Here is a 144179-nt window from a genome sequence, read left to right on the forward strand (position 1 = left end):
AAAGAAAGAAAAGTTTGTTAGGGTAATTAGTATTCTTGTTTGTGTGGGTGAGATGTATTTTCTTTATTTGCCTGTCTGGGTAGTGGGCTGAAGGCGGAGGGGAGTTCTGGGGGAGGTGTGGAGGGTAATCTGGGGTTCCATGAAGTTACCCACATCCCTATTGTGGGATGGTTATTTGTAACAGCTGTCGATTGTACTACATGCCTACATATCCTGCTATGACTGAAAACAAATAAAGAATGTCAGCCACATGGGCAAGAGGGATCACATATCCCCATCTAGTTAAGTTTTCTCATGCATTTCTCTGCTAAGCAGTATGTCTTGCTCTATTACCTTTTGGACTGGACACCAATAGCCTTGTAAATATGCTAGTGGTTTAACATGAGGCCTTCCGACACGGGAGAGTGACAGAAGCAGAGAAGGTAGAGACAAAGGACATGAAAAACGTTCAGGAGCACATGCCTGGGTTCTAACCAAGCGCCAGTGGAAAAACGACACATAAGCGGATTGCATTAGGGTTTCCCACAAATATATTTTATTGCAAAGAAAATAACAGATGTTTTTTCCAGATGTGTCACTGAAATCAAGACATTGTTTTTGTCCACCTTTCTCTCTCCCTTTCTTTTCTTCACTCTCTCTTTTCTTAACTCTCTCTTAATTTTCTCCCTCTCTGCAATCTTCTTTTTCTCTCTCTTCCTCCAACCCTCTCTCTCTCTCTTCCTCCAACCCTCTCTCTCTCTCTCTCTCTCTCTCTCTCTCTCTTCCTCCAACCCTCTCTCTCTCTCTCTCTCTCTCTCTCTCTCGCTTTCTCTCTTCCTCCAACCATCTCTCTCTCTCTTCCTCCAACCCTCTCTCTCTCTCTCTCTCTCTCTCTCTCTCTCTCTTTCTCTCTTCCTCCAACACTCTCTCTCTCTCTTCCTCCAACCCTCTCTCTCTCTCTCTTCCTCCAACCCTCTCTCTCTCTCTTCCTCCAAACCTCTCTCTCTCTCTTCCTCCAACCCCCTCTCTCTCTCTCTCTCTCTCTTCCTCAAACTGCTGCAGTGAGCAACACAACTAGATTACCACTAGAGGGAAGCACTGAGACAGTGTGTGTGTGTGTGTGTGTGTGTGTGTGTGTGTGTGTGTGTGTGTGTGTGTGTGTGTGTGTGTGTGTGTGTGTGTGTGTGTAGTCTCACCTCTTCGCAGTGGGAGCAGCTTATTTTCCAGAATTTCTCTGGCGTCAGTCCCCTCATCCATCAGATCCAGCTTGGTGATCACACCAATGGTTCGCTGACCTGGTCACACACACACACAGACACACACACACACAAAACATTAACAAAGTCCAGATCTGCGCTGTAGGTAGGTTCAATTGCATCCTTGTCTAACTGTTCTGTCACAACTTGATGTTGAATGATACTGAGAGCACAGATGAAAGCAGTAGGCCTACAGTTCCTGCCTTTAACCTCTTGTTAACCTCACCCACCCTGTGGGTCCACTTCTTTGGCAATCTTCAGGGCATCCGAGTTGGCCAGATCAGAGTTGGCCGGGGAAACAGCCAGCAGCAGACAGTTGTCCTTGGTCACAAACTGATATAACATGTCTCTGATCTGCTGCTCAATGTCCGCAGGCTGGTCCCCTACTGGGACCTTGGTCATCCCCGGCAAGTCCACCAGAGTCAGATTCAGGACTAGGGGAGAGAGGGGAGAGAGAAGGGGAGAGAGGGGAGGACAGAGAGGAGAGAGATGTGAAAGGCCGAGGGGATAGAAGGGGAGGGTAGAGGGGAAAGGGGAAGATAGTGTGGAGAGGGGAGAGGGGGGAGAGAGGAGAGGGTAGAGAGAGATTTGTAAATATGATATCAGATCTGATGAATGATACTAACCTTGAAAATAAAATACTATATAATATAATTAATAGTACCTGATTGAGACTCACTATACAACAACCAACTTTGGGCCCGGTTATACAATCAAACTGGTTGCCAGTTTTGACCAATAGGAAATAGGGAAACTTGATTCACCAAATTCTGTGTATAGAATTAAGATTTTTGTATTCCATTTTATAAAGTTAAACTACTCTTTCCTACAATCAAAGTATTATGAGTGTCGCCATGGTAGTTCTGCCAAGTTGCCCATGTGCCAAGTTGCCCATGTGCCAAGTTGCCCATGTGCCAAGATGCAGGATCTGTGTCCTCACCATGCGGGGAGTAGACCCTGAGATTTATTGGCACAGGTGAGATTCCCTTATTCTGCCCAGTGATGCGGTCCGTCTCCGCCTCGATCTCCCCACGAACCTCATCGAAGTCTGTGAACTTCTTCCCCTTACAGTGAAGGAACTCTGCATATTCTGCAGAAGGAGAGGGGGACAGAGAAGAGGAGAGGAAATGAAAGGAGGAGAGAGGATAACAAAATCATTCAAGAACCATGACAAAAACAGGACACCATTTTTGGCAGCTTGAATGGAAATGAGGACAATTGTTCTGTCATATCTTTGCTTTTCATCACTCACAGTTTGAAAGATTAATGTAGCAACACTAGATGGCACTATGAGACGGACACAGACCTTGTAATGAGCCTAAAAGAATTAGAAGCCCATTTTGTCCAATTGGTAATACAGGATATGAATAAGGCCTAAAATGTAAACACCGCTGCTAACAGGATCTCAGGTGACCCTGGTTGGTCTTGACAGAGATTGGTGTTTTGTTTATTTATTTTGCAAAGGGATTATTTAGAATCTACCTCTCCAATGACTTTGGGTAGGCTATACATTACTTGAGCATTAAGGACTGAACCAGGTTTTCCTCTAGGACAGTTTGGTCTTCATGAGCCTTAAAATATATATTGAAATGTTGCAATATACAGTAAATGCAACACATCTACAAACTGGGTTTCAAAAAACAAATAAAGCAACACCTCACAGCACAACGCCTCTCGCTCATGTGACCAAATGTTTGTGTGTTTGTACGGACATGTATGTGTAATTGATAGATGCGCGCGCATACACACACACACACACACACACACACACACACTACACATGTGTATGTACGGACATGTACAGTACATTCGGAAAGTATTCAGACCACTTGACTTTTTCCACATTTTGTTACGTTACAGCCTTATTCTAAAATGTATTAAATATTGTTATTTCCTCATCAATCTACACACAATACCCCATAATGACAAAGCGAAAACAGTTTTTTTGAAATGTTTGCAAATACTTATTATTGTACTTATACAGGTGCTTCTACACCTGCATTGCTTGCTGTTTGGGGTTTTAGGCTGGGTTTCTGTACAGCACTTTGTGACATCGGCTGGTGTAAGAAGGGCTTTATAAATACATTTGATTGAATTTGATTGACTTATATTTCCATTTTTTATTTTGACAAAATTTGCTAAGATTTTGATAAACCTGTTTTTGCTTTATTGTGTGTAGATTGATGAGAAAAAATGACAATTTAATCAATTTTAGAATAAGGCTGTAACGTAACAAAATGTGGAAAAAGTCAAGCTGTCTGAATACTTTCTGAATGCACTGTATGTATAATTCATAGATGCACACACTACACACACCCACACATCATTATTTATTTATTTATTTCGCTTTTTTTATTTTGTACATTTGTGTCTTCCATTTCATTTTTATGTTTTAGGCAGAGTTGCAAAGAAAAAGACATATCTCAGATTGGCCAACAAAAATAAAAGATTAATATGGGCAAAAGAACACAGACACTGGACAGAGGAACTCTGCCTAGAAGGCCAGCATCCCGGAGTCGCCTCTTCACTGTTGACGTTGAGACTGGTGTTTTGCGGTTACTATTTAACGAAGCTGCTAGTTTCTCAAACTAGACACTGTAATGTACTTGTCCTCTTGCTCAGTTGTGCACCGGGGCCTCCAACTCCTCTTTCTATTCTGGTTAGGGCCAGTTTGCATTGTTCTGTGAAGGGAGTAGTACACAGCGTAGTACGGGATCTTCAGTTTCTTGGCAATTTCTCACATGGAATAGCCATTATTTATCAGAACAAGAATAGACATGAGTTCCAGAAGAAAGTCTTTGTTTCTGGCCATTTTGAGCCTGTAATCGAACCCACAAATGCTGATGCTCCAGATCCTCAACTAGTCTAAAGAAGGCCAGTTTTATTGCTTCTTTAATCAGGACAAGATATTTCAGCTGTGCTAACATAATTGCAAAGGGATTTTCTAATGATCAATTAGCCTTTTAAAATGATAAACTTGGATTAGCTAACACAACGTGCCATTGGAACACAGGAGTGATGGTTGCTGATAATGGGCCTCCGTAAGCCTATGTAGATATTCCATTAAAAATCAGCCGTTTCCAGCTACAATAGTCATTTACAACATTAATGTCTACACTGTATTTCTGATCAATTTAATTTTATTTGAATTGCTTTTCTTTCAAAAACAAGGACATTTCTAAGTGACCCCAAACATTTGAACGGTAGTGTATATATATATATAATATGTTGCATTGTGATGAAGCCTGTTATTGAAAGCCGACTCTGCCTTATGAAGTTACCATAACAACACTACCAAGCCACTGTCATCAAATCAAATCAAAGTTTATTTGTTACGTGCCCCGAATACAACAGGTGTAGACCTTACATTGAAATGCTTACTTACAGGCTCTAACCAATAGTGCAAAAAAGGCATTTGGTAAACAATTGGTAAGTAAAGAAATAAAACAACAGTAAAAAGACAGGCTATATACAGTAGTGAGGCTATAAAAGTAGCGAGGCTACATACAGACACCGGTTAGTCAGGCTGATCTGAGGTAGTATGTACATGAATGTATAGTTAAAGTGACTATGCATATATGATAAACAGAAAGTAGCAGCAGCGTAAAAGATGGTGTGGGGGGGAGTTGGGGGGGGCACACAGTGCAAATAGCCATTTGATTACCTGTTCAGGAGTCTCATGGCTAACAGGACTATTTGCACACACACACACATACACACACATACACACATACACATACACACACCCTCTTTTACGCTTTTTGTGCTAGACTTGGCACTCTGGTACCGCTTGCCATGCGGTAGTAGAGAGGACAGTCTATGACTGGGGTGGCTGGGGTCTTTGACAATTTTTAGGGCCTTCCTCTGATACCGCCTGGTGTTGAGGTCCTGGATGGCAGGCAGCCTGGACCTCAGGAGCACTGGTGTGGTGCTGCCACAGCACTCCTTCACATTTTTTAATTTGAGAATAGACGGGGCTGGTAAAACTATTCCTTGAAAATTAATTTGGATAAATTCCAAATAAATGATTTTTAATTACCACAAATATTCCATGAAAAACAATAGAATGACAGACCGAGTAAATATGTATGGTGGCCTAGAGGTATACATACCCCTTAACTTATGTGTTACAGCCTGAATTCAAAATGAATTTTAATGTCACGTCCGCTGGAATAATTATCGGACCAAGCTGCAGCGTGATCTGGGTTCCACATCTTTTATTTGAAATAAGTGAACCACACAACAAAACAATGAAGACTAAACGAAACGTGACAACAGTGTAGTGCTAACATGCAACTACACATAAACAATCTCCCATAAAACACAGGTGGAAAAAGGCTACCTAAAGATGATCCCCAATTAGAGACAACGATTACCAGCTGCCTCTAATTGGGAATCACGCCCTGACCTACTCCACCATAGAAAATATAAACTAGACTAGCCCCCCAGTCACGCCCTGACCTACTCCACCATAGAAAATATAAACTAGACTAACCCCCCAGTCACGCCCTGACCTACTCTACCATAGAAAATATAAACTAGACTAACCCCCCAGTCACGCCCTGACCTACTCCACCATAGAAAATATCAACTAGACTAACCCCCCAGTCACGCCCTGACCTACTCCACCATAGAAAATATAAACTAGACTAACCCCCCAGTCACGCCCTGACCTACTCCACCATAGAAAATATAAACTAGACTAACCCCCCAGTCACGCCCTGACCTACTCCACCATAGAAAATATCAACTAGACTAACCCCCCAGTCACGCCCTGACCTACTCCACCATAGAAAATATCAACTAGACTAACCCCCCAGTCACGCCCTGACCTACTCCACCATAGAAAATATCAACTAGACTAACCCCCCAGTCACGCCCTGACCTACTCCACCATAGAAAATATCAACTAGACTAACCCCCCAGTCACGCCCTGACCTACTCCACCATAGAAAATATCAACTAGACTAACCCCCCAGTCACGCCCTGACCTACTCCACCATAGAAAATATAAACTAGACTAACCCCCCAGTCACGCCCTGACCTACTCCACCATAGAAAATATCAACTAGACTAACCCCCCAGTCACGCCCTAACCTACTCCACCATAGAAAATATAAACTAGACTAACCCCCCCCCCCAGTCACGCCCTGACCTACTCCACCATAGAAAATATCAACTAGACTAACCCCCCAGTCACGCCCTGACCTACTCCACCATAGAAAATATAAACTAGACTAACCCCCCAGTCACGCCCTGACCTACTCCACCATAGAAAATATCAACTAGACTAACCCCCCAGTCACGCCCTGACCTACTCCACCATAGAAAATATAAACTAGACTAACCCCCCAGTCACGCCCTGACCTACTCCACCATAGAAAATATCAACTAGACTAACCCCCCAGTCACGCCCTGACCATAGAAAATATCAACTAGACTAACCCCCCAGTCACGCCCTGACCTACTCCACCATAGAAAATATAAACTAGACTAACCCCCCAGTCACGCCCTGACCTACTCCACCATAGAAAATATAAACTAGACTAACCCCCCAGTCACGCCCTGACCTACTCCACCATAGAAAATATAAACTAGACTAACCCCCCAGTCATGCCCTGACCTACTCCACCATAGAAAATATAAACTAGACTAACCCCCCAGTCACGCCCTGACCTACTCCACCATAGAAAATATCAACTAGACTAACCCCCCAGTCACGCCCTGACCTACTCCACCATAGAAAATATCAACTAGACTAACCCCCCAGTCACGCCCTGACCTACTCCACCATAGAAAATATCAACTAGACTAACCCCCCAGTCACGCCCTGACCTACTCCACCATAGAAAATATCAACTAGACTAACCCCCCAGTCACGCCCTGACCTACTCCACCATAGAAAATATAAACTAGACTAACCCCCCAGTCACGCCCTGACCTACTCCACCATAGAAAATATAAACTAGACTAACCCCCCAGTCATGCCCTGACCTACTCCACCATAGAAAATATAAACTAGACTAACCCCCCAGTCACGCCCTGACCTACTCCACCATAGAAAATATAAACTAGACTAACCCCCCAGTCACGCCCTGACCTACTCCACCATAGAAAATATAAACTAGACTAACCCCCCAGTCACGCCCTGACCTACTCCACCATAGAAAATATCAACTAGACTAACCCCCCAGTCACGCCCTGACCTACTCCACCATAGAAAATATCAACTAGACTAACCCCCCAGTCACGCCCTGACCTACTCCACCATAGAAAATATCAACTAGACTAACCCCCCAGTCACGCCCTGACCTACTCCACCATAGAAAATATAAACTAGACTAACCCCCCAGTCACGCCCTGACCTACTCCACCATAGAAAATATCAACTAGACTAACCCCCCAGTCACGCCCTGACCTACTCCACCATAGAAAATATCAACTAGACTAACCCCCCAGTCACGCCCTGACCTACTCCACCATAGAAAATATCAACTAGACTAGCCCCCCAGTCACGCCCTGACCTACTCCACCATAGAAAATATCAACTAGACTAACCCCCCAGTCACGCCCTGACCTACTCCACCATAGAAAATATCAACTAGACTAACCCCCAACTCACGCCCTGACCTACTCCACCATAGAAAATATAAACTAGACTAACCCCCCAGTCACGCCCTGACCTACTCCACCATAGAAAATATCAACTAGACTAACCCCCCAGTCATGCCCTGACCTACTCCACCATAGAAAATATCAACTAGACTAACCCCCCAGTCACGCCCTGACCTACTCCACCATAGAAAATATAAACTAGACTAACCCCCCAGTCACGCCCTGACCTACTCCACCATAGAAAATATCAACTAGACTAACCCCCCAGTCATGCCCTGACCTACTCCACCATAGAAAATATCAACTAGACTAACCCCCCAGTCACGCCCTGACCTACTCCACCATAGAAAATATAAACTAGACTAACCCCCCAGTCACGCCCTGACCTACTCCACCATAGAAAATATCAACTAGACTAACCCCCCAGTCACGCCCTGACCTACTCCACCATAGAAAATAAAGACTCTCTATGGTCAGGACGTGACATTTCAAAAATTATAAAAAATAAGACATAATGACAAAGTGAAAATATGTTTTTTGAAATTTTTGCAGATTTATAGAAAATATCTTATTTACATAAGTATTCACACCCCTGAGTCAATACATGTTAGAATCACTTTTGATTATTTCTAGGTAAGTCTCTAAGAGCCTTGCACACTTAGATTGTACAATATTTGCACATGATTCTTTTAAAATTCTATAAGCTCTGTCAAGTTGGTTGTTAATCATTGCTAGACAGCCATCTTCGCGTCTTGCTATAGATTTTCAAGCTGATTGAAGTCAAAACTGTAACTAGGCCACTCAGGAACATTCAATGTCGTCTTAGTAAGCAACTCCATTGTATATTTGGCTTTTTAGGTTATTGTCCTGAAAGGTGAATTTGTCTCCCAGTGTTTGGAAAGCAGACCGAACCAGGTTTTCTGGGATTTTATCTGTGCTTAGCTCTATTCTGTTTCTTTTTATCCCAGAAAACTCCCCATTCCTTGTCAATGAAAAGCATACCCATAACATGATGCAGCCACCACCAAAATATAAAGAATGGTAATAAGTGATGTGTTTTGTTTTGTTGGATTTTCACCAAACATTACACTTTGTATTCACATCAAAAAGTTCATATCTTTGCTACATTTTTGTCAGTATTACTTTAGTGCCTTATTGCAAACAGGATGTGTTTAGGAATATTTGTATTCTGTACAGGCTTCCTTCTTTTCACTCTGTCATTTAGGTTAGTATTGTGGAGTAACTACAACTACAATCCATCCTCAGTTTTCTCCTATCACAGCCATTAAACTCTGTAACTGTTTTAAACTTACCATTGGCCTCATTGTGAAATCCCTGAGCGATTTCCTTCGCCTATGACAACTGATTTAGGAAGGACGCCTGTATCTTTGTAGTGACTGAGTGTATTGATACACCTTCCAAAGTGTAATTAATAACTTCACCGTGCTCAAAGGGATATTCAATCTCAGTTTTTTTTTATTTTGACCCATCTACCAACAGGTGCCCTTCTTTGGCATTGGAAAACCTCCCTGGTCGTTGCCGTTAAATCTGTGTTTGAAATTCAATGCTCGACTAAGGGACCATACAGATAATTGTATGTGTGGGGTACAGAGGTGAGGTAGTCATTCAAAAATCATGTTAAACACTATTATTGCAGACAGAGTGAGTCCATACAACTTATTATGGGACTTGTTATGCAAATGTTAACTCCTGAACTTATTTAGGCTTGCCATAACAAAGGGGTTGAATACTTATTGACTCATGACATTTTAGCTTCTAATTTTTTATACATTTGTAAACATTTCTAAAAACATTCTTCCACCTTGACATTATAGAGTATTGTGTGTAGACCAGATCTCACCACACCAAATCTCAATTTAATCCATTTTAAATTCAGGCTGTAGCACAACAACATTTTGAAAAATTGAAGGGGTGTGAATACTTTCACTGTAGGTAAATTGTGCTTTCTTCCCTGTCTTCTCTCTGGCAGTGGCAAGAATGATAAAGAACTATACAGGCTACGTGTGCACAGCGGAGGCCCGGCGGAGGCCTCACCACTTTGGCCAGTCAGAAAATTGAATTGTTTAACATCATTGCGCGATCCTGGTGCTGTCCTTCAGCACCACAAGTTGGTTCAACTTGTTTAACATCATTGCGTGATCCTGGCGCTGTCCTTTCAGCACCACGAAGGACGCTCTAATCACTTAAAATGGCATGTCATCAAGATCTGTTGCCAATGGCTAATAGTCAAACTCATCACATACTATTATTACTACTACAAATAGAAGATTATCACTTTTCACAATGGTGCTCATTTAGTAAAGTTAGATCCAAGCTGAATCAATGTCTTGCAAGATCACAATGATTCATTTGCATTTTCCATAACATAGTAGGCCTGCGACACTACTGTTACACCAACAACACCTTATTTGGAATGAGATTTTAGGATGGTTCGCTGAAGCTGAATAGTAAATTAAATGCGCCAAATACCAACAGAGCCACTATGCAGGATATACGCTTTGAATGAAACAAAACACAAGAAAGGCTAATAACGTTTTAACACCGTCTGCTCTAATTCACTCACAGAACAGCCATTCAGGAATATATAAATGCTTATTACCATGAAACTGATTGAGATCAATCAAATGATTTGCATGGAGATGCAGTATGGATGTTTCACTGGTAAAACGTGAATAATTATCATTCACAATTGAGAGTGATGATGGCAGATGATGCAATTGGAGGATACATTTTATGCATATTCAATATTGATAGGCTATTCATTTGGCTATATCTTACGGTACAAACTTTGACTGAGAAAATGATGACGTCCTATACAAAAACAATCGCTATCCCTCACCTAAAGAAATTGCACTACACCACTGCCCTGGTGAGGAGGCAGGTGGAAGGGAGAGATGGGGAAGAGTTTACCTGTGGGACAGTTGATCAGCTGGAGGACCAAGGGACGGCGGGTGACGATGCCAGAGCCACGGGGAAGGAAATCTCTGTAACACATGGGAGAGAGAAAATAACCATGGTTATGGAAACACCTGGGCCCATATTCATTAAGCATCTCAGAGTAGGAGTGCTTAATACATTTTTACCTCATAGAAAGTGGGACTGCGAGACATATTGAAGCTGAAAATGGACAGACTGTCACTGCAGTTTCTGTAAATGGCTGTTGCCTGAAAATCGGTGCTGTTTTTCAGGAAACACTTTCTATTTCCACCTGGCAGTCTTTGTCTGGGATGCGATACAATTAGCTCTTTCTGAGAGTAGCCCACTTAAGAGCGTGTGCGAGGTCTGAGCATGCAGGGACTGATAAGCCCTGGGACGAGAGAGAGAGAGAGAGAGAGAGAGAGAGCAAGAGAGAGAGAGAGAGAGAGAGAGAGAGAGAAAGAAAAAGAAGATTGCAGAGGGAGAAAATGATTGAGAGGGTGAGGAAGGGAGAGATTAGAGTACATAATAGAAAAAACAGTGAGAGAGAGAGGGTGCAGAGAGGATGAGAGAGAGCAAGAGAAAGGGAGAGAGAGAGAGAGAGAGAGAGAGGGTGCAGAGAGGATGAGAGAGAGAGAGAGAGAGAGAAAGGGAGAGAGAGAGAGAGAGAGAGAGAGAGAGAGAGGGTGCAGAGAGGATGAGAGAGAGCAAGAGAAAGGGAGAGAGAGAAAGAAGGCGCAGGGAGAGAGAGAGCTGTACTGTAGCTCTAGCACAGCTGAGGAGCACTCTCTTTCCTCAGCTCCATTGTCAGGTGGCAATGAATGGAATCAGTGCCTTGCCAGTCAGGCCTGGGTCTTTAATGGATAAATCACTAGATAATCAGCACCATAATTGCAGGCTTTGTTCAAACAATTGGCAGCTAAAGTTAGTATCCTGAGAGCCTACCCTTATCATGTGACAGTGGTGCTTCTGCAAGCTGAGAACAGGACTCTACATTCTGCGGGGTGTTTGCTGAAGAGCAACGCTAATCTCATAGACAAAATCTTATTGGGACAAATATCCCACATAAAACGATTAATTCTCCATTAATTCTCCATTAATTCTCCATTAATTCTCCATGGCATGGAGTGGGAAGAGAAATTAAACATTTCCTCTTTTTTTTTCTTCTGCAGTTTATTTCTGTGCTCCAGAACACACTCTTTAAAAAAAGACTGAAAGGCTCTCAGAAGACATTCTCCACACACTAGCATTGTAGACTCTATGGACTCCCTCTGAAGCTTTTATCAATGTTTTCAACTGTTCCGTTTTTCTTTTAATTTGCAGCTCTGGGTCAAAAAAAGAGAGAGAGAGAGGGAGAGCGAGAGAGAGCAAGAGAAAGATATGTGTCTCTTCAACTACCTCAGAAAAAGAGGGAGAGAGGGAGAGCGTGAGAGAGAAAGAGTGAGAGAGAGAGAGTGAGAGAGCAAGAGAGAGATATGAGTGTCTTCACCTGCCTCCAGCTATCTGTGAGACTGGTAACATGCAGATGGTATGGTACACAACATGGTCCTAAAGTGGCTGTGTGTGTGTGTGTGTGTGTGTGTGTGTGTGTGTGTGTGTGTGTGTGTGTGTGTGTGTGTGTGTGTGTGTGTGTGTGTGTGTGTGTGTTTTCTTCTGTAGTATTCTGCCGACACTGACGTAACGGCAGTAGCAGCCATGGTGATATTGTTTGTATACAGTGCCTTGCGAAAGTATTCGGCCCCCTTGAACTTTGCGACCTTTTGCCACATTTCAGGCTTCAAACATAAAGATATAAAACTGTATTTTTTTGTGAAGAATCAACAACAAGTGGGACACAATCATGAAGTGGAACGACATTTATTGGATATTTCAAACTTTTTTAACAAATCAAAAACTGAAAAATTGGGCGTGCAAAATTATTCAGCCCGGCTAGCCAGATAATGTGACTTCAATTGTGGATATTACTATAACCAGAGGCACAGTGCTACCAGTTAAAGAAGACCCATTTGACCGGGGAAGAAGAGATTTTTCTAATTGAACTGCAGTCTCGCAACAAATGATTCTATAAGTGTTTATGAACAAATATGTTCCATCCGTTCTCCAAGGCAAACACGCACAAACTTGTGCGCACACAGAAACACACACATGTACACACACACACACACACAAGCATACACACTTATAAACACACACGTGTACACATAAACACACACATGCCTAACACACACACATCTAACCTACGTCATTACATTAATTGAATGATATTATCCATTTCATATCACTACCTGAACATAGATAAACATAGAAAGCATTGGCAGCACTGTCTCGTCTACAACAGCTCCGTTTCCTACTGTGTCAAATCAATTTCCTGTCTACGGCCTCTCTCTGGTTGGGGTGTAAACCTGGCTCTCTCTGCACCTTCCTCTCCTCTAGTAGCATCTTGTAGGGGACAGATGGCCCAAACTGCAGATCTCCTCCTCTCCCCCTTCTCCACTCCACTGCAGGTCCCCTCCTTCCCCAAAAACACCAGCATATGGACTATCCAGATGGGTGGAGCCGGCACCCACCAACCAGACCCTGTCACACACACCACACCAATCCATCTCCATCCCAAACGCTGCTTTGGCTGGGGGGATGGCTCAAGGCAAGGCATGGTTCCTGGGGTATCCACCCCACACACGTGCACACGTGCACACATTCATACATATGCTACATACTTGCTGAATGGGCTCAGTCGCACAAATGAGCAAACACGGATGGACGCACACATGCACAAACCATCATGTAGCAATGCTGACAAGCATTCACCCCTCTCCCCCACCCCAGCCTGCACCTCTCCCCCACCCCAGCCTGCACCTCTCCCCCACCCCAGCCTGTACCTCTCCCCCACCACAGCCTGTACCTCTCCTCCACCCCAGCCTGTACCTCTCCTCCACCCCAGCCTGTACCTCTCCTCCTCTCCCCCACTCCAGCCTGCCCCTCTCCTCCAACCCCACCTTCTCGGTCACGTATGGGCAGCTGTGATTATGGACAGTCCACCCATCTACCACCCGTCTAATCCCACTGGGAGACTCAACCCCTCCCCCTGTCTGGTGATAGCATACAAACACACCAGCCTGCCCCTCTCCTCCACCTCTACTCAACCCCTCCCCCTGTCTGGTGATAGCATACAAACACCCCAGCCAGCGGCTATCCACTGTCAAAGCAAGGTCGACTATGAAGGCACTGAGCAGACAAACATATCCACCCATAAGGAAACTGTATAAACAAACAGATATTAAATATTATATTGTGTCTCTGCTGTGTATAAATACACACGTACACACACCTGTACACCTGTACACACACACACACAGACACACACGGTCAATAGACCTGTCCAGCACTGACAACCTGCCAGGCATCTGCAGCAGAGCACCATTGACTCACACACATTTACTGCACACACACACACACACTCCAAAGCATGCCTATATGCACGTGAATATCCTGTGCCTTGCTTAGTGGAGACCCTGAGAGGGAGTTGTCGTTGTCTGACATTCAGCTTCGTAGACTGGAGGCTTTGTGAGGAATAACAACAGAACCACGATGAGCTTTAGTCCAATAACAGTCAGATCATTTCCTCTCCATTGTTTTCTCCTACACAGCCACTCTGATTGATTCACAATAACATTACATACATTTATCTAAACAGACCTAGGCTCAACACATATTCAAAACACACGGTCCTGGTGGGACTTGAACCCACGACCTTAGTGTTGCTAACACCATGCTCCAACACACTTAGGCAGATGGGTGAAAATGATGATAGTGCCATACAGTGCTTTAAACTACAAGACCAGTGGATCTCCTGCCAGTAATGATAATGTATTTGGCCTGGTCTAATAAATAAAATAAAAAGGATTTTTGTTTGTCACATTCTTGGTAAACAACAGGTGTTGACTAACAGTGAAATGCTTACATACGGGCCCTTCCCTACAATGCATAATATCACTCTTCAGCTGTAAATCTACAGACTACAGGCTGTAATCTAATCATGATCAATGGGGTGCAGCAATTACAGTCACGCTATGAATACAAGAACCAGAAAAAGCTTTTTCACTATCCCCCAGGCCACAGCCTTAGTGGCTGAGATTGCTTGTTGTGTCGCCATGTACACCTCCAGATTACAGTCATTGTAGTGAAAGGGCCAATCAAACGGCTCGTTCTTGGCCGATGGCGTGCGCCCAGATTAAAGTAAGGGCGGGAGCCAATGAGAGTGCTGGTTGTTGGTGAGCTGTGTGTAGCCTCACAGATTAAATGTAATCCCTTCGAGCAGTGTAAAGGCAGCAAACCCAGCCCCTCCCACTCTCGCTCTCTCTCTCTTTCCTCTCACTCTTTCCCTAGTCTCTATCCCCTATCTTCCACTATCTTGCTTATTTTACCCTCTCTCGCCAGAATCATTTCACAAGCAACAAGCAATGACACAACTGCCTCTATCAGTTATCCTAAAAACAATAGCGTGTACAAAGTATAGACAACTGTAGGACTAGACCCACCATCCACCAATAAATACCCAAAGTAGACTACACTTCCCAGCAGTGCTAGCCAGTGAGTAGCCCATTATCTATTCGTGTCAGTCAGACAGTAAAGGGCTATCTATCTACAGTATATCTTCGTTCGCACAGACTAGAAATAGGATTAGAGAAAGAGAGTCGGGCCATACTCCAGCCCATACTGTCCTTCTTATGTTGGGGATACAGATCATCCCTTGCATTTTGCATTCTTCATATTGTGTAATATACTGTAATTCCGCCCTGCAATAATAATCTCTCCAATTGGACCAGTAGAGATGAATTTTTTTGACTTGTCAGCAAATGAGAGGAAGCCTACGCAGCAGAAGACACCATTTGACATATTCTAGTCTAAATGCTGCAAGCACCAGCACTCTAATAAAAGTGTGCTCTCAAATTGGGTTCTCCAGAAGAGAACAGGGCAATCCACTCTGCAGTAAGCACTTCTTTGACCTAGAACAACTGCATCCGTAGAAATTGGTGGCGATCTGAGAAATAGATATTCCTATCTTTCGATGAATAATTTATTTGGAAATCTGATGACGAGGCTCATATTTCTAGAGCAATACTTCACCTTAGAGGAAAGTACAGGCTCTGTACACCAAACAGCCAGCAACCAACCCGTGTTCATCTGATAAGGACATATAAAATAACAGGGACAAATTCAACTAATCATTGCAGTAGCAACTGTCGGAGGCATCGCACCATGATGTGTGTAACTGATGTCTGTTCCCACCTGTACCTTGGGTACATTAGGTCACCCTTAGCAGCGACCGTGACAGGATAACCGTGTGTGTGAGGTCTCCACTACGAGCTTTCTGGTGAATGATGATTCATTGGTTTGTTTGTCTGGTAGGCAGAACGCCGCCTGCCTCCTGCACTCTCAATAATGAAGTTCGGTGGATGCTGTTGTCGGTTCACTGCGTGGGACAATAACTGTTCTCCACCTTGCACCTCTAAATGATACTTTATTGATACTGCCCAAATGCATGTTTTTGCAGTTTGGTTCTGACAGCAGTTTCCTTCATATTAGAAATTAGTCAATTGATTTGAAACCTGCCTTGAGGCCCTTTTGCACCGTTTGATATTTTAAAGTCCTTTGGTTTCAATAGGATTCTTTATATAGGTAGACTATTACCACCAATGGATAGAATCATCCAGTAATAGTGGTGGTGGTACTCCCCTATACACTGGTTTGTGATCAGATTTCTCCACCTGTCCTGTTTCTAATTATTAAAGGCTAGAAAAGGAAACTTGGGCCTGGATCAGTGCCCTAATTGCGACTTCCACCTCCACCCTGTGTATGGGCCACATGTCCCCCAGCTAGCTGTCTCTGTGCCAGGGTCTGCGGGCTAGTGTAGGTCCCTGCCTTAGTCAAGGTCTAGTGTTGCTGTGCTAATTAAACATGGGAGGAGATGGAGAGCGAGTGAGAGAGGGGCTGGGGGGTAGAGAAGAAGAGGGGAGGAGGAAGGACAGAGAGATTTCCGACACCTCTCATCTTCTACCCTGAAATCAGCCAATGTCTGTAAACAACAAAGGTTCCGGCATGCCAATCAGAGCCCAACAGTACATGATTGACAGATATGGGGCCCGGTCGCTTCCAGGAAATACACTGGGAGGCCATTTTGTGTCTCACATCAAATGTATTGTATTATAGTGTATTACATTAAAAAATATATACACAGATATATATATATACCTTCTTCTGACACCGCCTGGTATAGAGGTTCTGGATGGCAGAGAGCTCAGCCCCAGTGATGTACTGGGCCATACGCAAAACCCTTTGTAGCGCCTTATGATCGGATGCCAAGCAGTTGCCATACCAAGCAGTGATGCAGCTAATCAAGACGCTCTCAATGGTGCAGCTATATAACTTTTTGAGGGTCTAAGGGCCCATGCTTTATTTTCCTGAGGGGGAAGAGGCATTGTCATGCCCTCTTGATGACTGTGTTGGTGTGTTTGGACCATGATAGGTCCTTAGTGATGTGGACACCGAGGAACGTGAAGACGTGGATGGGGACGTGCTTGGCCCTCCGTTTCCTGTAGTCCACTATCAGCTCTTCGTCTTGTTGACATTGAGGGAGAGGTTGTGGACCTCCTCCCTATAGGCTGTCTCATCGTCGTTGGTGATCAGGCCTACCACGTTGTGCCGTCAGCAAACTAAATGATGGTGTTGGAGTCGTGGGCAGCCACGCAGTTGTGGGTGAACAGGAAGTACATGAGGGGACTAAGCATGCACCCCTGAGGGGCCCCCATGTTGAGGGTCAGTGTGCCTGATGTGGTGATCAGTCACAAGGATCATTCTGGACTCCAGACGTTGTGGTGGTCGGATCCAGTACCTGGTGGTTTGGGAGGGGTATGGTCCAGAGGAGCAGTGTGGGTTCCGGTGGATGACATTCTAGATCCCAAAATCATCCGAGATTTCCACATTCATCGTCCGGACCGGCCCACTCCTTGCATAGCAGGTATTTATAGGGTAGTGTCATAATGTTACCTCATCAGCATAGCAGGTAGAGTATTGATATGGTAGTGTCATAATGTTACCTCATCCGCATAGCAGGTACAGTATTGATATGGTAGTGTCATAATGTTACCTCATCAGCATGGCAGGTACAGTATTGATATGGTAGTGTAATAATGTTACCTCATCAGCATAACAGGTACAGTATTGATAGGGTAGTGTCGTAATATTACCTCATCAGCATAGCAGGTACAGTATTGATAGGGTAGTGTCGTAATGTTACCTCATCAGCATAGCAGGTATTTATAGGGTAGTGTCATAATGTTACCTCATCAGCATAGCAGGTATTTATAGGATAGTGTCATAATGTTACCTCATCAGCATAGCAGGTATTTATAGGGTAGTGTCATAATGTTACCTCATCAGCATAGCAGGTACAGTATTGATATGGTAGTGTCATAATGTTACCTCATCAGCATAGCAGGTATTTATAGGGTAGTGTCATAATGTTACCTCATCAGCATAGCAGGTATTTATAGGGTAGTGTCATAAGGTTACCTCATCAGCATAGCAGGTACAGTATTGATATGGTAGTGTCATAATGTTACCTCATCAGCATAGCAGGTATTTATAGGGTAGTGTCATAATGTTACCTCATCAGCATAGCAGGTATTTATAGGGTAGTGTCATAAGGTTACCTCATCAGCATAGCAGGTACAGTATTGATAAGGTAGTGTCATAATGTTACCTCATCAGCATGGCAGGTACAGTATTGATATGGTAGTGTAATAATGTTACCTCATCAGCATAACAGGTACAGTATTGATAGGGTAGTGTCGTAATATTACCTCATCAGCATAGCAGGTACAGTATTGATAGGGTAGTGTCGTAATGTTACCTCATCAGCATAGCAGGTATTTATAGGGTAGTGTCATAATGTTACCTCATCAGCATAGCAGGTATTTATAGGATAGTGTCATAATGTTACCTTATCAGCATAGCAGGTATTTATAGGGTAGTGTCATAAGGTTACCTCATCAGCATAGCAGGTACAGTATTGATAGGGTAGTGTCATAATGTTACCTCATCAGCATAGCCTGTGAAAACTGAAACCATATCATGACCAATACTTGGCATCTATAAGGTCTTATTTATGCATACATGTAAGCAATGACATGAGAAATATATATATTAGATACACACACAAAACTAGTCAAAAGTTTGGATAGGGTAGTGTCATAATGTTACCTCATCCGCATAGCAGGTACAGTATTGATAGGGTAGTGTCATAATGTTACCTCATCCGCATAGCAGGTACAGTATTGATATGGTAGTGTCATAATGTTACCTCATCAGCATAGCAGGTATTTATAGGATAGTGTCATAATGTTACCTCATCAGCATAGCAGGTACAGTATTGATATGGTAGTGTCATAATGTTACCTCATCAGCATGGCAGGTACAGTATTGATATGGTAGTGTAATAATGTTACCTCATCAGCATAACAGGTACAGTATTGATAGGGTAGTGTCGTAATATTACCTCATCAGCATAGCAGGTACAGTATTGATAGGGTAGTGTCGTAATGTTACCTCATCAGCATAGCAGGTATTTATAGGGTAGTGTCATAATGTTACCTCATCAGCATAGCAGGTATTTATAGGATAGTGTCATAATGTTACCTTATCAGCATAGCAGGTATTTATAGGGTAGTGTCATAAGGTTACCTCATCAGCATAGCAGGTACAGTATTGATATGGTAGTGTCATAATGTTACCTCATCAGCATAGCAGGTATTTATAGGGTAGTGTCATAATTCATTGAAAATAAGAATTTGTTCTTAACTGACTTGCCTGGTTAAATAAAGGTAAAATAAATAAAAAAAATGTTACCTCATCAGCATAGCAGGTATTTATAGGGTAGTGTCATAAGATTACCTCATCAGCATAGCAGGTATTTATAGGGTAGTGTCATAATGTTACCTCATCAGCATAGCAGGTACAGTATTGATAGGGTAGTGTCGTAATGTTACCTCATCAGCATAGCAGGTATTTATAGGGTAGTGTCATAATGTTACCTCATCAGCATAGCAGGTACAGTATTGATAGGGTAGTGTCGTAATGTTACCTCATCAGCATAGCAGGTACAGTATTGATAGGGTAGTGTCGTAATGTTACCTCATCAGCATAGCAGGTATTTATAGGGTAGTGTCATAATGTTACCTCATCAGCATAGCAGGTATTTATAGGGTAGTGTCATAATGTTACCTCATCAGCATAGCAGGTATTTATAGGGTAGTGTCATAAGGTTACCTCATCAGCATAGCAGGTATTTATAGGGTAGTGTCATAATGTTACCTCATCAGCATAGCAGGTACAGTATTGATAGGGTAGTGTCGTAATGTTACCTCATCAGCATAGCAGGTACAGTATTGATAGGGTAGTGTCATAATGTTAGCATAGCAGGTATAATGTCAGCATAGCAGGTATTTATAGGGTAGTGTCATAATGTTACCTCATCAGCATAGCAGGTATTTATAGGGTAGTATCATAATGTTACCTCATCAGCATAGCAGGTACAGTATTGATATGGTAGTGTCATAATGTTACCTCATCAGCATAACAGGTACAGTATTGATATGGTAGTGTCATAATGTTACCTCATCAGCATAGCAGGTATTTATAGGGTAGTGTCATAATGTTACCTCATCCGCATAGCAGGTACAGTATTGATATGGTAGTGTCATAATGTTACCTCATCAGCATAGCAGGTATTTATAGGATAGTGTCATAATGTTACCGCATCAGCATAGCAGGTACAGTATTGATATGGTAGTGTCATAATGTTACCTCATCAGCATGGCAGGTACAGTATTGATATGGTAGTGTCGTAATGTTACCTCATCAGCATAGCAGGTATTTATAGGGTAGTGTCATAATGTTACCTCATCAGCATAGCAGGTACAGTATGGATATGGTAGTGTCATAATGTTACCTCATCAGCATAGCAGGTATTTATAGGGTAGTGTCATAAGGTTACCTCATCAGCATAGCAGGTATTTATAGGATAGTGTCATAATGTTACCTCATCAGCATAGCAGGTACAGTATTGATATGGTAGTGTCATAATGTTACCTCATCAGCATGGCAGGTACAGTATTGATATGGTAGTGTAATAATGTTACCTCATCAGCATAACAGGTACAGTATTGATAGGGTAGTGTCGTAATATTACCTCATCAGCATAGCAGGTACAGTATTGATAGGGTAGTGTCGTAATGTTACCTCATCAGCATAGCAGGTATTTATAGGGTAGTGTCATAATGTTACCTCATCAGCATAGCAGGTATTTATAGGATAGTGTCATAATGTTACCTTATCAGCATAGCAGGTATTTATAGGGTAGTGTCATAAGGTTACCTCATCAGCATAGCAGGTACAGTATTGATATGGTAGTGTCATAATGTTACCTCATCAGCATAGCAGGTATTTATAGGGTAGTGTCATAATGTTACCTTATCAGCATAGCAGGTATTTATAGGGTAGTGTCATAATGTTACCTCATCAGCATAGCAGGTATTTATAGGGTAGTGTCATAATGTTACCTTATCAGCATAGCAGGTATTTATAGGGTAGTGTCATAATGTTACCTCATCAGCATAGCAGGTACAGTATTGATAGGGTAGTGTCATAATGTTAGCATAGCAGGTATAATGTCAGCATAGCAGGTATTTATAGGATAGTGTCATAATGTTACCTCATCAGCATAGCAGGTATTTATAGGGTAGTGTCATAATGTTACCTCATCAGCATAGCAGGTACAGTATGGATATGGTAGTGTCATAATGTTACCTCATCAGCATAGCAGGTATTTATAGGCTACTCTCTGTGTATCATAAATGCATAGTCACTTTAACTATACATTCATGTACATACTACCTCAATTGGCCCAACCAACCAGTACTCCTGCACATTAGCTAACCGGGCTATCTGCATTGTGTCCCACCACCCAACACCCCCCAACCCCTCTTTTACGCTGCTGCTACTCTCTGTTTATCATATATGCATAGTCACTTTAACCATATCTACATGTACATACTGCCTCAATCAGCCTGACTAACCAGTGCCTGTATATAGCCTCGCTACTGTTATAGTCTCACTACTGTATATAGCCTCTCTACTGTTATAGTCTCACTACTGTATATAGCCTCGCTACTGTTATAGTCTCACTACTGTATATAGCCTCTCTACTGTTATGGTCTTACTACTGTATATAGCCTCGCTACTATTCTAGTCTTACTACTGTATATAGCCTCTCTATTGTTATAGTCTTACTACTGTATATAGCCTCTCTACTGTTATAGTCTCACTACTGTATATACCCTCTCTACTGTTATAGTCTCACTACTGTATATAGCCTCGCTACTATTCTAGTCTTACTACTGTATATAGCCTCTCTATTGTTATAGTCTCACTACTGTATATAGCCTCGCTACTGTATATAGTCTCACTACTGTATATAGCCTCTCTACTGTTATAGTCTTACTACTGTATATAGCCTCGCTACTGTTATAGTCTCACTACTGTATATAGCCTCTCTCTGTTATAGTCTCACTACTGTATATAGTCTTACTACTGTATATAGCCTCTCTACTGTTATAGTCTCACTACTGTATATAGCCACTCTCTGTTATAGTCTTACTACTGTATATAGCCTCTCTACTGTTATAGTCTTACTACTGTATATAGCCTCTCTACTGTTATAGTCTCACTACTGTATATAGCCTCTCTCTGTTATAGTCTCACTACTGTATATAGCCTCACTACTGTTATAGTCTCACTACTGTATATAGCCTCTCTACTGTTATAGTCTTACTACTGAATATAGCCTCTCTCTGTTATAGTCTTACTACTGTATATAGCCTGTCTACTGTTATAGTCTTACTACTGTATATAGGCTCGCTACTGGTTTTTTTCACTTTTTTACAGTTGTTTTCATTTATTTACTTATCTATTGTTCACCTAATACCTTTTTTTCATTGTTGGGTAGAGCTTGTAAGTAAGCATTTCACTGTAAGTCTACACCTGATGTATTCAGCGCACATGACAAATAAACTTTGATTTGATCTACTCAAAATCATTCGTAATGTCAAAGTGGAAGAGAAATTCAAACATTTGTCAAAAGAAAAGATGTGAAAAATAAAGCACTAATATACAGTATCTTGAGTATTCCACCCCCTGAGTCAATACATGTTAGAATCACCTTTGGCAGCGATTACAACTGTGAGTCTTTCTGGGTGAGTCTATAAGAGCTTTTTTACACCTGGATTGGGAAGAATTTGCCCATTCTTTTAAAAATGATTCTCTGTCAAATTGGTTGTTGATCATTAGTAGAAAACCATTTTCAGGTCTTGCCATAGATTTTCAAGCAGATTTAAGTCACAGACTTCTTGGTAAGTAACTCCCACGTAGATTTGGCCTTGTGTTTTTGTCACGCCCTGGTCTGATCCACATGTCCCTGTGATTGTCTCCACCCCCTCCAGGTGTCGCTTATTTTCCCCAATGTATTTATCCCTGTGTTTCCTGTCTCTCTGTGCCAGTTCGTCTTGTATGTTTCCAAGTCAACCAGCCGTTTTCCTGTTCTCCTGCTTTTTGCATTCTCCTTTTTCTAGTCCTCACAGTTTTGACCCTTGCCTGTTTCTGGACTTTGTACCCGCCTGCCTGACCATTCTGCCTGCCTTGACCACAAGCCTGTCTGCCACTCTGTACCTCCTGGACTCTGATCTGGTTTTGACCTTTTTGCCTGTCCACGACCATTCTCTTGCCTACTCTTTATGGATTAATAAATATTGTTAGACTCAAACCATCTGCCTCCTGTGACAGCATCTGGGTCTCGCCTTGTGTCATGATAGTTTTAGGTTATTGTCCCGCTGAAAGATGTATTAATCTCCCAGTGTCTGGTCGAAAGCAGACTGAACCAGGTTTTCCTCTAGGATTTTGCCTGTGCTTAGCTCAATTCCGTTTTTTTTTATCCTGAAACTCCCCGGTCCTTAATGATTACAAGCATACCCATAACATGATGCAGCCACCACTATCGTTGAAAATATGAGGAGTAGCACTCAGTAATGCGTTGTATTTGATTTGCCCCAAACATAAGGGAAACACTTTGTATTCAGGACATAACGGGAATTGTTTTGCCACAGGTGTTATAACAACTGTTTGATGAATCGTGTCATTTTACATCTGCCTGCAAGTCATCACATCGAGGAAATATTTTGAGGAATGACGAATTCTAAATAGGAAATGTGCCTCTACAGCATATCTCAATGCAATATGAAACTCAGAATTGGGATCAGCAAAATGTTAAGATTGTTGTCATGGCTGTGTAAAGTCAGTTACCAACTCTCATCACTGTTCACATCCTATATCATGTAATTATTGTTATTTTGTACCTCTTATGACAGTTGTTAAGTAAAGTGTTTACACACTTTCATAAGACTCTGTGGCCTGAGACTCTGCGTCTCCCTCTCACTCTCTCTCTCTCTTTCTCTCTCTATCCATCTCTCTGCATTTACACACTTTCATAATAACTACTTCGCTTCTTTGCTTTAATCTCTCAGTGTTTCTACAGTTTCCTGTAAAGCCAATGATGTCACCATGGGGTCAAGGGAGTGAATGGACTGACAAAACATGGTCAGGTGGTCTCCTAGTTCTTTAGGAAACGCCAGTGCCAACAGAATGGTCCCCTGTCCACACGTCCAGACAGGCGGTGTCTCTGTCTGCATCCACACTATGAGCCACCACCATTCTACACGCTGACAGATTCTATTCAAAGTCAAAAGGATAAACAGCAAGCAGCTTAATGAAGGCCAACAGATTAGAGTAGGGCCTCAGTAGAAAGAGAGAATTACATTATTGTGAGAGGGAGAGTAGGATTGACAGTGAGAGAGTGTGTAAACACATGTGCATTGTGTATGTATGTATGTATGTATGTATGTATGTATGTACACTACCATTCAAAAGTTTGCTGATAATGGGCCTCTGTACGCCTATGTAGATATTCCATTAAAAATCAGCCGTTTCCAGCTACAATAGTCATGTACAACATTAATGTCTACACTGTATTTCTGATCAATTTGATCTTATTTTAATGGACAAAAAATGTGCTCTTCTTTCAAAAACAAGGACATTTCTAAGTGACCCCAAATCTTTGAATGGTAGTGTGTGTACGTGTGAGCAAACACAACAAGTTTGGTGTGTATGTGTGTGCGTGTGCGTGTGCGTGTGCGTGTGTGTGTGTATAAAAGTGTTAGAAAACAGAAAACAGCAGGGAGGGGGTGCGGCAGTAGTGTGTGATTAGGAAGACCCAGGTGACGTCAGTGCATCTGGTCAGGGAGAGTAGACCGCATGATGGTACATTCTGCTAGTCAGCAGGCAATTCATTGCGTCGAGACTGCAGTATGCATCTTCATAGGCACTTACAGTATAAACTTGTCAGGATGACAATGCTGCTGAGAACACATATAATTCATATTGACCAGGGCATCCAACTGTTCCCATTGATATTACAAAGAAATGTGTAGGCTGTGTGATTTTTTTAAATAAAGCAAAGCATTGTATTGCGAAATTTGCAACAGCCAAGGGAGGCCTGACAATCAGTCAGTCACCTATCATATCGCCCGGTGCTGAGCGGGTGCACCAGCCTAGCTAAGCACTAACAGATGGATGGGGAGCCGACATCGAAGGGCTGAAAGCGACTCTCCCTTCCTTCTCCTCTCCATGTATTTTCACAAGGTCATACTGCAGCATAGCGGGGTTGTGTCCCCGGAGAACTGTGGTTTATCCATCATCATCACCGTGACAGTCGTGACAGGGACTATGACATAATTAATGTTATGTATTCATTCACATCTCACATTAGGTGTACCCTAATCCGTAAATGACTGAAGGTCAGATACACATAATATCTATCCTCTGTGGTCTGTGTTTAGTTTATGAACGACAAAATGGCAACCCTGTCTGAGAAACAACCACACATTAGGCTTTCTTGTTGGAATTGTGTGCTTACAAGGTGCCTACGAAATATTGGGCAGTGGCCTTCAATGCGCTATGCGACCTGAGCGTGGAAGAGCCCACGAGAGGATGGGGGGAAATGCATACCGTATTCAACCCAATTAAACCGGTACATTATGATGTCTTTAATCATAAGAACTGGAAACCTCCAATATGCAATTTGTAATATCAAAGGAAATACAACATGTTGGGGGATTATTTTATATCTACTGTAAAGTTGTACTATGACAAATATTAGAATAGCACCATAGAGAAATACATAATTGGCCAATAAGGATTACAATTATTATAGATTAAGCTTAAATACAATAGTTTTATCATAGGGAGCACAAACAACAAAATCCAACGTCCATTTTGGTTTGGTATTCTATTCTGCCAATGCATATAATGCAGCAATTAGCACATGAAAGGTTTTATGTAACCAAATAAGCTGTTTACGTTTATTATGCGTGAAGAGGAGAGACTGGTGATTCAAGGCAGCAATTTCAGCAACTCGTCTAAATTCGATATAATTGTGAGGTTATCCAATGGATCTCAATGGCTGTAAATCAAGGGATGGGGTGGGGGGGTGGGGGGGGGCTGGGTCTAGATAGGTGTGTAAGAACGAGTGCAGCCTAGGAGGCTTTGATCATGGAGGGATGCATTTGCGTACAGAAACACAAAACCACTTACTTCCCAACGAAGTTCTCCAACACCGAGCTTTTCCCTGCACTCTGCCCGCCGACCACAGCGATTTGAGGTAGATCCAACTGGGAATTTTGACCGATAGCCGAGAAGGCATCTTGCATTTTATTCACAAGAGGAATAAGGTCTTCCATCCCCCGGTTCCCCATGATTGCAAGGGATTCGGTCGCTCCTTCTTAGTAGAAACAAATGAGGGAAAGCGTTCTCCCTCGGAACCGAGCGCTTGTCCCCCCCTTTATCACCCTTCCGTTATGAGGGTGTTTCAACGTTTGGAATCCGCCTTCTATATAAATATTGCTTGCACCCTCATTGATTACGCTTTCCCGGTGTCCCCTCTACACAGAACGCTTCTCCTCTCCTCACTCTCCTCTACAGCTATACGCAACTCTCTACCACGCAGCACCGAGGGATGATCTCTTCTTAGAATACGCTAGGGGATCCTTGCACTGACGCGCATGCACCACTCAGCGGCGATCTACCTCAACAGAATTGCGCCCTAGGCTTTGTGTGCTCTCTCTTACCGCTATGCTGTAAGAAATAGAAAATACAAGCTATGTAAACATTGTATTTATAAATAGGCTATATTGATACATGTTGATACTTTGCTACATTATAGATGAATTATGCTATGCCCATGCTGATTGTGTTTGGTGGGTTTTGCGTGGATGGCAGTGTTGATCTGTCCATGGTGCTGAAATTGTTAAACAACGTCATCTGTTGCTCAGCCTCCTAGGGGAGAGAGGGCGACATACGCTACAGACAGTCACAGTGCGCACACCGAGGAATAATAAGAGGTGCGCATCCCTGTAAAATACCGGGAGCAGGTGCACAGTTTCACCTCCGTTTTACCAGCAAGAATAAGCAATACCTACCAGGAATAAGTGACCTCGGCGATATTCCTTCAAAATAAAAGTCCCACAATAAAGACAGGAAAACATTTTTTTTTTGTCAAAATTCGTTTAAAAAATGTTGGAAATATTAGCAGACTTTGAATTTTGGGAAAGGAAATAGTTAATAGCCGTAAAAGCACAAATAATATTATAGCACTGGCAATATTGTTAACAGCAATGAGAGTAATGATTAGGCCCTACTAGATAGTAATTATGGTAACAACAGTAGGCCTAATTTAAATCACAAAACATTATTTATAATGCTACTATTATGAATAATAATATCTTATAATAATCCACTTTAGAAAACACGTTTATATCCCATTGTTCTGTCATTCAGATGTATTCAATATTTGCATATTAAATAGATTCGTTTTATTTACAAAAATACATGTGCCACAATGGGTGCCACAAAGGAGCACTTTTGCAGGTTCCAATAAACCTGAATTGCAGTGCAGCTTACATAAGATATAATAAAATGAACATAATTAAATTCAATTGTCCATGAGCCAGACCCCCAGATTTAGGCTGTCAGGCTCAATGTCTCAAAGTGATTTTTTTTGAAGGTCTATGTCCCTAGAGTTGGAAAATGTGTGATAGCAGTGCATCAATAGTAGCTTTCTGTGTGTTATCACTCTTTCTTTCATCCCTCCATCCCATTCATTGACAAACAATGTCAGCATACAACAAGTTATTGCTCACTTTTACCCTTTAATCATATACCATTGGAAAGCTTAGAGTCACAGCAATCCATCAGACACATTTTCAGGAATGTTCAGGTCAACAGAACTTTAACCTTTGACCTCTGGGGTATGTGATGTACATATTAAGTTTGTGCTTTTCAAATAACCAATTTCTATGTTCTATGTGTGTGCTTTTCTAATCAAAAGCAAATCAAATCAAATGTCATTTCTCACATACACGTGTTTAGCAGATGTTATTGTGGTTGTAGCAAAATGCTTCTGTTTCTAGCTCTAAAAGTGTAGTCACATCTAAAAAATGTCACAACAAGCTACCATTGCTACACTGCTATCATACATTTTCCAACTCTAGGGACATAATACTTCAAAAAAATGGTCATGTGACATGGTTGGCCCAAGTGAGCCCGACCGACCCGTCTAGCTCATGGATTAAAAAGAGAAACACATTAACAAGAACATTTCACTTTGAACAACTACCCTATCTACTGTCTGTTATAAACCCTAACTAATGACTGAAGGCTTCAGTGTTAAATTGACCATACATATTGCACCGTACACAATTTTCTGTACTTTATGTTCCAGTAAACCGGGGGTCCATTCTACTCACTTCCACTTCTGTGGCCCTTTAAAGGCGTTTACAGGCGGTCCGCTGTGAGCGTCAAAGGTACCATTGACTTCAATGGGAGTAGGGTGGCAGATGGCAAAACGCAAGCAGTTTTGCAAGTGGCACGGTTCGTGGTGCTCGCTACCGTGATAGGCTTCAATGGGAGAAGGGCTGACCACAACCGGGATGGACGGTGCTATCCGGGTTCCTTAGGACGTCACTACAATAAACCCTAACCTTAACGCCTAGCCTTACCCTAACCTTAAACATTTTACATTTCAACTTCAATGGGGTATGGATGTCCCAAGGATCCCAGATAGTAGGAACCCAATCGGGAATGCTGGTCTCTACACAAGGTAGGCGGACTTTCTCACCTCGTCCATTTACCATGGCCAACCATTTACCATTGCTGTACGTCGTGTCACAGTTAAAGGGGGTTCGATACTACTTAGTAGCACTTCTACTTTCCAAATCCACAGATTTACACCCCAAGCAGTGTAGCGGCTCATTCTGCAGCCCTTGAAGATTGGCAAATCAGACTCCTTTCCTGCAGTCAAATTACCTAGTGGCCTCATCGGTGGAATGTTCTTAATAATTCATAAACATTATTTTTTTAAAACCTGCCAAAAATCTGGTGTTTCTGTCAAACATGATTTGTTGTATTTCAGTCTTCTGTGTTGTATATAAAGTGTAATATTGGGATGCAAACTCAAAATGGAATACCTTTCAACTCAAATCTGAAATAGCCCACGTTAACATATGTAGCTGAAGAAAAAAGGTTCATGAAATCAATCATTTGCCAGTAACAGATGACATTCATATTCTGACAATCTCTGAAACTCACTTAGATAATAGCTTTGATGATACAGTGGAAGCAATACATGGTAATAAAAGCTACAGAAATGCCAAAGGTGGAGGTGTGGCCGTTTACATTCAGAACCACATTCCTGTAAAGCTTAGAGAGGATCTCATGTGAAATACTATTGAAGTAATATGGCTACAGGTTCATCTGCCTCACCAAAAGCCCATTCAGGTTAGAAGCTGCTATATATGGCCAAGTGCTAACAGTCATTATCTGGATAACATGTGTGAAATGCTTGATAATGTATGTGATATAAACAGAGAGGTATATTTTCGGGGTGATTTAAATATTGACTGGGTTTCATCAAGCTGCCCACTCAAGAAAAAGCTCAACACTGCAACTAGTACCTGCAACCTGGTACAGGTTCATTTATCAGTCAACCTACCGGTGTAGTTACAAACAGTACAGGAATGAAATCATCAACATGTATTGATCACATCTTTACTAATTCTGCAGAAATGTGCTTTAAAGTGGTATCCAGATCCATCAGATGTAGCGATCACATTATAGTGGCCATATCTAGGAACACCAAAGCGCCAAAGGCTGGGCCTAATATAGTGTATGTTGTTGATGAAAATAATATTTGTTGGTCTGTGGTGTGTAATGAGGAGCAATCAGAAACTGCACTTGAAACATTTATGTTTTTGCATATTCCAGTTACAAATAAGCATGCACCCATTAACAAAATGACTGTAAAAACGGTTAAATCCCTGTGGAAAGATGAGGAATTGAAACATTTTATTGTTGAGAGGGATGAGACATAAGGAATGGCAAATAAGTCGAGTTGCACAACAGATTGGAAAACGTACTGCAAATGGAAAAATCATGTGACTAAACTGAATAAAAAAAAGAAGAAACTATACTATGAAACAAAGATAAATTACATAAATAATAATAGCAAAAAGCTTTGGAGCACCTTTAATGACATTTTGGGCAAAAATGCAAACTCAGCTCCATCATTCATTGAATCAGATGTCAATTCATCACAAAACCCACTGACATTGCCAGTTACTTTAATGATTAGCAAACTTAAGTATGACATGCCAGCAACAAATGCTGACACTACACACATCCAAGTATAACTGATGAAATGATGAAAGACATGCATTGTAATTTTGAATTCCCTAAAGTGAGTGTGGAAGAGGTGGGAAAAGTATTGTTGTCTATCAACGATGACAAGCCACTTGGTCTGACAACTTTACTGAGAAAATTACTGAGGATAATAGCGGATGATATTGCCACTCCTATTCAATCTAAGCCTACTAGAAAGTGTGTACCCTCAGGCCTGGAGGGAAGCTAAAGTAATTCCGCTACCCAAGAATAGTAAAGCTCCCTTTACTGGCTCAACTAGCGAACCAATCAGCCTGTTACCAACCCTTAGTAAACTTTTTTACTTTATTTTGTTTGTCCAGATACAATGCTATTTTACTGTAAACAAATTGACAACAGACTTTCAGCACACTTATAGGGAATAACATTCAACAACTACAGCACCTACAGTACACAAATGACTGATGATTGGCTGAGAGAAATTTATGATAAAAAGATTGTGGGAGCTGTTTAGTTAGACTTTAGTATTGCTTTTGACATTATTGATCATAGTCTGCTGATAGAGAAACGTATCTGTTATGGCTTTATACCCCCTGTTATTTTGTGGATAAAGATTTACCTGTCTAACAGAACACAGAGGTTTTTCTTTAATGGAAGCCTCTCTAACATAATACAGGTAGAATCAGGAATTCCCCAGGGCAGCTGTCTAGGCCCCTTACTTTTGTCAATCTTTACTAATGACATGCCACAGGCCTTGAGAAAAGCCAGTGTCTGTCTCTATGTATGTGGATGACAGCACTATACATGTCAGTTACTACAGCGAGTGAAATCACTGCAACACTTAACAAAGAGCTGTAGTTAGTTTCAGAATGGGTGGCAGAGAATAAGTTAGTCCTAAATATAAAATCATTCAATAAACCATAAACCTCAACTAAATATTGTAATACATAATATGAAAATGTAGTAAGTCGAGTTGAATAAACTTTTTGGAATCTTGGATTGTAAACTGCTTGGATTGTAAACTGTCATGATCAAAACACATTGATACAACAGTAGCTAAGATGGGGAGACATCTGTCCGTAATAAAGCGCTATTCTGCCTTCTTAACAACACTATCAAGAAGGCAGGTACTACAGGCTCTAGTTTTGTCACACCTGGACTACTCTTCAGTCATGTGGTTAGGTGCCACAAAATTACACTTGGCTCAGCACAGGGCAGCACGGCTGGCCCTTAAATGTACATGGAGAGCTAAAAGTAACAATATGCATGTACATCTCTCATGGCTCAAAGTAGAAGAGAGACTGACTTCATCACTACTTGTTTTCGTAAGAAGTGTTGACATGCTGAATGCACCGAGGTGTCTGTTTAAACTACTAGCACACAGATTGGACACCCATGCATACCCCACAAGACATGCCACCAAAGGTCTATTCACAATCCCCAAGTCAAGAACCGACTATGGGAGGTGCACAGTACTACATAGATCTGTGGCTACACACACGTACATATGGATGTTGTATTGTAAGTATACGATGGTGGAGCAGTGACCTGAGGGAACCCACTAAATGTATTGGGGAAAGTGTTTTGAAGTGTAATGTCATGTAATATTTTATATTGTATATAAATGCCTTAATGTTGCAGGACCCCAGGAAGAGTAGGTGCTGTCTTGGCAGGAACCAATGGGGATCCTTAATCAATACAAATAGTACAGGTGTCTTCTTTTTTAAAGCCCATGACCAGGTGTGTGAGGTGTATACTTTTGTTTCAAAGTAGATTTGTTTAAGACTACCAAGAAACACTGTCTGACCTTGACTTAGCCCACTGCAGTAAAATGTTACATGCAGTATGTTTTTCATATTGGACATACATACTGGACCGTACATAATTTCCTGTACTTTGTCGCAGTAAAAGGTGGTCCATTTTATTCAGGTGCACTTCTGCTTTCCAAATCCACAGACTTTACACCCCCAGCAGTGTGTAAACATACATGCTACAAATCCTACCCTGTTGGGCTAATTGCTGTTCAAGGTAACCTTTGACCATCTGAAATGTCTCTTATTTCAAGGTTGAGATCTTTCCTATTCTTGTCATAAACCACTGCCTTGTTATTACAAGTGAAAAAATCAAGTCTGTGAATATAATGTAGCTAATTTTCTAAGAAATTAACGAGAAGCAAAGTCCTCTAAATGAGCAGTAACATGCTGGGGATTTGGATTTTGGATTTGAAAAGCAGAATTGCTCCTGAGTAGAACGGATCCCCCTTTTACTGCGACACAATATACAGAAGATTGTGTACAGTTCAATAAATGATAGGATTACACACAACAATATGTTTTCATCACATAATATCTTATAGACATACTTTGAATAATTATTTGTAATATAACTAGTGTAAAATGTATTGTTAATTGTGTCAATGTTCCATCATTTTCACCCAACTGTTTTATTTACAAAGTACACGGGACGGGACTTTTATTCTGAAGGATTCCAAAATGACCCGGAAAAGCTTAGTTAGTCTTGCCTGCTTGACAGCGATTGCAGTCTCAACGGAACAATCGCTGATACATTTAAAAAGGCTGCAGCCCGATACAAACCTGCGCTTCTAAAATAATTAAAACTATTTTTTTTCCTGTTAAAACGTAGGTTATCGTTATATGGTAAAAAAAAAAACATTACATGTAAATACAATTTAGATAGCTACCATTGATTATTCCGATTACATAAAACAAAGGCATTAACTAAAGCTTGGAGCTAATGCAAGCCAAATAGCTAGCTATGTTGGTAATGCTAGGCTAAATTGCAAGCTAGCTAACGTTATATGGTAGATAGCTAGCTAGGTATGTTTGCCAGAGGTTGTAGACACGGACTGTAGCGTTGCTAATGCTGACTAGCTAGCTAGAAACTACGGGCAGGAACGTTAGAACATCCTCGCTAGAAAAGCACAAATAACTTCCACTTCAACGAGCTGTATTTATTATGTTCTATATAGCCAGGAGGCGTATTTAGCTAACTGTTATGTAGCCAACGTTATACTCCGCATGATAGGTAGCTGGATTCAAGGTTTATTGTGGATCAGATAATCAAAAGCTTTTTTTTTTCTCTTATCAAGATCCTGAGCCGAGGTATCGTCGATAGGCTTTTCTGCAAGCAACCACGGACAGTTAACGTTAGCTAACACGTTACTGAACACAACGCCGGCATGTTTAATCCACACCACCACCAACAGCACCAACAACAGCAACAGTTTCACCATCATCTGCGGCAGCTTCAGCAACTGTTCCAGCACCAGCCCCCTCCGCCGCCTCCTCCACCACAACCCCAACCCCCTCCATCGCACCATGTTCCACATCACCATCAAAGAGGACGGTAAGAAATGTGAACTCGAGGTCGTGGATATAAGGCCCTAAATCTGACTTGTTAGCAACAGCTTCTAAAATCAGACAAGCAGTATAATGTTTAGCTTGGATTACATTTGCCAGGGGTGCGTTCAGTCAAATATGATCTAGATATATCTTCCTCTGGTTCAGTTGTTTCAACGTTGCCTAACTGTTTTAGACAAGCTTTCCCAAACGCTGAAAGCCATTCTACAGGGGGCTGCATTCAGTACAAGAGAACGGTGTTTAATAATACGGAAAAGACACTACTGAACAACCTGTTCAAGAACGGTGTGATTATGGTGGCCCAGAGGGAGATGTGTTTGGTCTGTGCTGCATTTAGTTTTGCGATTTAAAATGGTCACACACATATTGATCAGGCCACACCCACCAAACGGGAGTAGAAGTACCTCAAAGGCTGGGTTGTAGTCATTAAACCAAAGCAAACAGTTGCAACATAAGCAAGTTGATATTGGACAAATTCAGATAGGCCCCTCATTTGATTCCTAGTGAATACACACCCCTGTTGAAGAACAGTGCACACCATTTTGGGGAAACTTGTTGTTCAGTACCAATGGATGCTGCTGTGGGGAGGAAGGCCTGCATTGCTTGCTGTTTGGGGTTTTAGGCTGGGTTTCTGTTTTGCACTTTGTGGCAACGGTTGATGTAAAAAGGGCTTTATAAATACATTTGATAATAATGGCTGGAACGGCGCCAATGGAATGGCAAACGCATGGAAACCATGAGTTTGATGTATTTGATACCATCCCACAGATTTCGCTCCAGCCATTACCACGAGCCCATCCTCCCCAATTAAGGTACCACCTGTGTAAAACAAAAAAAAAAAAAAGTTTAAGCAAACTGAACGCACCCCGGTATCAAAGACAATTTTTAAATAAAGAGGCCTAGAAACTCCTAATCCAATAGAAATCTCCGATCACGCTTGTAGACGATGTCATGGCGACGTAAGTCGGCTAAGCTCATGCGCAGAAACACGGTCATCTTGTGCTGAACTGCACATGTGCAGGCCGTTTAATCAAAGTCACTCAAACGTGTCAGTTTGTCACTTTCACAAGGTTGTAGTACACTTTCAGCTACTTAAGACATTGGCTCGAATCTAGGTTTTGCTAGTGCTGAGTAATTTTAGTGCTTTTTGAGGTAGTTTCGGTTCGATAATTAAAAAATTATCACGGTTTTCGATTTCAATACAAATGTTTTACTTTAAATGCACTAAGCATTTTGTGGGTTGAATGCTGAACAACACAAAATTAAACAATTCGTAATATGTCGCATGATGGTAGTGACTGCCTATTAGTGCTTATCAATTATTAACCATATTTTATTCACATTACAGTTGTGTATATCACTTTTGTTTTATTTGATGAGTTTATTTCATTCTAACTCATCTCATCTCAATAGAGCTGCTGTCTGACAAAATCGCTATTTTTAGTAGTTCATCAAAATAAATAAGGCATACTTTTATGACTGCTGAATGCCAACTATCAATCTCTTAATCATGTATTTTCAGGTAGAGATAGCTCGTGAAGCAACTGCTCTCTATCCCTCTCGGTCGTGCATTCTTCTCTCCATCTCTGTGTCTGCTCCACACAGTCTGGACCAGTAGACATGCAATGGATTATGGTCATTGTTAATTACCATGTTTTCTGCGCTAAACTAGGTCTAATATTGGCCTGTTGGAAACTACAACTTGCTATTACATCGCACAGTTCGGGCTTGCGCTGTTTGATCGCTATGGAAACTGCTTTGCGCTGACAGAAGGGGGGGAAAAATAGAACAAAATGCAAATCAAATAATTGACTGATGTCTATCAATTAGTTGTTTAACAAACAAAAAAATAACTAACATTTTGGTTAATCACTCATTACTAGGTTTTGCCATTTAGATGTTGAGAAAATGAACTTAAGGCCACATTTTTAATTTCACATTTCACATCCCCCCCCCCCCCCCCCCCAATTCTATTGAATTAAACGTTGCACACCTTTCTGTCCTGCTGAACGCACCTCACATTGTCTTTGTATGAATAGTATCTGTTATTGAAAATTACACTGGCCAACTGTTCCAAACTCTGTGGCTGTATTATGTTTAGATATAAATACTGCTTTGTAATTAATGCCCATTGGCTCTGTGGCTCTGTGATCACCAGGGCCATGGCTGGACCAGGCCCTGCTCCTCCACCTCCCCGTATGGTCAACCTGGCTGCCCAGGCCACCATCATTGCCCCCAACCCAATGTTACAAGGGGCTCTAATGATGCAGCAGATGCAAGGTGAGAGCATTTCAGAATGTCAGCAAATGTACAGACAAGTAGATTGACATATGTTTCCAATATGGTATCACATCTTTATATCTACGTCGCTGGTGTGTACGTGCAAAAGGGCTCCCGGGTGGCGCAGCGGTCTGAGGCACTGCATCTCAGTGTAAGAGGCGTCACTGCAGACACCCTGGTTTGATTCTTGGCTGTATCACAACCGGCCATGATTGGGAGTCCCATAGGGCAGCGCACAATTGGCCCAGCATCCTTTCGGGTTAGGACTTGGCCGGGGTAGGCCGTCATTGTAAATAAGAATTTGTTCTTAACTGAGTTGCCTAGTGAAATAAAGGTTAAATAAAATAAATAAATATTAAAAGCTGTATGGGTCTCTGCACTGTTAACATTGATTTGGTGTTCCTTATCGCTCCAAAGGCCACCTGATAGAAACTATGACCCCATTTAGATCTTTCTCCTCATACTCATCCCCCATCTCTGCCTCTCCCACCTCTCTCTCCTTCCCTCATACTCATCCCCCATCTCTGCCTCTCCCACCTCTCTCTCCTTCCCTCATACTCATCCCCCATCTCTGCCTCTCCCACCTCTCTCTCCTTATTTCTCTGGCTTTCCAGGTAGCATGCGTGGCTTTACAGCGAGCGGGCAGCAGTTCACCCAGTTCTTTGCTGCGGGGGCCCGGTCCTCTCTCCTGGGGCCTGTACCCATGGGCATGTCCATGAAGAATCCTCACATGGGCTTCCCTGCCCGACACTACCATCCCCACACCCGCTACTACAACAACAACAATGTAATTACAACCTCTATTTCATTATGGAGAACTACAAGGCACTGAGCACCCACTCTGAGCAGTTTTTGGTTGAGTTTTAGTCTGAGTTGTTAAGATTGCTTTGATTGTCTTGAAACTGTGGGACAATGTTATGAGGCTTAAAGGGGAAATCCACTCAAACTATCTTTCTGTATTGTTTTCATTAGTCCACTGTTTGATACATTGCCAAAATGTTTTGCGTGTCAGCAGTCAAGTTTTCAAGATATTGGACTTTCAAGAAGCAAAGTGTCACATCATGATTAGGCAAAATGCGTATTCAGTGTATTCGCAAAGTATTCAGACCGTTTCCACGTTTTCTTACGTCACAGCCTTATTCTAAAATCGATGAGGAAAAAAACTATTTCATCTAAACACAATACCACATAATGACAAAACAAAAACATTTCCGTAAGTATTCAGACCATTTACTCAGTACTTTTCTGCAGCATCTTTGGCAGTGATTACAGCCTCGAGTCTGCTTGGGTATGACGCTACAAGCTTGGCACACCTGTATTTGAAGAGTTTCTCCCATTCTTCTCTGCAGATCTTCTCAAGCTCTGTCAGGTTGGATAGGGAGTGTCGCTGCACATCTATGTTCAGGTCTCTCCGGAGATGTTGGAATGGGTTCTAGTCCTGGCTCTGGCTGTACATTCAAAGACTTGTCCTGAAGCCACTCCTACTTTGTCTTGGCTGTGTGCTTAGGGTCGTTGTCCAGTTGGAAGGAGAACCTTCGCCCCAGTCTGAGGTCCTGAGCTCTCTGGAGCAGGTTTTCATCCAGGATCTCTCTGTACTTTGCTCCGTTCATCTTTCACTTGATCTTGATTAGTCTCCCAGTCCCTGCCGCTGAAAAACATCCCCACAGCCTGATGCTGCCACCACCATGCTTCACCGGAGGGATGGTGCCAGGTTTCCTCCAGACGTGCCGCTTGGCATTCAGCCCAAAGAGTACAATCTTGGATCCATCAGACCAGAGAATCTTGTTTCTCATGGTCTGAGAGTCTTTAGGTGCCTTTTGGCAAACTCCAAGCAGGCTGTCATGTGCCTTTTACTGAGGAGTGGCTTCCTTCTGGCCACTCTACCATAAAGGCCTGAATGTATAGCAAAGGGTCTGAATACTTAAATATGGTATTTCTGTTTTTTATTTTTAATACATTTGCATTGTTTTTCGCTTTGTCATTATAGTGTGTGTTGATAAAGAAATGTTTTATTTCATCCGTTTTAGAATAAGGCTGTGAAGGGATCTGAATCATTTCCGAATGCACTGTTCTACTGAAATGCTCAAATAACACTTCTTAGTCCTCTATACCTGTTTCACACGTTAACTGTTGCTGATTGCTGAGGGAGCAGTTGATTGGTTGATCCAATGGCTCACCCTGTCCATGTAGGACTATGCTTCACGGTACCCGGATAGAAAGAGGGAGCAGAGAGCCGGGGGGAGCACAGATAACCAACCTGCAGCCAGCAGGACCCTGCCCAATGACAAGACTCTCAAAGGTAGGACCGTACCTGAGCACTCAACGCCTGCTAGCAACGCCTGCTAGCACTAGTGTTAATTTGGTGTCTTTCCTTTAGAGCTTGTGAAATCTCAGAAGCATGAAAAGGGTTTGTTTTTTTTGTTTTTTCCTATGTCTCCTTCTCTGTATGTTTTTTGAGTGGGTGTGAAACATTCAGTATGTGGTTGGAACAGTAGATAGCCTTGTGTCTCCCTCTCCCTGCAGATGGAGGAGTGGGAGGGCCAGGTGGACAGGCACGGCCCTCAGTGCAACCTGAGCCCAAGGAGCCAGCACTGAAGAAGCAGAGGACAGAGGGGTAAGTAACACTGTTTTGACTTTCGAGAATATCTCAAGGTCTAGAGCAGTTGGGCAGTTGTTTTGTTTATGTACCTATTCAGATTACACTTAACTGAGTATCCATGTGTTGAGATGAGTCCTTGGAGGGTAGCAGCTTGTAGTGACATGTATCCCCTCCCTGTTCCTTTCTGTCTCAGGTCAGAGGAGACTGTGGAGCAGCCTCCGGAGACAGATGGGGTCCTAGGTGCAGCAGTGCATCAAAGCCCACCAGATGACAGCCAGCTTGAAGGTGAGTGGTCTCGTATACCATCCTAGCCCTTCCATTCCAGCTGCACTTCCACGCCTCCTCCTCCCAGCCAGCTACAGCATTGGCCTTTCACATGTGGCCTGGTGGGACTAGTTCTTCCCTTATCTCACCTGGTTTCTCGCTTCAATGAACAGACTGTTTCATTCTGGAGGATGGGAGCACGGCTGGTCCAGAGGCACTTGAGGAAAGCAGAGCAGCCAAGGTGAGTTTTATAATCAGGCTTTACTGAAGACCAAACTGTCAGTGTGATGCTAGATCAGACAGATGGCACCTGATTTCTGCTTCCAAAGTGATTTCATGACCTGCTTTAACGGCCCTTCCCTGTGTATGAGCAGGTCCAGAGTGGAGTGTCGGCCATGCCAGCCTCTGAGCAGCTGAGTGGTGAGCGCCAGGCATTTACACCAGGCCTAAAGGACATGGCAGAGGGCAAGGCTGCCTCAGGGGTATTGGAAGGAGGGCAGGAAGAGGGCAAGGAGGGGGGTGATGCTGCAAACAAGTTCTATTGCTACATCTGCACTATCACCTGTCACAACCAGCAGGTAGCGCAAACACACACACACACACACACACCCTGGGGGGGTAGAGTGAAATGTGTTTGCTTTTGGATGGTCCCAAGGCAAGCACTCAGCTCAACGTATCCGACAGAGGAATCACTCTACCTCATCTCTCTGTATCGCTCTCTCTCCATCTCTCTCTGTATCGCTCTCTCTCCGTCTCTCTCTGTATCGCTCTCTCTCCGTCTCTCTCTGTATCGCTCTCTCTCCGTCTCTCTCTGTATCGCTCTCTCTCCGTCTCTCTCTGTATCGCTCTCTCTCCGTCTCTCTCTGTATCGCTCTCTCTCCGTCTCTCTCTGTATCGCTCTCTCTCTGTATCGCTCTCTCTCTGTATCGCTCTCTCTCTGTATCGCTCTCTCTCCGTCTCTCTCTGTATCGCTCTCTCCGTCTCTCTCTGTATCGCTCTCTCTCCGTCTCTCTCTGTATCGCTCTCTCTCCGTCTCTCTCTGTATCGCTCTCTCTCCGTCTTTCTCTGTATCGCTTGCGCTGTATCGCTCTCCATCTCTCTCTGTATCGCTCTCCACCTCTCGCTGTTTCGCTCTCTCTCCATCTCTCGCTGTATCGCTCTCTCTCCACCTCTCGCTGTTTCGCTCTCTCTCCATCTCTCGCTGTATCGCTCTCTCTCCACCTCTCGCTGTTTCGCTCTCGCTGTATCGCTCTCTTTCCCTCTCGCTGTATCGCTCTCTCGCTGTATCGCTCTCTCTCCCTCTCGCTGTTTCGCTCTCTCTCCCTCTCGCTGTTTCGCTCTCTCTCCCTCTCGCTGTTTCGCTCTCTCTCCCTCTCGCTGTTTCGCTCCCTCTCGCTGTATCGCTCTCTCTGTCTCTCTCTGTATCGCTCTCTCTCCGTCTCTCTCTGTATCGCTCTCTCTCCGTCTCTCTCTGTATCGCTCTCTCTCCGTCTCTCTCTGTATCGCTCTCTCTCCGTCTCTCTCTGTATCGCTCTCTCCGTCTCTCTCTGTATCGCTCTCTCTCCGTCTCTCTGTATCGCTCTCTCTCCGTCTCGCTGTATCGCTCTCTCTCCGTCTCTCTCTGTATCGCTCTCTCTGTCTTTCTCTGTATCGCTCGCGCTGTATCGTTCTCCATCTCTCTCTGTATCGCTCTCTCTCCACCTCTCGCTGTTTCGCTCTCTCTCCATCTCTCGCTGTATCGCTCTCTCTCCACCTCTCGCTGTTTCGCTCTCTCCATCTCTTGCTGAATCGCTCTCTCTCCACCTCTCGCTGTTTCGCTCTCGCTGTATCGCTCTCTCTCCCTCTCGCTGTATCGCTCTCTCTCCCTCTCGCTGTTTCGCTCTCTCTCCCTCTCGCTGTTTCGCTCCCTCTCGCTGTTTCGCTCTCTCTCCCTCTCGCTGTATCGCTCTCTCTCCCTCTCGCTCCATTTCTTTTTCGTCTTTAGGACTTCCAGAGTCACATGAACAGCCTGGTCCACCAGCAGAGGATGATGGAGATCCAACACATGTCCAGTGCCTGTCTGGTCACCTTGATGCCCCGCGTCCAGGAGTCACTGCAGGGAGGCCGCAGGGACAGCTCCTTCAGGGACGGGTCAGTACTAATGCACGTCATTAGGCACCTTACGGATGAAAACTGACCCAAATAGGAAGGGTCTGTCTAAACTTGTCCAATAAGAAACACTTGTTTTCCTTTTCCATTGCAAAATGTTTTGCTCCGGTCTATGAATACGACCCTGATGGTCCTCAGAGCTGTGTGTGTTTAACACAGAGAGAAGAGACCCGGCCTGCAGCGTTGGTGTGCCACCTGCCAATTCCACTACACCAGTACAGTCATGGACCACCGCAGGACCAGTGAGCACAAGCTGACTAGCCGCACCTCCAACCCCTCCTGTACCGTCTGCAAGAGGCACTTCAGGAGCCCACTCCTGTTCCTGGAGCACATGCAGTCCCAGGAGCACAAGCAGAGAGTCGGCGAGGTGTGTCCGCTGGTCTACTCATCTCTGCCTCGGCAGCGTGTAAATCCATTCAATTCATTACCTTTCTCGCGCCCCAGATGGCGCCCTATTCCTTATATAGTGCACTAACTAGGGAATAGGGTGCCATTTGGGATGCAACCTGTGTCAGCTATTTCCCTCCCCTTATTCACTGTTCTGTGCTCCTCCCACGACAGCTTCGGGAGGAGGGAGGGCCAGCGGCCTTAGCTGAACTGGTTGCCATGGACGAGCAGGGCTGTTTTGTAGATGACGGAGATGAGGAGGGGGAGGAAGAGGACGAGGATGATGGTGACCAAAGCAGCTCCCATGGAAAGGTTAGGCGTCTGCTCGTACATGCTTTGTCGTTCCTCTCTCTTTCTCCCACGTTCACTTTGTCACAGGATCCATACTAGAGACATTTTGAAGTGTTCTCCATGGAACTTCTGTGTGTGTTGGTTTCCATCTGTTTGGTCATGTGTGTGTTTGGTGTGGCAGGAGGGCTGGCCTACCCAGATGGAGGTGGCTTTACTGGAGGACATAGATGAAGATGAGGAATATGACCCTGACACGGTGTACGGTGAGTGACACACTCTACCAGGGGTCATTGTTTTTTTTATCTCACCTTTATTTAACCAGGTAGGCCAGTTGAGAGCAAGTTCTCATTTGCAACTGTGACCTGGCCAAGATAAAGCAAAGCAGTGCCACAAAAACAACAACACAGAGTTACACATAAACAAACATGCAGTCAATAACACAATAGAAAAATGAATGTACAGTGTGTGCAAATGTAGAAGAGTAGGGAGGTAAGGCAATAAATAGGCCATGGAGGTGAAATAATTACAATGTAGAATTAACAGTGGAGTGATAGATGTGCAAGTAGAGATACTGGGGTGCAAGAGGATAAGTAACAATATGGGGATGAGGTAGTTGGGTATGCTATTTACAAATTGGCTGTGAACAGGTACAGTGATCAGTAAGCTGCTCTGACAGCTGATGCTTAAAGTTAGAGAGGGAGATATAAGGCTTCAGTGATTTTTGCAATTCGTTCCAGTCATTGGCAGCAGAGAACTGGAAGGAAAGGCGGCCTAAGTAAGTGTTGGCTTTGGGGATTGTCTCACCACACACCAGTCACTGTCTTGAAAAGCCATTTCGAATCAATCATTTTTCTGTTCATGTTATTTGTATATCGCACATTATGATTTTGTCATGTGCCATTCCATTTTCATTGACTAACAGTACCTCTCTCTGCTCATCTCCCAGGTTCAAGCTTTGTGGTTCCCGTGGCTGGGTTCCTCTGTAGAATCTGCCAGCACTTCTACCATTTTGAGTCTTCAGCCCGCCACTCGCACTGCAAGTCACTCAAACACTTTGAGAACCTCAAGGTTGGTTGATTAATCGCACATACTGTGTATGAATTAAGACGCTACCCACACAACATTTACGGGTTTGCCTACGGTTGTCTGTCTATTGCAGTCATCGCCGTTAAATCCTATACTCTTGTGCCTTCTCTCCCTTACAGAAGTACAGGGCCTTGCGTAGCCAGAAGGATGGGACATTGGAACCTACTCCCGTGGACGGAGATGCAGAGTGTGACAGTAACCACAGCCTGCCTTCAGAGGTCCTCGGCAGCCCTGCCTTACTGCCGCCCACCACCGCGCTGAGGCCCTCTCAGCCCTGCCCTCAACCCCAGGACAACACTCCCTCAGCCTCATCTTTATCCCAGCAGCACCTCGCCACTACCAGCACCCCTACCACCACCAGCACGAAGGGGACCCTGGGCCAAGCCACCCCAGAGCAGCAGAGCCTAGCTGGGCCTGAGGACAAGGAGGAAGAGCCAACCCTAGACCTAGGACCAGTCACAGAAGACACAGAGGAGGAGCCAGTCACGGGAGAGACGGAAGAGGAGGCAGCTGCCCAAGAGGAGAAGCTGGGCGACGGGAACGCAAAGGTGGGATCCAAAAGAAGGTCTGGGAGGACAACACAGAGACGTTGAGAGAGTGGAAGAAAAAGATGATATCCAGTACAATTGCTACCCTAGGACAGGGTCGGTTAGTTTGGGACAGGATCCTCCACCTCCTTTTCTGTATAGCTCAATGGACCAAGAAAAGAACACCCTGGCAACTCAAAACCAGGGCTCCTCCTGGCATACCTAGGTGTTTCATTTTTTTTTTTTTTATAACACAACCACAACTAGATACAGATGTATTTCTAACAGGCGTTCAGTTAAACCTGACTGAAGAGGAGAACCGTCGGGGAAACAACGTGTGGACGTTTTGTGTTTCTATCATAAAGTGTTAAGTCAAGTGAAAACACAGGTCAAGCTTAGTTCAACAACACGTTGTGTTCAATCTAACTCCGTAACACATTGTAGCCAAGTTTAGGAAGGAAGTGGTGTTGTTTTAGTCCAGGCATTTCCCATAAAGCTAACAATGCTTTGTCAAGCTTTTAGTGAGACTTAGAATGTAGCATTTTAGCAGTTGACTTTTATCTGGATAACAAAAAAAATGTGAGGGGGGTGGGAACTAAACATTTAAAAAGTAAACTGTACTTTTGTTTGAATGTCGAGTAACGATGACCCTTGATTTGATCCTAGCTTTGTTGAAGTGTTACTGTCCTTGACATTTTTTTTTTTTACACAAACTGAACTGAACTGTAATGGAGATTTCTTGGGATGTGTTAGCAGGCGAAGGGATAGGTTAGAGGGGGGGTTCAAAGGGGATAAGTCCGAACTGCTTTGTCTATTTTGCTCAGATACACCGTGAGCTATTGTTTTCCCATCATCACTGTACTACTAAAGTCATTCTGACTTGTTTAGCTCTTTAACCCCGTGGTTGCTGAAACTCTGACTAAATCCCACTGGTGTTGCGCCTAAGTTGCACATGAACCTCCAAAAGGCTGAGCTATTAGCTCATATGGCTTTGTCAAGACTGGGAGAATTGTTTAGGTCAGTAGTGTTTCTGCAATGTTAGGAAGCAGTACATGCTTTTAGTGAGCCTTAGAATGTAGCTTCTCTTAATGAAAGTCTCATAATGTTGTGAAAGTGCTGGAGTAGACAAATCCTAAGACCATAAACAGTTCCTTTAGAGTTGGCTGAGAAAATATTATCTTTGCCATAGTTCGTTCTCCACTGAGAACCAGTTTTATGCAAAGGTAAGTGATCACTTATATTTTTCCTCAGTTGTGAGCATTAGGTCTGCCTATTGCCAGGTGATATGATGGGTGGATTTCCAAAGCCTGTCGCCCCATTAATATTTACAATTTCAAATGTCCTGCAATGTTTACACATCACAACACAAACATGACACTAAAAGAGTTGAGTAGTTTTGTGCTTGTTTTCCAACCTTTTAAATTGCGTCTTTACTTCGTTCTTTTTTTCCCACACACATCTTGTAAGCTCCAGCACACTTGACTAGTAGAGTTGTTTTCATTGGAGTAGAATTGTCCGTACAGGAATTGCATGGCAGTGTTGTCACCTTTCAACTGGGTAACCTAACATCAAGGTTATTATCAACACCAATGAAGTGGAATGATAGGACTTTTGAGTTTTTCCTAACCATGAGACATGCCTGGGTGAAACTCGGGGCCCTAACTGGTCAGGAAAAACTCTTGGCCCCTGGCATGGAGAATTAAGTGTCTTTTCCCCAGTGATAGTCAATTAGTGAAGCAGACTAGCAGTTAAAGAAACTGATAACCAGCAGCTCTGATTTTGAAGAGCACCAATAGAAGGAATGGAATGATTCACCCGCTTGTGATCTCAAATTAAATATGATTTGTCACATGCGCTGAATACCACGGGTGTCAACTTCACAGTGAAATGCTCATCAGCCCTTCCAAACAATGCAGTTAGAAATAGTCCACAAGAAGAATAAAATACACAAGGATAGAGATCTATTCGTGGTCCATCACAAGACATGGATAGGCATTTGTCACGGATCTACTGGTGAGGAGACTTCTCTACCTGAATATAGGATGTTTAAGTTGTAGACAGAAGTACACAAAACTAAAAAGTAATGTAGCACTCCACAGATAAGTCACCAATCACAGCAAGTGGAAATAGCCACTTTGATTCCTTGAAAGAAGAAAATAATCTTTCCCGTCCAGATTATACTTTAAGTGAATGGACAGTTGTTTTATTAGTTAACCTGCACAGAGGAAGAGCAGATACATATTGGTTTTGATGAAGGTAAGCGCAGTTGTCTGCAAGATTCTGGTTCCGGTCCCACTGAAATATTACAGGACCAGAGCGTGATGAAAATGGTCATGTAAGAGACATTTCAATCAAATCTGTATGTTTCTTAATGTATTTTTATTCAACAAATGACAAACTCAGATGAACAAAATAGTTGTTTTCTAGCAGCTAGAAGTTTCTTGTATTTTTTGGGGGATGTTTTCTGTATTGGGTTCCTTTTAATTTATAAATAAAATATGACTATTGCCTCACTTGAATATATCACACCTGTTCATTTTTTGAAATGTTTTAGAGAGCTAGTGCTATAAGTTAGCAATTCTCAAGATGTCACACTCAGTAACATTAAATATACTGTATTTATACCTGGCTAACAAAAACAGAATAGGAAAAAGTGGAACACAGCACAAAACATTAATCTCTTCTTGCACATCACTGAAAAACATTGACCAATGAAAGTCACAGAATTTGGAATATTGTATTATTGCTGTAAAGGTAGTTTCCCCACAAGGAGGTAAATATTGACTACAAACAACCAGTTATGTCAATCACTGAGCTCATTCCACATGCTTTCACCCCATACCAAGCACAAGAATAAATATGTACTATTGTATCAATTGAGGACTGTATACAGGTAGCTAAACATTAGTATACATCGTATGTGGTGGTGGATACGTGTTGGCATAAAGTAATCACTTCAACACACAGAATGAACTGTCAGCTTTTGGCTAATTTACCTTCCCCTGTGAGGAACCATTTTAAGATTTCAACAGCAGAGTGTGGATTCATAAGCACTACATGTAAGGGACAGAAAAGGACAAACCCTATTCACACTTATCTAAGTGTTGACACACCACACAGAAACACTTGAGGAAATATGCTCATATAGATGGAAGGAATGTTGTTGATTTGTATGAGAAGATCTCTAGTCAAGCTTTGTCCTCTCACTCTCCGCCCTTCTCCCCTTCAGTGGCTGGAGAATCCTGGTCTGGGAACAATTTCTCCTCTCCTGGGGGTGTAGCAGTGGTCAGCTGACCTCTGAACTCCTGCCTGGCCTGCCGGTTAGACTCCAACAGTTCATGTAGTTTGCCATTCAGGGAGTCGTTGCGTTCCTCCAGGTCATCCAGGCAGGAGTTGATCTGATCCAGCATAGTGTTGATGGCTGCATACTCTGCCAAACGAGAGTGATGTGAGAACAGAAACAATGCAAGTCATAAGACAAATACAGGCACTCTTTTGACTTACCTATGTAGACAGCGGAGAATGAGAATACACACACACAGTATAGTGTCCCTTAGTCACAGGTGAAGAGATGACATTGACATCTGAAACATACCAGTATTACCTTCTTCGTTGAATTCATCTTCATCCTCAATGATGCCATCGTCACTTGGGATGTTAGGATCTCCATTTGGTCCAGACATATTGTTGCTTACGTATAATTAACTACACTAAAATGAAATAGGGAAGGATGCGTTAGCTAGCTAGGCATAGCCCATAGCATTGATAGTAGCTAACTTAACAACAGATGCTAGTTGACTTATATTACTATGTTCATCACCAGTGTACTTGACATATAAGAGTGGGTTCTAACAGAAAATTCCGCTGAAAAAGTTAAAATGACAATCGTAATGCACAAAATGGATTTTGCTTAACTGCAACCGCAAGTGTCTTTGGTCTAACCTGTCACGCACTGTCAGCTGACTGATAACAATATTAGTCGTCGCTAGTTACCACAACCATAAAGTCCTAAACCTCGCCCAATTATATGTATATATTTTTTAAGGATTTTAAATCTAACCTTAACCACTCTGTTAACCTTATTCCTAACCTTAAATTAAGACCAAAAAGCACATTTATACTTTCATATATTTTTACGATATAGCCAATTTATCCTTTGTGGTTGTGGTAATTAGTGGAAACCGAAATAAGCTGCCGGAAATGATGCCTTGACGCAATGTCCAAACATTGCTTTACAAATACTTCAATAAATCTACATCTACAATATATCTGTCCTTGTAATGATGAGTATAAAAACATCTAATTTTGCATGTGTATCAGACTGGAACACAATATCAGGATCGATAGATTCACATCAGGCAGTTTTGTGGCCAGTTTCGTGATGTCTATCTTGTGATTTATATTAGTATATTATATTTGGCAAATGCCCTCTATCATTCATTCCAACGTTAATGTTCAACTTTTCAGTGTTTAATTTGATTAATTGTAACGTCCAATTTCTATTGATATTTATGCATTACAGACAGTTTTGTTTATTTTGTCTTGAGTACTAGACCCTATCTCAGACTGCTTCATACGGTAATGAACAATAGGTGGTGCCAAAATACTACGCATCTTGCGAGGAAGAAATACGCCGGCGTACACACGTGTCTCGGACCCTGCATACATGATAGACACAGTCAGCTAGTAGCTAGTGAGCTCAAATAAAATAACCTTATCGAGCTAGCCACTTGATTACTCGACCATGGAGGACCTACCTGCAGATATCAAAGCGTTCCTTCTGAACCACCCATTTCTTGAATTTACGGATGACGGTAAAAAGGTTAGCTAGAAGAATTTCCAAAAAACTTATTTTTACAAAATACTGTAAACTAGCCAGCTAACGTTAGTTAGCTCATAATGATAGCACAGATGTGACAATAGGCTGCGCAGCTAGTTTGTCAGCCACTAGATTCTGCTCTGTCAAATGGCTGTCTGTATCTGCGAATGATGTGAGGAACAAGACGTAAAAAATTACAGTTTTGTTTTACCCCCTTTTCAGATTAAATGCACACTCAATGGACATGATTGTCCTTGCAACCTCACAGAGCTCCAGAACTTCACGAAAGGGAAGAAATATCAGAAACTAAGTTCTACTGCAGAGTTCAACTATGGTCAATATGAACCTCATGTTGTGCCCAGCTCGAAGCAACCGTAAGTATTCCAAGAGTCATACTTTCAGTACTTGGTTACAGGACTTTCAGTACCTGATTACAGGACCTGTGTGATTATCAGCTGCCTGTCTGCCTCTCAACCAGTTATTTTAATTGTTACTGACAAATTCTGTATGTCTGACCTACAGCAATCATCTCTTCTGCAAGTTAACACTCAGACATATCAATTGCCTGCCACACCAGGTCTTACGGCACATCAATGGCAAGCGGTTCCAAAAAGCAAAGAAGAAATGTCAGTTTGTCGCCACCCAAAATGTCCTTCCTACACTCAAATGTTGATGCTTCCTTTCCACTCAAAGTTTTAGAGCGTTTTCCATTTTGAGTTTTGTTGGATAGGTAGAATAGAACTACCTGAAACACCACATAGGTTGTTTTCATTGTTGTCGGTACAGTTTATGAATGATCTAATCTCTCCCCTAGATGAAGCGTGTGTACAACAGGGGATGGAGTACATTCCAGCCAGCCTCCGACAGAAGAAGCCCAGAGATAGCGATGGGGAGAGGGGGCGCAACACCCAGCGGGGGAACACCCAGCGGGGGAATGGAGCGTGGGCTCCTGACTCCAGCAACGAGGGTGGCAGCGACTCCGAGGACAGCATGAGTGACCTGTACCCATGTTAGTACCTCAGTCATTTCATGTGTAAAACAGTCAATGAGGACAATGTCTGCTGTGGATGAGCAATAACCTGATATGTGGATTCAAGTACATTTAGATTTATTTGATCAATTTCCTTCCTTTCTGGAAGGTGAAAACTGATGTCTGGCTTTTTGTTTCCCTACAGCCTCTTTATTTTCTCTGCAAAAAGAGACTGAGGAGGGTATGGAGGCGGAAAAAGAAGATGACTTTAAAACAGATGACGATGAGGAGATGGAAGTTGATAAACAGGCGCCACAGAAACGCAAGAAGGTCAGACTGCTTAACTCTCTCAACACTGTCTTTACACCAATAGTGTTGCGTGGTCTTCCACACAAACAGGTCTGACTATGTGGTTTTTGAATTACTGAAATTAGTAACACAGCTCTCTTTGTATTCTCAACAGGTTCAGTCTGGTGGTTTCCAGAAGAAATTCAAGAATCATAACTTGAAAAGAAAAGGTTTAAAGACCAATGTGAAAGTAAAAAATGTAAAATAAAGGTGAATATAAAATGTTTCTCTAATCGTACTCTGAATTTGTCGAATCCTGTTGAGTGTTGATAAATCTACTTATCAACAAGACGCTACTTGTAACAGCTACTTAATGATTTGTAGGTCCTATTTCGAGCAAGAGTTGACAGATAAACACTACATCTGTAATGTTCCACACACACAAGTATTTTCCAGTCATAACATGGATTCTGCTAATGCCCAGAAGTAAATGTAGTCCTGTTTATAATTTCAACTACAGCATTTCATCTTCACCATATAGCTCCAATTATGAAAAGGTCCCAAACGTACTAGAGTATTCATTCAGTATCAATAGAAGAGATTATGGAAAAGTTTGATACAGTAACTGCCAGCTAAGGTATTTAAAGACTGGGTTGTAGTCATTCCACTGATTCTGTTGCAAAATCTAAGCAAACAACAAAACAGGGAAGGCATTACCTAAATTTGTCTAGTTGAAAGTACAAACAGTTGCAAATCTGTCTCTGGACAGATGCTGTGGTACACCCAAATACAAGGAGGCTGAACACACCTCTTAAGGCATGTCAAAGGCAAGCGGTTCCAAAAACTGAAGAAATGTCTACTTTAAGCCACCCAAAATGTCCTTCCTCCTACCTACTCAAATGTTGATTAGGCCTCTACTGCCATTCATTCCAATTACACTGGTTTGGATATCTCCTTGACCAATATGGCTGCTATTTTCAACCCATTCTGGAACTTTGAGGATTTATGACAGCCCCGTCTATGCCTTCTCCTCAATCAATTAGGGCTGTAATCATTCGTTGCAATTAGGGCTGTAATCAACAGTTGCAAAGCATTCGGTTGCGCAACAGAATCAACTGAATGAGTGCACCCTTGAATTTGTCGAAAATAAACTTTTTTAATCTGAAAATAGCTTATTTTGGACAAATTCAACGCTGTGGATTGACTGCATACTTTGAATAGAATATTGGCAGTTAATTTTAATGTATGGAATAATTCCTCTAAAACTGTCTGGCTAGCTAACAAACATACAGTGCAGATACATTCAAATGCATTATTTTACACTCTTATCACAGCACTGGCAGGTTGACCAACTCCCTGACCAAATGGCTGATCTTTATACCATCAGGTTCATGTGCATTCTAGTGTTTTCACAAATTCTACAGGAGACCGTGGGATCTGGTTGTTACTACAAGATCTTCGCTCTGTAGCTTCTGTCGCACAGAGTACGACGTAGGAGCAACTCTGCAGGACATATCTACACATTTCCTGTATCCTTGCAGATCATAATTTCGAATAAACAACAAAGCAAACCTTATCAGATTCGAATGGGGGTAGGAGTGCGTGCATTCTTCCGTATGGTCTCCAATATGCATAGCTACGTTTTCGATGCATGTTTGTTTACCTTCTAGGTAACTTGCCTGGTTGGTCTCCGCAACATCAACAAACATGGATGAAGGACAACACAAAGACAGTTTAATGCAAATTGAATTCGCATACTGCCTAGTCTACTTTTTAAATGATGTTTATGAGATATATATATATAACTTTTTTAAGTATTCTGCCATTTTCTAATAAAATCTTCATTATTTTGCTTTTCGGCAATGGACTAGCTCGTAGCCAGCAGTAGTTTATGATAGCTAGCTAGCTACTGACAAAGCTAGTCAGCTAAACATTAAAAAATATATGTACAATTATGATGAACGTTGATGACCTGTGTTGGGCTCATATGGCAATTTTATTGTTACAGGGGAGCCAACAATATCTCCTAAACTGAGAACATTGAACATAGCCATGATAACGTCATCCCCAAGGTTCACGTGGTGTGACTGTCGCAAACACAAGATTCCTATCAAAGACACCAATAAGCTGTGCCTGCACTGTCTGGGCATCCAACATGCCAAGGAGGCTGTGCTGGAGTATGGGAAATGCCCCCAGTGTGCCAAGATGGACTGGAGCACCTGCATCAACCGCCTCACCAAAGTTCAGGAGATAATGCACCATGAGAGGAGGCACGAGGCAGCACAGTCTGAAGTTAAGCTCAAGTCTGAGACCACCTCGGCTCCCATCAAGGAAACAAAACTGGGGGAAGACCCAGTCCCCATTCTACCCCCACCTCGGCTCTCTACTACCACACCTGTATATTCGTCCACCATGCCAGTGTTGTTCACCATCCTCTCCCTACAGACAGGGCCCAATTCCAGCATCCCAAAAGACACTTTCCTCTCACAACTTGCTATTCAGCAGTCAGCTGACTCCACCCCATCCATGCTGACTTCCAGGGTTCGGCAAACGACACCATTTCTCAAAATGCCGCTCGCGCTGCACCAATCACTCCAAACGGAGCCACGGTAGCCTCCAGAGGAGACGCTCTCCATCCTCCTCGTCTTCCTCCTCCTACTGACTTTTGCCCCTCTGGAAAGTGGAGGAGGTCTCAGAGAGAGTCGCGGCAGGCTGTCCGGTTAGAGAGGAGACACAGGGAGCTGGTGGAGATGGTTCAACAGAGACTAGAGGCCCAGCAACAGGCCACCCAGCTACAGTGTGCAATTCTGGAGAAGTGCATTGAGGCTCTGGAGAGGAAAGGTGCAGAAGCTGTTGTGTCATACCCACTTCAGCCCAAACTACACATCTTCATGCCTCCACCCCTTGTCTCAGGAAAGCGAGCAGAGAGACTTATCTCCCATACCATTGTGAAGCAAGAAGAGGAGCCCTCCATCTCATCTGCCTTGAGTCCTCTCAGTCCTCTCAGTGATGTGGAAGGGGAGGATGCCTCTCTGTCAACTGATGGTCCTATCTCCAAACAGGACTTACTGGCAGCTAAGGAGCTTCAGAGCCTCATAGCATGAGCCGCCAAGTACCTTGGCATAGACTTCACCAACCAGCTCCAGCCCACCAGACCCTACCATGATTCCAGAGTTTGAGGACCTGGTCCAGAGCTCTTGGCCAAACCCTGCCAGCTTGAAGCCGTACACGGAACTGTTCTCCAAGATGTACAGGCTTCACGACTGCCAGTCTCCAGCCTACAACCAGATACCTCAGGTCAACTGCATTATGTCGGCCATCTTCCAGGCAATAAAGCCAAAGGAGGACAAGGAGGCGCTGGTCCCGGCTGTGCGATTGCGTTTCACTGAGACTCTAGTTGAGAAGATGTACCAGACTGCTAGCATGCTTGCCAAGACGGCCAACTACCTGCGCTACCTATCCGACTACCAGAGGAGGCTGCTGCTGGAGAACACTGAGGATCGTTCAGCACAGAGTTTTGTGGCTATCCTCAGTGAGCTGAAGATCATTGGCCAGTTCACGCTTCAGCTGTCCTCCCACCTAGGCTGAACTGTCTGGAAGGGTCATGGCTTCTTCTGTAGCCATCCGAAGACAGGTCTGGATTGCCAAGACCAACTACACAGACTCTCTGAAAGACACCTTCCATTTGTGGTCAGTCACACCTATGGGGTCAGCTCAGCTTCAGGCCCTAGCTCGACTGGAATGGTGTGCAAACAGGAACCGTCGTAATGGCTACTTGTTGCAGGTGTAAAAAGTATTTACTTTTACTAAATTATTCACTTGTAGATATTCTCTATAGTCTTATTGGACTCCAGTTTTTTATATAACCAGGCAAATCAGTTAAGAACAAATACTTATTTACAATGACGGCCTACTCCAGATTACACTGGGACAATTCTGCGCCGCCCTATGGGACTCCCAATCTAAACCAGATGTGATGCAACCTGGAATCAAACCAGGGACTGCAGTGACGCCTCTTGCACTGAGATACAGTGGCTTAAACCGCTGTGCCACTCGGGAGTCATGAACAGTTCAATGAACTTTGATAGAGTGTTTACTTTATCAAGGAATTTTGCAACTGTTGAACAAAGGTAGTGTAGTGTCTGTCTCTACTGCATTGACTGCCTGTTTGGTACATTTAAAAAAAAAAAATTTCTGAGATTATGTTGAAAAGTATGTTCATTTTTCAATATGGGATTTAAGATATCATGCATTATTTTCTGTCCACTTACTACCTCACTCTTCTCCAGAAATTCTGTCATTAAACAGTATAATAAAAGTACCCCAGTATTCAAAATAGTCCATATTTAGTAGCTAATGATAGAATAGTAAAATGTGATCTTATCCTCATAGAGTATGAAAATAAAAATCAGTCCGTAACATGCCAGTATTGAGTCACATTGAAGATGCTGCATGATACACTACAGTAGGCCATCTTGTCTAGTTAGGAATGGTCTCAGCTAATTATGCCAACTTGTTTTTACATGACGCAAACATGGCATGACGACAAACCCCCTGGATCAGTGTACGTGGCACACAGCAGTCGGTAGAGCAGCTCCGGGGGCTATCGTAGCAACGTGAAGCATTGTGGGGCAGAGGCGGCCTTCTCTTCATTGAGACCGGCAAGACTTGCTGAAGTAAATATCGGAGGCAGAAGATTTCTGTATTAGCTAATTAATAGTTTATTGACTAAAAGCACTAAGCCTCAGTTTCTTTAGACATGGGGCAGGAGGAGCTTATGAGTCGAGCCGAAGATGTGGCGGACCAGGTAGCTAACTTCGTTATTTCACAGGCTAAAGTTAGTTGTCAGCTAGCTTGCTAACTTTTCAGACCGATTCAGAGGAACAACGGGTTCTAGCTAGGTAGCCACAGCTGCCCGAGTGGGTTATTCATTTATATCTTGCTAGCTAGCTAATATTACTTGCGCAATTAGCTAGCTACACGTATTATTTGCTAGATAACTTTAGGAAGACATAGCTTGCCAATTATCCTACGCGTTAGGTAGCATGATGTAGGTAGCTAATTACTGCAGCAGAATACAACTGCAAATATTATTACCGTGCTTTCCCTAGCTACTTGTATTTAGGTAGCTCACATGCAAGCTACCTAGCCAGTGAACTTGGAAGTAATGATTCATAATTCCCGGTTAACTAGTTAATGATGCAACTCTGGCCACACAGTCGCTTAGAATTCTCAACTCCACGATATGTAGCTAGCTAACGGTACCGTCTGCTACCGTACTATTTCACATCTCATTCTCAATGGACTTGTGGTGGAGTTAAGAACTCTCAGCTAGCCACACAGTAACACACTAAAGTTGACTGTCTATGCAAATTCACTCCCCACAGAGACACCACACTCAACTCTTATGAAGTGTGTGTAAGAACACAATAGAAGAGTGTTGTGTAATGTACAAGACAGAGGCAGAAAATGTTAAATTATTGTATGCCCCTTTGGTAAGTCTAGCTTTTTGCCCTGTGGATGAAATTGCAATCCCCTTGGAATTCGGATCTATAAGGGGACTGTGTCAAGAGCCATAGTTCAGGTTACAGAGCTGTTACCCAGGTTGAAGATTGGACTGGAAGTCCAATCGTGCCGTATTTCAGTCGATAGGAGAGACCTGGGCTATTTCCTCTCCTATAGCCTTCCACTATCCATGTGAACTTTTCTGTTTGCCCAGTTTACATACTCTCCGGACAGACATTAAGTAAAGGTGTAACATAGGCCTGCTACTTTATTGAACACTGTTTTCAATAATCCCCAGCTGATACCAAATATTTAGTTCACCCCGTTGACATTTTAGCATTGCTGTAAAATAGCATAGTTTGGAAATTTCACCTCTTAAATTGCTGTGCCATGAAACATGTCTTAAGACAGGCCTGTCCTACATTTTAAAGGCACATTTTAACAAGACAGTGCTGAAAATTCTTCACTAATAAGCTGTAAGCAAACCGTTCTGATCTAATGTAGGCTACTCGACTGAGGCTTTAGCAGCACCTTTTCGGTCCTCTCTGATTGGCTGCTAGGCCCTCCCATTCGTGTGCTCTATGAATGACATGTGGGAGTTGTTGAACTGTGATAGGCCACCTCAAAACAGGCTGTGCTGATGTGTACTGTATGGTGGGAGGTGTTGTGAGATGGTTACTGTTCTTCTGGTGTACTTTAGTAGGTAGACAATGATCAGTTCCAAAGTATTGGAGGGAAGCCAACATATGGAGGTTTATTGAATGTAGGGCAGTTGGTTTTTGTTCAAGTTTAACTAAGTGAGCAGGGATTGATTTCACACACACGGTATGAAATAAAATATGAGATGAGTAATGCAAGATATGTAAACATTATTAAAGTGGCTATTGAATCATTTATTAAAGTGGCCCATGATTTCAAGTCTATGTAGGCAGCTGCCTCTCTTTGCTTCTGATGTCTGATAGCCTTGAGATAGAAGCTGTTTTTCAGTCTCTCGGTCACAGCTTTGATGTACCTGTACTGACCTCGCCTTCTGGATTGTAGCGGGGTGAACAGGCAGTGGCTCGGGTGGTTGTCCTTGATCTTTTTGGCCTCGGGTGCTGTAGGTGTCCTGGAGGGCAGGTAGTTTGCCCCCGGTGATGCGTTGTGCAGACTGCACCACCCTCTGGAGAGCCTTGCGGTATTTGCAGATCTTTCTAACCTAGTATGTAGTACTTTGAGACTGACACAAAGCAGGGTGCTTTTCTGAATGCCTGTATTGGTCCAACTTGTCATTAAATATACCATCTTCTAGGGCCTCCCGAGTGGCGCAGCGGTCTAAGGCACTGCATCGCAGTACTAGAGGTGTCACTACAGACCCGGGTTCAATCCCGGGCTTTATCACAACCGGCTGTGATTGGGAGTCCCATAGGCCAGCGCACAATTGGCTCCGCGTTAGGGGAGGGTTTGGCCGGGGGGTCTTTACTTGGCTCATTGCGCTCTAGCGACTCCTTGTGGCGGGCCAGGCACCTGCAGGCTGACCTCGGTCGTCAGGTGAACAGTGTTTCCTCCGACACATTGTGCGTCTGGCTTCCGGGTTAAGCGGGCTGGTGTTAAGAAGCACGGTTTGACGGGTCATGTTTCATAGGACGCATGGCTCGACCTTCACCTCCTGAGTCCGTTGGGGAGTTGCAGCGATGAGACAAGATCGAAATTGGGGAGAAAAGTTAAAAAAGTTTTAAAAAAATATATTACCTTTTTTATTACCTTTTCCCTGCTGAAATGCTACCAGTTGGCCTACTCTGTGTCCCTTCTCCCAAATTTCTTCTGGAAGGACCTTTCATGTAATCTCCTGTAGATTTTCAGTAGATTTATTTAAAGGTCCTCATTCACTCTTTCACTGTCAATGCTAGTGTCTGCTGAAATGTCATTGTACTGTATGTCAGATGTTGGCCTAAATGTCCCTTTCCCCTCTCTCTCCCAGTTCTTGCGGATGACGAAGCAGTACCTGCCTCACCTGGCTCGGCTGTGTCTAATCAGCACCTTCCTGGAGGACGGCATCCGTATGTGGTTCCAGTGGAACGAGCAAAAGGACTACATCGAGGCGACGTGGGGCTGTGGCTACTTCCTGGCCACCTGCTTTGTGCTGCTCAACCTCACAGGACAGCTTGGTGAGCAAGGCTGGGATCATTAGCCTGTTAGTGTCATCAATGTAAACAAACAGCAATCTGCATGGGTCCAGATAGGGTCCAATGTATGGATTGAAAAAAACCTGTTCAGAAGAAAGTCAATCTAGGTTCGTTCCCAAGCCCCATGATGTGATCATTCATTAACTATCGACTCATTTGAGTGGTTAGTGTGGTGTGGGCCTAAGACTGTAGAATGATGACCCCATGCTGTCTTTGAAAGCTGGGGAAAGATACAGGAGTTGTATTAAGTGGGAATGACACCCTTTTTGGGGAAGATGGGGTACAGTTGTGTGGTTCAATTGAACGAGTTTCTACAATCCTAACCTTCTGTCTCTCTTTTTTTTCCCCCACTGCAACAGGTGGCTGTGTCCTTATCCTCAGTAGAAATTTTGTACAGTATGCCTGCTTTGGATTATTTGGAGTCATAGCTCTACAGGTGAGGAAATATCACATCTATTGGCATTGCATTTCATGCACCTTTCTGTGATTTTGGGCTGACATTTCAAATGGCTGACAACCCGGACACTGGCTATGTTCATGAATTTCGGGCTATGTAATATTTCATGATGAATTTCTTTTACTTGTTTTTTCCAGACGGTTGCATACAGTATTTTATGGGATATAAAATTTCTGATGAGGTAGGTCTCTTCCAATAAGTTGCTGAATAATATTTTTACATATTAAATTGAAAATATGCAATTGACTTTAGTCTCTTGTACATGACCAATTATATTAGTTGTTTAAGTGTCTTTAAACCACTGTCTGTCTGTCCCACTAATTTTATACCCCCCATACATTGAACCAGTGTTGTAGTTGAGTCACTAAACCTTGAGGTTGAGTCACAAGTCCCCTATGCACGAGTCAGTCGAGGACAGTGGAAGGGTATGACGAGGCAACACGTTCAAAGATGGGCTACTTTTCTATTATCAAGGCCAGAGAGAGAAAAAAAGTTTTACTATCAAGGCCAGAGAGAGACAAACAGTTTTACTATTCAACTCAATACTAGTGTTTTCAATTTTGTAAAGCAGTTTGTGTTTCTTAACCAGGCAAAGCTAAATAGTAGACTGGTGACTGGTGGTTACGGGGAAGCAAGAGAGTCACTTGCATGATGTGTAGCCAATGATCGGAGCGGAGTCTGCCTTCCCACAATCATCGCTTGCGCTCCCGCAGCTCACCAGCTGATGTAGGCTGCGTGTGCCGGTGTGGCGAGTCCTTCCCACTGCAAGAGAACAGAACCCTCGCTGCTGAGCACATCCAGTGCTGCTAATATTCTGCTTATCATAGTAGCCTATCCAGTCCAAGTGCAAATACAAGTCACAAGAAGGCGAGTCACAAGTCATGAAAATCTGGACTCGAGTCAGACTCGAGTACTGCAGCACTGCGTTGAACTAAGTATTGGTCTTATTTCCCCTCTCCTACACAATGTCTCCCTCCCCCCCATTCCTCTATCAGGAACCTTGCTCTTGGCGGTGGACTCCTGCTGTTACTAGCGGAGTCGCGTTCAGAAGGGAAGAGCATGTTCGCTGGCGTCCCCTCCATGGGGGAGAGCTCACCGAAGCAGTACATGCAGCTGGGAGGGAGAGTCCTGTTGGTGCTCATGTTCATGACCCTGCTGCACTTTGACCCCAGCTTCTTCTCGGTGAGTAGGCCACCACCCTGCCTCTATGGTACCACTCAGCAGGGACTAAAGCCGGAGGAGAATAAGCTGTGTAATGCATTTTCTCATGGACATATGTGGAGATCAAGCTGAGTTTGTGTCAAATCAAATTCTATTGGTCACATACACATATTTAGCAGATGTTATTGCCGGTGTAGCGAAATGCTTGGGTTCCTAGCTCCGACAGTGCAGTAGTATCTAACAGTTCACAACAATATACACATCTAAAGAAAAATAATGGAATTAAGAAATATATAAATTAAGAAATATATATTAGGACGAGCAATGTCGGAGTGGCATTGACTAAAACACAGTAGAATAGAATACAGTATATGAGATGAGTAAAGCCGTACAGTATGTAAATATTATTAAAGTTACCAGTGATTCCATGTCTATGTATATATGGCAGCAGCTTCAAAGGTGCAGGGTTGAGTAACCGGGTGGTAGCTGGCTAGTGATGGCTATTTAACAGTCTGAGAAGCTGTTTTTCAGTCTCTCGGTCCTGGCTTTGATGCATGTGGGGTGTTGATAGTTTTTGTTAAGATTATAAGCAATCATTTTTGTATTGTATGGTATTTAGAAATTTGATGGCCTAAGTGCTGCATTCCATTAGACAGGATCTGTTGCAATGGTTGTACTGTATTATTGGTGGTTCAGTCTGACTCCTGACCCATGTGTCCCTCTCCACTCCCCCAGATCCTCCAGAACATGGTGGGCACGGCTCTCATCATCCTGGTGGCCATTGGCTTCAAGACCAAGCTGGCCGCCCTGACCCTGGTAATATGGCTGCTGGCCATCAACGTCTACTTCAACGCCTTTTGGACGGTGCCCGCCTACAAGCCTATGCATGACTTCCTCAAGTACGATTTCTTCCAGACCACGTCCGTCATCGGAGGGCTGCTGTTGGTCGTAGCACTGGGGCCCGGCGGGGTGTCCATGGACGAGAAGAAGAAGGAGTGGTAGGGAGAGGGAGATGCACAAACACCACTGACCCCAGGACACACAAGGACCCCCAGGGTACTCGTCATTTTTCTGACCATCCACAGCAACCTCTCCCTCCACCGTTCTGTCTCCTCCTTTTTTTTTCACATTTTGTTTTCCAGCTGCTGTTTGTTTTTATGAGGTCAATATGGTCGGTACTGGATTATTTTATACACCTATTTATGTCCCCTTTATTTTGGTGGCAAGGAAAAAGTCAGATTTTGAATAAACTGTCAAGTGCAAAGTAACTAATTCATGAGTGATGGGTGGATGAAAAAAAAATATTGGTTCTGTGTTGGAGAGGTATGAATATCACAATGTATTTATGGATGTTATCATAACCTTTCAGAAAGAAACAGTTTTTTGTGAATAGCTGAAAAACAGTGGTGAGTACGTGTATCAGTTTGCTGGCCAAGGAAGGCGCCTGCTTGTTGGACCATCTGTGACTTGCTCATATCAATACTGAGACCTCTGGCACTGAATACAATACGATTCTCCCTCACTCTGTAGGTTGCCATCTTCCCTGCTTTTCAGAAGTCCCAGGTCTCATCGTTACACACATCCAGTCCCATGGCTGTGACTCATGGATTGCATATGGAGATGAGTTGTGGGGGATGTGTGCATTGTATACTACTATTCAAAATGATGGATTGAAGTTGTGCTTGATTGAATATTGAAACAATTGTTAGCACCAGAACTCTTTTTTGGGGCTCTTTGTTCTTTACATCTAGGGCAAATGCCTAACTAGTAACTGTATTTTAACAGGGCAGTAGTGGGAGTTTGACATTTGTGAAACGCCATATTCCTCAATCTAAAGAAGCAAGCAGAACTGAAGAGTCAACAATCACCCTGACTTTTTCCTTTGTTCAGTGTTTTTGCTTTATACTGTATAAGGAAATAAACATCTTGAGTTTATTGATTTTCAGAAGTTTATATAGTATTTTTAATTGTTTTTCTGAGTTCATGGAAAATTACAAAAAAGCATCTGCTTGATCTCAAAATGGGTATTTTTATATTGAGCTTTTTTTTAATCATTCTTGCTGTATTAAGCTTTGGCTAAACTCACAACCAGGGGCCGGTCTTCCCCTTCTGACTCTTATCTTTATTTAACCTTTATTTAACTAGGTAAGTCTGTAAAGAACAAATTCTTATTTACAGGGATGGCCTACCAAAAAGGCAAAGGCCTCCTGCGGGGGCTGGGATTAAAAATATATATAAATATAGGACAAAACACACATCACGACAAGAGAGACAACACTACATAAAGAGAGACCTAAGAAAATAACATAGCAAGGCAGCAACACATGACAACACTGCATGATAACAACATGGTAGCGACACAAAACATGGATCAAATCATTGGGCACAGACAACAGCACAAATGCTAGAAGGTAGAGACAACAAAGCAGCCACAGCTGTCAGTAAGAGTGTCAATGAATGAGTCTTTGAATGAAGAGATGTCCAGTTTGAGTGATTGTTGCAGCTTGTTCCAGTCGCTAGCTGCAGCGAACTGAAAAGACGAGCAACCCAGGGATGTGTGTGCTTTGGGGACCTTTAATATAATGTGACTGTCAGAGCGGTGTTGTATGTGGAGGATGAGGGCTGCAGTAGATATCTCAGATAGGGGGGAAGTGAGGCCTAAGAGGGTTTTATAAATAAGCATCAACCAGTGGGTCTTGCGACAGGTATACAAAGATGACCAGTTTACAGAGGAGTATAGAGGGCAGTGATGTGTCCTATAAGGAGCATTGGTGGCAAATCTGATGGCTCTAGAGCACCCTTACCCACCAATGTATAAATTACGTCTCCGTAATCTAGCATGCATAGTATGGTCATCTGAATCAGGGTTAGTTTGGCAGCTGGGGTGAAAGAGGAGCGATTACGATAGAGGAAACCAAGTCTAGATTTGACTTTAGCCTGCAGCTTTGATATGTGCTGAGAGAAAGACAGTGTACCGTCTAGCCATACTCCCAAGTACTTGTATGAGGTGACTACCTCAAGCTCTAAACCCTCAGAGGTAGTAATCACACCTGTGGGGAGAGGGGTGTTCTTCTTACCAAACCACAGACCTTTGTTTTGGAGTTGTTCAGAACAAGGTTAAGGGTAGAGAAAGCTTGTTGGACACAAAGAAAGCCTTGTTGTGAGCATTTAACACAAAATCTGGGGAGGGGCCAGCTGAGTATAAAACTGTATCACCTGCATATAAATGGATGAGAGCTTCCTACTGCCTGAGATATGTTGTTGATGTAAATTGAGAAGAGCGTGGGGCCTAGGTTTGAGCCTTGGGGTACTCCCTTTGTGACAGGCAGTGGCTGAGACAGCAGATTTTCTGACTCATCACACCCATTCCATACACCCCCTCCAAAGGTAGTCGAGTTTTGATTGGCTGTTGGTGTTCCCGAATTTTGCAATTACTGTGGCCCTGCTGCAGCCTGTGAGTAAAACTAACCTGTCACTAAAACCTAAAACCAATACTATTGCCATCATCTGGCTGTGGTTAATCCTTACCACATACATGTGAACTCCTACTTTCCTATATTCCTTTCATCCTTTCCTTGCTTCCTTTCCTCTTTTCCTAACTTCCTTTCCTCTACTGGCTGTGGTTAATCCCTACCACATACATGTGAACTTTTCCTTTCCTAGCTTCCTTTCCTTCCCTACCACCCTTTCCTCTCCTCCATCCCTATCTCACTTTCCTTATCTCCTTTCCTAGATCATTTCCACCTATCCTAGTTTCCTTTCCTTGCTTCCTTAATTTTTTTTTTTTTTTCCTCTAAAGAAATAAGCTAGGAAGGACATGAGGAAGGGAGGTAGGGAATGAAAGGAAATTATGAAATTAAGCTAGTAAAGGAGGATAAGAAAGGGAGCTTGGATATTAAATGAAAGGGAGTGAGGAAAGGAATCTAGGAAAGAAAAGGAGTTCACATGTATGTGGTAGGAATTAACCACAACCAGTAGACAGGAAAGGAAGAAAATAAAAGGAGCTAGGAAAGGGAGCAAAGAAATGCAGAAAGGAATCTAGGAAATAAAATGAGGTTGTTCACTTGTATGTGGTAGGGGTTAACAACCGCCAGTAGAGCGGAAAGAAGGAAAGGAAAGGGATTGAGGAAAGAAAGGAGTTCACATTAACAGTATGTGGTAGAGACAAACCACGGCCAGTAGATGGCGATACTATTAGTGAAAGGCTGCAGCTGTATACAAAACCTTGCCCACTGCCCAATACATTTGCACAAGCGTTCCGTTCATCGTGGTGACTGGACTGGAGAGAAGACTTCATTTCGCCCAGTCAAGCTTTTAGAACGGTAAATACATATATCATTGTAAAATGGCGTCACCTATATTTTAAATATTTAACTTTACACTTGGCTTGCTATCAAAACATCAAACGGGATAACGTCCACATCGTGCGTGATTGCTGCTGATTATTGAGTCCATGGTAGCTAACTAACTACTGATTCGAATGCAACAGTTGGTATTTCAGTGAAGCGTGTTAGCTAGCCAGCCAACTAGGTAGCTAATAGGCAAATGTTATTTGCCACATGCTTCTTAACAACAGGTGTTGAATAACAGTAGAATACTTAATAGTATAACATGCGTGCATTTATTGAGCGCAAACCTTTGGAACCTGCACTCCATTAAATGTTTATTGGTGTTTGTAACCATAGTCTTTGTAATGCGATTGGAGATTGCTACTAGTTTCTATAAAGATATTACTTCAGGAAAATGGATGGATGTCATCATCCATTTTCCACCCTGCATCCAGTCACAGCCTTATGAATACGCCAATGTGTTCAGGATAGAAGATGATTGGAGATTTCCGTAATTGTATTACTCTAATTAATTTTCTATATGGAAAAAGTCTGTATTTCCCTTGTATTTTTTGCCCCCAGACACAACAGCCCCCTTTGACCTGCATCATCATGTCGAAAGGCACAGTGGTTCTGGCCTACAGCGGAGGACTGGACACCTCCTGTATCTTGGTGTGGTTGAAGGAAGAAGGCTATGATGTCATCACATACTTGGTAAGGAACACACACAAGTAGCTGTATGTGGGGCCAATATAACTTGGGGTCGGACAGCACACAGCCATCCAGTTGGTGCTCTCCTTTATTGTAGGTCAACCTATTAGAGCCTAAATATTTCACTTGTGCAGCAGAAACGCCAGTGAACGTTCATTTCATGCCGTATTAGATATTTGTAAAGAAGGGATTCATTCACCATAGCAGTGAGTTAACCCCCCCACAAAAGTGCTATCTGGCTGCATAATGCTGGTGAATAGCAGTCTAGATTAACTTTTTGCCCATAGGCCAGTTCAGAATTGCACACAATGCAGATTTATTTATTGTGTAACTGTTTCTTCATTGTCTGGCTAGAGAAAAGGGTGGGTATGCTGAAGGGCTATGGCACCACCTGTTGGTTTTGGGTGGGCAGGAAGGCACTGTCCCAATCGGCAACCTGTTTTTCTTGTTGAAATCCCTGTCTGCTCATGTTAGGTTGTTATAGAAAAACCTCTGCCAAGCCACCATTCAGAATTCCACAGAGGCAGACAAAGACAGGCACAGCTACCTCAGTTATGTGGAACAATGGCTTGCCATTGAGATGTACTTTATTGTCCATGAACTTGCAAAGAACAGATGGCTTTATGCTCACAACCCGACACACACTAAGGGCCTGAAAGCTATGGGTCAGCTGCAGTGCAGCACCATTTGAGCAGTTGTAGGGGGTGAAGTGCCTTGCTCAGAGGCACAACGGCAGTCAGTGGTATCTACAGTGCATTCGGAAGGTATTCAGACCCCTTGACCATTTTACATGTTTTGTTTCAACCTTATTCTAACATGGATAAAAGTTATTTTTCACTCATCAATCTACACACATTACCCCATAATGACAAAGCAAAAACAGGTCTTTAGAAAATGTTGTACATTTATAATACCTTTATCACATTTACGTAAGTATTCAGACCCTTTACTCAGTACTTTGTTAAAGCAGCTTTGGCAGCGATTACAGCCTCGAGTCTTTTTGGGTATGACCCTACAAGATTGGAACACCTGTATTTGGGGAGTTTCTCCCATTCTTCTCAGCAGATCCTCTCAAGCTCTGTCAGGTTGGATGGGAAGCGTTGCTGCACAGCTATTTTCAGGTCTCTCCAGAGATGTTTATTTATTTTTATTAATTTTTTACCCCTTTTTTCTCCCCAATTTCGTGGTATCCAATTGTTGTAGTAGCTACTATCTTGTCTCATCGCTACAACTCCCGTACGGGCTCGGGAGAGACGAAGGTTGAAAGTCATGCGTCCTCCGATACACAACCCAACCAGACGCACTGCTTCTTAACACAGCGCGCATCCATGATTCCATCAATTGTAACCTTCTGCATCACTTTCAACGAGTTTCTTTTATTTTGAAAAGAAACCGCAAATTCCACCGTGCCTAATCCTTATTGTGGCTAGCTTCACAACATGTTCTGGTCGAGCCTCACTAGCCAGATGAAGCTAGCTGGCTGCTTATAATGTTAGCTTTGGGCAACAGGGTTAAGTAGCTGGCTAGCTATTTATTTTTCATGAACTGAAGTTCAATTCCAATAGGCGAACAACAAGTGGCTACCTAGCTAATACTTACAAGGATTCCTAAATCATTGCTAAGAATAATGAAAGTGAATGCACTACTGCACTACTGGTCATTGTGTTCAGGCTGGTTGTATTAGTGCTAGCTGGGTACTAAGCTAAAGCTAGCTACCCCAGAAGTTGCAGTCAAACAAATTATGCTTTATTACCAACGCGGTGTTATAAACACATCGTTCTTGGCCGGTGTTTACTTGTTTGCAGACATTATTTGTCTGCTTTGACAGTGCTACTGATAGTAGTGGTGGCGCTTGGCTTGCATGTGCAAATTCAGAACACACAACATTCTATAATAGAACTGTTTTATTTGACGTGTCAAATTTAAAAGCTTTTTTAACATGTCAAATAGTTTTATTTGACATGTATCTTTTTTGACACGCAAAGACCCAAACGGCGTTTGACGCTATTACTGTGTAACTCCGGTAGGGTAACGTGTACCGGTGCTCGACCAGTCGGTGAAAGCCAACATCGCCCACGACGGTGAATGGTTGATTGTCAAGGGCAATGAATTCCATTATCTTGGCGTTAATGGATTTCGCCTTTGAGTTGTCTCGCTGAAATGTTCTTACTCTTTCAAATGACTGCTCGATCCACACAGCAGACATTGTGGGCGAGGTTAGGAAGGCTGTGTTGCGTAACATTTTACGCGGCGTCATTACGTCATTTACCTACATTTTATATAGGTATACACGTCAGCTTTGACATCGGATTTGCACATCGACGTTAAACTAGACATCGGGCCGTTGTTGGCATTTTAGCTAATATGGTCCTATTCCGATATGGTCACCGATATACATCATGCATCCCTAGTAAAATAAGGTATTTCTGTTTTTGCTTTGTCATTATGGGGTGTTGTGTATAGATTGCAGAGGATTTAAAAAATATATATAATCCGTTTTAGATTAAGGCTGTTTGTTACGTAACAAAATGTGGAAAAAGTCAAGAGGTCTGAATACTTTCTGAAGGCACTGTAAGTTAATGCCAGAAATCCTGAGGTTGCCGGCTCTCTCCGCACCTGATTTTCCTGTCTGAGCTGGGTTTTGTTAAGTCTTAGTTTGAGTTACCGGTCAAAAGGAAAAAGACATTGTTGATTATCCATCTCAGCAGAATCCCTCCATGAGATTCATGGAGCAGCAGTGCACTGCTAGACTGTGTGGAAGTATGTCAGTGTTATCATGTCATAGATGTGACCTGAATGTTAAAATGGTGGGCGACGGGACTTCAGCAGCCAATCTGTGACAATCAATGGCTTTGGTCCCTGGCGAGAAGGACCTGGGATGAAGACACAGGCCTTTTTTCAATTCAATTTGCTCAACTCCTGAATCCTCTCTCCTCCGTGGCCTCCTTTTGAAAAAGGTCAAAGGTAATTGAGGAAAAGCAGCAAGAAGAGGGAAAGTGGAAAAAAGTATGCTTTTGTGAAATGGAACTACTTCTCCAATCGTGTCAACAGGCAAAGTACTTTTACAGGGTGGAATCCCAAAATGTCTAAAGTGATCAAAAACAAATTTTGCTAGTTGTGCAAGACATTTTATAAATAGAAGGATAAGTAGCATATTGTTTTTAAATGTTTGCATGCTCTTCTCCTTTGAGAAAATAGCTTATTCAAAGAGTGTATGGCAGAATTCAAAACTCAGATTTTCTGACTAAGTGCTCTCGTAAAAAACACGCTAATGAAGTTTGGAGAACATTAAACATTTTCACTGAAACACTCCTGTAGTATACTATTTTGGGCACCAGTTGATTAGATGTAACAAACTCTCTTCTTGCAGGCCAATATTGGACAAGTAGAGGACTTTGATGCTGCAAAGAAGAAAGCAGAGAGTCTTGGAGCAAAGAAGGTAAAAAGCTGAGTCAAAGCGTCATGACATTGGTAAGACAAGGTAGCATAGTGGTGTGGAGGACACGGTAGAGAAGGTTAAAGAGGAGTTCCAGGATCTGGTTGAAGTAACAGTGCAGTAGAATCTCTTGCGGATACAATACAAATACACAGAAATGATAAACAAGAAATGCATAGGCTAATAGTAACAGAGGCTACAAAGCCAAGGCCAAAAGCATGGTGGCAACAACAACAAAACATGGCTAAAAGGAGCAAATCCTTCTTCTGAGTCTCAAGATTAGTCATTCTGAATTACATACAGGGCCGTCAAAGCATTTGCCCTTTTCTGATTCTCTTTTTTTTTTGTGCATGTTTTTGATACTGAATGTTGTCAGATAAAAGGAACCTGAAATTACAAATAACAAATATATTATTTATTTCATTTAATAAAGTTATGCAATACTCAATTTCCCTGTGTGAAAAAGTAATTTCCCCCTTACACTCAAACTGTTTGTGCCACCTTTTAGCTGCAATGACTGCAACCAAATGCTTCCTGTAGTTGTTAATCAGTCTCTCACATCACTGTGGAGGAATTTTGGCCCACTCTTCCATGCAGAACTGCTTTAACTCAGCGACATTTGAGTTTTAAACCATGAACTGCTTTTTTCAAGTCCTGCCACATCTCATTTGGGATTAGGTCTGGACCGTTGGTACGAGGTTCGTACTGTGGAATGCAGTGTTTGGTTTTCGCCATGAATAATGGGAACCGTGTCGTCCAAAAAGTTGACTCAAGTTTGCCAAATAGCACCTGGAGGATCATCAAGACTCTGTTCTACGGACAGATGATTCAAAAGTATAACTTTTTTGACGACGGGTCCCATTATGTCTGGCTCTAACCAAACACTGCAGTCCATAGTAAGAACCTCATACCAACAGTCAATTATAATGATGGTAGTGTGATGGGGCTGCCTCAGGACCTGGACGACTTGCCTTAATAGAAGGAGCCATGAATTCTGCTCTGTATCAGAGAATTCTACAGGAGAATGTCAGGCCATCCATCTGTAAGATGAAGCTGAAGCGCAGCTGGGTCATGCTGCAAGACATTGATCCAAAACACTCAAGTCTAAATGAAAATGGCAAAAAAGCAACACATTTTAAGTTTTGGAATGGCCTAGTCAAAGGCAAGTCATAATCCCAATTGATGTGTTGTGGCAGGACTTGAAAAACCACAAATGTCGTTGAGTTACAACAGTTCTGCATGGAAGTGAGCCAAAATTCCTCCGCAGGGACGTGGAAGCGTTAGGTTGGGGCTAAAGGTGGCAGAACCAGTTATTGAGTGTTATGGTCAAAATTACTTTTTCACACAGGGACATTGGGTGTTGCCGAACTTTGTTTATGAAATAAGTGTGTCATTGTTGTGTTATTTGTTCACTCGTTGATCTAATATTAGGTGTTGGTTGAAGATCTGTTAACATTCAGTATAAAAAAATATGCGAAAGTATAGAAAATTAAAAAGGGGGCAAATAATGTCACGGTACTGTATGTATGCTAAATAAAAATACAATTAGACGTTGGTTGATATGAAACTGATACAACTTTTAATTGAACAATGAGAACAGTGATACATTTGCTACTTTGGGTACATGGTGATGAGCCAGTTCAAGGTTGGATTGTCAGTTCTTGACGTCTAGAATTATGTGTCCTGACATCTGGGTCACAGAGTAACGGGAAATTATTTAGCAGGCAAATCGTATTTTGATTGTTATCAAAGATATATGAGGTCTGGGTTGTCGTCTTCTTAGCAGCTAACACTGGCAGAGGTCTGCGCTCTTTCTGCCTTGCGAGTTAAGATTTGTAAGCAAAAGTTTGTCAACGCAAAGCCATTGCAGGTGAACTCAACTGACTGCGCTTGTGTATTAAGATTGTCAAAGGAGCATTTAGTGAAATATTGTTGACGTAAGCTTTACGCCGAATGGTTCAAGTGTAACCTCCCTCAATGTATAGGTGTTCATCGAGGACCTGAGGGCAGAGTTTGTGGAAGAGTTCATCTGGCCGTCGGTCCAGGCCAGCGCCATCTACGAGGACCGCTACCTGCTGGGCACTTCAGTGGCCCGGCCCTGCATTGCCCGCCGCCAGATCCAGATCGCACGCCAGGAGGGCGCCCAGTACGTCTCCCACGGTGCCACGGGAAAGGTGAGGGGTAAATCTGCAAGGGGAGAGCCGAGAAGAACCCGGAATGCTAGGTGGAGCCATTAGCAAATTGTTAACATCTGTCAAGGTTCATTTGAGATGTTTGTCTGTTTTGTTGAAATCTGAATGTTTTCCCAATTAGCTTTTGGAGTGAGTGGGATGGTCACATTCAAATAGCCCTCAGCTAGCACAATGGCATTCATTAGTCGGCCACAAGTGTAACGATACTGGGTGGAGATGTAGTGTCCCTGCTCCAACTGTAGATGGAGACAAATGCCACTGAATTGAGCCTTCAACCAACAGTAACTGCAAGAAGTCACTCACTGGAAGCTTGTCAGTTTACATGCTTTTTCAACTACCATTGGAAGTGATTTGAACCTTAACTTGTCTTAAATGAGTGAGAAATCACCTGCTTGATTATCTCTCTGTCTTTGCTAGTAGTTTTTAGATTTTTTTCTGGACATGTTACTAGTGTTTTGTGTCTGAATGGTTAACTGTGACTTTCAGGGCAACGATCAGATCCGATTCGAGCTCACCTGCTATGCCCTCTACCCGGAGGTTCAGGTGAGTTCGGTCTTCCCCAGCTCCTCTGCATGAACACCTGTAACTACACAACATGACTGTCCCATCATCCAACATTTACTTCAGATAATGCACCATACAAATGACATGCGTAACCCTCGCTCCTCTCTCTCCCGCTCAGATTATTGCTCCATGGAGGATCCCTGAGTTCTACAATCGCTTCGTTGGGAGGAAGGATCTGATGGAGTATGCCGAGGTAACACTTCCACATGATAGGATCACTTCATAACATGTTGCCTGACAGTGAGTGTGTGATAGGATCTCTTCATATACATTAGGGATGTGACATATGTAAACATTTGAAAGTTTAAACTGCCATTTTTAAATGGTTTAAATGTGACCCTCTCCTCCATGTTCTCAGTTGGCAGTACATGTCCCAGTTCTCATCAATGTGATGGCTCGCTGCAGTGATGCATGACAGCGTGTTCATAGACCGCTAACAATATGTTAACGCCACGTATGGTTTTTGAAAGCTCGCCCTTTGTACTTGCAGAGCAATCATTGTACAATATCTCCATCCGGGCCATCAAGTTTTTTTTGTCATCTTGTAGTCTGGTTCTAGATATGCCATCAGTGCATTGAAGCCTACGTCCTTTACCATTGACAGTGGCTGCATATCAACTGCAATCATTTCTGTCATCAGCGCTGTGATTTTCTCACTCCGTCCGTTATCGCACTGCAGCCAGCAACGGCTTGGGTCTTTCGATGTCTCCCTTTTCAGATGGTTAAGCGTTGCAACTATCCTGCCACTGTAGTTCAATTCCACCTCGCATTTATTTGACCACTTTCTCATTTAACTTCTCAAAGTATACAGGGCTTCGCTGCTGTCGCATCCTTGTCTGACTGCCACTTTCCCAACTGTAAACAACGATGAGGTGCTGAGCGCATTATATCTGTGGCAAATCATTGGAAAGATGCATATATCCTCTAACAAACGTTACAGCATCGTTGCGTAACATGCTGACCAGACCGCTCGCGCCTCCGCCATTGCGCTCATGTTGATTTTTTGTCCACCCACACCAGACGTAATCAGGATATGAAGGTTGAAATAACAAAACGAACTCTGAACCAACTATATTAATTTAGAGACAAGTCGAAAAGCGTTAAACATTTATGGCAATTTAGGTACCTAGCTTGCTGTTGCTAATTTGTCCTGGGATATAAACATTGGGTTGTTATTTTACCTGAAATGCACAAGGTCCTCTACTCTGACAGTTAATCCACAGATAAAAGGGTAAACCGAGTTTGTTTCTAGAAATGTATTCTTCTTTGGACTTTATATTGTGGTTGGCAACCAACTAAGGTGCATTACTACTACCAACTGGACTGGAGTGTGGACCTCAGTTAATTTTTCAATCACCCCTGTAGGTATATGCTCCTAAAAACCAATGAGGAGATGGGACGTGGGTATTAGAGGTTGACCGATTAATTAGGGCCGATTTCAAGTTTTCATAACAATCGGAAATCGGTATTTTTGGACAACGATTTGGCCGTTTAAAAAAAAAAAAAAAAAAAAATTTTATATACACCTTTTATTTAACTAGGCAAGTCAGTTAAGAACACATTCTTATTTTCAATGAAGGCCTAGTAACGGTGGATTAACTGCCTTGTTCAGGGGCAGAACGACAGATGTTTACCTTGTCAGCTTGGGGATTCGTTTTTGCAACCTTCCGGTTACTAGTTCAATGCTCTAACCACCTGCCTTATATTGCACTCCACGAGGAGCCTGCATGGCAGGCTGACTACCTGTTACGCGAGGGCAGCAAGATGCCAAGGTAAGTTGCTAGCGAGCTTTAAACTTATCTTATCAAAAACAATCAATCTTTACATAATCACTAGTTCCTGCGTTGCATATAATCGATGCGGTGCCTGTTAATTTCTCATCAAATCACAGCCTACTTCGCCAAACGGGTGATGATTTAACACTGTCGTTGCACCAAACCTAACCATCAATGCCTTTCTTTAAAATCAATACACAAGTATATATTTTTAAACCTGCATATTTAGTTAATATTGCCTGCTAACATGAATTTCTTATAATTAGGGAAATTGTGTCACTTCTCTTGCATTCAGTGCAAGCAGAGTCAGGGTATATGCAGCAGTTTGGGCCACCTGGCTCATTGCAAACTGTGAAGTCCATTTATTCCTAACAAAGACCGTAATTAATTTGCCAGAATTGTACATAATTAGGACATAACATTGAAGGTTGTGCAATGTAACAGGAATATTTAGACTGATGGATGCCACCCGTTAGATAAAATACTGAACGGTTCCATATTTCACTGAAAGAATAAACGTTTTGTTTTCTAAATGATAGTTTCTGGATTCAACCATATCAATGACCAAAGTGTGTTATTATGTCATAATTAAGTCTAGGATTTTATATTTCATAGAGCAGTCTGACTGAGCGATGGTAGGCAGGCTTGTAAGCATTCATTCAAACAGCACTTTCGTGCGTTTGCCAGCAGCTCTTCGCTGTGCTTCAAGCATTGAGCTGTTTATGACTTCAAGCCTATCAACTCCCGAGATTAGGCTGGTGTAACCGATGTGAAATAGCTAGCTAGTTAGAGGGGTGCGCGCTAATAGCGTTTCAATCGGTGACGTCACTCGCTCTGAGAGTTGGAGTAGTTGTTCCCCGCAGCTTTTGTGGAGTGATGGGTAACGATGCTTCGAGGGTGGCTGTTGTCGATGTGTTCATGGTTCGAGCCCAGGTAGGGGCGAGGAGAGGGACGGAAGTTATACTGTTACACTGGCAATACTAAAGTGCCTATAAGAACATCCAATAGTCAAAGGTATATGAAATACAAATGGTATAGAGAGAGAAACTCCTATAATAACTACAACCTAAAACTTCTTACCTGGGAATATTGAAGACTCATGTAAAAAGGAACCACCAGCTTTCATATGTTCTCATGTTCTGAGCAAGGAACTTAAACGTTAGCTTTTTTACATGGCACATATTGCACTTTTACGTTCTTCTCCAACACTTTGTTTTTGCATTATTTAAACCAAATTGAACATGTTTCATTATTTACTTGAGGCTAAATTGATTTTATTGATGTATTATATTAAGGTAAAAGAAAAGAAAATAAGGGCTCTCTATGGTCAGGACGTGACAGTCACCAAGTTCTATTTTAGCGACTGGCTATGCAGACGTGCGGGTGCAATGATTTGAATAACGTGTACGTGTACATTTATTTTACAAAGCACGAAACTCGAGCAGTGTGGTCAGCACGTTAGTCATTTTGTTAAATTGTTATTTTTCCTTCCATTATGATGACCGGAACCTGCACTCTGATTAGAATTTTGTTTGCTCTGCCATTTCCTGGTTGCTAAAATTCTAATAGTTTGCCTAATTTCAGTTTGTGACAACCGAAATATAGTGTAGAGAATCATTGTACCATCTAAACCGCTGTGAAATATTTTGTTGCATAACCCAAAATATTGTGTTTTCAGCAGTTTGAAGTTGGTGTACAAAACCGATAGTAAAAGATGCAAGAAAGAAACTTAAAAAACGGGAAGCATGGATATGATCTATGTGTGCTATATCTACTGCTTCTTAGAATTGTTTTCATTGAGAATGACAGATATATAACTCACATTTCTATGTGAATTTTGTTGGCTTGCCCAAAAAAGTTACATATTGCAGCTTAAAATAAATAAAACCGGTTAGGGATATTTTTTTTAATTGCAAGATCCCAATGTCATTTAAACATTCACACCCAATGTCATTCACACCCACACCCACACCCAATGTCATTCACACCCACACCCAATGGCATTCACACCCACACCCACAATCCACACCCAATGTCATTTAAACATAAACGTTGACTGACAGTGAGTCAATTATCGTTTTTTTTTTCATAACATGTTGCCTGGCAGTGTTTGTCTATGAGGTGGTGTTCTCCACTCTGCCCACTAGAGGGGGATCATGGCCTTTTAGTCCCATGTGTGCATCAGTCACCATTTTTTATCAAGCTTTTCTCCCTTCCCATGATTGTATTATACAACGTTGAACTCAAATAACGCAATGATCAGATTTGAAGTCAAATCAACAATTGCAGTTGTTAAAGAACAGCTGGAGGTGATATGATTGGTATAACTATTATAAAATGTATTGCTCAGAGCGGGTCTCAGTTGAAGTGTTAATATACTGTTATCATTGACTCTTCTCTGACCTTTCCACCCCCCCCAGAAAAATGGCATCCCTGTGCCCGTCACCCCTAAAGCACCCTGGAGCATGGATGCCAACCTCATGCACATCAGGTGAGAAGAACACCAATGATGCTCACAATACTTCATGGTTAAATATAAGGTTGAAGAAAATACTTATGTTTTATTTTCACAAGAATAGTTTGTAACTTTCAGGCGGTATTGGCCCTTTTTGGTCATTTGTCTCCCACATTAGCTATATCCTGTAGAGCAGTGCATCCCAACTCCGGTCCTTGAGTATCCCCAACGCCACACATTTTTGTTGTCTACCCGGACAATGACGCCTGATTCAACTTATCAAGGGCTTGATGATTAGTTGAAAAGTAGAATTAGGTTTGCTTAGTTGGGAAACACTGCTGTAGAATGACAAAGGGAATGAATGTGTTCACCAACATACCTTCTCGTTGTCTGTTTCAACAGCTATGAGTCTGGAATACTGGAAAATCCCAAGGTAAGATCTTCTGCATGCATGAGCAGGCTGAGGAATCAATCAGGACAATTATGGCCCCTAACATGTCACCATTCATCCCAGTGCCAGATTCAGCAGGTTGTTCATCTCACCTCCTGCTGTCTGAATCAAAACAGCAAACTTCTCAAGAGTATCAGGATGGATACACTGGACCTAGGTCCACATAGTGTCAGCTAATCCATGTCATTGACCATACAGTATATCATATCCTTTGTCCTCCTACTCATATTCAACATTTCTCTCCATAGTCAACCTGCCTGGTAGTTTATAGATATTTTTTACAGTATATATTATTGTGTTGTAATATGTACAAAGCAATAGCTGATAGGAGTAGAGTTGTGAAATAACTTAACCAAAAAGTTTTTCCTGAAATCCCGGTTAGGGGATTCACAGATTTCCTGCTTATTCCCTCCTAAATTCCATGAGTCCTCCAACCAGGATTTCTGGAAAACCAGGGGATTTGGGGAAAGTTACTGGAATTTTGCAACTCTAGATTAGAGAGACTATTGAGATAAAGTTAAGAAGAGCCCCCCCCCAATCTCTTATATTGGCACCAGCACAGATAAACCAAACCACAGTGAGACAGAGAGAGTTTGATCTCTTCAGGGGTCAGAGGTCAAGGCTGTACACAAAGGTCACCCTTGACGACTCAAACCTCATCCCTCCTTGTTGTCTCTTCTCACCCTAAACCTTGCCGAGCCTGGGAAGAGCCTGGGACACACAGACACTGACTTGTCATCAGAAACGGCTCGCATAATTCCCGATTTCATGGGAGCCGGGGGAAGGGTTAGGGCAGCGCGCCCAGCTGGGCCTCCTGGGTCCCCCCGGCTCTTGGGGGACCATTGTTTCTGGTTGCGCCGCCGCAGGCTGCAACGTGGGAGGGACCCATTTCACCGTGACACCAGAATGTCACCAGTAACAGTAAAGTACAAAGGCGGGCAGACAGATGAGCGTCCCAATGGACGGGGTGTCAGGGAGGCGGGGTGTCAGGGAGGCAGAACTGTAACGCAGGCTTTTCTCTCTCCGACGCTCGCCCTGTGGAGAAATTCATCCTGAAAAGAAACGACTCAATAGCATAGCGATGTGTAGTATGACAGTATTGTGTAATTGATTTAATTCATGGTTTTAGTCCCATTTACTTTCACAATGAATTTATCAATGGAATTAAATACGATGAAATATTTATGGTGGAGGAGATACAAGTGATAAAGGGATTTGAATACATTACTCGGGGCCTGTTATGATCCATTTCAGATTGAACAGACTGTAATAATTCACTCATTTGCTCAGTTTCTGCTCCCGTAGGAGATTATTTGAGATAATACACATTTTCCAAGTACTTTAAACATTTTACTTTTAATGTGTGTGTCAATTTAAAACCGTTTCAGGCTTCTAAGAAACCTTACTGTAAATTGAATGTACAACCTAGATGGTAATACTACATCAATGTACTTTGTAATTATTAACCTCTTATCAACATATGCACCCAAACATGACTGTCCGTGAGGAGATATTGAAAAGGTCATCTCAACCTTCTAGATCTCAACTGGGCATCTGCCTCCTAGGAGTCCAGTTACCCCCCCAAGGCCGGAGCAGACTCCCTCCATTCACAGTGCCTCTCCGCCCACCTGTAAACACAATGGCTCCACTCTCCCCACACACAGATTAGGAAATGTCCAAATGGTCGCTCATATGTTCCTTCTGAGATAAGGTAGCCAGGGTCAGGTTGCACTGTGGTTATTCCCACTAGCTGGATTCTCTCCCATTACACCAGAGGTTAGGCTTTAGCTACACCACTAGGCTACATTGTCTTTATCCTCTCACGTTTGACGTTGTTCTTCTAGACAGTTCTACTGGATTAGGAGCAACCGGTGGATTCAAGTTTCTATGAATGATGGAATTTTGATGATGCATTTTTCATTTTTGAACACATTGCAATTTAAGGACAAGCATTTCAACTCTGAAGTTTAAACCCTATGTAACAGATCTATCATTTGCCTTATCGATAACACGTTGTAGCTGCTTTCCTGATCTGATTGAACTTGTATAAATAACGTGAAGCTATTTAACTTGAAAAGGCAAGCTATTTGTCCTGAAACACAACCCAATATCCTCTGTGCTGTCAGTTTACCGGTCAGGGGCCGGGTCCCTGGGGCAGTGTGACACTCGTCAGCAGTCATTAAAACATCCCCTCTGTCTAAATGAATCCCTGGCTTTGGCTGGACTTCCCCTGGCCCAGTAGCAGCCCAGTAGGAGTGAAGGACAACGATGTTGTGTGGTAAACCCCGAGCCCCTTTGATGGTATTGACTAAAGAGGTGGTAGCGGAACAGACGGTGTTGCTACACAGAGGAAATGAAACTTGTTTTCTGTTAGTTTGGAAATGACCCGGCCCGTTACGCAGCTGCCTAGGGGGAAGGATGCGTTGGATGGTGTGTAGGTGTCTTTTCAAGCATGGAGGGTTAGATTTGTCATGCAACCTTCTCGCCCCTTGGTCAGATGGTTGGGTCTGACCTATTATAGAGCTCTCTGTCAATCTATTTGTCTCTGATGTTGTTGCTATCTTATAGTTTGTGCTTGTTACTAGTGTTGCCTTTTGGGCAAAGCTGTTGGTAGATACTGTAGACAAAGGTTAAGATTTTCTTTATTGGTCAATTGCACACAAGGTTCAACCAAAATGTTACTTCCGCTTCCAACCCCCCTGAAATACACACATACACAGGTTTTGGAGAGGTGCGGGTGCTACCACACTGGGTACCTGGGGAGCTGTTGTTGTGAGGGGTTAAGTGCCTTGCTCAATGTCATCTAGGATTTGATACAGCAACCCTCCAGTTGCCAGCTCACTTCCCGGCAGATTTTTCCCAACTGACCCGGGATTCGAACAGGCCAGCCTCCGGTTGCTGGCTCGCCTCTCTAACCGCTAGGCTACCTGCCACCCCATGATACGGCCAATGATAATGTTAACCAAATGTAGCGGGGTGTTAAACATAAAAAATAGTCCACACATCTCAGATTTAATACATTCTCAATGTGCCATGTTTGCAAATGGCATTTTAAAGACAAGGCCTGACTTTAGACGTGGTGATTTAAGTGTCAGTTCCAAACCAGTGGGCCAGATTTTCTTCCAGCCCAGCCCCCCCCCCCCCCCCAACTCTCTCCCCACCTCTGCCTTTTCTTTGGAGGCCACCGGACTCAATTGAAAGGCAATGAGGCAGCTAACGTGTGGAAAGATAGAAATTTACTCACTTTAAGTTCACGCTGCCACAGCCCTCTTTCTGGGGGCCGCATTGAGTGGGACCACAGCAGCACCACAATATGGCAGAACTGGAGAATGGCTGCAAAAGGGAGCTATGCACAGCGACATGATGGCTGAGCTTCACGCCCCATTTGACAGCATTGCTCTCCCTTTCTCTCACTCTCGCTCCATTTCTAAATGTTCCTGTGTTTCGGGGCCAGGGGCTTTGGGACCGGTCCACCTGCGGGGGGCTGGAATTGAAATGCATTGATCTTTAAGCACTGGAAACTATTCCCTCGCTCTTTCCATTTCTCTCTCTCTCCCACTTTGTCACTCGCGTCTCGTGAGCATACATGTTTGAATTGATATTCCATGTATTTCCTTGTGATAATGTGTCTGTGTAGAGAGGTAAGAAGGATAACGTCTTTATCATATAGTGAACTCTAGCTGGCAGAAACGATGCATCTTCATTGGTTAGGATTGCGTAGGCTTTAAACTACTACAGAGCAAGGCCTGCTCAGTCTGTTGTTCAAATAAAATCATGTCGTGTTCCTCGGTTCTGTCCCCTTCAATAGTATGCATCAAATGGGGTTTTCGGGGAGTCGTTTTGCCCCACTCCTCCCTCTCGTTTGTCGTCTTCTTGGGCGCTGAGGCAGAAAATAAAAAGGAGAGATGGGAGCCTTTTAAAGTCGACGTTGGTGTTTAGTTAAAAGGAAAGAAGCGATTGCACTCGTTCCCCGACGTGGGCAATCTCTCTGCGGCTGAGAGCGAGATTAGTTATCGTATGATTTTTTTTCGTCTGGTAAAGGTTTTCATTTAAATGCACCCAGTGGTTATTTTGCATAGTTCCCCTGCAATTTGCCTCAGCTCAGGGGACATTGGCCATCGTCTGGTTGTAATGTGAGGTAATTGGCAGGGGTGTCAGCCCGATTTTTATTTAAGTGCTCAACTACCAACTCCCCCCAACTGGAAAACAACAAACGTCTGTGTCGGCTCCCACAACTTCCTATGGCTCTCAGGGTAGGAGGGGTAGGTTGTTGTTGTGTGGTTCCCATAAAGATTCATTCTTCATCTGAAGAGAAATAAAGGAGAAAATGTCAGTCAGAAAGTCAATTCCAGAAGATGTGGAAAAGCTTATGGGGAGGGGGAGGCTGGATGGCAGATTTGGAAGATTTGCTTGCGCCTTTCCAAACAGCCGGTGAATATTGTGTGGCATTCGCTTGAGTACATCCTGTCATAGTATCAGATGTGCTTTGACTTATGAAGTGTCTTCTTTCAGTGGATTGGGGTCTGTCTTTCTCTTTTTTTTTCTTCAGCTGCATCTCTTTCTCTTCTCTCCACCTCCCTCTGCGGTGAAAGGCCAAGCAGGGAAAAATGAAACCAAATAGAGGAGAAAAATAGGATGTAGATTTTTGTCTTTTTCGCTCAGATCCTGACAGCGTTTGAAGGTTATTTTTTTTCACGCATCATCCCATCCCTCCACCCACAATAGACTGGCTATGTCTGCCATGTTCTCAACTGAATCTCCTAGTACCATACCAAGTGCTGAAATGTGAATGTCATTGTGTGTATATTACAGAGCCATGCTCCAGCTGGCCTGTACCTGATGACCAAGAGCCCAGAGGACGCCCCCAACAGCCCAGATGTGCTGGAGATCGAGTTCAAAAAAGGTGTGTGTCCGTCCATCTGTCTACATCTCCTCATCCCATGTAGTGGGACTTTTTAGTCCTCTAGTTCAGCCGGGGTTTATGATTCCAAGTCCAGTCCTGACCTGTGTTAGTTTGTTCGTCTTGTCCACCAATGGCTTGGCCATACCCACAGCCCCAGGGCTGCTGTAGACCCCGTGCTACCCTGCCTTTCCCTGGCTGTGTTTATCACTCTGACCACCCAGACCTAGGACAGCCCAGCCCCACAACCCGAAGCAGTCTAAACTAAAGCAGCCTGCCTGGGGGCATGGAGGGGCCGGAAGCGTTAAGCCAGCTAATACAATTGACTGAGGGAGGCCCAGGAAAGTGACACATTAGCACAGTTGCCGAAAAGAGACACGCATCCCAGCCTGGGGCCAGAAGCAGAAATCCCTCTAATCTAGATCCTGGTCACAAGTGTCCGTGTGTATAAATGTATAGATGGGGGGGCTACAGGCCACTGAGGCCTGCTGGGGCTTCAAAAGACATGGCAGGACATTAGCCTCTGATCATGGTGATGACCAGTGACAGTTTTATGACGACCAGTGACAGTTTTATGACATTGCTACTTCACTGAAGTAGAGAGGAATAGAGGAATAGAAGAGAAAGAAGGTTTCATCTGTGATTTACGTTGGTATCTGTCTGCTGATTTATGCAACTTTGAAGGTTTGTGGGGTTTATTTGAGATTTATATCTGAAGTAAGTGAAACTGGAGGGAGAGGAGCAATGATAAAGTTTATAGAGAACTGTTAAATCTTCATTTGAAGGAAGGTTTAAAAAATGTACAAAAAAGCAAAAAAAAACTGGTAATAGGAATCTGAAACTGTGACGTCATCATATAACCTGGTTTCACCTCGGCCCTTTGCTTATTTGCAATCAGTTTTCATAGTTTTTTTTTTCTCTCCCCTTATTGAGTGACGATGACAAAAGCTGTTTTAGTGGCTCACACAAAGGCTTCAGCTTACTCCTCCTCCTCAAGCACAAGATCAGCGCGAGAATGTTTCCATCTTTTCATCTCCCACCAGCCCCTTTTTCACCGGGCTTTCTCACTGATTAAAAAGATAAACTAAACTTTCTTTCATCAGCAGCAGTTTTCCCCTTCTTTCTGTCCTTTTTTTTATCCCTCTTCCTTTCATTGAAAGAGGGGGGAAAGGAAAAAGAGAGAGGAAAAATTTAAAGCAGTAATTTTTCCTACAACTGTGTCTGCTGTCCCATTGTTTGCACTGTTCACTTCAGCGCTGAAGAAAAGGGCAGGCAGGGAAAAGAAAGGCCCAGTGAATGATAGACCCGGCGAGATGGAGGAGAGGAGGACGAGAGGCCGGGCCCGGCTCCCGCATTCACACCCTCACTTAATTTATTTGAACTTTTAATCTAATTATTAACTATTTGGGGGATCAGGGGGCTTTGTCGGAGCGCTATCCGTGTGCCCTCTCCGGCTCTGGGAGTTTTCCTCAGGGGCCGAAGTGACAAAGCCCTTGTCTAAAAATATTTTGTCAAGTCCTTTACGTGTCATTCGAACAGGGCTTACATTTGGGCCCATTGAAATGCAACCAGGAGTGCTGCTTTTTTACCGGGACTTGATTGGCAACTGCAAGCATGCTAAATGCTAATGAGCTCTGGATGGATAGGGGAGTGACTATCTGCAGATGTATTTTCTTTCTTCTATCCTTCGTGTGTCTTCAAAAGCTCTTTTAGCCCCCCACCTCCCCCTCCCCCGCCCATGTCCCAGTCTATTGCACCTCCTCCACCTTTGACCTCTGCGTTGCTCATTTTAACCTATGAATACTATGAATAAGCAAGTAAATGAGTGGCCAAAATACATTGGCCAGTTTATTAGGTACACTCCCCCTTTCATGAAGATGGTTTGCTCCTACAGACAGTAAGTCACATGGCCATGGTTTGCTATATAAAGCAGGCAGACGGGCACCGAGGCATTCGGTTACTGTTCGATTTAAACGTTATTATGGGCAAAACAGGTGACCTAAGCGACTTTGAGGATGTCATGATCGTCGGTGCGGCGGTTCCAGTATCTCAGAAACCGTCGGCATCTTGGGCTTTTCACGCACGACAGTGTCTAGGGTTTACCGAGAATGGTGCGACAAACAAAAAACATTCAGTCAGCAGTCCTGTGGGCGAAAACAGCTCGTTGATGAGAGGATGAATGAGAAGGTCAAGAATCGTGCAAGCTAAGAGGCGAATAACGGCGCAGTACAACAGTGATGTGCATAACATCTCGGAACGCATCTCGTCGGTCCTTGTCACGGATGGATTATTACAGCAGACGACCACACCGGGTTCCACTCCTATCAGCTAAAAACAAGAGGAAGCGGCTCCAGTGGGCACCGGATCATCAACACTGGACAACTGAGGAGTGGAAAAACATTGCCTGTTCCGACAAATCCCGGTTCCTGTTGCGTCATGCTGATGGCAGTCAGGATTTGGCGTAAGCATTAAGAGTCCATGGCCCCATCCTGCCTGATGTCAACGGTACAGGCTGGTGGTGTAATGGTGAGAAGAATGTTTTCCTGGAACACGTTAGCTCCCTTGATACCAATTGAGCAACATTTCCACAGAGAATCCCAACGAATTCGGGCAGTTCTGGAGGCACCCAGTACTAGATGGGTGTACCTAATAAACTGAATTTAGTGTGTCTTTGTAGGGAAAGTTGGGGATGGAGATTGATTGGGGAGCACCTAGGCGTGTGTGTGCTTATTAGGAATGGTCAATGCATTCCAAATAATGCGCACACACACATTCACTCATACCGCAGTGCGAGGCTATTGGTAGAAAAGGTATGGGTGACTCAGCCCGGGTGTGTAATTAAATTAGGAAAGGCCTGTCTGGGATTTCACAGCCTTCAAATGAGAAGGGCTTTTGAATGTATTAGTACTTCTCGCCACATCCCATTGAAGTATTCTACCATTAACACCCGTTACCCTCCTCCACATTCCCCCACATCCAAATCTCCCTCTCCACTCCCTCACTCTTTTCATGTTCTCTCCCATCTCCCTTGTGAACTGTGTTTAGTGCCTGGGAATCAGTCTCTTCACTTTGTTTGTTTTTAGTGAGCATTAAACGAATAGGTGGAAATGTAGTAACAATTTTTGGCCATACGTATTGATTCTGTCAGATTCATAAATACAGCTTCTGCCCAAATCCAAAATTTGCTGAATGTGACGAGATCAGATTTGAAACTGTAAGAGAATAATATTGTTAACCTGAATGACCTACTGTAGCATAGTATTATGATGATGCAGTATCTCTCCAGGCTGTTGCGTAACTGACTGACTGATCCATTCCAATCCACACAGGTGTGCCCATCAAGGTGACCCACGTCAAGGAGGGGAAGTCGAAGGACACACCGCTGGACATCTTCTCTTACCTCAATGAGATGGGGTGAGTCGGACTTTCTCTTACCTCGATGAGACGGGGTGAGTCGGACTTTCTCTTACCTCGATGAGATGGGGTGAGTCGGACTTTCTCTTACCTCGATGAGATGGGCTGAGTCGGACTTTCTCTTACCTCGATGAGATGGGCTGAGTCGGACTTTCTCTTACCTCGATGAGATGGGCTGAGTCGGACTTTCTCTTACCTCGATGAGATGGGCTGAGTCGGACTTTCTCTTACCTCGATGAGATGGGCTGAGTCTGACTTTCTCTTACCTCGATGAGATGGGGTGAGTCGGACTTTCTCTTACCTCGATGAGATGGGGTGAGTCGGACTTTCTCTTACCTCGATGAGATGGGGTGAGTCGGACTTTCTCTTACCTCGATGAGATGGGGTGAGTCGGACTTTCTCTTACCTCGATGAGATGGGGTGAGTCGGACTTTCTCTTACCTCGATGAGATGGGGTGAGTCGGACTTTCTCTTACCTCGATGAGATGGGGTGAGTCGGACTTTCTCTTACCTCGATGAGATGGGGTGAGTCAGACAATCAGTAGGGAGAGCCAAACTGCAAATGAGAATCCTTTATTGACTACATGGAACCACCATTAGAGGGCAGTGTGTAAACTCTTACTGCAGTGTTTTCAGCAAATTGTGGGTGTTTGCAGGCGAGAATACAGAAATATTGACTACTGTTCTTGGTGAGTAAGAATTCTATTGTGGTTTCCATTGTGGTCTCAGAGGGAGGCATGGAGTTGGGAGGATCGACATCGTGGAGAATCGCTTCATCGGCATGAAGTCCAGAGGTAAGGCAGTGACGAAGTGTAATGAGAGAGCCTATATGTATAAAGAGAAGAGATCCTGAGAGAATACAGATGAATTGAATTGAGAGGAAAAACATGTATACTGGATCAATAGCTTTGGTTAAAATGCACTTCCCTTTTATAGAGATTTTAGATTTATAGATAAGCTAGCACAAAGACATACAGTACCTACTCCGCCGTAAGTGCCAACACTTCCATGTCCTATCCATTTGTAAAGCTTCCTGTCACATCTCTAGTGCTTTCAGGCAATTGCAGTCATTTTATGTCAGTGCTAAAAGGGAACACTTGCTATTCCACTTGCATAAAAGTGTTGTGGAGGAAAAGCAAGACCATGAACAAACACAGCATTATGTGCCTCTCTTTCCTTTCAGAGGAAATGTTTTTCTCTGGTTCACCTGTAAACTGAGGGTCTGATGTGACCCACATTCACTTTCACATGCAGAAAGCCTTCGCATTTCTCTTTTTGCAGCCTCCCACACACAGACACACGCTGTTGTTCACACACACACACTCCATCTCGGCAGTCGGCCACTCCTCCGAATGACTTCGAATTGCCCTCTCCGTCAACAGAGCTTCTCAGAAACCATGCTTAAGGGCCGTGAGGGGCCAAGATGTTTGTGGCACCGTGTCCCATGTCAGACAGCACGTCACTAACTCCCTCAGTGGCCCCTGCCTCCTGCCACACTGCATTTCTACTCCTCACAATAACCTGACCAGCAAATTGACTCGCCAACACACTCCGCCTCTGGCATAGTGGCAGGTAGAAATTGAAAAATGGGAAGCCCACTTTTCTCCCTCTTGGCTGCACAAAAGATCAAAGCTCATCTTTTCTACAGAAATTGGAAAGGAGGAGTGTGAGGTTTGACGGCAGTGAATAACTAGTAAAGATTGTGTGTTGACGGCAGGGGGAGAAGGGGGGTTTGCACAAAAGATGCCAAGGAGGATTGACTAGTTGACAGACAGACATTTATTTGTATGTCTTGAGGGGGGGGGGGGGGGGGTCAAGAAGGCGGGGCATGGAAATGGTTGTCAAGAATGTTGTCAGTTCTCGACAAAACATTCACTGGTGTATGTAAGTGGTGTACACCTGTCAACCCTTGTCTGAGCTCTGAACTCTCCACTGTGACGAACCATGTTGTGCTGAGGATCTGTAGAGAACGTTATGGTGATGATTAACTGGTTTGATTGATTTATTATTGAAAGAAATTTGATTTGTTTTTGCAGGCATTTATTTATTTTTTTCAGACATTTTAGAATATCAGACAAATTTGTACTTTTTTGTGTTTCAGGAATTGAAACAACTTCAGGAGTTGAATTCAAGAACTACAATTCTGAAGTGTGTGTGTGTTTTGATTCTTGATCAGAGGAACATCAGGAAGCAGGCTTAATGTGTGTATTTGTGCCTGCATTCGTGGGCTGTACGCCCAAAGGGGAGCACAGGCTCAGCCCAGGTGGGGTTAATGCTTAGTCTTAACCCCTCTACCCCCTCTAGCAGAATTGGCCTACATACAGAGAAACTGTTTAAAAGATTAATACCTGGAAATCACTGGTGTTTTTGTCCTCCTAAGCTTAACTAAGCCACAGTTGGTTTAGCTAAGGTAAGAGAGCCTTTTTATTGTTCATTTGTCTTTCTAATCTCTCTTTGGGGTGCTTAAGGTAAATTGGGTTAAAGGGCAGTTTGAACTGTTTTATCAGATAGTGACAGTTGAAATGCCCCTGTTTTGCCCTCTGTTGCCTTGTTTTAGTGGCTCAAATTGACACTTTTTGAGGTTTAGATAATTAGCAGTTTTGCTAAATCCTGTTTTGGGCAGCCAGTGCTTTGTAAGTGCTTCTCAATTTTCAGATGATGTTTTGGTCCCCCCCTCACCTTCAAGTAGGCTCCATCTAAGACAAGAATTGTATCGGTGCCCCTTCTAACAGTGAATTGAGGTCCCAACACAAGGCGCCCATCCGCAGAGTTTAATCCCAAAGACTGAATGGAAAGGATAGGAATATCCTGTTAATGCTGCCCACACGCAACCATAGTCAATTAAACAGAGATGTCCCAGTGGTTTAGCGTATTAGAATGGCATTATTTGAATAGAGAAACGCGATCTCTCCTCTGGTCTCTTTCGGCCTTTTCTTTTCGACCTCATAAGACAGACAGCTGAGTGACAGCTTCATTTCTCCTGTCATCCCCCCCTCTGTCTTCTCCCTCCGTTCCCCTCAACAGTGCAGTGGGGGTAAATTGCAGGGTCGGGAGAGCCTGGGGCCTAGCTCAGGGCTGGCGGGGGCCTCCTACCCTGTCATTTGCCCGCGACAGGCTCATTCTGACTGGGTTGATATACTGTGGTGCTGGCCTGTCCGTCAGCCAAGGTATTGGAGGAGGAGGAGGGTGAAGATGGCTGGTGCCTAATAGAGCTGTCTGAGTTGAGTTGGTCCTGGAAGGAAGTACAATGAGGTTGTCATGGACACAGGACCACCAGAGACCTTTTCTGATCAATTTAAATTATATTGGTCGCATACACATATTTACCAGATGTTATTGTGGCTGTAGCTAAATGCTTGTGTTCCTAGCTCCAACAGTGCAATAAAATCTAACAATTCACAACCATACACACATCTAAAAGTAAGAATGGAATATTTTGTTTGGGGGGGGGCAACTTCAGACTATTTTGAAATGCAATGCAACCTATGTGCTTAATTTGTCTCTCCACCTTTCGTTCCGCACCTAGTTGTGTGTTTCTGTGCTCCCCCAGGTATCTATGAGACCCCAGGAGGCACCATCCTGTACCACGCTCACCTGGACATAGAGACCTTCACCATGGACCGAGAGGTCAGGAGGATCAAACAGGGCCTGGGGGTCAAGTTCGCCGAGATGCTCTACAACGGTACGTTTGGTGTATTACGCAAAAAAAACACAAACATTTAAAACAATGCTCATACAGCATTCAGAAACGGTGCATTCATGGTTATGTTCTCTCCTAGAACACACACTAAATGGTTAGCCAAAAACTATTCAGCCTCCTGATAATATATTTGATTTATATCATGTTCACTTGCTTTCAAAGCACTTTACATTGATGATAGAATTATGCAAAATACTTCACTGACCTGGGTGATAAATTGTGCATGGCACACGGCAGCCATTTTGTGCCAGAACACCTCACACAGTGGCAATCACGGTGATTGACAGGTGAGGAGTGACTGTTACTTCTGCCTCTCATAGAGGTAATGTGTGACTGAATGACTGGGGCCTAGACCTCCTGTCCGCCTGGCTCAGGTGTCCTAATCCCCCCCGGCCGGCCTTCCTTCATCCCCTATAATAGGATCACAGCCGTTAGAGACTGATTACTGAGCCACTGCAATTTAAATCCTCATGAGAGGAGGGAGCTGGCCAGGCAGGCAGAGAGACCAGGGAGAGCGAGCGAGACACCAAGGTACAGGCGCTAGCTAGCTCCTTCTAGGAGGGGGACAGAGATTAAACTCATTATGGTCTTAAAGCGTGAAATACCACTGTCTCTGCCTGGCCCACTGCATGGGCTAAAGCCACAGGGGATTCCCTGAACAGAACACAGTATGGAGAGAGAGAGAGAGAGAGAGAAAGAGGACAGCTGTGGCTTGATCCATCCACTCAGCCCTGGCCTGACTGTGTGATACTCACACCAGTGCAGATTCTGTGGAAAGGGACTGGGTGAGAGGATTGTTCTTGGGATTGGGAGGTGGAAGGGCATGGAAGAGGGAGAGAGCCACCCCATGGAGATGGGCGTCATTTTTCTCTATTCCCCCCCCCAGTCCAGCTGTCCCTCAGACCGACAGAGCGGGTCACCTGGGTGACAGGAGGGGGGGGGGGGGGGGGGGTCTGAGCCTCACCTGGAGTGATGGGACGAGCGCTCGCATAAGGAGTGGGATGGGAGGAGAATGTGGTGGGGGGGGGGTCATATGTACACAATTGAACCACACTTCTAATGGAGGCTGAAGTATGATTTCCATTATAGTGGCATGTATACATCCAGTTCCTTGTCCCCAGGTTTCTGGTATAGTCCAGAGTGTGAGTTTGTGCGCCACTGCATAGACAAGTCCCAGGAGCGCGTGGAGGGCAAGGTGCAGCTGTCTGTCTTCAAAGGCCAGGTCTACATCCTGGGCCGCGAGTCGCCCAAATCCCTCTACAACGAGGACCTGGTCAGGTAAGGACCTCTAGCATTGTGTGCATGTGACTAATCTCTGGGTACAGTATAATCAGTTCACTGCATATATGCAGTATCCCCATTGTTTGCTCAGGTCACTTCATTCTCCACTGACCCCACACCAACAATAAATGGACACTGGCTCCAAAGACATCAGAGTGCGGAGCAGGGGTGTCAAGCTCAATTCCTGGAGGGCTTTCTCCCCATTGGTCTCTTCGCTGTGGAACAGTGAGTCCATTCAGACACCTAAGCCCCCAATGCCCCCTGGGTAGGCTCAGTGCTGACCAAAGCCTCCATATGCCCCCTTCCATCTACCCTCCACCGCTAATGGCATTTCCAGCCAAAAGAGAGGAGGGTGCTGCTTTTAGGGCCAAAGCACAGGTTTCATGCTAGTTAAGCAGGGGGAGCTGTGCAGCTGAGAGCTCAACCTCGCTCTCTTTCACACACACTCCTGTTGGTGACTGAGTGTTGGGTTGCACTGGAGGAGAAGATCTTAGGGGCACTATTCTGAGGTAACAGATGTGCTGAGTGTCCTGTGAAGGATCCCATTGTGGTGCGAAGTCCACTTATACCACCTGAAGTACAGCCCCACACACACACACACCATTTCACCATTTCACCCTCCAAACCCATGCTTAACTGTAAGACCCTGGTGGACAGCTAGCTGCGTCTCCTCAGTAAACAGTGTCATTAACACAGTGGTATAGCATCACACACACGCTGCATTGATCTGGGACAAATGTCAAAAGGTTTCCTGCTAGGTGTTTGGCAGTCAATTAGACCACATGGTTTTTCCTATGTATTCACCTTCTGGAAACCTGCTTCCACAGCCATTCAACACCTCATAGGCCGCACTCATAAGATGGTAGGTAGGGAGCCTTGTTTTGAGAGTTGATGGTGGTCTTGCCTTTCTTTCTCTCCACGGAGTCTTTTTTTTTTTTGACATTCTTTGATTTCCTCCAGCACGGTGTGTCTGAAGAATGAGTGCAGGTCTTAGATTAGCAGCTGGGGCTCCGTTGAGGAGGAGCTGAGGGTGTTAGCGCTGCAGGTAAAAACGACTGTAATTAGGCCCTATTCCCACTACGAGATATGAAGGTGAGTATGAGGGGATGGGGTGGCGAAAAGATAATTCTACTTTTCAATTCACATTACATCCTTGTCTAACCTTTTGTGGTGGCTGGCAATGCGACATTCTTGGTCCGCAGCTCAAATTGACCGTAAATATCACAGTAGCAAGTAAACACAAAATATTCAGCAATAACCAGGTTTCTATCCAGCCTTTTTATGCGAATAAAGTACATGTCAGATAAATCACAACAGGCCTGATGGAAACAGACAATCTGGCGGTAAACTTTCCTAATGTCGACAAAACAAAACACGCTTAGCAAGGTGGGCTATTTTTGTGGGTAAAGTTAATTGTGAGAAATGGAGGTGGAAACACTTTTCTTGGCAATTATTTATATTATAACCATCATATGGAAGTAAACTTGGAGTCATGCGATGACTCGTTGTGTCGTCCACGTATACAGTTTGAGGCTACAGATGAAATAAGTTATGATGAACTTCACAGGGTGGTGAAAGTTCACAGTGATGAGCTTGATGCAACTTTCCAATAAATATCGAGGGTCTTATTCTGGTGACATGATGATCGATGCTTGACCGCCATTTGACAAATAAACAATCTCGCTGTCCATAATATTCTCATCATGTAGGCTATACCCGCACGGTATCTGGAGCTGGTGGCTAGAGCGCAAGTGCCCATACCAGAATGGACATAGTCACTATAAAATGTACATTTTGTTTGTGACAAAACCGTCAGCAGAGTTGAAATTGCGATGGAAACCCATTTTAAGTTATTTTTATGTGCACTACGTCATCACGCACAGCCTTTTATCCACAACAAGTCCATTTGATGGAATCACGTTTCTGGTGGGGAAATGCGCATATTGTGTTTATGCCGGTTTTAGAATATTCTCATGGAAATCTGTTGCCAATTGGATGGAAACCTAGCTTTTATTGGGTAATACAACAAGCATATTACACTCCTGGGTAATACAACAAGCACATTACACTCCTGGGTAATACAACAAGCACATTACACTCCTGGGTAATACAACAAGCACATTACACTCCTGGGTAATACAACAAGCACATTACACTCCTGGGTAATACAATAAGCACATTACACTCCTGGGTAATACAACAAGCACATTACACTCCTGGGTAATACAACAAGCACATTACACTCCTGGGTAATACAACAAGCATATTACACTCCTGGGTAATACAACAAGCATATTACACTCCTGGGTAATACAACAAGCATATTACACTCCTGGGTAATACAACAAGCATATTACACTCCTGGGTAATACAACAAGCATATTACACTCCTGGGTAATACAACAAGCATATTACACTCCTGGGTAATACAATAATTCATTTATGTGCGTTGTGCAGACAATGAAAGGTTTATTTTCTTGTCTGTTTGCTGCACTCATTACATTTTGATTTATATCATGCCTTCATCAAGTAACGTTAGCCTATCAAAAAAGAACGATTTAACCTTCTCATGTGAATATAAAAGTACACTAGGCCACCAACAAAATGTCATGAAATAAAATGTCTGGATTGGTCAACGTGTGCAATTAGTCTGTGCTTCAGTCTGATCAACTGTGGGCTTCTGATGACAACCACAGCTGCAGGTAGCCTAGAGAATCGTATGCTCTCTGATCCCATGTGGGCAGAAATGTAACGGTGTGTTTTTATCGCCTAAAGTAGGCCCGTTTATTTGTGTTTGAGAAAATGTGATCAAGTTTGGTTTCTAGTCACACTTCGGGTGGCTGTGCTAACTAAGTATTTTTAGTGGAATGAATCAACACAATAGTGATGACATGCTGTTTGAGTGTCTTTTTAGGTCTACATGATGCAACCCTGCATTCAGCGAGCTCAGACTACTAGTATGTTTCTGTAAATGGTTTAATCCTCCCTAGGGCCAGGAGTCTTTCCAGGAGTTTTATTTTAAACCACATGACCGGATTAGAAAAACTATCTGGTCCCATCATAGCACATATAAAACGCAATATAACAAGTCTCAAATATAAGGACAATGTCTATACATTTCAGCTGTTTAAAAAACATTCCTCTGCTGTTACCTTTTATACTGTAGGAATGTTGGCTCAAGGAGATAATTGTTTCCACTGCCCTGCTTCAACTGTGTCGCGTACTACCTTCGGAGGGTAGCGAGCCTCTAACATAGAGGAACATACTCTCCCCCCTCTCTCTCCGACACACACACACCTTTACAAATACACACACCTTACAAAACCACACACCTTTACAAATACACACACCGAGGAGGAGAAGGGAACGAGCCACAAGAGGCCTATATAATACATGTTCACTAGCACAATTTTTACATCGCGGGCGTTGCTTACAAAAAGGATGTCCCAGACAAAAAAACATCATGCTTAGGAGTTTGTAGAAAACTGGATTGTCTACAAATGAGTTGGGTGTTTGTGCTTTTTCTCAACGTGTGGTTGTTTTTTTTCCCCTCTGAAATCACAAACATAAAGAGCAAATGCGTTCAGAGAGAAATCTATTGACATTTTGTTTGAATGATGCAATAATCCGTGGTTAATGTTATTCACTGTCCTACCTCTCCTGTGGGCTAGACGGGTGTTGGAATAACTGCAAAAGCCCTTCCCCAACCACATAGCCCTACACAATAACGTGACTTACACCCCTGTTTTTTTTTGTCCCAGTATGGATGTGCAGGGAGACTATGACCCATGTGATGCCTCTGGATTCATCAAGATCAACGCTGTCAGGTTTGTGTCCTTCATAAGCAAACTCAATTGTCCCAAAAAGTTATATTTTCATGAAGGCTTCTTGAGCGTCAACCATATTTATTTTTTACGTACACTTTTTTAAAATTTAGATAAATGCGCTACTAACTCTCTGTTCTCTCACTGCAGACTAAGGGAGCACCACCGTTTGCAGGGGGAACATCGCTCCAAGCACTAGACGGTCAGCCTTGGATCATCTTTCTCTCCCCTGTGTCTTAAGCAGCTTTACACTTCCTAATGTTTACTCTCACCCCTTCTGCCTTACCGTAGTAGTTTTCTAGTTGCATATTTCAAATGATGTGTTTGTTACCGTATGTTGTAATAAAAAGCATTTGAATCATTGAAGTGTATTGCTGTCACACTACATTTTGTGCTTAAGAGGGTAAATGAAAATTCTTACATTGATTTAGTATATCTGATAGGTGTCCTTTTGGTACAGAACAGTTGTATCTGGGCACTGTTCCGTCAAGAGGTTAAGGGTATCAGGGAAGCTGTATCATGTAAACAGTATATGTAGATCAGTAGATGACGCTGTTGCCTAGTGGGAGGTTGGTTGGTTGCACTGGTGTGCTTGGGCCTTGTTGCTAGGCTAGCTGTCATCTACTGTAGTGGAAGTGATGAGGCTATTTCTGGTATGTGACGGCGCGACTGGAGTGAAAGGACAGGCCAATTGGGGGTCGACGTATATCAGGCTCAGCATGTGTGCTCTGCTCTGTTCATTCCAACTGCATATGGACAGACAGCCAGCAAGAGATGAACTTATGACACGTATATGTATTGCAGTTAAATGATACCTTCTCTTTGAGTCCCCATTGACATGGATGTGTGTGTCTCAATGCAGAATCTATATATATTTTTTTTAAATGAATTTAAACTAACCGTTTTTAAAGTTAGTGCCCTATAGTCTTATTATTTTTCATTCTTCCTCTCACACTATATGATCCAAACCCTCTCCAGATCTTGGGGTGTCCCACACTGTTGAAGGGGCGATAGGCTGGATGAGGGGCCGCCCTGAGCCTGAGGTGGACCCAGGCAGGAGCCCTCCTGCTGGGCTTAATGGCCGGTGGGGGATCCCCAGGTCCTTTCAGTCCCACCAGAACCCCTCAACCCTGCTCAATTACACCGCAGGCGTCTCAGTCTGCCTGGTCAATTACCAGCTAGCCCTGGCATTTAGTAACGCGTGCATACATTCAGCAGGTCGCCTGTAATCACTGGCCTTTTGGGGGGGGGGGGGGAATTGCTTGTGCAGAAAATGAGGGATTCAGATTAGCCAGTGAAGCTGAAGGAGAAAGGAGGGTAGGGTAGTACGAATGTCACTCTCAATCTGTGGTCTGTGGTGGGAGCTCAGTATAGCTCTGTGTAGGGGGAAGATAGTTATGACCTTTCACCTTTGTGTCTTACCCCAGGTCATTAGCCATATAAATGAAGCAGACTGACATGTGAACACTGCTAGGTGTGTGAGAGAGAGTGATGGAGAGCTGTGGTCTGTGGCAGCAGTCAAGGTGCCGCAGTTCAGAGCATTAACCACTAGCCTGTCCAAGGATTGGATGACATCATGAGAACGGCCTGGGCAGTGTGTACCGTGTGTGTTGCCTATGTCTCGTGTTTCAGCGCCAGCCAGCCTCCTGCTCTGCCCGCCCGCCTGTGGCTTCACGGCAACCTGCGTCTCTGTCAGGTATGAAAGCGAGGACACCTGACCAAGGGAATTAATCATCCTTGACCCTGAGTCAATTACCCCTCATTACCCACTCTGTGTCAGCCTCTCCAAGGAGACGCGCCACAATGGGATGACATGAAAGTCAACGGCGTCCCTGAATGGAGCCCTAATGGATCCTCTTCTGTCTGTCTCCGTAGGAGCAGACCTTCACTCTCTGTCACTCTCTCACTGCACACAAAGGACACCATTGTTCCCAGGTTACTGTGGCCTCTTGAGACAGATCCTCTAGTATTTTGTGACAGAGAGGGTGCACGGGTGTGGGTGTTTTGTCTCTGCTGTAGTGAAAAATATGAACGACATGGACTGTAGTCCAATTTGTAACTGCGATATCTCAAATTGTGAATTCAGTTCAAATTATACATATTTTTTTCTTTCTCTCTGGAATTCATCTGTACCTGCTCTAAAGTGTATAACTGAACAAGAAACGATCTCTTCAATCAAGTCAACCTCAAAAGTTTTCTGTAAACTGAAGTTAATGGCAAACAATGTAACAGTAAAGAAGGGAGAGCTGGGGGTCTATTCAGCACAGAAGATGAGTCTATTCTCTAACAGAACGTCTTGGGTCATTTAATCCTAGCCTACCTGTCTGGAGGAGTCAGGGGTCCCAGGTTCACTGACCTCTGCTCTAAACGGCAGCCAGCACAAAAGAAGCTGGAACAATAACAGTCCACAGGAGGTCAATTACCTGCAATTAGAATGCAAGGCAGGTCCCATCATTATGGTGAACCTGTAACCTAAGACGACAGCCCCATAAGCTTTCTCTATTATGTCTGTAGTGCACTTCACCCTGGGACTGGGAGTGTAGACCCTGCGTCCACGGTTCCCAGCTAGACACCTGGAAGAGTGGCAGTAACGCATGAGCGCAGTCCTTCCCTGTGTTCACTCCGTCTGCACTGAGGTAGTCTCTCCTGACAGATGGAAACATTAAGAGGCCGGGTCTCACATGAGCTTTGGTTCTGGGGGCAGAGTAGATTGGCACTGAGGAAGGAACTGGATGGGTGAAATAAAGTTCACAGCATGTACCTTATTGCCTTCAACGCCCCTGGGTTTACAGATCAGTGCAAATGAAGATGTGTGGGGAGGCAGACACTTTTGACTGTCGAAATGCACCCAAATAATATGCATGTAATCCTCAATGTTATGAAACCAATGTGTGACATTATCTGCATAGCATGTAGAGCAAATTAGTCCATCAATATTTTATAATATGAAACCAATTCCACCTGGTTGGGATGGAGTGTAATGCTGTCCAGCACCAGAGGGTTAACAACGGTCCCCAGAGGTTTTCCCAGAAAGCTAATGGGCCAGGAAAAGACAATGAGGTCATCCTCTCACTGCAGAGTGAGTCGGTGAGATTTACGACAGGCCGAGACACACCACAGATTGGTTCTGACTTACTATATACTGTTCTACTGTGTTAAGTGGAACCGCTGGGATTAATGGATGTAGGCATTAGGTGACTTAATCCCACTGTGATGAGATGTGAGGATGGTATAAGGTGGTTTCACAGACGGTGACATGTGACACCGAAGATGCCTTGCCAAGTCCACCACCGTGTTCGACATATGAGTTGCAGTATGTTTAATGTGAAGCAAACCCAGGCTGTGAAAGTGTATCAGAGAAACATAACAGCCTCTCTTTTTGCAGTACTTGTTCTACAGTACTTGACTGTAGGACAACCTAGCTATCTAATACGCATGGATCCTGTGTTCACGGCAGTTGGGACAGACTTAGTTCTGGTGTCAAAGGACACTGGTATGTTACTTCCTCTCCCCAAAATCTATAAACGGATGGAGGACCATTATGGTCAAAGCCTCGTCTTTGTTTGGACACAGCCAGTGATGAAATATTGATGGAAAATTATAAATATTTTGCCTCCTGCTTAATGTTGCCCATCTGAGAGGGTTAATGAGTGTTTGGGATACCCTGTCTCCTGTTACAGCAACTAGACTTCTAGGGTCTGTCCCCCTGGGGCCAGGGCTAATCGATAGCCTTTTACAATGCCAGATTAACTTTTTGAATCTTGTTCACCAAAATACAAGATTTAAATATGTTGGAAGGTTTGGTCGATTTACAATGTGGTCACTGGACAGAAATTCTGTTGTATTTCATCATCTGCAAAATATTGTCCAACACACATTTTTCATATTCTCAATATTATTTTAACAGTTATGTTAGGGGCGGCAGGTAGCCTTGTGGTTAGAGCGTTGGGCCAGTAACTGAAAGGTTGCTAAATTGAATCCCTGAGCTGACAAGGTAAAAATCTGTCAATCTGCCCCTGAACAAGGCAGTTAACCCACTGTTCATAGGCCATCATGGTAAATAAGAATGTGTTCTTAACTGACTTGCCTAGTTAAATGAAGGTTAAATAAATTAATGTTACCTGCTGTCTACTCCACCCCATTCATACCTCTCTTCCTCTTTGTCACAAGAGTGTTCGTGTAGGGATAGATGTGAATGATGGTTTGCCCTGTGCCCCATTCAGACCAATACAAATCCATAGATGCCAAATCCATGGGGTTTAAAGCTTCTCTAAGAGGGGCTTTCCTCCCCCAGCCAGTTCCATAGAGGGAGTGGGCAACCAGGAAGTCTTCACAGATCTCACCAGGGAGAAGCAGCCAGGATCAGAGGGGTCTGGTCTCTATCCCATAACCAGCTGCCCTGTGGTCTCAGACCAGCTCCAAAACCCAACTCCCCAGGGCAGCAGTAATGTAGTATGTTTATCTCAAATCAATAGATTTATCTCCCTGGCAGTGACTACGCTCTCTGGCTCCCTCCCTGGAGTCTGCTGGTTTGTTAGCAGGCCCACTCATTATGTCCTTCGATTTGTTTCTGGGAGAGGTGGTGAATGGATGAGTGGCGTATCAGGTTCAAGGTGGTGATCCTGCTTGAGTGTATCCCTAGGAAGGTGATTTTAATGTTTAATGGCCCTGTTTACACTGAGTATACAAAACATTGCTCTTTCCATGAGACTGACCAGGGGAAAGCTAGGATCCCTTATTGATGTCACTTGTTAAATCCACTTCAATCAGCGTAGATGAAGTGGAGGAGGCAGGTTAAAGAAGGCTACTTAAGCCTTGAGACAAATGAGAAATGGATTGGGTATGTGTCCTTCAGAGGGTGAATGGGCAAGAGAAAATATAAGTGCCTTTGAACGGGGTAGTAGTGATGTCTGGTGAGGTAGTAGGTGCCAGACCCCCTGGTTTGTGTGAAGAAATGCTACGCTGCTGTGTTTTTCATGCTCAACAGTCATTCGCATGTATCAAGAATGGTCCATCACCCAACAGACATCCGGCCAACTTGACACAACTGTGGGAAGCATTGGAGTCAACATGGACCAGCATCCATTCAACACCTTGTAGAGTCCATCCCCCGACGACTTGAGGCTGTTCTGAGGGCAATAGGGGATGGAACTCAATATTTGGAAGATGTTCAGAAAGTTTGATCAGTGTGCTGAATATGTGCATGTGGTGTAATGACTGATGCTGATTGTCAGTGGTCGGTTGGAGTGTCTTGTTAGCATCTTAGCACATTCTGAAATCTTCATCAGAGTTACTTTTTTCTTAATGACCACTTTACACTACTGCTCTAATCAGGGAAATACACCGTGCAATAGTATATATATATATATATATATATATATATTTGGATCACTTTCACCACTAGAGGGCTAGATAAAGCACCTCATATTCTGATTGATACCATTTGCGCTTCAACAGAGATTGTAATGAGACAGAATTCAATTGTGGATCCATGTCTTTCTCACACAGAGAGAGAATAATCAACCGGTACAACTTGCATTTTATGAATACTTCCTTGACGTTATTTTCATTTTCGTTGTTGTGGAAACAGACATACATATTAACCAAGGTTGTGAACTGTGAGCCTGATTAACCAGGGTTGTAAACTGTGAGCCTGATTAACCAGGGTTGTAAACTGAGTCTGAAGGGAAACGTCTGTTTCTTTTAAAGAATAAAGACTATTCTGTTTACTATTCCTGCTGATGTGTGTGTTGATTTCTGTCTGGGTGGCTTTGAATGGCTGGAAGCACTGTGGGCTCCTGTCATTGAAAGGATACACTCTAGACTCTGACTTATGCAGTGATGACAGGCGAAGCTTTAGCTGCTGGAAAAACAGCAGCCAAACACTCTCTTTGTCAGTTCACGGCGAAAAGAGCTCACACACAAGCCCATTTAGCTATTATTTCCTCTCAGTCGCAGATAGACACACAATAAAGTGAACATTTTCAGAGGAAAGAGCTGGGGAAAGAAGAGGAGAGTAGGACAGGTGGGGCAGGAGGGCAGGAAGAATTGGTGGAGGGAAGAGGTGGGGTTGATTGGTGGCAGGGCAGGGTCATGCTGTCCCAGAGGAGAGAGAGAAATAGTGGAAAACATCCGTAATTTTCACCGCAGGATCCAATGTAATTGAGTCATTTCAAATACAGATACAGAGCTGAATCAAAGCAAAGTGGCTGGGGGTTGGGGGCTGAGGAAGCTGAAAAGACAAGGGGGGAAATAAGGAGGTAAACGTGTACATTTCCTGTCATTGGAGAAAGACAGTCTGTTTTCAAATGTTCGTCTGTCTAAATTTTGGGGGGGAATTGCAGGATTTGTCCTGTCAGGGATGTTTTTATTTTAAGGTACTCCTTCTCCAGCCGTCATACAGTTTCATTTCATTTCTGTTTTTTTTTTCTCACTTTTGCATCAGTGATACTTACTGATCAGATGCCTTTTTCTCCTGCCTGATCTCCTTTTTCATTTCCTATTGTCTGTAGTCTTCTTATAATTACACTACACTGGTAGTGAAAATGATCTTTCCCTTTACTGCCTTTTGAAGTTGCATTTTATGAAACTTTTTTTTTGGGGGGGGGGGGGTGTTTCCTCTCTCCATAGACAATGATTTGTATTTGAAGGAAAACTGAAAGCTGGACAGAGAGAGATACCTAAGAGGGTTCTCAATTAAACAATATCCCTGTATGTATCCTGCCTTCAGAATTCCACATATAATTGCAGTATCTCTCAGCATGTAAGGCAATTACAGTTTTATATGGCCCCTTCTTCTGTGGGAGAAGGGGAAATATTCAGCGGCAACTGGGATAGGTATGCGAGTGTTTGTGTTTAACCTTTCTATTTTCCAATAATCCCCAGAGGAGGTACTGTTTTCATAATTCTGCATTTTCTGAGATGTTTCAAAATGGTGTTAAATTAGCTTCTTATTTTTAGCTTCTATCCATGTTTCTTTTTCCAAAGTAATTACTGAACAAGCCCAACATCTGGATATTTCATGGTTCTGGGGTAGCTCAATTAAAGCATTTAAACTCTCTTTTTTCAGGACACTGTCTTTCAAAGATAATTCGTAAAAATCCAAATAACTTCACAGATCTTCATTGTAAAGGGTTTAAACACTGTTTCCCATGCTTGTTCTACTGACTCTGAAAAACAGCAAAAGAAAGATGCCCAGGGTCCCTGCTCATCTGCGTGAACGTGCCTTAGGCATGCTGCGAGGCATGAGGACTGCAGATGTGGTCAGGGCAATAAATGGCAATGTCCGTACAGTGAGACGCCAAAGACAGCGCTACAGGGAGACAGGGTGGAGAGCTGATCGTCCTCGCAGTGGCAGACCACATATAACAACACCTGCACAGGATCGGTACATCCGAACATCACACCAGCAGGACAGGTACAGGATGGCAACAACTGCCCGAGTTACACCGGGAACGCACAATCACTCCATCAGTGCTCAGATTCTCAGCCTATTGCGGACAGAGGCTGGACTGAGAGCTTGTAGGCCTGTGGTAAGGCAGGTCCTCACCAGACATCACCGGCAACAACGTCGCCTATGGGTACAAACCCACCATCGCTGGACCAGACAGGACTGGCAAAAAGTGCTCTTCACTGACGAGTCGAGGTTGTCTCACCAGGGGTGATGGTCAGATTCGTGTTTATCATTGAAGGAATGAGCGTTACACCAAGGCCTGTACTCAGGAGCGGGATCAATTTTGAGGTGGAGGGTCCGTCATGGTCTGTCACAGCATCATCAGACTGAGCTTGTGGTCATTGCAGGCAATCTCAACGCTTTGCATTACAGGGAAGACGTCCTCCTCCCTCATGTGGTACCCTTTCTGCAGGCTCATCTTGACATGACCCTCCAGCATGACTATGCCACCAGCCATACTGCTCGTTCTGTGCATGATTTCCTGCAAGACAGGAATGTCAGTGTTCTGCCATGGCCAGCGAAGAACCCGTATCTTAATCCCATTGAGCACGTCTGGGACCTGTTGGATCGGAGGGTAAGGGCTAGGGCCATTCCCCCCAGAAATGTCCGGGAACTTGCAGGTGCCTTGGTGGAAGAGTGGGGTAACATCTCACAGCAAGAACTGGCAAATCTGGTGCAGTCCATGAGGAGGAGATGCACTGCAGTACTTAAATGCAGCTGGTGGCCACACCAGATACTGACTGTTACTTTTGATTTTGAAAATTAGCAGTCATATGTATGCTTGTATGCTTTTTTCACAACTGCATGAATGCGTAAGCTTAGCACTACTGTACTTCACTCAAAACCAGTTCAAACACCTGGCTTGCATTTAGACAGGCAGCCCAATTCTGATATTTTTCCACTCTATTTTTCCACTCTATTGACCAATCACATCAGATATTTTTCAGAGCTCATCTGATTGGTTAAAAGATCAATGAATGAAAAAAAATATCAGAATTGGGCTGCCTGTCTAAATGCAATCAATCATGGAGTCTGATAATTGCATGTGTGCATTTATTCCCCCTAACCCATTTATACTGTGATAGATCTACGTCACAAGCCTGAAGCAAGTGGAACATTCAGAGGAAAGTCATGTTTTTGTCATTTGGAAGGAATCCCACAGGTTGGTTATTCTTCAGCATGTTGTTGTAAAGCTTAGCTCTTACCACAGACACACACACACACACAGTGAGAAAGTCTGTACATTTCACCACAGACGACCCAGGAGACAAGAGACCCTTCTCAACAATAATGGAGAGGAGAGGGAGCAACATGACACTTGATCAGCCTTGTATGGTAACCACACTCTGCACACCCCACCATCCCCTCCATTCTCATGAAAGTTCCCACTGTTGACTGGCAGGACTCCGGAGGCCCACCACACCTGCTTTGGCTATCCCTGTTCTCCTGTACCGCTGGGAGAGAGAGAGACTGGAGGCTGCAGGCGGCCGAATCTCTAATGGTTCTGTGTGAATTTGACTTCCCTTCCTACCCATCCCTGAGTTTGAATACATTGCTGAGCACATGGTAGCAATATCGGCGCAAGATCATACTTCACAAAAATGTGATATCTTAATTTAGTGGTGTCAGTCTGTTTATGGTAATGGGAACCCCTACTTCTCAGCCACTTAATTTCTTCTCTTCTTTTTTGGAAGTGATAAAATGCATGAGGCTGAGTAGGCAGGAAAATTGATATCTCTGTGTCCATAAGAGGCAGCAGACCAAGGGAACGTCAATCTCCTTGTCTCACAGGCCACCCAAATCTGTCATGTCCAAGCACCCCACAGCATTGACACATGTCTATATCCCACACATGCTGTACACAGAGTATATAAAACATTAAGAACACCTGCTCTTCCCATGACATAGCCTGACCATCTGAATCCAGGTGAAAGCTATGATCCCTTATTGATGTCAATTGTTAAATCCACGTCAATCAGTGTAGATGACGGGGAGGAGACAGGTTAAAGGAGGATTTTTAAATATTGAGACATGGATTGTGTGTGTGCAATTTAGAATGTGAATGGACAAGACCAAAGATTCAAGTGCCTTTGAACAGGGTATGGTAGTAGGTGCCAGGCTCGCCAGCTTGTGTCAAGAACTGCAACACTGAAGGGTTTTTCATGCGCAACAGTTTCCTGTGTGTATCAAGAATGGTCCACCACCCAAAGGACATCCAGCCAACTTGACACAACTGTTAGGAAGCACTGGCGTCAACATAGGCCAACATCCCTGAGGAACACGTTCAACACCTTGTTGAGTCCATACCCTGATGAATTGAGGCTGTTCTGTGGGCAGAAGGGGGTGCAACTCAATATGAGGAAGGTGTTCCCAATGTTTGGTGTACATACAGAGAACACATTGTTTGCATTGTTAGGGGAAAATGTAAAGCACTGCATTTCATGGACAATAAAAAATATACATAAAAATAGGCTACTCAAACAAATGTGCTTTCATTATACATCGTCTCCAAATGAATTTGAGTGAGGCCTACTTGCATCTTGTTCTTGTAGCATTGGGATTGGGTGGAATTTAAGGAACATGAACTGTTTTGCATAAACGTCTATAAATTTGAGGCAATTTTACTTGCCTCTCTCCAAAGTGCCGGAATCTGCCAGATGTGTAACGATAGATGTTTCCACATGTGCAAGGAGAAAATGAGAAGGAAAATCAATATTCCTCCATTTTCATCTCTCTGTAGGCTTACATGTCAACTGTTTTGGGTCCAACCAGATTGGTTACACGATGCTCCCCATATTACACAATAAAACACGTCTTTACTCATAAGGAATAGGCCTGCATGCAAAAACAGACACATTTAGCCAACTGTGGAGGCAATTGTAACACACAATAACAAAAAAACATTTTAAAACCAATTGCCTTGTAGCCCATTATCTGAGTAGGCTACATTCAGTGTTAAACAAAGGAGGGCACACAAATAGTAACAGAAGAAAATTAACATAAAACTGCAAATTTGTTTGAAAATGTTTTGCCAGTTAAATAAATCCTGTGAACTGGTCAAATTCAAGACCATACGCACTGTTAGCGATGTGACAAGGGCGATGTGAGGAAGTGGTAAAAACGTTTGACCTGGAAACAATTCATATTTATTTAACCAAACATCGGTAAAAGAACAGTGTTGTGCTACTGCATACTAACTGGGCAAGTTTAAAAATACACATCAGCTTGTTTTTATACAAAAACATTTCTAAAGAGCATTCCAAAACAAACATTCACACCTAATGCCTCATGTAATCAAACATTTTCATATTGATCAACATGCTGCTCGTGCTCTTTAAAAATCAAAGGTTATGTACAGTTGAAGTCGAAAGTATACATACACTTTAGCCAAATACATTTAAACTCAGTTTCACAATTCCTGACGTTTAATCCTTGTAAAAAGTCCTTGACTTAGGTCAGTTAGGATCACCACTTTATTTTAAGAATGTGAAATGTCAGAATAATAGTAGCGAATGATTTAATTCAGCTTTTATTTCTTTCATCACATTCCCAGTGGGTCAGAAATGTACATGCATTATATTAGTATTTGGTAGCATTGCCTTTAAATTCTTTAACTTGGGTCAAATGTTTCAGGTAGTCTTCCACAAGCTTCCCACAATCAGTTGGGTGAATTTCGACCCATTCCTCCTGACAGAGCTGATGTAACTGAGTCAGGTTCGCACACACTTTTTCAGTTCTGCCCACAACTTTTTTATAGGATTGAGGTCAAGGCTTTGTGATGGCTACTCCAATACCTTGACTTTGTTGTCCTTAAGCCATTTTGCCACAACTTTGGAAGTATGCTTGGGGTCATTGTCCTTGGAAGACCCATTTGCGACCAAGCTTTAACTTCCTGACTGATGTCTTGAGATGTTGCTTCAATATATCCACATGCCATCTATTTTGTAAAGTGCACCAGTCCCTCCTGCAGCAAAGCACCCCCACAACATGATGCTGCCACTCCCGTGCTTCACGGTTGAGATGGTGTTCTTCGGCTTGCAAGCGTCCCCATTTCTCCTCCGAACATAACAATGGTCATTATGGCCAAACGGTTCTATTTTTGTTTCATCAGACCACATGACATTTCTACAAAAAGTACAATCTTTGTCCCCATGTGCAGTTGCAAACCGTAGTCTGGCTTTCAGGTTATGTCGATATAGGACTCGTTTTACTGTGGATATAGATACTTTTGTACCTGTTTCCTCCAGCATCTTCACAACGTCCTTTGCTGTTGTTCTGGGATTGATTTGCACTTTTCGCACCAAAGTACTTTCATCTCTAGGAGACAGAATGCGTCTCCTTCCTGAGCAGTATGACAGCTGCGTGGTCCCATGGTGTTTATACTTGAGTACTATTGTTTGTACAGATGAACATAGTACCTTCAGGCGTTTGGAAATTGCTCCCAAGGATGAACCAGACGTGGAGGTCTACAATTTTTTTTCTGAGGTCTTGGTTGATTTCTTTTGATTTTCCCATGATGTCAAGCAAAGAGGCACTGAGTTTCAAGGTAAGGCTTTGAAATACATCCACAGGTACACTTCCAATTGACTCAAATTATGTCAATTAGCCTAACAGAAGCTAATAAAGCCATGACATCATTTTCTGGAATTTTCCAAGCTATTTAAAGGCACAGTCAACTTAGTGCATGTAAACGTCTGACCCACTGGAATTGTGATACAGTGAATTATAAGTGAAATTATCTGTCTATAAATAGCTGTTGGGAAAATGACTTGTGTCATGTACAAAGTAGATGTCTTAACCGACTTGACAAAACTATAGTTTGTTAACAAGAAATTTGTGTAGTGGTTGAAAAACAAGTTTTAATGACTCCAACCTAAGTGTATGTGAACTCCGACTTCAGCTGTATGTAACCACGGTTTTGTGAGCTATATGGGTCACTCCAATATATTGGTATCACTCCGCAGTGGAGGGATACATCTGAGGTGAGGATTTACAGATTCACTCCTGTGTACACCTGTGTCATGGCTGGGGTCCGCCCCTATATATGGACCCCATGGCCGCGACACGTTCTCTACATCATTTTTGAGGCGCCTGTAGTGCCATAGAGGATTGGAGTGATCCATATAGCTCACATAACTGTGGTTACACACGTAACCTTCGTTATGTTTCACTATATTGGATCCCTCCAATATATTGGTATACCCATACCAGATTTAGTTGGTGCTAGAGGGACCTGGCCAGCAAACGGCGAAGTCCCAGTGCGGGACTGAGACGCAGGGGCCATCGATGTGGAAGGGGGGGTCCTGGCCGAGTCCCTGGGAAGGGGAGGCGATGCCCAGGACCGCTGAACCAACCAGAAAGGTACCACATTTACCCAATAGTATCTAGCAAAGCCCAGCTGGCCGCAGCACCAATATTAGCGAGGGACACGCCTCTCAGTAGAGCCCAAGACGCAGCCACACCTCGTGTTGAATGTGCCACCACAGATCCCAGCACTGGCCTGCCAACCAGGTGGAATGCTGTCATAATCGTGTCCATGATCCAGTGAGAGAGCCTCTGCTTTGATAACCCAGCCCCCAGGACTCTCTCACCATTGCAGACAAAGAGCTGGTGTGTTGTTCTCACTCACCGAGTCTGCTCCACATAGGCAGCCAGTGCCCATACAGGACACAGCATGCCGGAGGGAGGCCTGAGACAGCAGGTCAGATCTCAGGGGCAGTTGCCAAGGTGCCCCAGACAACAGGGACAGGAGAAGGCCCCAGACAACAGGGACAGGAGAAGGCTGAACCAGGGTCATCTGAGCCAGTATGGGGCCACCAGCAGCAGAGGATGCTCTGCCATCATCCTGGTCCTGTCTGGCACACCCTGGATCAGGGGAAATGCGTAAAGCTCCAGCCCCGGCCAATTGTGAGCCAGAGCATCCAATCACAGAGGCCCTGGTGGCTCCGACAGAGTACCACAGGGGGCAGTGTGAATTGTCCAGGGAGGCAAACAGGTTCACCTACCCAAACTTGTCACAGGTGCTGCACCAGAGGCCCCAGAGGCAGTGGGACCTCACTCATGTGGTGATGTCCGTTCTCACCAGGACCTGTCTTCCCTTCAGATGTGGAAGGAAAGACTGTATGGCCAGCAGTATAGCTCGGAGCTCTAGTGTATTGATGCGCCTGACGCTCCAAGGGGGTAGCCAACAGCCGCTTGCCGACTTGCCCTTGGCCACACCCCCCAGCTGATCTGGGAGGGGTCTGTACTGACCAGCAACACATCCTCAGCATCTCCACCCCCTAAGAGAAAGGAGCAACAGTGCCACCTCAACAATGCCCTGAGGCACTGTGTAGTCACCCGCAGCTGGCGCTGACGTTGGCGCTTCGGGTGCAGTCGGTGGGAATTGAACCCCCGTTGAAGAGGCCGAAGATGGAGCAGGCCCAGGGGAATCAGCAATGAGGCTGCCGTCAGCAGGCCCAACAGGTGTTGGCAGGTCAGGGCGGATACCACCCGCCCCTGCCGAAAGTGGTTGAAGCAAGATAAGATCGCCAGAACCCTTCTGGTGGGCAGGCATGCTCTTATGAGGACTGAGTCCAGTTCCATGCCAATGAAGGACACCCTCTGTGTGGGCGTCAGATGACGACTCTTGTCGTTTACAGTAATGCCCAGCCTGCCGATATGGGTCAGTGGCATGTCTTTGTCTGACAGCACCTGGGTCCTGGTCGGGGCACAAATCAGTCAATCGTCCAATCGTGCACTTTGTGGAAGTGCGGGGTGCAAAGGAGAGGCCGAGGGGAAGAACCATGAATTCGTAAAGCCGTCCCTTCAAAAGCAAGTCGGTGGTACTGCCAATAAGCTTGGTGAACAGGAACATGGAAGTACGCATCCCTCAGGTCCAGCATAACAAACCACTGGTCCCTGAACACATCCTGCAACACGCGGGCTGGGGACAGCATGTGGAACCTCAGTACCTTCAAGTACCCATTGAGGTTGCGGAGGTCCAGAATCGGTTGAAACCCGCAGTCTCTTTTTGGGATCACAAAATAAATGGAGTAGAACCCATCCAGCCGTTCTGATGTCCAGAATTATAGTCGGTACCCCTTGAGTATTGTGGACAACACCCAGGGTGAAGAGTAAAAAAAACAGGGAAGACCCATTTGGGAAAAACAGGCAGACAAAAAAAAAAAACTGTTAATGGATTTTATTTATTTATTTAGCAAACTGCAATATTACCTAGCCGGTTTAATATCCAAGCAGTAAAAACAGACATTTGATGGAGTAACTCCGTTAAGGAACTCCAAAGTGAATGTCTCTACGTAGTGGAAAGCCCACCATGATACTCTTACACTCTGCAGAGGAAAGAACCAGAAAAAAAATAGCAGGGTCATTAGCGCAGAACCGACGCATGCAGCAGCATGTTAAAGCAATTCACAACACACACATAGAACAAGCCTGTCGGCAAATTGTGAAAGGTAAATTACATTTTATAATAGCAAGAGCCACCATACTAATGGATGCACACGGAGTCGATTTGTAACGCTAACGAAACAAGTACGATAAACCACGGGCGAAAGATTCAGATCAAACGTGTGGAGCACTCAAGAGGAGGGGCAGCTACTCCAGGCTGCAAACAGCCAGTGAGTTTATTATTATTTTTTATTTCACCTTTATTTAACCAGGTAGGCAAGTTGAGAACAAGTTCTCATTTACAATTGCGACCTGGCCAAGATAAAGCAAAGCAGTTCGACACATACAACGACACAGAGTTACACATGGAGTAAAACAAACATACAGTCAATAATACAGTATAAACAAGTCTATATACGATGTGAGCAAATGAGGTGAGATAAGGGCGGTAAAGGCAAAAAAAAAAGGTCATGGTGGCAAAGTAAATACAATATAGCAAGTAAAACACTGGAATGGTAGATTTGCAGTGGAAGAATGTACAAAGTAGAAATACAAAATAATGAGGTGCAAAGGAGCAAAATAAATAAATGCATTAAATAAATAAATACAGTAGGGAAAGAGGTAGTTGTTTGGGCTAAATTATAGGTGGGCTATGTACAGGTTCATATTTGCGTATTTTACTTTCGGGTTTGTACACCAGCTAAAAACAGCTGAAAATACAGTACTTTGGTTATGGAAAATACACTGCTCAAAAAAATAAAGGGAACACTTAAACAACACAATGTAACAATGTAACTCCAAGTCAATCACACTTCTGTTATATTACATTTACCAGTGACTTACCAAGAGAACTTCAGAAAGTTTGTACCTCAAACCATACGGCCATGGGGTCTATATATAGGGGCGGACCCCAGCTGTGACACAGGTGTACACCGGAGTGAATCTGTAAATCATTACCTCCGCCACGGAGTGATACCAATATTTTGGAGTATCCAATATCGTGAAACATAACCCACCAATATCGTGAAACATAACCCACCACTTAATTTAAAGTTAAGGTTGGTTCTAAAATGGCGGTAGGGTAGCTTAGTGGTTAGAGCGTTGGACTAGTAACCGTGAAGGTTGCAAGTTCAAATCCCCGAGCTGACAAGGTACAAATCTGTCGTCCCTGAACAGGCAGTTGACCCACTTCATTGAAAATAAGAATTTGTTCTTAACTAAATTGCCTAGTTAAGTAAAAGTTAAAAGTGTTGTTAGGTTTAAAATGACATTTTACAGTTGCAATATGTTACTTGTTGGGTGACGTGACCAAATTCACATAGGGTTAGGGTCTAAGCAAGTCTAAGAATCTGTTCTATGTGCGCTATTCCTATGTAGATGTGTTCAATGTGCGCTATTGCTATGCTTCCCGGTCTTAAGTTTCATATTTGCGTATTTTACTTTCGGTTTTGTACACCAGCTAAAAACAGCTGAAAATACAGTACTTTGGTTATGGAAAATACACTGCCCAAAAAAATAAAGGGAACACTTAAACAACACAAAGTAACTCTAAGTCAATCACACTTCTGTGAAATCAAACTGTCCACTTAGGAAGCAACACTGATTGACAATACATTTCACATGCTGTTGTGCAAATGGAATAGACAACACTATAGACAATAGTATAGACAATTATAAGCAATTAGCAAGACACCCCCAATAAAGGAGTGGTTCTGCAGGTGGGGACCACAGACCACTTCTCAGTTCCTATGCTTCCTGGCTGATGTTTTGGTCGCTTTTGAATGCTGGCGGTGCTTTCACTCTAGTGGTAGCATGAGACGGAGTCTACAGCCCACACAAGTGGCTCAGGTAGTGCAGCTCATCCAGGATGATACATCAATGCGAGCTGTGGCAAGAAGGTTTGCTGTGTCTGTCAGCGTAGTGTCCAGAGCATGGAGGCGCTACCAGGAGACAGGCCAGTACATCAGGAGACGTGGAGGAGGCCGTAGGAGGGCAACAACCCAGCAGCAGGAAAATGACCTCCAGCAGGCCACAAATGTGCATGTGTCTTCTCAAACGGTCAGAAACAGACTCCATGAGGGTGGTGTGAGGGCCCGACGTCCACAGGTGGGGGTTGTGCTTACAGCCCAACACCGTGCAGGACGTTTGGCATTTGCCAGAGAACACCAAGATTGGCAAATTCGCCACTGGTGCCCTGTGCTCTTCACAGATGAAAGCAGGTTCACACTGAGCACATGACAGATTTGACAGAGTCTGGAGACGCCGTGGAGAACGTTCTGCTGCCTGCAACATCCTCCAGCATGACCGGTTTGGCGGTGGGTCAGTCATGGTGTGGGGTGGCATTTATTTGGGGAGCCGCACAGCCTCCATGTGCTCGCCAGAGGTAGCCTGACTGCCATTAGGTACCGAGATGAGATCCTCAGACCCCTTGTGAGACCATATGCTGGTGCGGTTGGCCCTGGGTTCCTCCTAATGCAAGACAATGCTAGACCTCGTGGCTGGAGTGTGTCAGCAGTTCCTGCAAGAGGAAGGCATTGATGCTGTGGACTGGCCCGCCCGTTCCCCAGACATGAATCCAATTAAGCACATCTGGGACATCATGTCTCGCTCCATCCACCAATCGTTGCAGCACAGACTGTCCAGGAGTTGGCGGATGCTTTAGTCCAGGTCTGGGAGGAGATCCCTCAGGAGACCATCCACCACCTCATCATGAGCATGCCCAGGCGTTGTAGGGAGGTCATACAGGCACATGGAGGCCACACACACTACTGAGCCTCATTTTGACTTGTTTTAAGGACATTACATCAAAGTTGGATCAGCCTGTAGTGTGGTTTTCCACTTTAATTTTGAGTGTGACTCTAAATCCAGACCTCCATGGGTTGATCAATTTGATTTCCATTGATAATTTTTGTGTGATTTTGTTGTCAGCACATTCAACTATGTAATGAAAAAAGTATTCAACAAGAATATTTCATTCATTCAGATCTAGGATGTGTTATTTTAGTGTTCCCTTTATTTTTTTGAGCAGTGTATATTTCACAGCGGTTTACAATGATTATCTACACTATACGTTCTTGTTTTGTCACATAAACTGAAATTAGGCGACCTATTATAATTTTAGCATCCAGGAAATGCATATTTAAGAAGTTACATTTAGAAATAGGCGGAGTTTACGACTTTGTGGCTGTGGTAACTAAAGACGACCCATCTGACCTCCATCAGTACTTCTTCCGGTTAAAATGGTCATGCTATCTGTCAAGTAACGCGTGATTTCATCAAATACATGTATCCAAAATGGATGGTTCTGAATCTCGCGGTATCGTGTAGAAAGGGGCTCAGCTTCTTCTTCCTGAGGTCGGCGCGTGTGCTGCTTGATTTGCTCGCTAGTCTAAAGGTTTTTTTTTTGGTGTGTCGCTGAGCTGCTGTAGTAGGGATGATGATGATGGCGGAGTTGGTACAGGGACAGGCCTCGGTGGCTCAGCCTGGAACGAAAGCAGATGGCTTCGCCGACGCTTTACACCGGGCCCGACAGGTAATTCATTACAACGAAGAGAAACCGAATGATTTCAGACGAGAAACGAACAAGACCATTCTGCGTGGTGGAGGAGTGCACTTTTTTTTTCCTACCAGCGCACCCACAGAACCCCCTTTACTCTAAAAAAACACACTTTTCCCGTATATATAGCTAGCAAACTAGCCACACTAGGTCCAAGTGACTGCATGGCTGTGCCTGCAGATTATGAGAATGCGGACCAAAAGACGCACAATAAAAAGTCAAAATAACAAGCAAGTTAATTAGGCAAAGCATGATTGACGCAACATAGAAATCAACTGCATGAAACTGAGGTGAGGGTAACTTTTTTTTTTTTAATTTAAAGCAAGGCATAAGCAACAAATTGCAACCTGTTGTAAAGCCACATAAGTTGAAACTAGTTAACACTAGCTAACTATTTCTACCACCAGCGTCGAGAAACTACCGGTATGGCCGTGGCCTAGTTTCGTGGTGAAGCCAGAAATATCAGCTGATTTCAGCCAAGCGCTGTCAAAAGTTGTCTTAATAGCAGAAAACAAGACAACTCGATGTGTTAAATTGCGACCACTCGCACATTTACACTGGATAAAATAAGTTGGCTAGCTAACTACAGCGATGTAGCCATGTCAAACTATTTCCGAATCCAGTACCGAGTTGACGTTGGCTAGCTGTTAAGCTATCGAGTGCTTCAGTCTGGTAGCAAAACTAGCTAACCTCGATTATACAAATTAAGCCAGATAACATGCACGGTTAACTAGCAACGGCAACAGCTTATGTTGACCGTAAAGTTTAGCGAAAATGTGATCACTGAACTTTTTTTTGCAGCCAGGGTGTCAGCTAGCTAAATGGTATTGGACGTTATAACTCAGTAGCTACTGGCTAGCTAACGGTACAACAACGTTACTCCTGTCTTGGAATTAGCTACCGGTAACTAACTAGCTAACCTTGTCTAGCTAGTTAGCTAACGAGTTGTAACGTCCAATATTTCCTATGCATTTTTTTAGCTGGCTAACTAGCTACTTCTTGACGTCTCGAAGTAAGCTATGTCATTTGGGCATATGATGAAAAAATGCTAGGCACTGTAGTTATTCAGAATTTATTCATCTTTAACCTCCCAAACACTCTGTATTCGACTACAATATTACAATTGATCATCAAACCACAGCTAGCTACATAGCTACTACGGTGCAAATTATTACATTTAAAATACCAGTATCATGCATGCAACATGGTAAAAGTTTCCCGAGATGACTATAACTTCAGGACGTAGGCTATTGAAAACAGTGAAGGAAAACTGCCAACCGCTCCCCATTCCTTCCTAGTTGGTATCTGCACTCGGGGCCGAGTTCTTGTGAAGCCTTTACTCCCAGGGCTAAAACACACACCTGTTTTCACATAGTCTCGGCCAGGGAAATATGACAAAGAAAATAATGAGCTGAAATCCTCCTAACTGCGTATTTTAAAAGCAACTATTAGTCTTCATTACCATAATCGACACTAACCCAGATATTCACAACATATTCGCCCGAGAAAGACACATTCCTGCAAATAAACCCAGATGAACATATGGCATAAGCACATGTTTGGGTGTACTGGTGTCCATTTCATAATGCCCGAGGTCTCTTCCCCCAACTCTCTCAGCTGTGTGCATATCCCATGAGCTACAAGCGTGTGGCCTTGTAGTCATGCATCACGCTTGTGGGTCAGGTTTTAGTTTTCCTCTGATAACTGTGGCACTGTGCTGTCCCTTGCGGCTTCCCTATAGGCCCCAGGTCTGTGCTTCTGGGAAGAGGAATAGGACAGCCATGCCATTTGCCCATTTAGCTTTTATCCACTCCATAGGGGGAAAAGTAGAACAGGTCCAGAGACCCTGCCCATTTTACTGGTAGCCTGTACAAAGACCAAAGATTTCAATACACTGCTTCTTAGTGCTGAGTGGTTAGTGCTTTTTGAGTTTGTTTTCGGTTAGATTTATAAAATATCAATATTTTCCATTTCAATTATGTTTTTAAACATTTAAATGCATTATGTGGTTTGAATGCTGTAACACAGAATAAAACAATTAATAAATCATGGTAGTGACTGCCCATTACTGCTTATCATAACCAGGATTAATTCACATTACTTTAATAAAATATTACATTTGTTTTATTTGATTACTTTATTTCATTCCAACTCAACTCATCTCTATAGAGCTGCTGTCTGACAAAATCACTATTTTTAGTAGTTCATCAAAATAAATAAGGCATCATTTTATGACTGCTGAATACTATCAGTCATTTAATCATATATTTTCAGGTTGATGCCTTCGAAGCAACAGCTCTATTTGTCTCTTCTCTCCCTTTCTGTGACTGACTCACAGACCAGACAATGGTTTATGGTCATTGTAGTTCATTACCATGTTTTCTTTGCTAAACTATGTAGAATGCACTATGCAATATGGGAATTCAAATAAATGAATTGTAGGTCAATTAGTTGAATAAATGGATAACACGCCTAACCAGAATGCTGATTAATCGCTCAGCACTACAGTTTCTAACTGAAAATAGCACTTGTGTGTTATGTTTTCTGTAGGCCCTATGTATCTGATATTGTGACTGAACATCAGGCCTACTGTCATTCAGTGTTGAGGTTGAGTTGCTATTCTCTCTCTGATCAAGTAAATGCATGTCGTTTCTCCTTAAAGGTGCAATATGCAAAAATCGCTCCACCATTTCCTGGTTGCAAAAATTCTCATCGTTCGCCTAATTTCATTGTATCATCTAAACTGCGGTGAAATATAATTTCATTAACCAAAAATATTGTATTTTTAGCTGTTTGACGCTGATGGACAAAACCAAGATTAAGAGGCAAAAACAAAACTTAAGAATGGGAAGAATAGAAATAGCTTTGCTCTGGATGGGTCAACGTGTAGTTCATACATGCATAATCTGCGCCGAATTACTGTGTTACCTCATTTAGCCACGAAATCCCTTGTTTAAAATGGACTTTTTCTGGAAGCTGTGCCATTTCCCCCCACGTGGGCCAGCCCCCAAGCAATTTGAGTTCAATCCAATGAGCTTCAGCCCCTTGTCATTTGAGTGACATCTAGCAAGAGGCACAAGATGCACCCAGAGCAGAGCGAGGGAGCAATGATGTGGTACACATGTGTAGTAGTTTTTCGGGGACCAATTTTTCATTGCGTTACTTTCCGAAATACTGGACAAAAACTATATAAAAGTTCCGGAGAATCTTTCACTTCACAATGTTTTTGATATAGCTGAATATTTATGCAAATGTCATCCAGTCCTTAAAGAAAAATAGAATAAAAATATTTTTTACTTCAAGAACTTTAACATCAATGCCATAGTGTGGTATGCAGAGCTGAATTACCCCCTGACACATGAGTGTTTGACCTGTAATTTCAGAGCAAACTGGCCTCACCAACCTTGGGCATGTTCCCTGAGCATCAGAATATCCTCTGGCATTTCTTCCCTCATGGACCTAGACTGCCCCAAACCCCTTGACAGTCAGCAACAGTTGTTTTGTGAGGACTATACTAGTCTTCTAGGCACGAGCCTTTCGCTAGGTAGTTGATTTATCAGTGTGTGGCTCACAGTGTTGACATACCACCCCGACATTTCCCAGAAAGAAGGTTTAGCTCTAGGGAAGAGGGGGAGCCTTCACTCACCCAGTCCGTGGCCCCCTACCCAGTTCAGCTCAGCCCTAACTGGGAGCCATGTTGGAAAGCTGTTTTTTTCTCTCCTCCCCTCTCACTTTCAGAGGCAGGCAGGAAGCTCTGTGTGGTGGCACTGAAGTAGATAATGATCGCTGAAGTTGATGGAAGGCTCTAATTGTCAGCCTCTAATTTGCGACAATGTTGCCGAAACTCTATACTTTCTTTAATGGCTAGCGGTAGTGGCGGAGGAGGGGTTTAGGAGAAACTGGCCTCGTGCTTTTGTGCGACGTTTGGATTTGAATGTCAATCTACTGAGAATACATGTAGTTAATTGGTGTTGGCAAGGGGCAAATTTCGGGTGAGGAGTTGCAAGCGGTGTTTTGTCAAATGTGCATGTGGTGCTGCTATAGCTAGTTTCATAACTAGGTAGTTACTGCCTTTCATTTTCCTTCAGATGTAGGGGACTGAGTAAAAATGTCTGACTACGGAAATTAGAACATGAAAAATAGTACATAGTTTTGGGTAATAGTTTGGCTGGCTAAATAAAGGTAAAATAAAACCTTTCTAATGATATAACTAGTCTAATTATCTAGGACCAGTTATGTGCTGCTATCATCAGTGTGCTCACCCTAGCCCTCCCTCTCCTCTATCCCTCTTGTCTCCTCAGATTGCGGCGAAGATGGGAGGTGACCAGATGCCCCACATGAACAACTCTTCTCCAGTCCTAGACCCCTCTCTCTACGGCTACGGAGGCCAGAAGCGCTCAATGGATGATGGAGGTAAGCAGGCGGTGGCAGTGGGTCTCTCCACTCTCCCTCATGCACTATACAAAACAATCCTCCTGTTTTAATGAGCCTTAACACTTATCCCCGTTACAGTATGCTCAACTGGGTACCCTTCAAACGGCTTTGGGAAAGAGCGCTGCAACCGAGTGTGAGGGTCCTTCTGGTTTTTATGTAATCTTACCGTACTTGTTGAGGACTGTGGTACAACACTTAAGCCAAATACCGTGTTGGCATAATCAAACCCTGTTGTCTGAAGTGCCATTGCAAACACTATGAAGTAATTTATTGGTCCACCTTAGCCTTTTAAATCCATTCCATATTTCAGCTGTCTTGAGACTGTGGTGTAGCCAACTGACCAGGATAACCAGCGACCCCCAGGTCAAGAGATCAGTCATGACGGCACTACGTAATGTGAGCTCTTGTCACTTGTTTATGTATATTCTGTCTCGTAGCCTATTTGTGGAAGGTGTAGGAGCTAGCCAGTATGTTTGTCAAGCAATGGGGCCCTCTGGATAGCAGGTCTGTTGCATTTTGAATGACATGTAATTGTACTAGTAGTGGGCTGGCTTGGATCGGTGCTGCCTTGTGCCAATGGGAGGGGAAATGTGGAAGTGGGTAGAGTAACCACTAGCCAGGAGAAGTTGGGAAGTGCTCTGCCTCTCTGTAGCTCGATTCAGACAGAGCTTTCTCCTCCTCGTCCTGTGTTATTTCAGGGCAGGATTACTGTCCAACACCACAAAGTAAATTAACTGTTAGGTCAGAACAGAAGCAGATCCCTAGTTACCCAGAGGCCATTGAGGGGATTTCTCATTCTAACCCTCCCTCTTCCTGCAGCACAATGCTCTAGCTGCGACAGATATGATTGATCGACATTGGTTGCTTGATAAACCACAAACTGCAGGTTACATGCCTCCAAAGCTGTAAGGGATTAAAAAAAAGGCCAAATGCAGCGAGCAGCAGCAAGTGAAACAGGTTTGTGGTTAGAGGCAAGTCCACCAAGTAGAGAAAGGAACCGTGCTTCTAGAAATGTGGATAATGCTGATTGAGCTCATATCAGTTGTTGCTATTCATAAAGATACATTTTTGTAACTATTGTCGTTATGGTTACTTTTTGTTATGCTAATGACCAATGACGTGTATTTACAGATGAAAACAATTCAATAGACAGCACAACTGATCTGGATTTCATTGCAATTGAGTGAGCCCTTACATTAAGGATCTTGCTGCATTGGCTTCGCGTTCATACTTCCAGTGGTTATAGGAATTGTAATTCTGTGGTGTTAGTGTGTTTGCTACATCTTTCTGCGGAATCAGTTCAGCAAATGGGCTGCAGCTGCCTTGAAGGAATTGCAGGGGATGAGATGAGACCAGTTCGGGGGGGGGGGGGGGGGGGTCCTTGATGTGGAAAATTACCTTCTAAGCTTACAGGCCCAGTAAAAGCAGGAGCAACAGAAGTCAGCTAAACCTTATGTAAGGCTTTACTCATGACTTAACTCCAGCCTCTCCCTGAGGAAGCAGTTCTGTCAGAGCATTTATGTTATAAAACAGGAAATGGCTTGGCCTAATCTAATAAGGGGTTAAGAGGTATTGTCTGATGGTTGCAAAGGTCAGTGTGAACATGGTTTTACGTTTTTGTATTGAAGCCCTCGATTCACATTCCGGCTCAATTCCGTTATGCTCTCGCAGTTTGAAACCTGGCAAACTAGAACTGTATGCATTTTCATTTTCAACATCTGCGTTTTCCTTTGGGCCTCTAGCGCTGGGTGTGTTTCTGATTTCAAATGTACACCGCATTTTGTCTGTGAAAGAATTCATGACTTGTCCTAATACTTGTGTGTAAAGTGTGTATCTGTCATTGCTCATAGTTTTCCCTCTGTAGGTCAGTATTTTCTTGCGTACTTTACTCAGTCTGTTTTAGAAGCATATGACAATGGAACACTCAGTAAATTTGAACTAGCCTATCTTGTTTACCAACAAAATGTTTTCAATTCACCAAGCATGTTTGACAAGCTGTCCTTAGTTTCCACGTTATTATTATTGTTATTATTATTGTTGTTGTGTATGTCGGCGGTTGATTCTTCTGGAATTGTAGCTAACCCGCAAGGGTGTGGCTTTGCAGAATGGTGGAATGTTTCGTGTGGTTACCCATATGCACCCAAAATGTAGATTTGGGCAATTTTGTGTCGGTGAAGCAGAAACTCCAGTCAGTTATTGTCCTCTTAACCTGTCATGGTGTGGTATATTTTCGCTCTGAATGCATGGCTGAATAAGTTGTGTGCAGTTCTGGGGCTGTTTGGCTGGCCAACTCACTGGTTTTCAACAATTTGCTCTTCAGTTTCTCAAGGTTAAGCTACACAAAATATGAAATGTAACAACAGTCGGCTGTTGCGCTGTAAATACACCGGTCACCCCTGTTAGGTCCTTAATGGTCACTTTTAAATAATACAAGTACCATTTAACACCATTTAAGTTAAGCGAAAGTCCTCCGCAGTGTAATGTCTGTGTGAATTTACACCACATCATACATCCTTTATATTCATAGGCATTTAATTCCTTTACCTCAATGCATTTCCAACAACTAAATATGTGCAAACGACCGTAAAAATGTAGTGAACCTTGTGGATATCCGTTTATGGTGTTCTGTCAGTAGCACCATATCATTCAGTGACCCTTTAGGTCCACTGCTTATTGCAACCTGTCAAAATGCATGTCTGTGCTGATAACCAGTGACCCGGGTACTATCTCTGAACCATGCACACGCCTCATTTCCATAGCTGTGCACACCCCTGCTGTGTGTCAGACAGAGCCATCTCCATCTGTTTTTTTTATCCAATCCACCCAGAGTCACTTCTCTTGGTCCTGCAGCCACAATGGTTATTCTGTATTTTAGAGTTTTGCATTGATTGGAGTTAATTTGGTCTCAAGCTAATTGTTTCCCCCTGTTTCTCTTCCCCTTCCTGTTTTACCATCACATCGTTTCTCAGTAGGTAACCAGCTGGGTGGAATGGTACATCAAAGGTGAGACTCATCTTCTCAAATGACTTTGTATTGATGGATGTGTGAGTAGATATTGATTAAACAGTAGATCAATCAGGCTATGAACTTCACTATTGCCCCTGTATCCAGTAGCATCTCAGATAGGCCTATTTGTTCTGCACGCAACTTTGTGGTTTTAGTCAAACATGTTCTTCTTGTCATCAAGTTTGGCACAGAATGACACTTTCATGAATTAAAGGGATACCTAGTTGGAAGTTTTCATGTCTCAAGTTGAGCAGAGTCCATGTTGTGTAGAAATCGGCAGCCATCAATTCAAATTAATGGGAAATATGGGCGCAACCTAAGATGCCGTGTTTCCCCTATATTAATTTAGCCGAGGCGGGCCGCCCTCCAGAAAAAGACGATGCATTTATTTATATATTTTTCGTGACTAAAACGATTTCAGTATAAACTTAAGACTCAAAGCAGATATAATGTATGTAGTGAAGATAATGGATCATCTTTGAGAACTAACAATCCCCATAATAAAAACTAGACGGGCAGAACCTAAAACAAAAAGTCCTGGCATTGAGCCCCCCATTTGATTTTGTTTGAGTCAGATAGCATAAGACCATGGCAAATACCATTTAGCCTTCTGTGTTGCTCTCCCTATCCCCCAATTCCTTAGACCTCTGAAGCAGAGGTTCTGTTGTCTTTAGTTCCTGTAGGTCTGATATCTGTAATAGTATTGGTTAACAATGCAGATTTTTTTATTGAAACAGCTCAATGTTTATGAAGGGGTTTTAGATGAATTGCATTTTGTTCTTGACCTGCTCTGGTGAGATGCAGTACTGACTCTCTCCTCCCTAGGGACTCAGGCCATGAACACTCTCAGTCTCTGGTGCCTACATTATTGTCTTGTTAATGTCAGTATTGCCTTGTAACTTAAGCTTTAGGCCTTGTATAATGTATTGTTCATTTTACAAAGTTATTAAATCATTTTTGCGTTCGCTTCTCATGACCATTTTTTGATCCTGTTCAGCAAAATTCGTACTTCACTGCACGTGGCTTTACTGTAATATTAGATGGAGTCAGATTAATAAAAACATGAAATATTATTTTGGCTTACGTTTTTTTTCTCAGCCCCGTTGCAAAATGTGTGGGGTTGCAGGAAAATTGCTTTAAAAAAGCAAATATGTCAGGTTATCTAAAGTTTTGGTCAGAGACAGTGCCATTGGCCACCCCCACTACCAACCCAACCCCCCCCAAACCTCACTTTGTCATTGCTGCTGAAAAAAATCCTGGGGGAACACTGAGATGCATCTTTGGGTTGAGGGTGAACTATCCCGTCAAGCTTTCATAAGTATGATAATAAAATCCTATAATTTGTAAGTAGGCCATACTACGTCCCAGTAGATACTGTATATACCCTTAACGGTTTTGTACTGGGGTCATTGATTGTTGTCGTGGTGTCTTGCAGGGCTATTATGACAGAAGACTTCAAAGTGCCTGATAAGATGGTTGGATTCAGTAAGTAACACTATTTAGCTGTTGATAATACTCCCACACACATTCTAGTGATTGTCTCCAACTTACAGTACTCACATGAACTGTTTGGGGTCATTTTAAACAAACATGGGCTGGGATATTGACATTTTAACTGTTGTAATTCCCTTTCCTCTCACCCACACTCAGTCATTGGAAGAGGAGGAGAGCAGATCACGAGAATTCAGTTGGAGTCAGGCTGCAAGATTCAGATAGCTGCAGGTAAGTTCTGCCTAAAGAAGAGACAGTGGCCCTCTATACCTTAGTTTGTCATGTCGGTACTTGACTGAGTTGCTACTAAGGTCCTTCCTGTTATCGGTGATAGCGTTTCCAGGAAGCCCAGAAGCACACCCTGAGTACGAGGCAAGCTCATGACACAACCTGCTCAACAGGTTCAGCTGAGAGAAACTGAAGCCTTGTCAAATCTTGTCTACAACCATATACGCCCACAATGAATATATTGAGTCATTTTGTAGTGAAATAACCAATGTGACTTCATAAACATGAATCAATAATAAGGTAGCATGTAGGCTGTTAACATGGAGGTGTGTATAATGGAGCGTTGTGTTGTGTAACAGACAGCGGCGGCATGATGGACAGGGCCTGCACCCTAACCGGAAGTCCAGAGAACATTGAGTAAGTTACAGCACATTCCCCTCAGGGATTTGGTACCTTGGTTTTGGCTACATAGTGATCAGATGGAAATATATTGTAAGGAAACATGTCTGCTCAGCAAAGTGGCACAAGAGCTGGGTGATATGACAATATGGATTTTTGGCCATAAATGGAAATTGTTTGTGATAATGGTAAATCAGCGGTTTAATTATAAATATTTTTATGGGGGGGGGGGGGGGTCATCGTCGAGTCACTCAAGGCCTAGTCCTGTGTGCTCAAGGTCGAGTCATGAGACTGAGCCCCAGTGCTCGAGTCCTGGTCCAAGTGCTCTAGTCTGTGTGAATCCAATAATAATATGGTCGTGATTGCCTGTAATAGCCTATGAAACAAGTCCTTCTCACACAGGCTAACACACACTTTTTATATAATGTTCAATAGTTATGTGTAATCGGTAATGCTGTTTTGAAGGGATGAATGGTCTCTCTACGGAGTTGGCTATTGCTCCTGTCAGTTTGACCATATTATCATTTACAATAATTGTGGTGGGCTCTCGGCTACTTTTTTGTAATGCCCGTTTTATTTGTGTAGTTTTTATATTCCAGAGTGAAGACTAAATGGAGACTGGAGAAATTGGGAGGGTAACACAATAGGATAGTTTTCAATTTCATAAACTGTTTGTTTTTTCATAACCAGGCAAAGCTAAATGGTAGGCTGGTGGTTACGGAGAAGCAAGAGTCGCTTTGGCGTCTTGTCGCGTACGAGCGGTGCCTGCCTGTCTGCCCACATGTCTTTCTCCTCCACAGCTCACCAGCTGATGTAGGCTGCGTGTGCCGGTGTGGCGAGAGAACAGAACCCTCACTGCTGATCATAGTAGCCTATCCAGTCCAAGTGCACATACAAGTCACAAGAAGGCCCCAATGGTCGAGTCACAAGAAGGCCCCAATGGTCGAGTCACAAGAAGGCCCCAATGGTCGAGTCACAAGAAGGCCCCAATGGTCGAGTCACAAGACGTGAAAATCAGAACTTGAGTTTATTGCAACACAGTCACAATAAATGGAACTATTATGCCAGATAACAAAAAAGGATTCCCTAGACAAAACATTTTTCCAGTGCCAAGTAAGACAACTGAGATGGTAGCCTATGATTGATAAAGTAAGCAATTACATCTAATATATCTTTGAAATGCACAATTTTATATTTTGATGTGCAACCTTTAAAAATAGTATCCATAATTATCAGATTTATTTTTGGCTCCAGAGAATTTTCTGAAATCTTTGTCCGTATTGACCTATAAGTTATATTATTCGCTAGCTGATAAACACGTAGCTAGATTGCTAACTCTAAATATGATATTATTGCTATATAGCAATGTAGGCTAATTGATTAATGTATCAGTAAATGTAGGCTAATTGATTCATGTATCAGTAAATGTAGGCTAATGTCCCACATGCTTTCCAGCGCAATGCCCGAGCTATGTGATGTAGGCCTATTCACTGTAAATAGCACGCTCTGCTCCGCAGTGGCATAAAACCCATACAACACAGCCTACACTGGTTGTAAAGTGTTGCCATGAACTCAATATTAAGAGGTGAGAAATACATGATATACTCTCAGAAAGCTGTCACTCTCTGCTCTGTAACTAGAACATTGGTCGCTTTGAAAACTGTGTTTTTCCCGCAATAGCATTTTGAAGAAAGGTCATATGCTGATGCCTCTCCGACTGCATCTCTCCCTCTGTGCGCGCTGTGGGGAGTGGGAGCCGGCAGCGAAGCGGAGACCGGCATATACTTTCATAGCAGGAATCAACATAATGCGTAGACTTACTGTTGACCAAATAATGCTTTTACAATCTACGGGAACGTTGTCTAGCAAAAATCGGCCACAATTACAGACCTAAGCAAAATGCTTCGGCAAGAGGAAGGCTGTGTCGGTTTATCGTACTGCTCTACGCGGTGCCCTCCTGAACTCCACCATAATGACCAGCGCCGGATGAATGGTCTAGTGCTGTTATTAGGTGGCACCACCTGACACTATTCAATATGTATTTTTTGCACATGGAGAAACCCATCAGGTGTAGTTTGTATGCATGGTCTGGCTATGTATGAACATGGACATGAGTGGACTGTGCCCCTCTCCCACCAGGCAGGCCAAGAGGCTGCTGAGTCAGATTGTGGACCGGTGTCGGAACGGCCCGGGGTTCCACAGCGAGATGGACAGCAACAGCGCCATCCAGGAGATCCTCATCCCTGCCAGCAAAGTGGGCCTGGTCATTGGCAAGGGAGGGGACACCATCAAACAACTGCAGGTACGTCCACGAGACGCTCAGTGGATTCTGTGGTTGAGGCACACGTGTATTAACAAAATGCTCCGGTCTTAGTGATTTGTTTTTAAGCGGCTTTATAAATGTCTCCTTATGCTACTGTTTTGGGTTATTGAAGTTAACTACATTCGTTTAGGCAGTTCTTCAGAAACCGTGGGTATTGAAATGGAGGAAGTTGTCAATAAGCAATGGGAAGATATCTACTCGTTTGTGCTTCATTGTCAACATTATTCAACCATCTCACTTCCTCTACATCTGGAATAGGTAGTTCAGATTATTTTTGACCTGTTTGCTCCCCACAGGAGAGAACCGGTGTGAAAATGATGATGATCCAGGATGGCCCCATGCCCACTGGAGCAGACAAACCCCTGAGAATCACTGGGGACCCCTACAAAGTGCAGGTCAGTCAGTCCCTGAAACCTGGATCCCCTCCTTCATAGCGACACTCCACGCCTGCTCGTGTGCTCAATAAAAATATAAATGCAACATGTAAAGTGTTGGTTTCATGAGCTGAAATAAAAGATCCCAGAAATGTTCCATACGCACAAAAAGCTTATTTCTCTCATTTTGTGCACCCATTAATTTACATCCCTCTAATTGAGCATTTCTCCTTTGCCAAGAGAATCCATCCACCTGACAGGTGTGGCATATCAAGAAGATGATTAAACAGCATGATCGTTACAGGTGCACCTTGTGCTGTGGACAATAAGGCTACTCTAAAATGTGCCGTTGTCAAAAAACACAATGTCTTATGTTTTTGAGGGAGCGTGCAATTGTCATGCTGACTGCAGGAATGTCCACCAGAGCTGTTGCCAGAGAATTGAATGATAATTTCCCTACCATAAGCTGCCTCCGTCATCTTAGAGAATTTGGCAAGATGTCCAACTGGCCTCACAACCGCAGACCACGTGTAACCACACCTGCCCAGGACCGCCACATCTGGCTTCTTCACCTGCGGGATGGTCTAAGACCAGCCACCTGGACAGCTGATGAAACTGAGGAGTATTTCTGTCTGTAATAATGCCCTTTTGTGGGGATAAAACACACTCTGAGTGGCTGGGCCGGGCTCCCCAGTCATGTGAAATCCCTAGATTAGAGCCTAATGAATTTATTTCAATTGACTGATTTCCTTATGAACTGTAACTCAGTAAAACTGTTGAAATTGTTGCGTTTTCTATTTTTGTAAAGTATAAAAACTTGTCAGAAGACCAATGAATTTGAAAAAGGCAAGGATAGAGGATTCAAGGTATCAATCAGCCTTTTTGTATATTACAGTTAAAAAGGCACTCGCACATCTGAGCAATCTAATTTGCAGGTGCATGGCAACAATTGAACAAGATGAAGGAAAAATGAAACCGCACACTGCTCTTGATAGTATCACCAATCTTTAATAAGCTTACGAATTGGCCACACGGCCTTCGTCAGAGTGTTTGGGATTTTTTCAAATTTGCACCATTATGTGGACCTAGCCCCTCCCACAATATACAACTGTATATTACAGTTAAAATATGTCAACATTTCTGTGCTGGTGGCATGGGTGTTTTGTAGCAAGCACGAGAGCTGGTGGTGGAGATCATCCGGGACAAAGACCAGGGAGACTTCCGGGCCAGCAGGGGAGACTTTGGATCCAGACTGGGGGGAAGCAGTCTGGATGTGGCAGTCCCCAGGTTTGCTGTGGGCATCGTCATTGGCAGGAACGGAGAGATGATCAAGAAGATCCAGAATGACTCTGGGGTCAGGATCCAGTTCAAACCAGGTGAGACCGCTCCCCTCTACTAAAGGTGTTTTCCTTGTGCTTGGCTAATACAATTGTCAATGTTAGTGATGGCCTCAATCTGGAATCGATCTGGAATCTCTTGTTTGCCTGTCTTGTTCTTCAATTGACTCACATGGTGGCTGTAACAACAAATGTCTTGGAGAATCTGTAATGTTCAGTGAGGCTGTGCCATAATTACACTTCAAAGCGACTTAGTCATGCATGCATACTTTTTCCCTATGGCTGGTCCTGGGAATCAAACCCACTACCCTGACAAGTGTCGTGCTCTTCCAGCTGGGCTACAAAGGACCATGTTTAATGTAACAGTTCTGACTAGTGTCCCCCCCTCTCCTTCAGACGATGGCATCAGTCCCGACCGGATTGCCCAGGTGATGGGCCAGTCTGACCGTTGCCAGCATGCAGTGCATCTCATCAACGAGCTGGTCCAAACGGCACAGGTACAGGTACAGCACGGATTCCACTTTTTTTACTTTAAATATTTTGCCATGAAATGAACAACCCCTTATGAATCGTATCAGATTGGTTCACTCCTGCCTTACAGTATTTCTGAAGTAAGCTATGCCCCCCCTTAAACTCCTTGTTGCCTGTGTAGCAGGCCTCCCCAGCCCATTCTCTAGCTGGCTGGCTCCCGGACAGGGCCAGCCTGGCCCCCTCTCAAGCTTCTCTGGACCCCCTAGCCCTGTGGCTGGGTGGTGGGGGGGACCTCCTCAGACAGGTGTACAGACAGGTAACAGGGCAGTGGGTCTCCACCTCCTTTCTAGTTTCTGTCACCTCACCCACTGCCCCTGAGCAGAGAATGTACACTGGGTGGGTGAGCTTAGTCTCTGAGGCATGTCTCCAACCCTAGAACATAGAGAATCTCCCACATGGTGGCGCTCTTGGTCATATCCCATGGTTTACTCTTTCTATCGGGTCGAAGGTAAAATAATGCAAGTCACATGAATTTGAAGAGAATGCCTAACAATCTGAACTATTTAATTTGACAAGATTTTGCTGCACTGGTGATACTTGGGGGGTGTAAAATGTTTGTGCTGTGGTGTCTGTCTAGGAGCCTGTTCTCACCCACTGGTTCCTCTCTACAGGAGAGGGATGGCTTTGGGAGTCCCGTGGGGCCCAGAGGCCGGGGCAGAGGCCGCGGAGACTGGAACATGGGTGCGCCTGGTGGACTGCAGGAAGTGACGTACTCGATACCTGCCGACAAATGTGGCCTGGTGATTGGAAAAGGTGAGAAAGCAAACGCAGTGAGTAAATTATTCTGCAAGTTTTACATTTGGTGCTGTCAAGATCCATCACCAGCAAAAACAATCTTTGTCATTTGGATGTATTTTTGAGTAAAGCCATTAACCCTTTTAAAGTCCTATTCTGGTCTCATTTTCGCCTCATTTAAAACCTGAGTAAATGAACAAAATGCACATCTCATATGGTGGTCCAGGTATGACATGGAACAAGTGGGGGGGTGGGAACAAGGTGCGAGTCCGGTGACATCAGACCAACTCCTTGAAAGCCCTTCTCAAAGTTCAGTTGAACAAAATAGTGTTTCTTTTTCTTTTTTTTATTTTTTTTTATTACGTTTTTTTTTTTTACCCTTCAGTGTGTGTGTACTTCCAATAGGAAAAGTTTTTTTTAAATTGTTCGAGGCCATCCCCTACTGTGCCTTCTCGGGGAAAACCAAGCCTTAATGCATAATGTTGTCTTTCAGTCGATTCTTTCTTTTACCAGCGGTCTTCATCACTTAAAGAGGCATAAGCAATTTATCAAGAACCTTGATTATGCCCAAAGTGAATCATTGCCAGGCCATTAGCTTGTGCTTGTTCTCTCGTGATGAAATGCCATTTAAAGTTGCACAATGAGCCCGTATGGTGTGGGTCCAGCCACCCCCTCACCTCACCCCCTCCACTGGCTCATGCATGCAGCACAAGTGGCATTGTGTCCCATCCCTAAGGGCTTAATGACAGGGATAATGCATGTAATGTGACATTAATTGTTAAAGGTTCATAATAACAGCCTTCAATCACGTGGAAGGTTTCCTGGCATCTAATGAGGCCCTTTCAGCTCAATGGAGTGGAGTGAGGGAATGAATGAGAGGAATTAGCTTATTGGCCATTCATGCTCACTCCATTGCCAGCTATTTAAAAGTCATTGACCATTGCGCTTACGGAGGAGCCCTGAGTGTGTCCCTGTCCTATGGGTGTGTGTGCTGTGGTGGGCGTGGTTAGATGGGGGGGGCTCTTTACCTATGATAGAAACAAGGCAATAGAAATGTCAAGTGGCTTTTGTGAGGTGGGGGGGGCGAATAAACCTGGGCGTTGCGTCCCCCTGCGAACCCCCCTCCCTGCATTAGCATATGAACTGGTCCAATATGACTGTGGGTCTGGGTCCTGTCAGCCTGGCCTTAGAGACTGAGGTGATTAATATCTTTACGATGCCTTTATGCAGCTGCTTGACCCACTGATTGCACCCCCAAATACACACAGCCTGGTAACTTGGGGCTCACGCCACCCACCCACACATACAGGGCATAAAATGTACTTTTTGCTCCACCAGCCACTGTGGCAGGTAGATGGATAAAAAAATCTACCAGACTCTCTTCTTTTTTTTTACCAGCCAACATTTTTCCCCTGCTAAAATTACACCAACAAGACAACAAGTTTATATTCAGAAATATTCTTGAAGCAGACAAATGAGACAAATGATTAGGCTCCCTGACGACTATTTTGGCGAGTAAATAAACTGCCTCTACCCTCGGTTCTATTGGCGAACGTACAATTACTAGAGAAACTGGACAAGCTCCGTTCGAGTATCAGCGGGACCTGAAGAACTGTAATATCCTATGTTTCTCTGAGTTGTGGCTGAACAAGGACATGGATAATTATCGAGCTGGTTTTTCTATGCATTGTCAAGACTGAAAGACTGCTTCGTGTAAAGTTAGGGGGGTTGTTTCTTTTTGTTAACGACAGCTGGTCTGCTGTATCTCTAATGTTAAGGAAGTCTCTAGGTTTTCATGGCAGAGTAGCAATACCCCACGATAAGCTGCAGACATACTATTTACAAAGATTTTTATCTACAGTAACAGTCAAAAGTTTAGATACCCACTCATTCCAGGATTTTTCTTAACTTATTTCTACATTGTAGAATAATAAGGAAAACATCAAAACTATGAAATAACACATGGAATCATGTAGTATCCAAGTGTTAAACCAATCAAAATAGATTTTCGATTTGGCAAAGTAGCCACCCTTTGCCTTGACAGCTTTGCACACTCTTGGCATTCTCTCAACCAGCTTCATGAGTTAGTCACCTGGAATGCATTTAAATTAACAGGTGTGCCTTGTTAAAAAGGTAATTTGTGGAATTTCTTTCAATACATTTGAGCCAATCAGTTGTGTTGTGACAAGATAGGATCATCTACTGTATACCACCCCTATTTGGTAAAAAAGACCAAGTCCATATGTCAAGAACAGCTCTAATAAGCAAAGAGAAACAAAATTACTTTAAGACCTGTTCAGTAAATCTGGAAAATTTCAAAAGCTTTGAACATTTCTTCAAGTGCAGTTGCAAAAACCATCAAGCACTGTGATGAAACTGGCTCATGATTACTCGCAACAGTTAAGGAAAAGCCAGTTACCTCTGCTGCAGAGGTTAAGTTCATTAGTTACCGTCCTCAGAAATTGCATCCCAAATAAATGCTTCAGCTTTCAAGTAACCAACGTCTCAAAATCAACTATTCAGAGGAGACTGCGTGAATCAGGCCTTCATGGTCGAATTGCTGTAAAGAAACCACTGCTAAAGGACACCAATAAGAAGTATTGCTTGGGCCAAGAAACACAAGCAATGGACATTAGAACTGTGGAACTCTGTTCTTTGGTCTGATGAGTCCAAATTGAGGTTTTGGTTTCAACCGTCGTCTTTGTGATGCAGACTAGGTGAATGGATGAGCTCTGCATGTGTGGTTCCCACCGTGAAGCATGGAGGAGGTGGTGTGATTGGGCTTTGCTGGTGACACTGTTACTTATTTAGAATTCAAGGCACACTTAACCAGCATGGGTACCATAGCATTCTGCAGCGATACGCCATCCCATCTGGTTTGCGCTTAGTGGGACTTTCATTTGTTTTTCAACAGGACAATGACCCAAAACACACCTACAGGCTGTGTAGGGACTATTAGACCAAGAAGGAGAATGATGGAGTGCGGCATCAGATAACCTGGCCTACACAATCACCCGGCCTCAACCCAATTGAGATGGTTTGGGATGAGTTTTAACCACAGAGAAGGAAAAGCAGCCAACAAGTGCTCAGCATATGTGGGAACTCTTTCAAGACTGTTGGAAAAGCATTCCAGGTGAAGCGGGTTCAGAGAATACCAAGAGTGTGCAAAGCTGTCAAGGCAAAGGGTTGCTACTATGAAGCATCTCGGATATAAACAATATTTTGATTTGTTGAACACGTTTGGATACTACATGGTTCCATATGTGTTATTTGATGGTTGTGATTTCTTCACTATTCTACAGTGTAGAAAATAATTAAAAAAGAAACACCATTAAACGAGTAGATGTGTCCAAACTCTTGACTGGTACTGTATTTTTCATAGCTGTCTATTTACCGCCACAAACCAATGCTGGCACTAAGACTGCACTCAATGAGCTGTATCGGGCCATAAGCAAACAACCAAATACATAGCTGGAGGTAGTGCTCCTAGTGGCTATTGATTTTAATACAGGGAAACTGACATCTTTCCTAATTTTTACCAGCATGTCCCCTGTGCAACTAGAGGCTACAACTCTAGATCACTTTTACTCCACACACACAGAAATGCATACAAAGCTCACCCTCCATTTGGCAAATCCGACCTCAAGTCAATCACACTACTGTGAAATCAAATTGTCCACTTAAGAAGCAACACTGATTGACAATACATTTCACATGCTGTTGTGCAAATGGAATAGACAACAGGTGGAAATTATAGGCAATTAGCAAGACACCCCCAATAAAGGAGTGGTTCTGCAGGTGGCAACCACAGACCACTTCTCAGTTCCTATGCTTCCTGGCTGATGTTTTGGTCACTTTTGAATGCTGGCGGTGCTTTCACTCTAGTGGTAGAATGAGACGGAGTCTACAACCCACACAAGTGGCTCAGGTAGTGCAGCTCATCCAGGATGGCACATCAATGTGAGCTGTGGCAAGAAGGTTTGCTGTGTCTGTCAGCGTAGTGTCCAGAGCATGGAGGCGCTACCAGGAGACAGGCCAGTACATCAGGAGACGTGGAGGAGGCCGTAGGAGGGCAACAACCCAGCAGCAGGACCGCTACCTACGCCTTTGTGCAAGGAGGAGCAGGAGGAGCACTGCCAGAACCCTGCAAAATGACCTCCAGCAGGCCACAAATGTGCATGTCTCTGCTCAAACGGTCAGAAACCGACTCCATGAGGGTGGTATGAGGGCCCGACGTCCACAGATGGGGGTTGTGCTTACAGCCCAACACCGTGCAGGACGTTTGGCATTTGCCAGAGAACACCAAGATTGGTAAATTCGCCACTGGCGCCCTGTGCTCTTCACAGATGAAAGCAGGTTCACACTGAGCACGTGACAGACGTGACAGTCTGAAGATGCCGTGGAGAACGTTCTGCTGCCTGCAACATCCTCCAGCATGACTGGTTTGGCGGTGGGTCAGTCATGGTGTGGGGTGGCATTTCTTTGGGGGGCCGCACAGCCCCCCATGTGCTCGCCAGAGGTAGCCTGACTGCCATTAGGTACCGATATGAGATCCTCAGACCCCTTGTGAGACCATATGCTGGTGCGGTTGGCCCTGGGTTCCTCCTAATGCAAGACAATGCTAGACCTCATGTGGCTGGAGTGTCAGCAGTTCCTGCCAGAGGAAGGCATTGATGCTATGGACTGGCCCGCCCGTTCCCCAGACGTGAATCCTATTGAGCACATCTGGGACATCATGTCTCGCGCCATCCACCAACGCCACGTTGCACCACAGACTGTCCAGGCGTTGGCGGATGCTTAAGTCCAGGTCTGGGAGGAGATCCCTCAGGAGACCATCCGCCACCTCATCAAGAGCATGCGCAGGCGTTGTAGAGGTCATATAGGCACGTGGAGGCCACACACACTACTGAGCCTCATTTTGACTTGTTTTAAGGACATTACATCAAAGTTGGATCAGCCTGTAGTGTGGTTTTCCACTTTAATTTTGAGTGTGACTCCAAATCCAGACCTCCATGGGTTGATAAATTTGATTTCCATTGATAATTTTTGTTTGATTTTTGTTGTCAGCACATTCAACTATGTAAAGAAAAAGTATTTAAGAATATTTCATTCATTCAGATCTAGGGTGTTATTTTAGTGTTCCCTTTATTTTTTTGATCAGTGTATATATTCCTGCTTACAAGCAAAAACTAAAAGATGTACCAGTGACACGCTCAATATAGAAGTAGTGCAATGAATCGGATGCTAAGCTACATGGCTGTTTCACTAGCATAGACTGGAATATGTTATGGAATTCATCCGATGTCATTGAGGAGTTTACCACCTCAGTCACCGGCTACATTAATAGTGCGTCGACAAGGTCGTCCCCACAGTGACGATACATACGTATCTCAGCCAGAAGCTATGGATTACAGGCAACATCTGCATTGAGCTAAACGGTAGAGCTGCCTAACTGTCTGCAAGACAAATGACCTGATTGTGGACTACAGGAAACGGTGGCCGGAGCACGCCCCCATCCACTTCGACAGGGCTGTATTGGAGCGTGTCGAGAGCTTCAAGGTCCTCGGTATCCACATCACTAAGGAATGGTCCACACACAATGCCTTTTCCCCCTCAGGAGATTTGAAAACATTTGGCATGGCCCCTTAGTTCTACAGCTGCACCATTGAGAGCATCTTGACTGGCTGCATCACCGCTTGGCGTCCGGCCACAAGGCGCTACAGAGGATAGTGCGTATGACCCAGTACATCACTGGGGCTGAGCTTCCTGCTATCCACGACCTCTATACCAGGCGGTGTCGGGAATAGAGGTCGACCAATTATGATTTTTCAACGCTGTTACCGATTTTATTGGAGGACCAAAAAAAGGCCGATGCGGATTTTCATATATTTGTAATAATGACAATTTAAAACAATACTGAATGAACAAGAACACTAACTTAATATAATACATAAAATCTATTTAGTCTCAAATAATGAAACGTGTTCAATTTGGTTTAAATAATGCAAAAACTGTTGGAGAATAAAAAGTGCAATATGTGCCATGTAAAAAAAAAAAAAGAACTGGTGCTCAGCTGGTGGTTCAATATTCCCAGTTAAGAAGTTTTAGGTTGTAGTTATTATAGGAATTATGACACATCGACTATTTCTCTCTACCATTTTGTATTTCATATACCTTTTGACTATCGGATGTTCTTATTGGCACTATAGTATTGCCAGCCTAATCTCAGGAGTTGATAGGCTTGAGTCATTAACAGCACTGTGCCTCAAACATTGCTAAGAGCTGCTGGCAAACGCAGTAAAGTGCTGTTTGAATGAATGCTTACGAGCCTTCTGATGCCTACCACCGCTCAGTCAGACTGCTCTATCAAATCATAGACGTAATTATAATATAATAACACACAGAAATACGATCCTTAGGTCATTAATATGGTCAAATCCGGAAACTATCATTTCGAAAACCAAAAAGTTTATTCTTTCAGTGAAATACAGAACCGTTACGTATTTTATCGAAAGGGTGGCAACCCTAAGTCTAAATATTGCTGTTACATTGCACAACCTTCAGTGTTATGTCATAATTGTGTAAAATTCTGACAAATTAGTTACGGTCACGTAGTTCGCAATGAGCCAGGTAGCCCAAACTGCTGCATAAACCCTGACTCTGCTTGCACTGAATGCAAGAGAAGTGACACAATTTCCCTAGTTAAAAGAAATGCATGTTAGCAGGCAATATTAACTAAATATACAGGTTTAAAAATATATACTTATGTGTATTGATTTTAAGAAAGGCATTGATGATTATTATTAGGTACATTTGTGCCAAGATTGCGCTTTGGTTAAATCATCACCCGTTTGGGTTAAAGTAGGCTGTGATTTGATGATAAATGTACAGCCACTGCATTGATTATATGCACCACAGGACAAGCTAGTTAACCTAGTAATATCATCAACCATGTGTTAACTAGTGATTGTGAAGATTATATATATATTTTTTAATAAGATAAGTTTAACGCTAGCTTGACCTTGACTCATTGCAGCCACAAGGCCCCATTGACGCTGGACTCGCATAACAGGTGGTCTGCCTGCAATGTAATAGGTGTCCAAAAAGGCAGATTACCGATTTTTATGAACTTGAAATCTTCCCTAATTAAACGGTTGACCTCTAAGGTGGAAGGCCCTAAAAATTGTCCAAGAGTCCAGCCATCCAAGTCGGACTGTTCTCTGCTACCGCACGGCAAGCGGTACCGAAGTCTGGAACCAACAGAACCCTGAACAGCTTGTAGGACTGCCATAGGACTGCTAAATAGTTAGTCCGTGTAGCTCTTGGTTGACTATCTGCATTAACTGTTTTTTTTGTTGTTGCATGAACTCTTGACTTATCACATTCACTGCTGCTACTGTTTATCCTGTTGCCTAGTCACGTCATGCCTACCTATATGTACATATTTACCACAATTACCTCGTTCCCCTGCACCTCGACTCAGTACTGATACCCCATTTATATAGCCATGTTATTGTTACTCATTGTATTTATTCCTTATTTCTTTTTCATTTTTTCTCTGCATTGTTTGGAAAGGCTCGTAAGTAAGCATTTCACTGTTAGTCTACACTTGTTTATGAAGCATTTGACAAATAACATTTTATTTGATTCTCACTTAAGTTTAAGCGCCTGGTTGATTTTCCCATACTGCTGGCCAGCTTGTCTGGGCTCCCTCCCCCTTATCCTAAGTCCCTCGCCAGTTGCACTTTATATCCCCTCCTTTTTTTTGTCCAGCTTACTAAACCAGTCTCAATAATAAGGCCGTATGATGTGGCCCCGGCGAGGCCCAGTTCATGAAATGAATAGTGTGGCTCTTCATTCCCCTCTGCTGTCTGACTGGGGGGACCTCATAATGGCTTCATTAAGGCAGAACTTTCATTTGGTTGACAATGGGTTAATGGCCCATGTGTAGTCTATTGGCAGCAGGGAAGAGGCTACGGGAGGAGGAGCGGTTTGGATGAGCGTTTTTACTGCGAGGTCAGCTGGGGTCAGCCCAGTGTCAGCCACCAGTGAACAAATGTGTAATTGATGTTGGGACAGCCCCCTCGCTCCTTTCACTGGGATGGCAGGAGGGGGGAGAGGGGTTGTAATTGTATCCCCCCCTCCCCACAACGCAACATGGAGTCGAAAGCAAAAGGAGACTAACGACATCCCAGAAAGAGGATACGCTTTAATTTGTCTTTTCTCCCCCATCTAAGTTTCATTTCTTCCTGCTGGTTTAATTGCTCTCCTTCACGTCAGGAAGCTGCCGTCTGATTCGTCAGCGTGGGGGAAGAAGTGTTGTCGTCCTTTGTCTCTGATTAGCACGGATGTTAAAATAGAATGGGGATGAAGGTGTAGGTATCACTACAACTAACCCTCAGTCGGTTGAGTTTAGGTACGTATGGTGAAGCCTAAAGGATAGAACCAGACAGCAGAGGAAGAACTGTTGGGGGTTTTTATGAACCAGACAGCAGAGGAAGAACTGTTGGGGGTTTTTATGAACCAGACAGCAGAGGAAGAACTGTTGGGGGTTTTTATGAACCAGACAGCAGAGGAAGAACTGTTGGGGGTTTTTATGAACCAGACAGCAGAGGAAGAACTGTTGGGGGTTTTTATGAACCAGACAGCAGAGGAAGAACTGTTGGGGGTTTTTATGAACCAGACAGCAGAGGAAGAACTGTTGGGGGTTTTTATGAACCAGACAGCAGAGGAAGAACTGTTGGGGGTTTTTATGAACCAGACAGCAGAGGAAGAACTGTTGGGGGTTTTTATGAACCAGACAGCAGAGGAAGAACTGTTGGGGGTTTTTATGAACCAGACAGCAGAGGAAGAACTGTTGGGGGTTTTTATGAACCAGACAGCAGAGGAAGAACTGTTGGGGGGTTTTATGAACCAGACAGCAGAGGAAGAACTGTTGGGGGTTTTTATGAACCAGACAGCAGAGGAAGAACTGTTGGGGGTTTTTATGAACCAGACAGCAGAGGAAGACCTGTTGGGGGTTTTTATGAACCAGACAGCAGAGGAAGAACTGTTGGGGGTTTTTATGAACCAGACAGCAGAGGAAGAACTGTTGGGGGTTTTTATGAACCAGACAGCAGAGGAATAACTGTTGGGGGTTTTTATGAACCAGACAGCAGAGGAAGAACTGTTGGGAGTTTTTATGAACCAGACAGCAGAGGAAGAACTGTTGGGGGTTTTTATGAACCAGACAGCAGAGGAAGACCTGTTGGGGGGTTTTATGAACCAGACAGCAGAGGAAGACCTGTTGGGGGGTTTTATGAACCAGACAGCAGAGGAAGACCTGTTGGGGGGTTTTATGAACCAGACAGCAGAGGAAGACCTGTTGGGGGTTTTTACTAACTGATTGATTGGAGGTAAAAATGTAAACTTGTGTATTTCCTCTTCCCTAAAAGGTGGCGAAACCATCAAGAACATCAACCAGCAGTCCGGAGCGCACGTGGAGCTGCAGAGAAACCCGCCACCTAACACTGACCCCAACGTGCGCATCTTCTCCATCCGCGGCACCCACCAGCAGATGGAAATGGCCCGCCAGCTGATCGATGAGAAGATTGGGGTAGGTGGTCCTTTTTTATACCGCCCCCCCCCCCCCAAAAAAAAGCTATTGTCTGACCTGATATTCATGAGGGCACATGTCAAAGGGGGGGTGCAACTGGTTCTTGTGCCCCTACCATCCACCAGTATGTCACCCGGGGTTAAACATGAAGAATCCATCAAATGGACTTAATGGAGTGCGTCAGCGGCCAGCGCTGCCCTTTGGCCTTGCCTGTTCACCCCCGTTTAACCACAAGTGTGGTCTCTCCTGTCCTTTCTTGCTCTCTCGTCTAGGCCTCAGGAATGGGGGGCAACAGCAGTTTTGGTCTGAACCCATTCGGACAAGGACCAACTACCCCGCATCAGAAGTGAGTAGCTTCTTGGTCTCCACACTTTTTACTACTGTTACATTTGTCTAACATGCCTTCATCTATGTTCTCGGCTGCTACTTACACTGACCAAAATATGAAAACAATGATTTAACAATTCCCATGCCAACACAATTAGTATAAATATAAACATGCTTATCTCTGTTTTTGTGGTGTTAGTGGACCCCAGACATTCCTGACAGGAGGATGGGGCACAACATATCAGACATGGCAGGCTCCGGGCCAGCAGGACCCCAGTAAGTCAGTTAGGTTCAGGGTGGGATACCCATAACACTTAATACCAATATCGGTCTGCCATTTCACTACAATTCCTTGATATATGGAGCTCATGTAATCATCAAAATAATGCTGGGCATAACAGTCCCTCCCAGAGAAATGAAAGAGGTGGAAGGAGGACTAAAACTAGCAATGTCTTATGCTCTCTGCTCTGCTTACTGACAACACGTTGCCAGTTGAACAGAAATTTCCTAGGAATACAAGGAATTGGAGAGATTAAAGACTGAAGGCTGGTTTTGGCAATGCTGCAGTGCATTTAAATTCAACTCAAGAGAGGGGCAGAGAAGTTATTCCATTCAGAATGTGACCGTTCAGATACGGGTTTACTTAAAACATTTTCCTTCGTTGCTTCTTCAAATTTCAAAGCCAATTTTCACTCGATGGAAGTTCAAGTTAGGGTTTGGGTAGAGGCCTCAAGCAATAGGATACAGCGGGACATGTCTGGATGGTACGCGTCAGCCTCCATTGAAAGACCCTCATGCAGTAACTCTGTCCTCCAACAGTGTTATCTGTCTGGTTGCAGGTCTCAATGGATCCCAGACCGGCCAGATGGACTATTCCAAAGCATGGGAGCCGTATTCTAAAAAGATAGGCAAGAGTCAGTCTTCTGGGGGAGATCAGAGAAGGGAGCTCCTACCCCTTCTCGCTTTTGTAACACCACTAAGGGTTAGGGTTGTGCGCAGTATACACCTCGGAACCATACCTCAAACCTTCCCCCTGCCCTTGTTTAAAGAAGTTTTGTGCAAAGAAACTTGAGTCTATGGGCAGAAATGTCATGTCACCTTGACACCATTTGACCCCGATGATTGTAGTCAGAAGTTTACCATTTTGGTTACATGTTTGTGCAGCTGGATTGCTGCGTGTATCAATGCCATTTTAAATGTGTAATGAGCAGACTCTTGATTTTATCACCAATGTACATTAGCATTTGTTTGAATAATTGAATATATTTGAGTCAGAAGAAATTGAATTTATGGAGCCAAACACATTAATTGGGGAGATCTTGGTAGCTGGTTTGGTGTGTGTTGTATTGACTCATCCTTGTTTTATTGTGCCCAGGTCAGCAGAGCCAAGCACAGAGCAGTGGCTCTGACTACAGCAAAGCATGGGAGGATTACTACAAGAAACAGAGTAAGATTACACCCACGTGGCCACCAAACTCCTCCAATAGACTTGCCTTTTTAGTGCACAACATCGGAGGAAGTAGATTTCTGCTTGCTGTTTGATGCTGTCAGTAGTGCTCTATGCTCTGGTGCCTCCAACTCCCTCTCCCCTGACCTTCCTCTGTCACCCCCATTCCTCTACCCTGTGCTCACCCTCTCCCCAGGCCAGGCAGCAGGCCCCGGCTCCCAGCAGAGCTCCCCTCCGGACTACAGTGCTGCCTGGGTGGAGTATTACAGACAGCAGGGGGCCTACTATGGCCAGGGTGCACAGCAGACACCGGCCCCAGGCCTTCAGGTGAGAACCCATCCCAACTCTTAGCACCCCCTCCACCTGTTTTAACTAAATTGTTTCTGTAAGGAGATGAACTGTAACTTGCACATGTAAATGTATGTCTGTCCATTGTCACTGATGTGAACCTGTTTTGCAGGATCATTAGAGAGGACACCCTTTAGTTGAAGATTTTTGAATCACTGAGAGGATGAAAACAAACCTTTTGTAACAGAGGTTTCTAGATTTGCAACGCCTTGAAGACTTTTACTTTTTTCTTAGTGAGAAACACTAGCTGTAGAATGACTTATACAATTTAAAAAAAGAATATTTCTAAATCAGGAACATTTAATTGTTACTAAATACTTGTGTACACCATTATTTTGAATTGACAATTTCCGGGATCCCTTTTGGACTTATGAGAGAGCTGTTTTGTTTTCTATTTTTTCCTTTTTGATTCAAATTACATCGCCAAAACGAACCCCGGAGTTGTAACTTTTCAGTAAACGCAATATAATCTATTTTTTCTAGTTCTGTTGCAATAAAATCGCAATTATGGGCTTAGCAGTCTTGAATTAATTTTTGTTTTGTCATAAGATGTTTTAAGAATGTGTAAAAATGTTTTCTTTTCCTTTTACAAAAAGCATTTTAATTCAGTAAGATGAAACTGTGATATTTTGTTACAGTAAAATGTATAATTTTGTTGCAAAATACGAGCGATGTTGGCAAATGGCAGTCAATTCCTAATTTAATTCCTGTTGTGCTTTGTATTGTTTTCCATTGTCTTTTATTGTACTCTGGTTTAAAAAAAGGTGCAATATCTTATTTCATTTTTGAAACAAAGATGGATTCTCTAATATTTTGACAGGCGTTTAACTTGTAGTTCTTAGATGAATTTTTTTTAGGCATATGAAAATGTAATGAATAATTTATTACAATGATCTGATATGGGAAAGGGGATGTTGCATTTTGTGAGTTATTTGCCTTTGCTATCTTGTAAAACTATGTATGTATGCTCAGATACTTGACTAAATACTTTATTTAAAAATATATATATAATTAAATCAAAGAAGTTTTTTTCATGGAGTCATTATCACAGGAAAACTGTCCCTGTTTTTCTGTTCTGTTTTCATACTGAAAATGTTCAAAGATCGTGAATGTGTAATTTGAAATTTGATGTTGCATCTTGCTATGGACAAAAATGAGAAATGCCAGGTTTTTATGTATGTTTTGTACCTAAATAATTCAAGACTGCTAAGCCTCTGGATTCTACCTGTGTAATAATTAATTGTAGTTTTTTTATATGCTAAGTATTACGATCAAAATTGTCTTATTTGGTACCACCCAGTTTCCCTAATGCCCCATCCAGTACACACTGTGGACTCGTGTACAGTCCAATGCTAAACTTTTTAATTCATTTTTCTTTCTACTTTGTGTGATCTAATATATGTATGATTGATTAGTTACAAAATGAATCTAGTGTTAACTTCATTGCTTAATGAAAAGGGATATTATAATTTCGAAATGTTTAATTTTAGTGTTTTTTTCCTCATATGTACAGGTAACCGTGTATTAAAAACGTCAAGACTACCTTTGTGTTCTGTTAAAATTGTTTTATTTTTCCATTTGAAAGCTTCGTTTTCTTGTCACATTCCAGTATTGAGTGTTAACGATTTGATTGGGTTTAAACTGTGAAACCTTTCCTCCGCGCTCTGTTTTAAGACTGAGTATTCGCTATACATTAAGTAAATATAAAGGTCAAACTGTATGGTATGTTGTATAAACAGAAGATATATATATATATTTTTTCTATAGAACATTACTTTGCCAGTTCACAAATTCAAATAAATGTTCCACAAGCCTCTCTTGTGGTTGAAGTATACTATCTTTATTAGTTGCTGCAGTGCCTACAGAAAGTATTCATACCTCTTGACTTCCACATTCTGTTACAGCCTGAATTCAAAAAGGATGAAAGTATTATTATTTTTTTTATCTCACCCATCTACTACACACACAACCCCATAAGGAGTGAAAACAACGTTTTTATCATTTTTTTGCGAATGTATTGAAAATGAACGGCAGAAATCTCATTTTACCTAAGTATTCACACGCCTGAGTCAATACATATAAGAATCACCTTTGGCAGCAATTATAGCTGTGAGTCTTTCTGGGTAAGTCTCTACGAGCTTCTCACACCTCGATTGTACAATATTTGCACGTTGTAAAATACACCAAGCTCTGTCAAGCTAGACAGCCATTTCCAACTCTTGCCTTTTAGATTTTCTAGCTGATTTAAGTTAAATGTAACTAGGCCACTCAGGAACATTCAATGTTGTCCTGGTAAGCAACTCGTGTATATTTGGCCTTGTTTTAGGTTGTCCTGCTGAAAGGTGAATTTGTCTGTCTGCTGGAAAGCACACTGTATCCGGTTTACCGCTAGGATTTTTGCATGTGCTTAGCTCTATTCAGTTTTATCCCCCCCCCAAAAAAACAACAATATCCCATATCATTGACGATGACAAGCATACCCATAACATGATGCAGCCACCACCATGCTTGAAAATATGAAGCGTGGTACTTAGTGACGTGTAGGATTTGCACCAAACATAACACCTTGTATTCAGGAGAAATTCTATTGATCCTCTTTTTTTAATTGTATTTTTAACTTTAGTGCCTTTAGGAAGCATGTTTTGAAATAATTTTTTATTCCGTGCAGACCTTTTCATTGTCATTTAGGTTAGTATTGTGGAATAACTACAATGTTGATCCATCCTCAGTTTTGTCCTATCACAGCCACATTAAAATCTTACTGTTTAAAAGTCACCATTGGCCTCATGGTGAATTCCCTGAGCGGTTTTCTTTGTCTCCGGCAACAGTTAGGAAGGACGCGTGTATCTTTGTTGTGACTAGGTGTAAATGATAAACTATCCGAAGTGCAATTAGTAACTTCACCATGCTCGGAGGGAAATGTATCCATCTACTATTAACACAACAAAATGTGGAAAAAGTCTAGGGTGAGAATATTTTCTGAATGCTCTTATGTTATGTTAAGCTCAACACAGGGTACATTTTTTTCATACCATTTCTCTTCTGTTTTTTTCTTTGCTTGGCAGTTGGCAACCTTAAGACATGAAGAAACAATACAAATGTGTAAAGTTCATATATTTGTCCAGAAGATGCATGGCAGTGATTGCCAAAGTCTAAAATGCACTTGCCTATTGGGAAAGTCGGGAGGAATTTTTTATTTTTGTTATTTGGTTGCCTAAGGACTGATCACTTGCCCGTAAACATAAATAAGCAATTTACATGCAGAGGTGCCATTTTTTTCCCCCCTGCTTTTACTCACCTATCAGTGAATCAGATCAGAACTGGAATTATTTGGGTTCCCATACAATCAGTTAAAATGTGTTTTTTCTTTACAACAAGGTCCTGTGTGATCTCAGATGTATGAATATGGCAATTGTGGTTTCTTATTGTATTTGTATGTATATGCAAGTTCCCCCAATTCGGTGCCTTTGGAGATGTGTAGCTTGGGAAAATAATATATATGTATTTTGTTTTCACCTAATTTTATCATTCTGTCAGAGCACATGTTCAATTTCATGAACATATTTTCCCATCTCGAGGTTAAATAAAATGACTTCAATTCAAAATAAACAGGATTGACTGTAACAGGGTTGTCTAGTTCATCTTAAATCATCCATAAATCACATTGTGACAGGGCATGGAAGCTTGTGTGCAACAGGGAGTGGCAATCGAATGCAAGCTTCACATAAAAAAAAAAAGTTGTATTAAAACATTCTAGCCTGCAGGGCTAGAATGCCCTCTCAATTTTCCACCAGAAAAAGAACCAGCTCACCTGCTTATACACTGATGTCACTATTTGATGTTACATTTTTATTTTAAGAAAGGAATAGTTTCACCAAATGAAAATGAGAGTTCGGGTAACAAGGTTGACTTCATGAGGGAGAAGTGTAAATGAATCACTAACATGAAACAATCTTCAGAAATGACTTTGTCAAAGCAACAAAATAACCAGGGCTTTACAATGGTGAAACATTTTGGAGTTAGGGACTTTTGTAACTTTAGGAAGACTTTTCAGATTGATTGAATTATCTCCATGGTCTATATTAAAGAGCACTTTATTGAATATTACAGACTTAAATTTCAATATTGGTGCACAATTTCTACTGAATATCAAAGGGACACAAAAGACACATTTCACGGAACGACTCAAATTCTTTCCATAGACCACCTATTGGCTGATTTTCAAAACCATCCCAATATCAGGGAAAGGGGATTAATTGATCCACTCTGCTGTTAAACCCATTTTAATGCATCATCACTGCGTGAACTTAATCTTGTGACCATGCACGAAAAGGTTTGTGGTCAAGTTAGTGTATGCCATTTTTGCATTTGCCATCTTTTTCAACCTTAGTTTATGTTCTACTATACGCTCTTGTAGTTAATGAGATGTGATTTGGACTGCGCTTTATCTACCATTGACTTCAGACGAGAGCCAGAGCCAGGCTGGACAACTTTTGCAGGTATGGCAAAACACTTGGTGGAATTCTCCTGAAGTTCTCCCATAGTTCAGTTTGGCAATGTTTTATACTACCGCAAAGCTTTATAATTCCCGTCTATACCAAAAATTAAACGCATAGGTTGAGCATATTCTTGGATACATTTTTTCCCCGTTATTCTTTGCTCTTGTCTCTGACTCTTCTCATTGTCCCTCTCCCTTTGTGAACGGTCCACAGGGGTGTCCCCAGAGCACCGTTATTGAGCAGCTTTGTCATCCCACATCTTTACTCCCCGTGGGGGGGCCTCGGCCATAGTGGACCCTACTCTGCCCCGGCCCTGTCCCCCCCATTGATACTGTGCAGCTGTTTCCAAATCCAGCCCTTGATTTTGATCCTCTTGCTTTTTAATATGAAGCCCCTGCGGACAGACCCTGGTCTGCTTGGCCATTGTATAGGCGTGATCATTTAGTTGTTCTCCACATCACCTCCAGACGGGTTGAGAGCCATGATTATGAAGGGGGGACCATTCATTTTTGAATAGGTTCTCTATGCTGCTATATGTGAAACCTAATCCCTATAGTATCGCTAACTGTATATGTTTCGTTTTTAGGTGTACGCCAGGGGGTATTCATGTAGAGAATGTGGAATGTGAAGGGGACAGTATGTATTATGGCTCATTCACTGTTCACAGCGTTGGTCCTGAATAGCTGCCCTGTACAGCAATGAATAGTTTATTAAATGGGTTTTATTGATTTGTTTATGCAGGGCTGTCCAAAGAAAAATGGATGGTTGTGCAATCTGTTTTCACGGGTCTGAGTAAGTCAACAGTGAGACAAATGATTTGATGAAATGCAACCATTTGATTATAGTCTAATTAATTTGGCCATTTTAACAATGTGTTTACTTACTCAGGCTTGGTACTATCTGAGCAGGTGGGGAATTGGGGGTGCTCTCTATCTCTCAAACACACACACATACACACATCTGCATCCCCCCCTTCCCTCTAAAGCTCCAGTTTCGTTAAGCAGGTGTCCTGCCCCCTGTCCCATTCCAGGGAAACCCCTTTATGGGAGGGACTGGCCCTCTCTCACCTTTCCTGCAGATAAGCCGATCTACTGTATCCACCATGCTGGGATATCTACCTTAATCTCTTTTTAATGGCCCCAAGGAGAAGCCCAGGGGAGACCTGTCTGCCCATCCCTCTCAGCTGATATTCTGTTGTAGTTGGCAAGTAGCTTTTTTAGTAACAGGAATGATTCAGCTTAGAAATTAATGACAATTTGTCTTCCGGTTGGGAATGTTTGTTTGGTTAAAAACTAAAAGGAGCTTGGTGTTTTTAATACGATTTATTCAGCCCACTTTAATGTTGAATGCTTGTTATATAACAGAATGGCTGAAGGGGTGTTTTTGTCTCTTTTAAGAGGACTGTTTTAAGGAAAGCATGTTTTATGTAAGCCTTTAAGTTAGGAAGTATGGATTTACAGTAATTCAAAATAATTATAGGGGGTATTATGTGCTTGGTCTATTTCACGGGTGACTACAAATAGTGAAGTAACATGCCATGTACAAAGAAAATGAGTCTTTGCAGTTATAATTTGATGAATGAAATAAAATAAGGTGTTTTAAATGGAATGATATAAAAGGCCTTCTCTTAAGCTCAACCCCGTTAAACAATGAATATCATATAGTGCATATAAAGTTTAAGAATATATAGACTAACGTAATTTGTAGTGATATAAGAACCTTTAGTTTAATTGTTGTAGGCCTAAAAGATTAATCTGCAATATTTTTCTTTATTCTATACAACTTCATATTTCTTGAAGAATTTTAGGTTTAGTGGCTGCTTTCCCTAGGCCTAAAATGTGAGTTTTTAGCAAAATATTGGAAATAAATCTATAGCAAATTTAAAGGCTATTGTTTAATCCATAGGCTACACTTTAATTTAGGAAATATTGGCCTACATTTTTTTTTCAAAAGATCTTGACGTGGACATCCCTTTACCAGACAGAAAAATAAAAGGTTAATGCATCAAATAAATCAAATCCATGCGTTACCCCATTCCAATTAATTTAATTCATCTTTAATAAAGACCGGTCCCTCCCCCTGGCCCTACGATTTAACTCAAAGCTGAAGCCTCTTAGTAAAATAAATGCTGAAATGCAATACATGTAAATAAATCTGAGAACGAATCAGATTCAGCGAGAGGGACATTTCATCTGGGAAAAGGCACACATGTAGGAGGTGCCCCTCCTAACAAAACAAAAAAAGCAGCTGTGTGCACAGTCATCTTTTTTCGTGCTTTGTCACTCACCTTTTCACTATGTCTGTATTCAAAACAACCCGTTCTATACTTTGCATTTAGAATCCATATCTTCTTTTCCATTCGAATTCTAGTCCACATTCGTCAGAGACCAACTTTTCGGACCATCCCCTTGTAGTTGTTGGAATGAAAGGCGGAGTGCATGGGTGTCAATGTGCCCTCAAAACACCATGAAAGATTGATTTGCAGCACTTTTCAGCCCCCTGACATTACTTGGAGAGGAACTGAATAGGAAACCCGCGAGCCGGGGACGGAATAAAGATGTTCTCTCTGCTGGAAGAGAAGGAAAACTGCTCATTTACCCCCAGTCCATCAAGCCCGAAAAATAGAGAGGAAAAAACTGAGAGAACTGTGGCTATTGAGAAGAAAGGGGCTGTATATACTCATC

At 43.3% G+C, this 144179-nt stretch overlaps 7 protein-coding genes and 1 non-coding gene across 52 annotated transcripts in view; 6 read left to right on the forward strand and 2 right to left on the reverse strand.

Annotated features, from left to right (window-relative positions):
- The window catches only part of dnm1a (dynamin 1a), an 82890-nt gene extending 55609 nt beyond the window's left edge, over positions 1-27281 (reverse strand). For all 23 annotated transcript variants that reach the window (XR_016493306.1, XR_016493305.1, XR_005040435.2 and 20 more), the window contains exons 1-5: positions 26547-27281; positions 10782-10855; positions 2176-2325; positions 1466-1669; positions 1176-1274 (exon numbers count right to left, since the gene is read on the reverse strand). Coding sequence is in view for 19 of the 23 variants with exons in the window: in XM_090226914.1 (XP_090083040.1) it covers positions 1176-1274; positions 1466-1669; positions 2176-2325; positions 10782-10855; positions 26547-26707 (688 nt within the window). In the remaining 4 variants the exon portion in view is untranslated. The remainder of the gene's footprint in view (positions 1-1175; positions 1275-1465; positions 1670-2175; positions 2326-10781; positions 10856-26546) is intronic.
- Positions 27282-33144: 5863 nt separating this feature from the next.
- On the forward strand, positions 33145-46150 carry ciz1a (cdkn1a interacting zinc finger protein 1a). Of its 2 annotated transcripts, none has more exons than XM_021590918.3 (15): positions 33145-33304; positions 33775-34031; positions 36204-36325; positions 36940-37112; positions 38516-38624; positions 38849-38939; positions 39118-39209; positions 39362-39429; positions 39563-39766; positions 41173-41318; positions 41496-41703; positions 41898-42035; positions 42196-42277; positions 42961-43082; positions 43220-46150. In XM_021590918.3, the coding sequence occupies exons 2-15, from the start codon at positions 33865-33867 to the stop codon at positions 43691-43693; spliced, it is 2196 nt and encodes a 731-aa protein (XP_021446593.1). In that variant the 5' UTR covers positions 33145-33304; positions 33775-33864; the 3' UTR covers positions 43694-46150. The 2 variants fall into 2 exon arrangements, with proteins under 2 accessions (XP_021446593.1, XP_021446595.1); XM_021590920.3 differs by having other exon boundaries at positions 33179-33322.
- bbln (bublin coiled coil protein) lies at positions 45988-47851 on the reverse strand. Of its 5 annotated transcripts, none has more exons than XM_021590922.3 (3): positions 47543-47851; positions 47232-47337; positions 45988-47057 (listed from the first exon to the last, which is right to left on the reverse strand). In XM_021590922.3, the coding sequence occupies exons 2-3, from the start codon at positions 47308-47310 to the stop codon at positions 46831-46833; spliced, it is 306 nt and encodes a 101-aa protein (XP_021446597.1). In that variant the 5' UTR covers positions 47311-47337; positions 47543-47851; the 3' UTR covers positions 45988-46830. The 5 variants fall into 5 exon arrangements, with proteins under 5 accessions (XP_021446597.1, XP_021446598.1, XP_021446596.1 ...); XM_021590923.3 differs by having other exon boundaries at positions 47570-47820; XM_021590921.3 differs by having other exon boundaries at positions 47223-47337; positions 47570-47820.
- A 215-nt stretch (positions 47852-48066) lies between these two features.
- Positions 48067-53526, forward strand: surf2 (surfeit 2). The gene is made up of 7 exons (XM_021590917.3): positions 48067-48449; positions 48669-48820; positions 48969-49072; positions 49261-49455; positions 49622-49746; positions 49880-49974; positions 51129-53526. Exons 1-6 carry the CDS (start codon positions 48372-48374, stop codon positions 49970-49972), a joined length of 747 nt encoding a protein of 248 aa, XP_021446592.2. The 5' UTR covers positions 48067-48371; the 3' UTR covers positions 49973-49974; positions 51129-53526.
- Positions 51254-53526, forward strand: LOC118945306 (uncharacterized). Its single transcript, XR_016493315.1, has 2 exons — positions 51254-51374; positions 51713-53526. It is a non-coding gene; the product is annotated as an uncharacterized LOC118945306 (transcript).
- Positions 53527-54337: 811 nt separating this feature from the next.
- On the forward strand, positions 54338-60937 carry surf4 (surfeit 4). The gene is made up of 6 exons (XM_021590915.3): positions 54338-54511; positions 57170-57356; positions 57734-57810; positions 57969-58012; positions 58827-59013; positions 59728-60937. The coding sequence occupies exons 1-6, from the start codon at positions 54464-54466 to the stop codon at positions 59992-59994; spliced, it is 810 nt and encodes a 269-aa protein (XP_021446590.1). The 5' UTR covers positions 54338-54463; the 3' UTR covers positions 59995-60937.
- A 2270-nt stretch (positions 60938-63207) lies between these two features.
- On the forward strand, positions 63208-92386 carry LOC110509800 (argininosuccinate synthase). Its single transcript, XM_036967464.2, has 15 exons — positions 63208-63314; positions 63903-64034; positions 67402-67470; positions 69453-69641; positions 70146-70202; positions 70342-70416; positions 74419-74489; positions 74856-74886; positions 79717-79807; positions 83134-83218; positions 83948-84012; positions 86769-86900; positions 88040-88196; positions 91961-92026; positions 92174-92386. Exons 2-15 carry the CDS (start codon positions 63933-63935, stop codon positions 92220-92222), a joined length of 1239 nt encoding a protein of 412 aa, XP_036823359.1. The 5' UTR covers positions 63208-63314; positions 63903-63932; the 3' UTR covers positions 92223-92386.
- Positions 92387-110045: 17659 nt separating this feature from the next.
- On the forward strand, positions 110046-138538 carry LOC110509799 (far upstream element-binding protein 3). Of its 18 annotated transcripts, none has more exons than XM_036967209.2 (18): positions 110071-110397; positions 114723-114834; positions 117825-117858; positions 119297-119346; positions 119512-119583; positions 119940-119997; positions 122119-122281; positions 122599-122697; positions 123845-124052; positions 124410-124516; positions 124666-124800; positions 125156-125297; positions 134714-134874; positions 135147-135220; positions 135401-135477; positions 136577-136648; positions 136845-136975; positions 137109-138538. In XM_036967209.2, the coding sequence occupies exons 1-18, from the start codon at positions 110299-110301 to the stop codon at positions 137115-137117; spliced, it is 1803 nt and encodes a 600-aa protein (XP_036823104.2). In that variant the 5' UTR covers positions 110071-110298; the 3' UTR covers positions 137118-138538. The 18 variants fall into 18 exon arrangements, with proteins under 18 accessions (XP_090083046.1, XP_036823104.2, XP_036823100.2 ...); XM_036967205.2 differs by having other exon boundaries at positions 137118-138538; XM_090226918.1 differs by having other exon boundaries at positions 124410-124510.
- Positions 138539-144179: the final 5641 nt, after the last annotated feature.

Source organism: Oncorhynchus mykiss, chromosome 29 (genome assembly GCF_057628025.1).
Source record: "Oncorhynchus mykiss isolate SJ-2025 chromosome 29, ASM5762802v1, whole genome shotgun sequence".
Taxonomy (NCBI): Eukaryota; Metazoa; Chordata; class Actinopteri; order Salmoniformes; family Salmonidae; genus Oncorhynchus; species Oncorhynchus mykiss.

Bases quoted from the DNA above. Each gene is read 5' to 3' on its own strand.
- ciz1a (XM_021590918.3), top strand. From the start codon at position 33,865: ATGTTTAATCCACACCACCACCAACAGCACCAACAACAGCAACAGTTT. The intron at 37,113-38,515 runs GTAATTACAACC...CTGTCCATGTAG, and splicing joins GCTACTACAACAACAACAAT to GACTATGCTTCACGGTACCC. The intron at 39,767-41,172 runs GTAGCGCAAACA...TTTCGTCTTTAG, and splicing joins TCACCTGTCACAACCAGCAG to GACTTCCAGAGTCACATGAA.
- bbln (XM_021590921.3), bottom strand. From the start codon at position 47,310: ATGTCTGGACCAAATGGAGATCCTAACATCCCAAGTGACGATGGCATC. The intron at 47,058-47,222 runs GTATGTTTCAGA...CTCGTTTGGCAG, and splicing joins CAACGAAGAAGGTAATACTG to AGTATGCAGCCATCAACACT.
- surf2 (XM_021590917.3), top strand. From the start codon at position 48,372: ATGGAGGACCTACCTGCAGATATCAAAGCGTTCCTTCTGAACCACCCA. The intron at 48,450-48,668 runs GTTAGCTAGAAG...CCCCCTTTTCAG, and splicing joins TTACGGATGACGGTAAAAAG to ATTAAATGCACACTCAATGG. The intron at 49,073-49,260 runs GTCAGTTTGTCG...TCTCTCCCCTAG, and splicing joins CCAAAAAGCAAAGAAGAAAT to ATGAAGCGTGTGTACAACAG.
- surf4 (XM_021590915.3), top strand. From the start codon at position 54,464: ATGGGGCAGGAGGAGCTTATGAGTCGAGCCGAAGATGTGGCGGACCAG. The intron at 54,512-57,169 runs GTAGCTAACTTC...TCTCTCTCCCAG, and splicing joins CCGAAGATGTGGCGGACCAG to TTCTTGCGGATGACGAAGCA. The intron at 57,811-57,968 runs GTGAGGAAATAT...TGTTTTTTCCAG, and splicing joins TTGGAGTCATAGCTCTACAG to ACGGTTGCATACAGTATTTT.
- LOC110509800 (XM_036967464.2), top strand. From the start codon at position 63,933: ATGTCGAAAGGCACAGTGGTTCTGGCCTACAGCGGAGGACTGGACACC. The intron at 74,490-74,855 runs GTGAGAAGAACA...CTGTTTCAACAG, and splicing joins GCCAACCTCATGCACATCAG to CTATGAGTCTGGAATACTGG. The intron at 74,887-79,716 runs GTAAGATCTTCT...TGTATATTACAG, and splicing joins GAATACTGGAAAATCCCAAG to AGCCATGCTCCAGCTGGCCT.
- LOC110509799 (XM_036967205.2), top strand. From the start codon at position 110,299: ATGATGATGATGGCGGAGTTGGTACAGGGACAGGCCTCGGTGGCTCAG. The intron at 119,584-119,939 runs GTAAGTTCTGCC...GTTGTGTAACAG, and splicing joins CAAGATTCAGATAGCTGCAG to ACAGCGGCGGCATGATGGAC. The intron at 119,998-122,118 runs GTAAGTTACAGC...CTCTCCCACCAG, and splicing joins GGAAGTCCAGAGAACATTGA to GCAGGCCAAGAGGCTGCTGA.